The sequence below is a fragment of the Oryx dammah genome, unplaced genomic scaffold, assembly GCF_014754425.2.
Source record: "Oryx dammah isolate SB20612 unplaced genomic scaffold, SCBI_Odam_1.1 HiC_scaffold_14, whole genome shotgun sequence".
Taxonomy (NCBI): Eukaryota; Metazoa; Chordata; class Mammalia; order Artiodactyla; family Bovidae; genus Oryx; species Oryx dammah.
The window spans coordinates 40,254,077-40,397,051 of record NW_024070198.1 but is presented as its reverse complement, the minus strand read 5'-3'; the positions used below and the strand labels follow the sequence as shown (position 1 = coordinate 40,397,051).

General features: G+C 46.9%; 1 protein-coding gene across 19 annotated transcripts; it reads left to right on the top strand.

Moving 5' to 3' along the window:
• The first annotated feature begins 27,084 nt into the window (after positions 1-27,084).
• Positions 27,085-133,192, top strand: FGFR2 (fibroblast growth factor receptor 2). 19 transcript variants are annotated; one of them, XM_040254889.1, is made up of 18 exons: positions 27,085-27,524; positions 31,308-31,597; positions 54,827-55,093; positions 55,976-56,053; positions 65,767-65,936; positions 78,559-78,682; positions 95,165-95,355; positions 98,062-98,155; positions 100,274-100,476; positions 108,694-108,845; positions 111,698-111,819; positions 113,800-113,910; positions 115,261-115,451; positions 123,682-123,804; positions 124,366-124,436; positions 125,721-125,858; positions 127,528-127,633; positions 130,592-133,192. In XM_040254889.1, exons 2-18 carry the CDS (start codon positions 31,432-31,434, stop codon positions 130,754-130,756), a joined length of 2,472 nt encoding a protein of 823 aa, XP_040110823.1. In that variant the 5' UTR covers positions 27,085-27,524; positions 31,308-31,431; the 3' UTR covers positions 130,757-133,192. The 19 variants fall into 19 exon arrangements, with proteins under 19 accessions (XP_040110823.1, XP_040110827.1, XP_040110820.1 ...); XM_040254893.1 differs by having other exon boundaries at positions 98,062-98,206; positions 100,274-100,470; positions 130,500-133,192; XM_040254886.1 differs by having other exon boundaries at positions 98,062-98,206.
• The last annotated feature ends 9,783 nt before the right edge of the window (positions 133,193-142,975 follow it).

Below are 142,975 nucleotides of genomic sequence, written 5' to 3'. Positions count from 1 at the left end.
TCATTAAATTTTTTCCTAAAGTGTAATGATTATGTACTGTTTTATGATTTGGCTCTTTATTTTTTAGTTAATTCACTCTTGGCCCTTTAGATGGTTTCCTTTCACTATTATAACCCATAATGCAGTGAATGTGCCTTATAAATACATTTTTGTGCATACCCATACTTCTTTCCATGTAAAGTTGCTGGGACCAAAGCTAACGATATTTTTAAAAGACATTTGACATATATCAAAATCAGCCGTCTAGGAAGCTTGACCAAATTTCAGTCCCACCAGAATACTGGGCTGTTAAAAAGGCATCCTTTGACCTTCTGATTGGTGAAAAATTGTGTCTGAAAATTGATTATGTTTTCATATCCTTTGATTACTAGGGAGGTTGATTTTTTAAAGTATATATGAGTCATTTGTATTTCTTCTAGAAGAACTTCATTTTCATGTTTTTTTTTGGTCATAAAAAAAAAGTGGGCATCTGTTTCGTCTTGTCCTGGAAGAACTGCTTATGTCATAAAGATAGTAGCCCTCTATTACGTATTTTATAAATCACTTTCCTGATGTGACATTTAGTTTCTTAAATTATCCTCTCATCTGTTTTTTTCCTTCTTTTTTTAAGTTATGGAAATATGATAATATTTACAGGAGACTTGAAAAATATAGAACAAAATTACATATAGTTTCACTACATATGCGACATTTAATGTGATTATGGTCTTCTCTATACAGAAATTTTATTTTTTTTCCTACCACCAAATCTGTCAAAATTCTCCTTAGAAAACAACGGGGAAGTATACAGTATAATATATACATTTCTGTTTAATCACCACGGAAATGGAAAAGCTCAAGCGCTTGACCTTGCAGATTTGACCCTCCAGCTCTGTTCTATGTATTGAGGTTTTAGATCATCTGGTTCCACGGCAGTTTGCCTTCATCTCTCCCAGCGCCAGGTTGTTGATGACCTGCCCTGATCCATTTCTCTTTTCTGGGGCACCCGCGGCTCACCAAGACCCTGTGGATGGAGAGATCAGAGAGGAGCCCTGTGCTCTGGGCACCAGAGCTCTATGCCAGTCCAGTGGAGCTTCCAGCAGGTACCAACCTGAGTGCTGCAGAGGCAGCCCTTCCCCACGGGGGTGCCTGTTGACATTCCCACAGATGGGAGGTGTAGCCTTGGGCTGCTGAGGGACGTGACTCTGGATCCAGATTCCGTCCCTGGGAGACCTGATAGGGGGCACCTTGGGGGAGAGTAGGAGTTGCCAAGGATCGCAGCCATGCAGGAAGCCAGCAAGCACCGAAGTGTGATACAGCCTTGGCTGGTTGGAGCGGACCTTGATTTATGACATGGAGTGGCACCCCAGAAGAGGGAGCTGAGCCCCCATTTCCAACATGAGTGCTGGAGAACTCTGGGGAATCTGCTGAGAGCCTTGGACCAAAAGAATGACCTGGGTCCCTGCATGGACAGGGAGGTATGAAATAAGCGACATCCTTGGTCCAGAAACCAGGGGTGGTTAAGTTGAGGCATGTGGGCTCAGCAGTTGCTGTGCACAAGCTTGTCACCTCATGACATGTGAGATCTTAGTTCCCAGACCAGGGATCGAACCCAGATTCTTAACCTCTGGGCCCCCAGGGTGGTCCCTCTTGACCATGTACATCTTATAACTACCAGATTAGCAGCTGCTACTGCTGCTTCTCCTTCTCTTCATTTTGATGATAAAGACGACTCCATCGATCGTGTAGTTCATCCAAGTTGGAAGTTACAATGAACTGGAATTGCTGAAGAAATGGGGTTTCCCTAGCCATTCATTTTTGTCCCCACATGAAGTCTGTTGTAAACAAGGACTCTTGGTTGCAAATTAAGAAAACCTGATCCAAAATTATATTTATCTGTAGGCTTTCCTGAGGCTCAAGCTCCAGGCAGGAGCTTACAATAGTACTTCCTTATCAGTTTCCATAGGACCAGCCAGGACTGTCAGTCAAATGTGATGCAATAGTTAAATGAAAATGGAAAGCTTGTGTTTTGCTTGAGCGGAGGCCCCGGGGGACACTTTGCTCCAGGGATCCACTTTATAATGTCAGAGGGAAGCTTACTCCCTCCAAACTGTGGCGGCTGAGCCAAGACCCCAGGAACAAGCACCCTGAAGTTAGGGACTTGCCATCTCGACTCCTGAGGTGGGCAGTTGTGAAAAGGAACGAGTCTGGAAGACATGGCAGAAGACAGACATGCCTCAGCCCCTGCCCTGGGGTCTCTGTTTCCAGCTTTTGAAAATGAACCCCAACTATTTATTTTCCTGCCTATGAGCTCCGTCTGCCCTTCTCGCCAGCACTGACCTAGAAGAACGGGCTGTCCGACTACATTCACAGTTCAACTCAGGGAGTCAGCGTGCTCTGGTCATTGTGCAGGCGTGCGTGAGACTGACCCCCACCCTCCAAGTGGGCCTCTCCCCAACAACATCCTGCCAGCAGGGACGACCCGAAGGAAAGCCCACGTGTGTGAGTTCTGGAGCGAAGAAAGGGGAAAGGCTGGGTTTGCTGAGAAGCCAGTGCTGTAAACCCGAGATCCCCTCGGCCACCAGAAAGGAACAGAAGAGCATTTGTTATTCTTTTAAACGTGTCTTTTAAGCATCTGGCAAGTCACTGTATATAAAAGTAATGCATGTTCCGATGAAAAGAGGGCTTGAGTGAATAAAGCTGCCTATTCACTGTCTGGCCCGGTGTGTTTGACTTGAACGACAGTCAGAAGGACGAGTGCGTACTTGACATTTCTTCTCAAGCCCGCGTGTCTAATGCGTTGCCAATCGTCTCCAGGACGGGCCTCTGGGAAAAACCTCCCCACCATGCGCTCCCCAGCAGCAAAGTAACTTCTACTGACTCACTCCCCATGGAACCACTTTGAGGGAAAAACTCAGGGATCTGAACTTTACTTCTCTGTTCTGGCGACCAAGCTGGGGGGTGGGGGTGGGGTGTGGATTCCCAGCTGCCGGTTTAAGTCAGGCTACTTGCTGTGTTACCATGGGCAGGTTGCTAGGCCTCTCTGTGCCTTAGTTTAAGGACTGGCAAAGAACAGATGGTCAGACCTGCATTTGTGAAAACCTCCTTTACATCAGAGGTTGGCAAACTATGGCCCACAGGTCAAATCTAGCTTCTATGTGGCAGGTGAGGTAAGAAAGATTTTACATTTTTAAATCATTGAAAAAGTGCAGGGCTTCCCTGGTGGCTCAGTTGTAAAGAATTTGTCTGCTAAGGAAGGAGACACAGGTTCAATCCCTGATCTGGGAAGATCCCACATGCCACAGAACAACCAAGCCCGTGTGCCACGACTATTGAGCCTGTGCTCTAGAGCCCGGGAGCCACAGCTATTGAGCCCACATGCTGCAACTACTGAGGCCGTCATGCCCTAGAACCCATACTCTGCAACAAGAGAAGCCACCGCTATGAGAAGCCTGCAGCAGCTAGAGAGGAGCCTCTGTGCCCCTCGCCGCAGCGAAAGAAAAGCCTGAGGAGCAACGAAGACACAACACAGCCAAAAATCAATCAGTCAATAAAATTATTTTTTTTAAAGTCCAAAGAAGAATAATATTTTGTGATATGCAAAAATTGTGTGATATTTATATCACACTTAGTGAAAGAAGCCAGACACAAAGGGATGAACGTTATATGATTCCACTTATCCGAGGCACCTTGAATTGTCAGACTTACGGAGACAGAGAGGTGCAGGGCCACTGCCTGGGGCTGGCGGAGGGGAGTGGTGAGTTACTGTCGAGTTTGGGTGGAGTTTCAGTTGGGGACGATGGAAAAGTTCTGGAGCTGGACGGTGGTATGGTTGCACAACACTGGGAATGTACTCCAGGCCACTGAACTGTGCACTTAAAAATGATAAAAATAAGAACTTCCTTGGCAGTCCAGTGATTAAGACTCTGCACGTCCAAGGCAGGGGGTACAGGTTCGATCCCTGATCAAGGAACTAAGATCCCACATACCATGCAGCATGGCCACACAAAAAAAAAGAAAAGAAAAAGAAAAAACTGATGAAAATGGTCAATTCATGTCACATCTATTTTATCACCACAAAACAGTTATGTAGAATTCAAAATTCAGTGTCCATAAATCCAAGTTCTGTTGGAACACAACCACACGCAGTCACTTCTGGATCTTTTATGGCTGTTTTTGCTACGACTGCACAGTTGAAAAGTGGCACCAGAGATCATATCGCTCACAAAACCTAAATTATTTCTATCTGGGCTCTTGCAGAAAAATTTTGCTGAGACCTGGTTTAGAGACATAAAATCTGCTGCTCTTTATCAAGGGCGGGGGGCACAGCTCTGTATCAGAACACTAACTCACAAGCTGTATCTCCTCCTATTCAGACGTCTCTGAATTCAGAGTGTCATTCATGGAGGCAGAATGCTGAGACCGAAAGACATGCTGATGGGGGCCTAGCTCTGCCATGAATGGTCTGGGTGACTTGGGACAAGCCCTTCTTCTCTCAGGACCACAGTCTACGTAGAGGGGTGGATGCGCATATGCCCCCTGGGTTTGTCCCTAGTTGGAGCCACTTCAGAGCTGTTTTATAGTGGATTAGTTACGGCACTAACTAACTAGAAAGCTGAGCTCTGAAGAATTGATGCTTTTGAACTGTGGTATTGGAGAAGACTCTTGAGAGTCCCTTGGATTGCAAGGAGATCCAACCAGTCCATCCTAAAGGAAATCAACCTGAATATTCATTGGAAGGACTGATGCTGAAGTTGAAATTCCAATACTTTGGCCACCTGATGCAAAGAACTGACTCATTTGAAAAGACCCTGATGCTGGGGACGATTGAAAGTGGGAGGAGAAAGGGACGACAGAGGGTGAGATGGTTGGGTGGTATCACCGACTCAATGTACATGAGTTTGAGTGAACTCTGAGAGTTGGTAATGGACAGGGAGGCCTGGAGTGCTGCAGTCCATGGGGTCGCAAAAGTTTGGACACGACTGAGCAATTGAACTGAACTGAACTGAGTTACAGCACTACCATGTGCCTCAGTTTCCCTTCTGTAAGCGGGGTAATAGTAACCTACCTCTAGGATTTTTTTGAATTCACTGATTTTTTATTGACATGTAATTGCTTTACAATGAAGTGAATCAGCTATATGTATTCATATATCCCCTTCCTCTCGGACCTCCCTCCCATGCCCCGTCCCCACTCCCGTCCCACCCCTCTAGATCCTCACGGAGCACCGAACTGAGCTCCCTGTGCTTTATAGGAGGTTCCCACCCCACTCCAGTACTCTTGCCTGGAAAATCCCATGGACAGAGGAGCCTGGTAGGCTGCAGTCCATGGGGTTGCGAAGAGTCGGACATGACTGAGCGACTTTACTTTCACTTTTCACTTGCATGCATTGGAGAAGGAAATGGCAACCCACTCCAGTGTTCTTGCCTGGAGAATCCCAGGGACAGGGGAGCCTGTTGGGCTGCCGTCTATGGGGTCGCACAGAGTCAGACACGACTGAAGCGACTTAGCAGCAGCAGCAGAGTATATAAGTCCTTCATAATCTCCCAGTTTAACCCACCCTCCCCTCCCGCTCTGTGTCCACATATGCATTCTCTATGTCTGTGTCTACATCTAGAACTTAAAAAATAGTTGTGTGTTGTTTGGGATAATAAGTTCTGAAGATAGGTGAATATGCTTGGATTCTTTTTCCTGGATAACACCCAAGTGGCCCAAATACAGCTTCTGCCTCCCATAGTCCTACCCACGTCTTCTTCTGAAAGACTCAGAAAGCAGTCAGGCCCAAATGACCCTGCAAAATGAGCTTAGAATGCAGAGCTAAAGCGAGATCCTTGTTTGATTTCTTCTAGTACCATGAGCAAATAGTTTCCTTTAGAGATGATTAAGAACATTACTGCTGCGTAATTAACTGTCTTAAAGCCAGCTCTTGCAACGCAGTGACTTACTATTTTTAGTGAGCTTTCCTAGTCTCTTCATTTTGTTTCCAAAATAACTGAGTTACAGATAAGTTATAAGGAATGACTGGTTCATAGCTTGAAGAGGCTTGCATTGTCTTATGGAAACCTATGCAAGGCCCCAAACCGTCATTTCTAACAGAGTCAGAACAGCAGGAAGGCGGTCGAGTTTCATAAGATTTCTTGTCCAGGTCAGCTTTATCTCTGGTTTTTAAAACTGCTGTAGAAAAATGTTTATAGAGAAGGGCAGTTGCAGCCTAGCCTTGATGTACTGTGACCTGGAACCCTCGTGCATGAAGACTGACCAAAATGCACGGTAGTGCTGAGAGGCAGGGTGGACGATGGGATAGGCTCTCTAGAAATTGCGCTGCATGTGCAAAGTGGCAGCTCACATTTTAGCCTCAGAGATTTGCCCCAGTCTGGGACCATCCACTCAAACAGTCAGGCTGTAACTTAATTCTGTAAATGAGCGTTCTGTGGAAAGAGCGGTTTTCAGCTGGGAAGTCTCTGTCTGTCCGTCTCTCTGCAGCCCCGCTTTGTCAGATCCTTAAAGACAGAATTGAGAGCTGGGAAACTTTAGCCTGTTTAAAAGAAACTCAGTCCATATGTGGACCCCTGACAAGACCCAGGGTGTGCTGGAGATTCAAAAATATGTGATGATCACACTTTGTGTGGCACTCGGGAGGGGGGAGTGGAGGAAAGCTGGATAACTTTTTTTAGCAGGTGAAGGCATGTGTCGGGCATGGATCTGAAAGAGATTCTGTAAACGCAGTTTTACAAGTAGTGGACTAAACAGACTCATGGACGGGGGCAGAAAACGTGGTTGTAAAAGATTCTGTTCTAGATGATACTTGTATCTTTTGTAACAGTGGTATTTTGACTGCCCACAATCACCAGGCAAAAGCAGAGGAACTGGGGAAAGTGGTAGAAATTTGGGAGGACTGAGCTGATAAAAAGCATGTGACATGAGCAGCCAGGCAGGGTTTGGGTTTGGTGCCATATATGCGGTGGTGAGCTATAAACGTTAAACCACTGGTTCTCCAAGAAAAGACAAAGAAGCCCTGATTTATAGTCTGCTGATTTCTGTGGTGCAAATATTCCCCCCATGGCCAAGGCCAAGTGAATTCCCTGGACATGGCCTTGGCAACAGGAGCATGGAGTTGACTCCTGTGAGCTAGGCAGAGCCGGCTCCCTCACATGTGTGAGATAAATTGTGATTCTCCAGGATTTAAGAGAGAAATGCAAGCCTGGACAAGGAAGAAAGACCGGGAGGAGGAAACCGATTAGGTGTAAATTAGACTCCGTTATTTAGGAGGAAATGTCACCCATCACTTTGCACTGGAGGTAGGTCATTTCAGCAGGGATGTGTGGAGCACTTTCGGAGAATTTTTTTTCTTAAAAATTAAAAAAACATTATTTACTTATTTGGCTGTGGCAGGTCTTAGTGGCAGCACTTAGGATCTTTGGTCTTCATCCTGGCAGGTGGGCTCTGGTTCTCTGACCAAGGATCGAACCCTGGTCCCCTGCATTGGGAGCACGGACTCTTAGCCACTGGACAGTCAGGGAAGTCCCTGAGAATTTTCATGTCTTGAAAATTGGGAAAGATGGGTCCCTGGTGGTTCCTGTTGGATTGTTAGCAATGTGATGGATGCTGAGAATGATAACCTTCAGCACACTTCTGTGTGAGAGGCAACGTAATACTGTTGCACTCTCTGCAGAGCACAGTTTTTAGAAACAGGAACAGGTAATTATATGACGACAGAGACGGATGTGGGAGCGTGGGGAAAGAGTAGTGAATTGTAACCAGAATGTCTGTGTCAGGCACCGATAATCAGGATGATCACTGAGCTCTGAAACACACCCAAAGAAGATGGGTGAACTAAAAACATAAGTTGTTGATGTCACAAATGACATCAGCTTGCAAACCAGCACTCGGGCTGTTGCAGACCACGCAGCTTACTCTCCAGTGGAAGAGAGTCTGGGAGATGCCTGCAATCCCTGCATCCGAACATACTGCTGAGTGGCCTTGGGCAAGGTTCTTAACTTCTCTGAGGTTCACTGTTGTCCTTTGCAAAATGAGATCTTGCCGAAACACAATGACAGAGACCAGCACCTCCCAGCGTCTCTCAGCTTTGCCGTTGTTCTTGAGGAAAAGGAAATAGCACCTGCAGTGTGACCCTGAACCTGGGGTCTGCTATGAGGCCATGTCACTTCAGGTCACTCTTAACCTCCCCAGCGCTCCCTAGCTCACTAGCTTTATGTGTCAAGGAAGTAGATTGGATTTGATGATCTGCAAAGACCTCACGAATTAGATAGGAACAGCCAGGGTGACCAGATGCCCTCGTTGCCTGCACAGTCCTGGTTGATGCCTGCTTATTATAGCTCCATATTCACTGCTAAACATGTCCCTGTTTGGGCAATATGGTCACCTTTTAATAGCTAACATTTTTCAAATACCTATGACTTACCAAATAGTGAATTATATAAATGTGATTTAATTTAATCATTTTACTTGCATTTAATCAGTTAAGCTGAAGAAGACACAAACGTAGAGAGCTTAAGGTCACATGAAAAATGACAAACAGAACTGAGACCCAGACCCAGATCCTAGATCTTCCTGAAGCCAGTGTCTCCAGCCTTCTTAGCCAGCATGCTTGACTGCACCCACGTTGTTTAGTCACTCAACAAATATTTACAGAGTGCCCGTTATTCTATTCTAGTCTTGTGGTTCCGAAGAGGGTTCCAGAAACAAGTTCAAAAAGCCGTGCATGTGAAGTTGGTTATTGCTAATAAGTAAAAGCATCATTAATTAGGCCCGTGCCCAGCATGCACTGGAAGCTTTTGTGCACGTGTGGTACATACAAGGCCCATCTAGACTTCGAGGAAGCTTTCACTAAACGAGCTTTGCCTTTTCAACTTGATGCTTTGGGGAGGCCCAAATAATGTGAAACGTTAGCTTAAGTAAAGCAACAATTAAGTAGGTGTGTTTGGTGCGGGGCATGTTCCAGCTTGATAATTGTTCTTTATCGCACCCAGATGTGGGTCAGATTCCCAGAGATGCCCAACCCAGATGCCAAAGAAAATCAGGGAGACCTACAAGGGGCTTAAAGAAATAGCACCACTTTTCAGGTACTGGATGGCTCAGCCAGGGCCATGGGGACTTAGAGAGAAAAGGGAAAAACAAAGGCTCCTGTAAGATCGGTAGGAGGGTGGAGATGAGAGGTGGGGAGATTAGTTCTGTGCTCACGCATAGCTTGTGTCTCAAGCACTATTCTAGACATCGATTTTGCACAATGTTTATACAAGCCTCCAGGACTCGCTGTCGCTGTTTTTCCAACTGCTGTGGATTCACTTCTGCTGCATTGTTCCTTAGAACTATAAGCCATGGCTGACTCTCAACCACCTTCGTTCACATTCCCAGTGAAGGGTTCTGGTCTATTTCGAGGCTGGGTAAACCATCTAGGCTTCTAGACCTGACTGCTCCTTATGTTAATGATATCCATTTCCTCTGAGGGGAAAGCAAAGTAGGTGATGTTGTCTTCTGCACAGTTGGGCCACCAGGACCAAGAGGCTGGATGCTCGTCAATGATGTAGCTAGGGCTTGAGTGCCATGGAGTCCAAACCAGTGCTCTTTACACAGCAACCTGGGCGGCCCGGTGACTGAGCACAGGTCTCAGAGTTTCAGGAATAAAAAGAGACAGATCCAAGGAGAATAAAATGGCTGGTGCAGAGATGTGTCTCGTGGCTTCAGTCCACACAAACCAGTCCATCACATATCTTCCTTCCATGGTTCAGCTGTCAGTCCACACCACACACCTAGCTGGAACAGAACATTTTTCAGGGAAAGGTAAATTTATTTGCTTAAGTCTCATGGTGGTCCTGGCAGTTGATGGAGGCCCCTCTGAGCTCTCCTGTGGCCCCTGTGCTGGACAAGGACAAGTCACTTGGTCAGGATTGCAGGGAGCGCTCTGTTCTGTGATCCCTGGACCAGCTGTACCGGCATCATTTGGAAGCCAGGCAGAAATGCGGCATCTCAGGCCCCAGAAGAACTGAATCAACTTTTCACATGCACACGTCAGTTTCAGAGGCTCTGCTGGGTGAGTGGAGACCTGCTCAGACTGTGGCTGCCCACTTAGCTGACTGGGGCTCAGAGGATGACAAGGACAAGGCCTCTCAGGCACTCTTAACTTTCATCACTTTATTTTCCCCCTTGTTCCGATCTGTAATTGTTGTGTTTATTTATTTACTTGCTTATTGCTTTGTCTCCTCCAGAATGTGAATTTTATGGGGCAGCAAAGATACTGCCCTATTTAACGCTGGATCCTTAGTGCCCTTGGACTCATTGGAAAAGACCCTGATGCTGGGAGGGATTGAGGGCAGGAGGAGAAGGGGATGACAGAGGATGAGATGGTTGATGGCATCACCGACTTGATGGACATGAGTCTGAGCAAGCTCTGGGAGTTGGCGACGGACAAGGAAGCCTGGCGTGCTGCAGTCCATGGGGTCGTAAAGCGTTGGACATGACTGAGCGACTGAACTGAACTGAACTGAACTAGTGCCCTTGGGAGAGCCCTGCACAGGCAGATGCACAAAAATTACTAGTGGGTTGGCTACTTGGTTGGTTGAATGAATGATTATGGAGAGTGAGGACTAAAGAAGAAAGAGAAGGTGGATTGGCTGATGTTCCCTAAAGCACATCTCGTTGACTACACTCACCTGTAAACTGTTTGTCACTATTTGTCACAAAGTTCCATTAGTAGAAATGTGTGACATTAACAGGTCGATTGTAAGGGATGTAGACCTGTCAGAGGGATCTTTCAATCACCCAGGGCTGTGTGCTTGTCATGTTGGTTTTAGCAGGGAAACCCTTGGTAAGTGAAGTCTGATGTAGAAATCCAACCTTGATGACCCACGTAACTGGGTGTTCAGTGCCCTGGGGTTCCAGATCAGGGAACGTGGGCAAACCCAGCTGCCACCTGGCCCCCCAGCAGGTGTCCTGCATGGTTGCAGGGTCCTGCTTCTCAGGCTCTGCTGGGGGCTGGCCTGGACACACCCTTGCCTCAAGCCTTGTTCTGATCCTTGCCTTCTTTGGGACACAGCCCAAAGTTCTCCTGCTCCTCTCTTTCATCTTTTAAAAATATATTTTAAAAATATTTATTTGACTTTGCTGGGTCTTAGCTGTGGCCCTTGGGATCTTCTCTCTTCGTTGTGGGACCTTTTTAGTTGTGGGATCTTTAGTTGTGGTGTGCAAACTCTTAGCTGTGGCATGTGGGATCTAGTTTCCTGACCAGGGATGGAACTCAGGCTCCCTGAATTGAGAGTGTGGAGTCTTAGCCTCTAGACCATCAGGGAAGTCCCACCCCTCCCGGTTCATGATGGGGCACCATGGTCAGGGATCTGCCAAAACCAATCCCACTCTCCCAGTGGAGGGGGCCACAGAGTAGAGCAGGAAGAGGAGCCTGCCCCAGCCACACAGGGTGAGCTTGGGGCTTCCCTGGTGGCTCAGCTGGTAAAGAATCTGCCTGCAATGCAGGAGACCTGAGTTCCATCCCTGGGTTGGGAAGACCCCCTGAAGGAGGGAATGGCAGCCCACTCTAGTATTCTTGCTAGAAGAATCCCATGGACAGAGGAGCCTGGAGAGCTACAGTCTATGGGGTCGCACAGAGTTGGATGCAACTGAGGGACTAACACATATATAAACGGGTGACAGCAGAAGGGTCCCTAGGCCAGCAGTGAGGCTAGGAGACCAGCGCTTGCTCCCCAGGAGGAACCTTCCCTGCCTGATGCTGCTCCTTGTTGCTTCTGAAAAGAACTGCTGAGTGAGAGAATGTGGTCAGCCAGTCAGCGCTTTCCCCGCCCAATTTGCAGATGAGAAAACTGCAACCAGAGAAGGACGATCTGCCTTTAGCCCCCAGGGGCTGAGCTGGGCCAGCTCTTCCTTCACCTCCCTGGGCTGGCCCTGTCTTTCAGTAAAAGAAAAATATGAAGCATGGATGATGCTATACAGACTGGGGGTTTGGGTCCCCTCCACCTCAAATTCATACGCGGAAACTTAATCCCCAGGTGATGTAGGAGGTGGAGCCTTTGGGAGGTGACCAGGTCATGAGGGTGGAGTCCCCATGAATGAGATGAGTGCCCTTATGAAAGAGACCCCAGGGGGGTCTCTTGTCCCTCGTGAGTTTGTGGAGCTGGGGGCGGGGGAGCCCCTGGGTGTGAATGACGAGAGGTCCAGATGTCCTTCTGGGAGCAGGACCCTGGTGGCCTCTGCTGCCTGGGTGTGAGGAGTGGGAGGGGTTAGGTAGGGCCTAAGTTTAGCACTGAAGGGGACAGTTCAGGTGAGACAGCCCTTGGAGACCCCCGGAGAAGGGTTTGGAGGCTGCCCCGCTCTGTAAGTCCTCCACCACCAGGCTGTCCTCGGAGGCTAGAGCTGGTCTCCACTGCTTTGAGCACCAGACGGAGTGGTCGGTTTGCGTTTCTGAGCTGTGTTGCCAGGAGAAGGAGAAGGAGGTTCAGTTCAGGACCAAGAGGTGCTGACACTGTGATGCTCCCTCAGGATCATGATGGAGGGAATGGGGTTACCTGCCTGTGACCTCAGCCTGAAGTGGTGAGGAGTGTAGCCTGAGCTACTGAAACTGTCTCCCCTCCCTTCTTTCTCCTCTTCTCACTTTTTCTCTCTCTTTTCTGACCCTGCTCCCTGCTCCCCCCGACCCTGTTTCCTAACTAGGAACCCTGAACCCTAAGTTAATGTGGGGATAGGATGCAGCTCCCCTGAACGGTAGGAAGAGCCTCCATCTGGGAATCGGACCCAGACCCTGGGTCTCTGTCTGTCGCCTACTAGGTGAGACCTTGGCCAAGTCGCCCAACACACCTCTGGGTTTCTGTTTCCTGAAACCTGGCCTCTGTGTGCCCCGGACTCTATGCCCCTTGAAGGCAGCTGCTGTCATGCTTGGAGTCAGGACCAGGACCAGGTCCTGAGTGGATCGTCAATCTCCTGATCCACCAGTGAGTGAGTGAATGAATGAAAGATTGGCTGCCTTATGGGTCTCCTGGGGGACCACTGTGGGAACAGGCTTTGTGCACTGGCACCGTGAGATAAGCGTACTGTCTTTGTGATGGCTGAGATCAAGGGAGGAGGTGAAGACATCTCCAGGTACCTTTTGGATGGACAAGGGGTGGAGCCCACAGTCAAATCTTCTCCCTCCTTCTGTGCAAATGTCCCATGAGGGGATGGAGGCAGGGGAAATAGGCAGATGCCGTCTAAGGTCACAATAAAGCAGGGGTAGGTAGGTGGGTGATGGTCCTGACTTAAAAGACATGGCTGGCTTCTCACATGGCTCACCTAACCTCCCTGCATTAGACTGAGCTGAGGCTCGGGGTAGTGGATGCCAGCGGCCACCTCCTGGGTCATCCAAGAGTCACCTGGCTTGTGCCAGGGCCTGCCTGGACCCACCAGAAGAGATACTAGAAGGATCTGCTGCTCACAGTCCCCCTCCCCCATGTCCTAACAGGGAGCATTTCCTCTGAGTGGAACTTTTACACGCAGGCCCCTGGGAGGGATCCATAAACTGGGTTTATTAACCAGCTGAAAGGCGAGTAGCTCGGGACCCAGAGTCCTGATGCTAGGAAGATTCAAACATCACCACGTCTGTTTATTTTTTTTAGGTTTCTGAGCGAATGTATATTCCTGCATGTTTAGAGATTGGCAGCCCTGGAAAATGAAGTTTATTTATCCACCCGATACACATCACATAAACAGCTACAAACGGTTTCCCCACCCCACGCGGCCATGGCACTAGGCTCTGCCCTGTGGGCCTGCAGCTTAAAAGCTGGCTGCATTTCTTGAGCGTTCTGCCCCAGGCCCGGTTCCAGGTAATGTCCGTGGGAGACGGAGGCCTGAATCCTGGGACTCAGGTGGGGCTGAGACCCAGCCTCGACTGCCAGCAGGGACAGCTTCCACAGTCCTGGTCTGGCCACCTCGAGTCTGCCATTCATTTGTTCCTTCTGCCAACCCATGCTGGTCTCTCCCAGGCCCTGGGCTAGATCCTGGCAATGCCGAGCTGATTCTCTGCCTGGCCCTTGGGAGCCCCTCCCCTGTAGGTGAGAGCCTCCAGGGACCCTGTCTGGAGGGAGACAGTGACTTCCCTCTGGGGTATCCTTCAGCCCCAAGCGAGGCCGCCTATCTCTTCTGTTCCTCCGGCAGTGACAGCTGTTCCTCGTCCTCCCAGCTCTGGTCCCATCTGTGCTGGGGGAAAAGAGCTTAAGTATGTTTCCGGAAACGAGGCGCGGTCAGGATGCTCAAGTGTTTGGAAGTCATGCTAGAGAGTGAGTGCTGAGGCCAGCTCTCTCCGCAGACGCGGCTGCGTCTGGGGACTGCTCTGGGTGTGCACGTGTTCTAATTGATTAAACGTGGAGGTACTAAAAAAATGGTGTGAGATTCCTGGACTGCTGATGGAATGTATCAGCCCTTTCCTACTTTGCATTTTAGTTCAGGCCAACGTGATAATAACAAATGTGCAAGGGGAGGGTAATCAGACAATACTCTGTGTGTCCTGTAGACGCCCCCCTGGAAGGCTAATTTGGCCAGGGTGTATGGATGTTATTGTTTTTCTTTCTAGGAAGAACAGTTCATGTTTACAAGATGGATTATTATCAGACCGCATAGAGAGATGGTGCAATTTCTTGCTTGAAAATTACTCTTCTTCTGAACCTTCTGAGCCACTGAATCAGCATCTTGCTTTATCTTCACTTCTCCCTTGAGTTTTTGACCCACATCTCCTAATAGGAAGGCTCGTTTTCCAGCCGGATGAGCAGTGGGACTTCCAGGGTGGAATTAGCCTTTCCAGTTTCTGTCTTTAATTGGCCCAGCCTTTGGATGGGTGCAGCCACCTGAGAGATGGCCCTTCAGAAAAGGTGGGGCTTGAAGAGCGACCAGGATGCTGATTTGGAGATGGGAGAGGACATCACAAGCAAGGGGGCAGCCTGAGTAGAGAGCAGGGGTGAAGCTGACCACAGGATGGGGGAGGGATGGTCAGGAAGGCAGGACGGAAGGAGGTGTGGTTTCCCAGCTCCTGCCGCACACACACCAGTCGGCCACATCCACAGCCGCGGTCGCCCAGAGTGTCTGAGACGTCACTCGTGCATGCCAGCTGCGACTGTTTTCTTTGGGTTGTATTTTTATTTACTTACTTTGCTTTTGGCTGCATTGGGTCTTAGTTGAGGCATGCAGGATCTTCGCTGTGGCACGTGAGCTTGTCTCTAGTTGAGGTGCGTGGGCTTAGTTTGTCCCACGGCTTGTGGGATCTGAGTTCTTTGACCAGGGATCAAACCTGTGTCTCCTGCACAGGCAGACAGATTCTTAGCCACTGGACCAGCAGGGAAGTCCCCCAACTGTTACTGTTGATTAAGCAGAGACCAGAGGGCAGGCGCTGTGCCTGGTACCTTTTTGGCATTACCTTGTGTTTGGGGTTGAACTATGTCCCCTGCAAAATACTTGTAGAAATCCTAGCCCCAGTATTTAATGGGACCTGTGAATGGTATGGGACCTAATTTCAAAATAAGGATCTTTACAGATGAGTTGAGGTCATTTGGGTAAGACCCTCAGTCAGGATGACTGGTGTCCCTATCAGAAGAAGGAAATCTTGACACAGACGCACAGGGAGAGGCCACGTGACGACAGAGGCAGAGACTAGAGCGATGCGGCTGCAGCCCAAGGAAGCCAAGGACTGCCGGTCCCCACCGGAAGCTGGGTCGAGAGGGAAAGGATTCTCCCCTAAGGTTTCAGAGGGAGCATGGCTCACTGAAGTGGTTGGATGGCATCACCGACTCAATGGACATGAGTTTGAGCAAACTCAGAGACAATAAACGATAGAGGAGTCCAGCATGCTGCGGTACACGGGGTCCAAAAGAGTCAGACATGACTTAATGACTGACTACCACCAACAAACGCAAAGGCTCACTGACACCTTGATTTGGGACTTCGAGATGCCAGAACTGTGAGACAACAAATTCCTATTGTTTTAAGCCACCTCATTTGAGATACACTGTAACAGCAGCCCTAGGAAATGAATATGCCTTGTTTTACACTGCACTGGAAGGACTGATGCTGAAGCTGAAGCTCCAGTACTCTGGCCACCTGATGCGAAGAGATGACTCATTGGAAAAGACCCTGATGCTGGCAAAGATTGAGGGCAGGAGGAGAAGCGGGTGACAGAAGATGAGATGGTTGGATGGCATCACCGATTCAATAGATGTGAGTTTGAGCAAACTCCAGGAGATAGGGAAGGACAGGGAAGCCTGGCGTGCTGCAGTCCATGGGGTCACAAGGAGTCAGACATGACTTAGCGACTGAACAACAACAACTAGGAAATGAATGCGCCTTGTTTTCCCCCAAAGCATCACTACCCCATCTGCGGTAGGCAGAATATGCCTCCCTCCTCCCCGCCCCAAAGACATTTGTTCTCTAATCCCTAGAACCTAGTAATAGGACTTTGCAGATGGAATTAAAATTTTGGACATAGAAATAAGAAGGTGACCTGGGTAGACCCAGTTTAATTACATGAGCCCTTAACAGCAGGGACTTTTTCCCTGGCTTGAACAGAAGAGACACAGGAGAGGGAGAAGTCAGAGGTTTACTTGCTGTGTTGTTGCTGACTTTGCCAATGGAAGAAGGATGAGGACAGAGACTCCTGGTGACTGGCCAGCCAGGAAACAGGACCTGGAGCCACGAGGAACCGAATCCGCCAACAGGTGAACGTGCAAGCAGATTCTCCTCCACGGAGTCCCCAGAAAGGAATGAAACTCTGCCAACACCTTGAGTCCAGCTGAGCCCACTGGCCTCCCGAACCACAGAACCGTGGCATGCTAAACTTGCATGGTTTCAAGCCACTAGGTTTGTGGCAATTTGCTATAGCAGCATGCGTGTGTGCGTGTGTGCATGCGTGCTGTCTCTTCGGTCGTATCTGACTCTTTTTGACCCTGTAGACTGTAGCCCGCCAGGATCTTGGGTCCGTGGGATTCTCCAGGCAAGAATACTGGAGTGGATTGCCATTTCCTCACCCAGGGGAACTTCCCGACCCAGGGATCGAACCTGCAGTTCCTGTGTCTCCTGCATTCACAGATGGATGCTTTACCCCATGATCTCTGGGGCTTGTGTGGGGATGGTACCCACAGCAGATGGCTGACACTGATGGGGTCATAAAGAATCACTGGAAATTCAGTAGGCTTGAGCAGGCAAATCAGCTCTGAGAAACAGAGCCAGCAAAGTAGCAGGGGCCAACCCTGAACAGCAGCCAGAAAAATGGCCCAGGTGTGTGGGGATATATTCTTGGCGGAGGGTCTGTCCGCTTCTATCTTGGACAGAATTCCATTTTGCCCATCAGCTAATCCCCGTAGGATGGCACAGATCAGGTGAGGAAGCACAGGGGCTCAGAGGCCTGTTCTGTCATCACAGGCTTTGTGACCTGTCCACCATGGCAAGCCTCTGCGCTGGCACTGACCGTAGCCACGCATTTTACATACACGCTTGATGACAAAGCATCATGTCTTTCCCAACAATGCAGTCAATGCCATAGTTACTATTTCATTCAAGAGGAGGCATGCTTGTTTTTTAAAATATTTATGTATTTATTTGGATACACTGGGTCTAAGTTGTGGCATGTGGGGTCTAGTTCCCTGACCAAAGATTGAACCTGGACTCCCTGCACAGGGAGCTTGGAGTCTCAGTCACTGGACTATCCGGGTAGTCCTGGAAGCAAGGGTTTACAATATATTATCTTTATCACTGAATATTCAAATAGCACTGTCAATACACAAATTCAGCAATTAGTTCCCAATGACCTCTGGAAATAAGGCCCATCTCTCTTGGACTTGCCCCAGCCAGGCAACCTGTGGGAGTGCCTTCTACCCAGTGTAGGATTGCCATATAAAATATAAACCATTCACCTCAATCTGAATTTCAGATAAACAATGAATACTTTTTTCATGTAAGTATATTCCATGCGATATTTGTTCATGCAATATTAGGGAGTACAAAGAAGTATTCATTGTTTACCTGAAATCCCAATTTAACTGAGTGTCTTGTAATTTATTATATAGCTAAATTTGGCACCCTTAACCCAGTGGTGTTCTGAAGTGATGCCTTGTCTTATTTGGAAGATTCTAATGTCTTGATTCCTGTTTTGGAGTACACAGAGGACTTTTTACAATGGGTCTTTTCCTTGTCCCAAGAGGATGGGACGAAATGATGCCTCAGTCAGATAAAACGAAGAATCTGCTGGTTGTCATGATGAGCCCACACCGGAATGAATTCCTGTGTGATACTGAGAAGATCCTTAGAAGAAAGCGAGCGATACTCTGCCCTAGACGGCTTGAGCTGCTGTTGGAGTCAAGACTATTAGAGGTGAAACTTGAACTTGGTGACATTTGATGTTCATTACCTATAAATAAGGACACAAGAGGCTCAGGGAGGTGGAGTAACTTGCCCATGGTTTCACAGCAAAGAGAAAGAGCAGGAAACAAAGCCAGGATTAGGGCTTCAAAGAGATAGGTCTTAATGTCTCTTTATTCAGGCTGGAAATAATAATACTAGCTCACATGGACTGATCATTTGCCATGAACCAAGCACTTTACCTGAAGCCTCCCATTCAATCTGTACAAAAACTCTTCTAAGCAGGTGTTAGTATTATCTCTGTCTACAGAGGAGGATGTAGAAAGAGGATGCAGATGATAAGCCCATGGCTGGCAGAGCTGGACTCCAGGGCCCATGCCCCCAGCACTCCAGGACAGCAGAGGGTACAACCTGCAGGCCCACTGGCTAACTGAAAGAGGGGCTGGTCCCCAAACAGAGACAGTTGTCATCATCTGAATGGGATGGCCAACTTCTCTGGGAGGTTCTGAAGAATTGGCCCCAGTGGCTTACATTTCCATCCATTGGCTAAAGCTCCTGCCCCTCCCCTGGACCTTCATGGACCCCTGGATTTTACGTGGCCCCCACCACCTGCTCAGGGTGCTGGCAGCAAAAATCACAAGCGCTTGCTCCAAACTCAGGCTCTCTCCCTCATGACTATATGACTTGGCAAGCTCTTCACGTTTCCACAGATCTGTAACGTGAGGGTCAGAGTGGTACCTGACCTGTATGGGATAACCTGGAAGGCCACGATCACACTTGCTTGGAACAGAGTAAGTGCCCGGTAAATGTCAGCCACTAAGTACCCAGTCTGTGCTAAGATTGCAGGGTCATGGTTTTTGCAAAAAGGGAGCCACCAAGGCTCTGAGTGATGAAAAAGCAGGGTGGTGGTCCCCACCTCCTGGGAAAAACAGACTAGAGGCTGAAGGTGCCCCAGAATCCTAAGGGACTGGGGAGGCAGGGCAGCTGTCCTGATGTGGGAGAAAAACAAACCCCAAAGGAGGGGTGCGTTGTAAGGTTTTCCAAAGACAGTTCAGATCTGGGACAGACTCGCTTTGTTGGGAGGGCAGCTGGAAACTCCCACACTTTAGGGTGGCAGTCCAGGTGGGCGCTGTGGCTGGAAACCCAAACAGCCGGGCGGGAGCTTGAAGCTGAGCTGTAAGGATCAGGGTGCAGAGGCGCTTCTCAGGCTTGGTCCAGGTGGAGAGATGCGGCCACAAGCTGGAAATGTGAGGCCAGGCCCCGCTGGGGACAGAGGAAGCTGGATGGAGGGGACACGCCAGGCCAGACCCCAGGGGAGGCCGCCCGCGGCCCCTGCAGGATGCCGGACCCACAGGTGTCAGGGTAAGACATTCCGTCCCAGTGGGATTCCTGCTGCAGACACAGCTCGACATGAATGACATGACATGAATCGCTCTTCAACTGCACAGCCGGAAGGGCTTCAGGGTGAGGCCGGGCGCAGGCCGGATTGCCGTGCTCCCGGCGCACCCCCTCATTCATTCCGGGGCGCTGCCCGCCCACCCATCCACCCTGTCGGTGCGCGCCCGGGACGCGCGTGGCCACACGGGGGCGCCGGCGGCCGCCGCGCGCCTCACAGCGCAGAGTTCGGAGAACAAAGAGAGCCCCGGGGACCTCGGCCTCCCGCACCTGGACCCACCTGCTCCCCGAGCCCGCGGGCCCCGCGCCGCGCCGGAGCCCCGGGGACCTTGGCCTCCCGCACCTGGACCCATCTGCTTCCCGGGCCCGCGGGCCCCGCGCCGCGCCGGCCTCCGGTTCCCGCGAGGGAGTTAATTTTTGCTCAGCTCTGCTCTTAGAAACCTGTTAAAGAAATCGCTCGCCCCTTGATGGACTTTCTCCCCAGCCCGGGGACAAAATACGAGCGCGCTGGGACGCTGAAAGTGTTACTGGGTTTGTGGTTTTACGATGAGTCCTGCTCTGGAGTCCCCCGCCCGTCTCCTTGCCTAGTTCACCAGGATCCTGGCCGCATCACTCTTCTCCACTTGGGTTTATTAAAGTGAACTTTTCACGTTTGGACAAAGTAGACACACCCTCGGGAAACAGGGTAACAAACGGAAGGCAAAAATCAAAGGGAAAGAGGAAGGCACTATGGAAATGAGGTCTTGCCAGGAAAGGTAACTTCCACTGCAGTAACTTCCACTGCATTAACTTCTAAATTTACTTCAGGAACTAGGTGCAAACTCTATGCAAATGTTCCCAGATGCCCTAATTAGGAAGCCCCCCAAAGAGGCTGTCACAATCACCATCAATTACCTAGTATCTACTGAGGACATGCGGCACAAAGCAGCTCATGAGCTGTCCACGACTAGCCAGCAAGTGTGCCCGGCCCTGGACCACGAGAGGGGAGAGGCAGGCTGGGTTTTTCTGGGCGATGCGATCTGTGTATGTGTGTGCTTGCTTGCTGAGTCACTCAGTCATGTCCAGCTCTTGGCGACCCTATGGACTGTAGCCTACAAAGCTCCTCTGTCCATGGGATTTTCCATGGAGGGGGGTTGCCATTTCCTCCTCCAGAGGATCTTCCCCACTCAGGGTTCAAACACCGGTCTCCTTCCTCTTCTGCGTTGGCTGGCAGATTTTTCACCACTGAGCCACGTGGGAAGCCCTGTTATGATTTAGGGGTCCCCAATGAACTCTCCTATTTCTGCATTGTTGTCGAAGGTCAAATTCCACAGGGCTTTCTCCTCGGGCACTGCCATCTTGGTTCAGTTGGCCTTTCTCCCTCTGGTTCACGGCTCTGGGCACACAGCTGTGAATTCCTGGGGGTTTGGGGGAGCTTCAGTCCTCACAGGGAGGGACTTCGGGCTTACAGAAACCTGCACTGGGACTGCTTCAAGTGGGTCCTGGAATGAGGTGGTGATGCTGCAGGCCCTTTTCATTCAGCCAACAGTAATACTGTATCTGTCCATCAAAGGCCATCCTGGCTATCTCTAACACTCTTCCCATTCTGAAGAGGACCTGTCCCTAAACCCTGCTGGCAACACAAGATGATGGAACACATGTGGGAGCTGGGGGGAGATGGGCAAAAGCAGCCCCTGAGGACGCCCCTGGTTGAGGAGATCCTCTTGGAGGAGGAAGGGGAAGGCAGGGGGCCTCTCCAGTGAGGCCCATCCTGTACAGCATTCTGCTATGGTGACAGTTTCCTCTAAAATCTCCACTGTCCAGTGTGACGGCCCTAGCCATGTGTGGCTATCAAGTACTTGAAACAGGGCTGATGCTATCAAAGAGCTCAACTTGAAATCTTATTCAATTTTAACTCGATCACATTGGCTAGGAGCTACCGTATGGGAGAGCACAGCTCTAGGCAGTGATGGGGAGGGATCTGAAAGAGGCAGGAGGACCTCATGGTTGATCTCATCCTCATTTGCCCTACACCAGCTAAAACCACCTGTGTGCTTTCTCTCCAGTCCGCTGGGAGGCATTGCTTTGGGGGAGGTGGTGGTTGAATGCTGGGTGGGAGTGAAGGGGGAGAATGGAGTCTTGCAGCCAAGCAATGGTGGTGGTGGTTTACCAGCTAGCTAAGTCGTGTCTGACACTATGCAACCTCATGGGCTACAGCCTGCCAGGCTCCTCTATCCATGGGACTTCCCAGGCAAGAATACTGGAGTGGATTGCCATTTCCTCCTCCAGGGGATCTTCCTGACCCAGAGATCCAACCTGTATCTCCTGCATTGCAGGAGCAATGGTGTACGGTATGTGGTATGTTGCCCTTAAGCAGCTATGGACCAGGGCTTAGAGGACTTTTCTGGGAGATACCATCACTAGTAGATAGGGGTGAAAAGCAGGGTTCCTAGACTAGGGTTCAAAATACTTCACAGTGGATGTAGGCTTTCTGTAACCAGTTTGCTCTTCAGTGATGAGTAAATGACAATTTCTCTGTTTCTCTAGAGGCAAGGAATGTTCAGAGCTGGGAGAGGGTGGAGATCATAAACAAATCTGTCTTTTCAGCTTGAAAGGTGAAACCTCAATTATGCAGAAATGGGTGATGCCAAGGATAGTGGTGGGGGCAGCAAGGTGCACATTCAGTGACTTTGCCAGAATCACACAGTTAGTCCTTGACAATGTCAGGAAAAAAACCCATGTCTTGCTCTGGTGGCTGCTGAAATGAATCCTAGCCTGGTGGAGAGACCAGATTTCTGGGTTTCTCAGCCATCAGCCGGCGTGGTGGCCCTGAGTCCATCCCTTTCAGCATGGCAGTTCCCCTTTCAAGATGGCAGTCCCCCTGTAAAATTCAAGAGTCAGCATGATGATAATTTTTTTTTTCTTTTCTTTTTGGCTGCACCAAAAATGCAGCATGTAGGATCCTAATTCTTTGACCAGGGATCAAACACATGCCCCCTGCATTGGAAGGCAGATTCTTAACCACTGGACCACCAGGGTTTAATATACATTGCCTCATCTTTGGACACTGTCTCCCTAGAAAGACCTATCCATGTCCCTCAAGCCATTTGGCAATCTAGTAAACCATCAGAGCAAGGCATGGTGCCAGTTTTTATTCAGATGCTTCTCACATTTTCAAAGATGCTCTTTTTAAAGCTGTTCTCCAGTGTTAAAAGTGTTTTCTGCTCAGCACCATCCCCTCGACCTCCCTGCCACTCCCAGGGACTGCTTCTGGGCCGTGGGTACCAATGAATGTTGTGCTGCTTTCCAGTTGGATGGCCATTTGTATGACTCAGCCATTTCACCTTGCGGTGGGCCTTGGGTAGACACACCAGGCCTTTCAGCTGGGGCAGGCAGAGGTGGTTGCTGTTGTTTAGTCACTCAGTTGTGTCCAACTCTTTGCGACCCCCCAGACTGCAGTATGCCAGGCTTCCCTGTCCTTTACTATCTCCTGGAGCTTGCTCAAACTCATGTCCATTGAGTCGGTGATGCCATCCAACCATCTCATCCTCTGTGGTCCCCTTCTCCTCCTGCCTTCACTCTTTCTCAGCATCAGGGTCTTTTCCAGTGAGTTGGCCCTTTGCAAAAATATTGGAGCCACCTGATGCAAAGAGCCGACTCACTGGAAAAGACCCTGATGCTGAGAAAGAGTGAAGGCAGGAGGAGAAGGGGACCACGGAGGATGAGATGATTGGAGCTTCAGCATCAGGCCTTCTAAGTGTGGCAGAGGTGGGTTGGGGAATCTAGCAATGGTGGCTCCAGACTCTTTGAAAACCAGGTTTTCATATTATTATTTCATAATAATATCCATGTAGTGCTAGTGGGTGTTCAGCTTTTCGCTTAGTCACTTAGCTTTTCCAGTAGTCTCAGGAGGTGGGAATAATAATTAACAGCTAATGATAATCACTGCAAACACATGGCATTTCTCATGTACCAAGAGTTTCTCTAGAACCACGGGCATCTGGATAAAAAGGTCTCTATGCTTGTCACATTAATTCAGTGAGTGCTTTGCATGACCCTAGTAAATCACTACAAGATAAGGGTGCCAGTGCAGGAGACATGGGAGACACGGGTTCAATCCCTGGGTTGGGAGGACCCCCTGGAGGAGGGTAAGGCAACCCACTTCAGTATTCTTGCCTGGAGAATCCCATGCACAGAGGAGCCTAGTGGGCTACAGTCCCTAGGGTGGCAAAGAGTCAGACATGACTGAAGCAACTTATCACACACATACACACACACACACACACACACCATTGTTTTCCAAATTTTATAGCTGAGAACCTGAAAGACTCAGATAACTTAAATTTTTCTCCAGGGAAGTCTTGGCTTGGAAATTCAGGCCCTGTTCTAAGTTTAGAATCATTGATGATAATCAGTACTGGGACTCATGATTCTGTTTAAATGTCGTAAGCTCCCTGAAGACGGGTCCTGTCTCTCCGATCCCCCCAGCCATTCTGATCAGCACATCCCAGGATTAACAACTCTTAACCATAGTCTTTGGACTATTGTAGATTTCTCCTTTCGAAAGCTTCTTTTATGCTACGGACATTCTTGAGATGTAGCTTAAAGAATGAAATTCAAAGTTTTGCAAGGTGCTCAGAATCACATTAAAAGGGCTCATTAGCACTTAAATGTCAGTAGCCTTTTTATTCCTCCAGCTTTTCCATCGGGTGAAGGACCAGCCACCCATTAGAAAACAAATTATTAAAAGAGAAATTATAAATCTTTAAAAGAGAGAGGCCCATGGCAGCCGGGGTGCCCCCACCCCGCTCTCTTCTTCCCGGAACCAATGGGTGAGCAGTAGTTTGTTCCTTGAAACTTCTGGGGCATCAGAGTCCTGGTGTCCTCATTTTCCTTCCTTCCATTGATGTATCATTACTAGAGTGAAAAAAGAAGGACGTCTCGAGGGCTTTTGAAAAAAAAGGGTGACTACTCAAGACATTTTGTAAAGGGGGTAAAATTGCTAGGAAAAGGGACCTCGGTGGGGGGTGAAGGGGCTGTGAATGTGCCCTTGTCTGGAAGCTCTTTCAGCTGAAACCTGGTGCAGGCATTCGTGGTTCAGTTCAGACTGTCACCTTTAGTTCTTGCTGGCTTTTCTGCCCTCGGCCCTGAACCTCAACAGATTGGGGCTTATTTACCTATTCACACTCGGCCGTGGAAGCTCATTAATAAGCTTATTAGCTACACCATTCACGGGAGGCCATTGACAAAAGGGGTTCCAGCCACTTGAAGAGGGAAGAGAAAAAAACTGTAGAGAGATTATTTTCTCATTCAGAAACCTCACTGGTGTGAAAGCTTTCCTAGACCCTCTGAGGTCACTTGAAGCCTAAATATGATGACAGGATTGTTTTTTTGTTTTTTTTTTTTAAATTCCAAACATGGTTTTGCTTTTCTCTAAACCAAAGAGTTTGCTGTTGTGGGCTTGCGGGCTTCGCTCACTTAAAAATGGACACTCTTAAGGGAATAAGGGGCTTTTGATGGATGGGTGTCTTTTTATTCCTATAAAGAATAAATTCTGCAGACTGCATCTGGACACTGAAGTAGGTGTTCTTATTTGTCATTTTCAGCAGAAGGCTTCCTTTTCATTCAGGGTACACAGAGCCACTGATGAACGATGGGTAGAGATGGCAGCTTCCTGCACCAGTAATTTATGTGAGAACGTGTTAACAGCATTTTCAATGGCTGATGGATTCCTTGCAGGATGGGAAAGGAATCTGTCCTGAGAGACTTGAGTTCCCCATTGGTGGGGAATATAAAGTTGTAAGTGCCAGCCTCCAAGCAGGCAGACACTCAGCCTGGTCTGAGACATTGAAAAGCATTGATGTGGTCAGAACAGCTCGGGTGTGGGAGATGGCTGAGGTCACCTGGCTAAGGTGTCTCCGTGAATTAAATGATAATGGGACTGATCCAGGTTAAAAGACCTGACCAAAAACCATAGCCTGCCCCTAAGCATAGGAACTGATGATTTTATTTTGCTTGAGACTCAGACTATTACTTTTGCTGTCACATTTCCAGAACAGAATTTCAGAGCCATTCGCCTGAAGCATTTCAATGGATCTGTACTCTGCTGGTGTTTCAGTAATTTTACATAAAAGTTCTCTGAGAGGTATTGTGAAGAAGAATGATTTTCTAATGATGTGGCACCCTGAAAAAATATTTTCGTAAATGTTGTGAAGTGTGCAGTGTCAATGACCCATAAGCAACTGCCTTTCTAAATGCAGGAAAAGTCGATTTCCCAGGTCAATTTGGTACTGCTGCTCCATCCATCTTTAGGACTCCAAAGCACTTCTGGGTTTAATGACCTTTTCTAAGGAAAAATAATTAAGGTTTTTATCTATATTGTCTTGGACTTAAGGCACCACTGCTTGGGAGCTGGATGAGTGGGGAAGGAGAGCAAGTATGTTAAAGAATAAATTATCCCGTAGACACAGCCTAGTGGAAAAGGTAAATGGAAGATATGAACTTGAACCAGTTACAGCTTGGCATTTAGTTGAAGAATCTTAAGATTTAGAGAGAGGAATTGATTTGCTTAAGGTCATACAGCTATTTATAGCAGAGTTGCGTCCTTAGAATCTTCCAAATTTATTGATCCAAATACATAGTACCAAACACTATTTTTCCCCCTCAGTTTTGAACTTTTCCCTAAGACAGCCAGATTCAAAGTCAGGCTCAGCTGCTGCCATTAACCAGCTGGTTAACCCTGGACAAATAACACCTCTCAACCTGTTTCCTTAGCAGAAACTGGGAATATTACTCTGCAGGGTGGCTGTGCGGTTGAAAAAGAAGACTCTATTCCGTGTGCCCTGCCTATAGCAGAACCTCCGTAAACACTCGCTTCTCTGCTCATCGCTATCGTTTTGATGGGCAGGCAGGCATGCCCCAGGTTACTTTCTCTCGTCTCAAAGTTTCAGCTGCATTCTATTTCTCCCCCACGCGCCCCAATACCACGCAGATGCAGTTTAAAGTCTCGTGGCCGCGGGTGGGGGTGGGTAGAGAGCAGGCTTTCTGTCATTTGTTTTGACTTGAAACGAGACAACGTAACGTAACCACCCGGCAAACCGTGGATCAGGCGAACTGCCCAGGGAAGGAAGGGGGCGCGGGCCCCGGCCGCATCCACGGAGGATGCTGCCTGCTGCCCCTCTGCGTCCCAGGGCGGCCCGCGCCCCCTCGCCCTCCCCGCCGGGGTCTCGGGGCCGCTCGCAGGCGTCCGGAGCCGCGCCAAGTCCGGGCGGCGGGGCGCGCGGCGCTGATTGGCAGAGCGGGCGCCGCCGTCCAGGAAACGGCTCGGGTTTCAGCGGGGGCGTGACCCGCCGGGAGGGGGCGGCGGCGGCGGCGGCGGCAGCAGCAGAGAACGCCGCGGAGAGCCGAGCCGGCAGGCGGGCGAGCGAGGGAGCGAGCGCGGCCGCCACAAAGCTCGGGCGCCGCGGGGTCTGCGCGCGGCGTAGCTGGCCCGGCGCGGCGACTCCTTTCCAGGCTGGCGGGGCCCGGGCGCCCCGAGGCCGCGGCTTTCCTCCGCGCTCTAGTCGTTCGCAAGTTGCGAGCGAAGTTTGGTGGAGGAAACGCCAAGCCCGACTCCTTTCTTCCTCCCGCTCCCCAAATCCGAGCGCAGCCCGCGGGCGTCATGCCTGCGCGCCTCCGCAGCCTGGGGTGCGCGTGAAGCCTCGGAACTTTGGCGCCGGCGAGGACCACTTTTTTTTTTTTTTTTTTTTTGCGGGGAGTTGGTCGTTTGCTCCATCCCGACCCACGCTGGGCCCGGGGACAGACCCGATCGCCGGGGATCGTTGCCATTCAAGGTAATCGCCGAGTCGGGCGCCTCGGGGGAGCTTCGCGGGGCGGGAGAGTGGGTGCAGGGGAAGCCCGAGACACCCGGTACACGGCCTCCCGAACGGAGTGGAGGCGGCTCCCTGTCCTTCCTCTTTGGCTGCATAGGTGATGGGGGAGCTGGGTGCCTGCTGACGGCTGGCGTTTGGGCAGTGCTGCCGCTACCACCCCCATCCAGATGCTGACATCTGCTTCTGGCGCTGACACCCCCCCGCCCCCGCCCGCCTCCCTGTCAAACTCCGGCCGGCGCACTCCCGCTGGCCGGGCGCGATCCTCCGACCCCGCGAGCGGCGGGGCAGCCTCGCTGGTGGCATAGCCCGGTAGGTCCCGGACTCGGAGGGGACATCATCGAAGGTGCCTCGTTCCGAGGCCCGGGGAACCCCCACTCCGTCCCATCCAGGCCCGGGCCGGGGACCCTTCCCCGGGAGGGGTCCGCTGAGGTGGGGCTGGCAACACCTCTGTAGGGTTAAGGCGAGGGCTCGGGGCGAGGGGTGGCACTCTGGGAGGGGGGCTGCTCCGGTTCCCCGATGGCAGTGCCCTTCGGCCTCCCTGGCCCGCAGCCGCCGTCTCGGCTGGAGGGAGCGCGGCTCGCCTGGGGCTAGGGGGCGAACTGGACCGACTTTTTCTAGTTCGCTGCCTGCTCTACCGGCAGCAGCTCGGAGATGTCGAAAGCGCAGGCGAGTTCTAACTTGCGCGCTCATTCTTTCAGCGCCGGGGCCGCGCCGGGGAGTCAGCCGAGGGCTGGGCCAGGCGCTGGCTCCGACCCTCGCGGCCACCGGGCCAGGCGCAGGGGTCCGGCCCGGGGCCGTGGAGCCTCAGCCGCTCCCCTCGCCTCCCGCTCCTTTGCAAACTCTTCTCCGGACCTTCCTTCCTCTCGCCCAATTCAATAAAACCACCCTTAAAGGCAAACCTTCTTTCACCCATTATGTGTTTGGTGTGAAGCGCTATCAACATTTAAAACCCCATTGTCCCCTGGGTCCCAAATCCCTGTAAATCTTCCACCGGCCTCGACTCATTTTCATCTGAAAAGCCTGTTTAGTTTGAATAGAAAAGCAATCGGGCGCCCCTCTCTCTCGCCCTGGAATGTCAATTAAAATGCAGATTTCTCTGAGCTCTTTAGCGCCCCGAGAAGGGGGAGAAATTCACTATATTCTAGCACACAAATGAAACAACTGCTACAATTGAAACCGGATTGGTGGTGTTGAGTTCTCCCGGAGCTGCTGCAAGTTCTTGGCTTGCTGGGAGTTAACGGGGAAGAGAAGGTTGTCCTCGGTCAGCCTGTATTTTGTCTTGAGATTTCAGTGTGTTGAGGAATTCCCACCCCCACCACATCTGACCCCTTGAGAGCCCCCTGCTCTGTTCAGGTGTGGGGGTCCTAGGGAGGCTTGGAGCCTAGAAGGTGGGTCTGCCCCCTGGGGTCCTGGGCACCCCCCACCTTGCCTGGCACTTTTGAGTGATGGGAAATCTGCCGGGAACGAAGCTCCCAAGTGCTCAGGTAGAGACTCAGTTAAGGTGGGTGCTATATTGGCTTGGCTTCTTGAAGGGTGGAGGGTTTGGGAATGTTCTGTAAATTGCATAGATCTGGTATAGGGACCACTCCCCAGCCAAGCCCTCTCGCTTGTCACTTTGCCTGTCTTTGGGGGCAGGCTTGTGCCGAGGTGAAAATGGACAGGGGGGTTGGGGAACGGGTGGCCAGGAAGAGCCATCCATCACTGGGAGGGTGACAACTCCTCCCGCTCCCAAGCGGAGAAGAGAGTTCCCTTTCAAGGGGAAAAATAAACACGCTGGGGCTTTCACTGAGGCTCAGACTCCAGGAAGGATTATGGTATTGAAGGCAGGAAGCTGGGATTGTGGCCGCCAGCGGCACGCTGGGCCTGTGTTCCCAACACTGAGCCTGGGGACCTCATTATCCCGCCCAGGAGGTCCCTCCGTACCTTTGTCCACTCGGGTGAAGATTTGTGCAGACCTGCCACCCTCCATGTCCACTTTCCAGAGGTTTGGGAAGGAAGGGGGCTGGCCGCGGAGCCTGGATCTGGAAATGGCTACATAAGTCAGTTGCTGGTGCAAGCTGATGGGGTCAAGGGATGGCTTGAAATTTCGCTGAGGTCACTCACTGTCCGCCTCTCCCTGCAAAGGAAGCTCCTTCAGGCTAGGACAGGTAGGTGAGGGGGCTGGGGAAGCAGTCTGGGGCCCACTCTCTTGCTGGGATTTTCCTGGAGTTGTGTTAGAGGCAAAAAAATTCCCAGGCATTCTGGAAATGCTTCCTAAATCAGTGAGAATGTTTGTGTATTCTCCTCCCACGTGTATGTAGAAATAGATATGGAGTTATCTTTTGAGGCTCTTACCTCAAAGAGGAAAGAAAAACTGGCCAAAGAAATCCTTCAAGCAATCTGAAAGCACGGGGTGGACGCACGCTCTCTTCTTTTGCTGTGAATCACACCATTTCACATGTGCTTTCTTTTGAAGAAGAGGTTTTCTTTTTTCCCCCTCTGAAAGTGGAGCAGCGTCCTCTTTTCCCCTTACTCACTCTAATCCTTAGTCAAGGCTGAAAGTTTTTTCTGATGTAGCTTTGGGGACGCTCAAGCAGTATTGAAATCCCAAGTCATAATCTGAAACATGAAGTCCGCAAGCAGAAAGCGTGGGGTTTCGAGATTTGTATATTAAAGGTTTCACCTCCACCCTCAATCCTATAAAATGTGGTTCTTTCATATGTAATTCACAGAATCTGTGATTGGATCAAATTCTCTGAAGCTTGTGCATTTTGGTTCTTATTCTTAGTAATTGATACTGAACAAATGTAAAGTCTTGGATTATCTTAAGCTTGGAAATTTCTCTTTGCTTTTGAATTAAATGGGCGAGCAGACTAGTACATTGAACACCCCCTGGTAACTTCTGTTCTGAAATTTTAGTAAGTTAGCATATTGAAAGTTATTGGCCCAATCACCTACCCTGAGAGTAATTTACATATCATCGTCACCATCATCATCATTAATGAACACCCGTGTTAGTCAAAGGAGTTTGCATCTGCTCTGTTTCTTAATGCACTGTCTAGTTTGAAGACATCCACTAGGCCTGGGCTGCCATTCGTCACAGTGGAATGGGATTCAAGCTTTGAATCTCTTTTTGGATCAGCTGCTTTGAATGTATTGCAGTCTCGTTCATTCTTTGTAAGTGGCTGCTTGGCGAAAAGATTGAAATACATTTCTGCGTTTGAAAATGAATCTTGACAAGTGTAAACTGGTGGGAATTTTTGGTTGCCTTCCTGGGGTTCTTTTTATTTTGCTGGTCTCCCTTCCTCCTGAGGGCTCCAGGGAGGGTGGAGCAAGCCACTTAGCTCCAGCCCCCAGAAGCAGACACCTCTGAAGCCCAGTTGGTGTGAAAGAAGTTAACGAGAGCCTGGCTATGCCAGCCGGAGCATCGTTAACTTGGCTTTTGTAGTTGCCCTTGAAACTAAGGTCACGTAGCTTTGGCTTTTGGAGGGCGGGAGAGGTGACAGTGGGTAGGAGGAGAGAGTCCACTTGCCCAGCTGAAGTGGCTGCACGTATCTGGGTCCTGTAGCTACTCTTTTTATCTCTGTTTCCTAAGAGTAGGCTTTCTCAACCGTCAGCCTAACACGTTTTTGTGGACCGGTCTGGTGGAAACCCCTGGGACTCAGGTGCGGATGGAAGGTATTTGCAGATGATGAAAGAGAACTGGGTTGAACTAAATTGGTATTGGGGAAGATTTCACTGACTTGCAGTGTCTCTCTCCTCTAGAGGCTGCAGCGGCAGCAGCAGCGGCAAGGCTAGCGAGCGGCTGCTGCAGCACCTTGATTCCTGAGCCCACCGCCGGCTGAAGGCATTGCTGCAGACAGTCCATGCTCGTAGAGGAAGGGTGCAGATGGGATTAACGTCCACATGGAGATATGGAAGAGGACAGGGGATCGGCACTGTAACCATGGTCAGCTGGGGTCGCTTCCTCTGCCTGGTTGTGGTCACCATGGCAACCTTGTCCCTGGCCCGGCCCTCCTTCAATTTAGTTGACGATACCACGGTTGAGCCGGAAGGTAAGTTATCTCATTTCGCTCTCGGGGTACCAAGTTTGTTTGGGGATTTATCTGGGGGGAAGTGGCAGTGAGGTCAAGGCCTGTTTGAGAATCAGCTGCCCCTTGCATTGTAAAGGAGACCTCCAAGAGCGGAGCTTGTGGCTCTCTGCCCCCTGCAAGCCAGGGATTACAAGAGAAGGTTCTCAGCTGTCACGCTGAGGGCAGGGTGGTGTAGTTCGGTGGTTTCTTGGCGTGTGCGTTTTTCTCTGTGCTGGGTAAGGGAGGCGGCTGGCAGTTCAGCCAGTGCCAGGAGAGCCGTGGCAGGCAGCTCGGAGTTGAATGCCATCTACCACTCCCTGCTTACCCGAGAGAGTCTTGCTCGCAATGTAAAGGATTGCAGTTTGCCGGCAAAAGGAGTCACGCAGGGAAATTGCCAACCTCTGAAATGCTGACATTTTATTTTCATTGTCTAAGGAGAGAAAGCTTCTGAACTTCAGCGTGGAGAGGGTTGAGACATTACATTCTTTTTAGCCCTTGTAATTCATAATACTTAAGCCACACGTCACAGAGCAGCAGATTCTATTTTAGGTCAATTTGAAATGTACCTGGGCCTTTCCCGAATCTCTGAGAACTTCCAGATCTAACAGGGCGTGCGTTGGTGTTTCAGCTGTGGAAACTGCATGCAGGGAACACATTAGGCATTTTGGAACATGCAGAAAGGCATGAGGCCAGTTGTGAGCACAAAACTCACAAGGGCTGAATTTTCCCGCCAGGCAGACTTGGAACCTCTTCTCCCGGGTCCTTCCACGACGTCGGTAGCCCAGCCTCGACTTGGTGCCGCACAAGATCTGTCATCAGTGGGGAATATTGGTAGCTGAGTTATTTTTCGAGTGGTAATCCGAGAATAAAACGGCAGATCCTAGCACTCATCGCCACTTAATGAACCTGTTTGCTGAGAGCCCACCTGGTGCCTGCTGAGCTCGGGGGGCCTGCGTGGGCTGGGGTCGGTCAGCTGTTCTGGAAAAGACCCTGCTCCGAAGAAGACCGCAAGCCCGTCCAGGACCAGACAGGGAGGGGAGGGCTGTGTCTCCATCCGAGGGGGGCTCCCACTGAGACCCCGAGTCATGCAAGGATAAAGGCATATCTTTTTTTTTTCTAAAACGGAGGCGCTTCTTACCAAAAGCAGCTCAGCAGTCGCGAGTGGAGGCTTGTGCCCGTTTTCTTACCCAGAGGTATGGAGGTTTGTAGTAAACAGGTGTAGTGACGCTGCAGTGGCTTCCAGGTCTCCGGTAGGGAACCCGGTAGGAGTTTGTGTCTGAAGCATTCACAGGCTCCGGCTCCAGGGATTCTGGAACTGCCTCCTGGTGACATAGCTCCAATGTCACTTGCAGTGGGGATGCATGTTTAAAGGGCTTAACTTGAGGGAAAAGGTTCCCGGTTTCTGAAAGTCATGCCTGTACGTCTTTAATTTTGCTAATAATTAAAATGGATGTTTCTCTAATTGCCGGTTTTCCCTGGGGTGCATGGCTCAGAACACACACTGAGGCTGCTGAACGGGGTGGGGGGTTTCCTGCAGTGTGAGCCCAGGAACGGCCCAGGTTAGGAAGAAAATGTCATTTTTCATTTTGACTTTCAGGGCAGCGTGATTGGGAGTTTATTTCAACAAAGTGTAAAATGGTCCTGGAGGACTTCTTTTTATCGTCTTTAATTATTGAAGGGAGTTTAAAAATATATGTGCACATACTGGTAGGAAGAGGTGAGGCAGAGATGGGGAGGCGGGTGGAGACGGACGAGGATGCAGTGCCCCTGGCAGTTCTTTGTGTAGAAATGTGCATTCAACAATGTGAGTATTGTTGGAGGCTGGTCTTCCCAGCCTGGCATCTGTGAATGCACTTGGGGGTTGAGGGGAGGTGCCTGAATTCCCTGAAACGGGAGGTCATATTTTGGGGTTCACAGCTCCTATGAGGTTTGTGTCCAGAGTTGTGAGAGTTTTTTTTTCAAACAAAGGTTTAGTGCAAGCTGTGCAAAACCCTGGAAAGAGGTGGCTTTGGGAAAAGCACACAACCCCCTGGACCTCAGTTTCCTTTTCTGTCATCTGAGGGCTGGATTAGATAATCTTCAGGGTCTCTGTATTAATGTTATATGAATATTAATATCTTCAGAAGCCTTCTGATGACACGCCTCAAAAAGGTTGCTGGGAGATTTAAGTGGGTCTGGACGTAAAACGCAGTTAGCACAGGTCCTGGTGTCTAATGAGTACCTGGGACAAGCTGTTGTCCTTGTTCCTGGTGAGTTAGGCACGCCCATCTTCCCAGTCCCATGGGCTGGCTATGTCAGCTGCCACAACATCAGGAGACATCTAGGCTTTTGGAGACAGTTGAGAAGAAAGTTGTTCGCTGATGGAGGAGCAGCTGTGTTGGCTTTCTGTAGGGTCTGCACTTCCCCTGTCGACTGATTTGAGCCCTAAGATGAGTTCTTCCAGTGCAGGAGTTTCACTTTGGTGTCAGAGGCCGTTAGGAAGGTAATCTAATTATAGACGAGAAAGAAAAATTTTTAGCAACTGGAAGCAGACTAAGTCGGGCAGCTCCAGTTTAGGCTGTGGTCCTGGCGAATTGGAGAGAGACCGACAGAATCCCCCATCCGTGTGTGTCCATCAGTCGCTATCTGTCCTCCATGGTGTGTTTTAACTATAGCTTTGGATAAAGTAAGTTCAGCCTTGACCTTCTATCCTACAGGGCCTTATCTTGGAAGACTTTTTGGCTTGCTAATGTGGAAGCTCAGTTTAGATAAATGTGGCCAGAGAAAAATGTGACTAAGTTCCAGGAAGGGGCCTGAGCCCTCCCTCTAGAGAATCCTTTTCCAATTGTCTCAGCTTTGTACAGTATCATCTCAGTGATCATCATCCCATCCCATCCATCGTCTGTCATCCTGTCATGTATCAACATCATCTCATCTACCATGTATCATGATCATATATCCCGTCACCTGTCATGTATCATTTGTCTTCCGGACACGTTCTGAAGTGGTAGCTGTAGGTTTGGGTCTACTCAACTGACTTAAGAAAATAATCTCTAGAAGATTTTAGTTGTTAATATTCCAGACTAAAAAAATGAGTATTTTCGGTTGGTCAGTCATTCTTGTCGGGGACCAGCTGTGCAGGGTTTAAACTCAGTTACTGACTCAAGGCGGCCAGTCCTCAATGCCAAGTACTGTTCTGTTGATTAAGGTTCTAATTACTTATAGTCAAGCTTGATTACCCTGTAGCAGAGAGGACTCTTGCTTTCAAGTTCTTCATGACATTGTCACCTACTCTGGTTAATTAAGTCGTTGTTGACTTTAACGACATCTTTGTTTACACCAGCCCAGTAGGAGTTAAAATAAAAGGCCTTTTCCAACCCAAAACCTTTAATTACTTTCCCACCCTCCAGAAAGTGTGACGCTGAGAAGTAACAACCTGGGAAGAAAGTAGTTTGCTTTTTTTTTTTTTTTTGCAGTCTGTTTTGGGGCAACCTTTTGAGGTCATGCTGTCCTGAGCTGATATGAATTGGTCCAAAGTTCAATAGCAGAGAGATGGAGCAGGGTGTCTACATGGAGACTTCCCCACTGTCAGAATTTTCCAGTGTGGGTTAGATCTTTCGTTAGAAGTATTGTAAATGCCATAATATCAGCCATACGCATTTAATTGCAAGTTAAAAGGAAAGGAAAAAAAAAGAATATATCCGCATACCAAGAGTGAATGATTTAAAATAATCTTCTGTTTTGTATTATCTGCATCTTTGTTCCTCAATATGAGTGTTAATATTTAAGAGTTGACTGTAACTTGATAGTTAGCTTAGGAACAAGGACTTATTCTTAGTAAATTAAACCAAATGCAGGCTTGTGCAGTTAAATACACAATGAAGTACACATTCTTTATTAGTATATAAAGTATTTCACAATTCATAGACAAAGAGCTGTGTTTAATATTACTTCTAGAGCAAAAATTTAGCAAGCCCAGAGAATTGGTATTTGTATACTTTCTCTACTGGTCCGCTCTCATGCAGATTTGAAGTGTGTGTGTATTTTGCTTTTTATTTTAACCAGTTAAAGCACTGAGTAGCGCTAGTGGTAAAGAACCCTCCTCCAATGCAGGAAACATGAAACTCCGGTTCGATCCCTCTGTTGGGAAGATCCCCAAGAGCAGGGCCTGGCAACCCACTCTAGTATTCTTGCCTGGAGAATCCCATGAACAGGGGAGCCTGGTGGGCTACAGTCCACGGGGCTGCAAAGAGTCATGCATGACTGAAGTGATTGAGCAGGCACACACCTGCTAGGTGACTAGGTCCCACTAGGCCATCACTGAAGACTTGTTGCTTTCAAGTCCTTCCCATTAAGTTGAGGGTGAGAATTCATATAACTAGAGCAATCCCTATGAGATGTTTTCAATATCAAGCTTAATGAATAATTACATGGTTATGAAATAACTGGGGTAGTGTTTAAACAGGAAGAGTTTTGTTTAATGTTTACATTCTCAATAAAATGTGTCCAGGAGCCTTCCCATTTGCAGTCTCTTGTTTGGGTGTTTACATATCCAGAATAATTGTTAAAAGGCTGTCTCCCCCGACCGGCACACCGTGCCCCCCCCCCCCCCATTAGAGTTTGGCTTAATTGTACATTTCCATTAAAAAAATCCTCTTATTTTAGTCTTTAAAGGGAAACATGGGAAATGGAGTTTGGGATTTTAGGTTCCATAGGAAATACAATTTGTGTGTTACTTTCTGCTGTGCTGGTTAAGATTTGTAGCAGGGTGACTTGCCAGGTAGGCAATTTAGAAGTGGTTGTTTGGAAGTTTTTCAGGATATGCCACAAATGGTTTTCTGATCCAGTGCATTTTATGAAGCTGTGCAAAAGACGCATGGTCTTTAGTATTATTTCGTTTTTCTGTAGAGATGACTTTAGCCTTCGATTTTGCATCCTTTTTGTGCTTTTTCTGTATCCAAGTGAGATTTAGAAATGGCTCTTTGTCCAGCTTACCTGGCATTGCGGGGCCTGGTGTGGTTAACCGTGTCACACCCTCCCCGTGTCCCCTCTGACTCTGCTGTCTTAGTAGTATCTTTAAACTGACGGTGACCGTGTTGAAGGCCGTATGTACCAAACCATGGACCTAAAGCGAGGGTGGAATGTTTGACCTTAAGCCGAAGAGGAGAGGGGTTTCTGATCATTAAATCCATGATGAACAAATCAGCTCTGATTGAAGAATTCAGCTCTGACTTGCTAGAGGCTCTTGAACTTGAGTTTATAAAGCTCTACGCAGCTCGTATTCCATTTTGGGGACAGTGTTTATCTTCGTGGGAAGCCTTAAGGCTTTCTGGCAGGCTGAGAATCTGTACACACTGGCCACTTCCTCTTGATCACTCAGGTAGACCTGGAGTGACCCCACTAGGTTCAGTTCTGGTTTTCCTGGATCAGGGAATGCGAGGAGGTGGGGAAGGGAGGGAAGGCTGGTTCTGTAAAGAAGTCTGGTTGAACAAGCTGCTGGCCTTTTCACCATGATGGTCCCCCATGTCCTGGAGATATTTCTTTCCAAAATTAATAGAGGTCACGCTTTTCCCAATTTTTTTTTTTTTTTCCTCCCTCTTTCTGATTGTTACCATCCCATTTTAGGGGATGAAAGGAAATCCAAGATGGTAGCCACATCCGTGGTAGGTGGTGGTTGCAGGCTTTCACTGGCCTCTGTTTGTATAACTTCAAGCTTTTACCATTTATAGGTTCATGCAAAAGGATATGTAATGACCAGTTTAGACCACGGTCATCCTTAAAGAGTACAGGTCAAGCAAAATAGGCAGGCTTTAGAGCTTCAGTAATTTGTGTTTTAGGAGCTTTGTACACTGATGGAGTTTTAAGATGTTGGGTGTGAGCTGTTGTCACTTATTCCACTTCAGAACACCATAAGTAGTTACGTCCCATTCTGGACTTTTGCCATTTTCATGTGGATATTAAAAATTTCAGCTTCTTCTTGACTGTACTGAGTCAGAGAGCTGAGGTGTGGCCTACTCTTTCCTTTAACCCCTGTCCAACTAAAGCATGGTAAATTCCAAGTCGTGTCTGAATGGAATGCGCGTATATAGAATGTCGAGTCGTGGCGAACATGTTTTATGAGGAGGTAAAAAAAATAGCTTATAAGGAAAATACCGATAGATTCAGAATTGAGGACAAGGGACGTATATATTTTGTGATTTATATGCAGCACTTTACTTGAAAGAAAGAGCCCAGTTCTGAGCTCTGACATTAGTACAATAAACTCTGTATAAACTGTGATGATTATTTTCTACGCGAGAACTCCTTCTAAGTTACTATGTGTGACCTCTTTTTAAAGACCAGTTTACTCTTAAGTTTTTCCATACGTGACCAATTGTAATGTTTTAAAGATATCAAGACGTTGAAAAGGCCAGCGTTGTGTGTTGAGGGGAGTGAGGCAGTGCTGTAAGCTGAATTGGAAGATCTTTGCAGGGGTGAGTTGAGGGTTTAAACTCTTTGAAAATCCTTAAACTTCAGATCATGAATAGATGATGAGATTGCCTCAAAGGAGTAGAACTCCCTGGTAGTCCAGTGGTTAGGACATAGCCCTTTCATTGCCAAGGGCCCGGGTTCAATCCCTGGTCAGAGAACTAAGATCCTGCCTGCCACATGGGTAGCCCCTCACCCTCCAAAGAAGCCAACTCCCTCCCATCCCTCTAAGCCTCCTGACCTTGACCAAAACATGTTGCCTTCTTAGGTGGGCACACAATTAATTATAGATCCTAAATATTATAAAGGTTTCCAATTGAAAATCACTCACTCACGCCTGTAAAAGACCAGGAAGCCTCTATATAATTAGCCTAAATTCTGCATTTGCTTTTTTTTTCATAGAAATGAATAAAATCATTTTAAATGGTATGTGATGTGCTTTCTGGGGACAGAAACTCTCCAAAAGAACTTGGCCTTGAGAGTTAGACAAGACAGGTTTGACTATGATCTACTGGTGCTGTCACCTTGGATTTGTTGGATAACCTCTCTGAGCCTCCCTTTCTTTATCTAAAAGTCTGTCTGATAATAAATATCTTGTAAGGGGGACCTTAAGGATTAAATGCAAATGGATGTAAAGCCGTCACTGTATTTCCTAGCAGATACTAGGTGCTCAGTGAGTGCTTGTTTCCTCCCCGCCCCACCTAACTTCCTCCTTTAGGTAAAAACCTGAGATAGGATGTCTAGTCAATATTTTAGGGATGTTTACCCTACCATGTAGGATGACAAGTCTTCTGATGAGAGGTATTTACATTAATTAAAATAGAAAGGGAGCTCTTGGCTCTGGTTTTATCCAACCCTTTTTATTATCTGGGGCATTTACAAATCTGGACTTTAAAAATGTGATCCTCTTGCTGCTTGTGGTCCAAACAGTTCAGGGTTGACTTTTTTTCCCCTGTCTAAAGAAGTCATTTGCAGCTATGTAATAATAGCGGGATGTGTGCTCCACAAAGAGCAATGTATTTTCTCAAGGAGTTCTGTGTTTGGGGACTTCCAGATGAAGGATTGTCAAAAGGCCCTGTGAAGAAGGATGGGGGGAGACTTCCCTGGCAGTCCAGCGGCTAGGACTTCATTCTTCCACTGCAAGGGGCATGGGTTCGATCCCTGGTTGGGGAACTAAGGTCCTGCCTGCTGTGTGGTTTGGCCAAAGAGAAAGAAAGGATGGAGAGAGGGTTATGGGATTGGCTGGCGGGAAGGAGGGGTGTTGCATTCTCTGCCTGGGTCCTGGCCCTTGAGGGGTGTCCATAGCACGTTAAGACGGGCTTGCCAGGTTGGTATATTCTGACTTCCTCCAGGCAGCCTGCTGGGCCTTCCTCGGTGCACAGGTGTCTAGACTTGCAGTCTTCATGGCAGGGAGCTGTTTATGGTACCCATGGTACTGGGGGTGGAGGGGAGCTGAGTAGTTATTTGTATGTTACACCCCTTGGGGGTTACTTGATAGGACAGGTGGGGCGGCGGTATGAAGGATGAGGGTGTGAGTAGGGGTAGGCAGTGTGGGTGGGGTCATAGTCTTTTTAGCCCATTCATTCCTTGAGAGGATGAGAATGCAGATGATAACAATAATTCTTATTGTTATCATATCTATTAAATGCCTGCTGTGTGTTGGACCTTGTGTGAGGTACCTTGACATATTATCTCTAATCTTTTTTCCCTAGTTTTATTGAGATATAATAGACAGCACTGTTTAAGATGTACAGTGTTGTGATTTGGCTTATATGTATTGTGAAATGATGACCACAGTAAGTTTAGCTAACATCCAGCATCTCATAAAGACACACACAAAAAAAGAAAAAGAAAGTTTTTTTCCCTTGTAATGACAACACTCAGGATTTACTCTCAACAACATTCATGTATACCAACTATACGGCAGTGTTAACCGGGGTCATCATGTTTACGTTTTATCCCTGGGACTTCTTTATCTTGTAACTGGAAATCTGTACCTTTTGACCCACTTTCCTGTAGATCCTCCTCCCCGCACTGTCTCTAATCTTAATAACGCAGCGGACCCCAGCTATTCACATTCCCATTTATACGGATGAGACTCTTGACCCAGACTCTTGAAGGTGAAATGATTCCTCCAAGACCCCATAGTTAGTGAGCATGGGCCCAGGTCTTGGGGTCAGTTTACTGGTGCAGCAAAGATTCCCCAGTGCATGCCTCTTTCCTGAGCAGGAGGGTCTTTTGTGGGATCTTTTGGGGGCCCGGTTATTCCTAAATCTGTCATCTGACTCTCAAACATGTAAGGACACTGCTGGTTAATGCTGTTTCTTCTCATCTGTCCACATCTATTCCCCTAAAGCTATTTGAAGAAAAGTCATGGCAGTAAAACCATTCCAGTAATTACTGCCTTGGGATTCTTCTGGAACGGCCTCTGGTGGTATGTTGCTTATCGGTAAGAAGCTAACCCTTTCTGCTGCCCAGGAGATCAGAGGGTGGCTGCTCTGAGTCCCAGTTAGTGTCCCAGACTGAGTCACGTGGCAGGGAGTCAGGACGGGAAGGACTCGCCCCCCACGCAGCAGCTCCAGGCCATCCTGTTCTTCTTGTCCTGACTGCGTTGGGTGGTCTGCCCTGGGACCTGCTCAGTGTTCAGTTTTGGTTCTCCGTTTGACGTCGTGTTAAACTTTTCTTGAGTATTTTCTGATCTGAGATTGGGTCAAGGCCTACCTGTGAGACTGCTGGTATACCCAGGGCTCCTGCAACCTGCGGTCACAGACACGATGCATGCTGGGCCTGTTAATGTCAGAGACTAGGAAAGCAAAAAAAAAAAAAAGTACAAAATAAAAATAAAAGGGGGGAAAAATTCCAAGAATGAAAGGGCAGAAGCTCCAACACCTACACTTCCTGCGGCCTTGGCCAGGAAGGATGTCCTAGGGGAAAAAAAGAGGCCGAGGAACAGAGCCCGTTTTTAAAGCAAATAGAGTTCAGTTTGATGATTTTTTTTTTTTAAAGTGCTCTCTGAGTGGTTCCAGCTAGACGTGGGGGTGAATCAGGGCTGGTTCAGTTAGCCGTACTTTGCACCGATCACCTGCTTGGTGGATTCAGAGGACGCCAGTGTTCAGCAGGGGTGTCTGTGTTGGGGAGACGTTGTATGATGTGTGGTGGGGAGGCAGCACTGCAGCGTGTCTCCTCTGAACCTCGAAGCCCTGATGTAGCCGCAGCTTCCAGACCCGAGTGCTGTGGCGTGACTGTGGCACAGCTTTCATATTGCAGCGTAATTGCTGTGGGTGAACAGTTTGCCCCTCAGTTGAGCTGAGACCCTACTGTTTCCTACTCTGTGCCAGGCTCAGTGGGGATAAACCGCTGCTGCTGCTGCTGCTGCGTTGCTTCAGTCGTGTCTGACTGTGCGACCCCATAGACGGCAGCCCACCAGGCTCCCCCATCCCTGGGGTTCTCCAGGCAAGAACACTGGAGTGGGTTGCCATTTTCTCCTCCAGGGGATCTTCCTGACCCAGGGATCAAACCTGTGTCTCCTGCATTGGCAGGCCAGATTCTTTACCACTGAGCCACCTGTGCCCTCAGTTTAAGTTATGGCGAGTGAGGAGGTCAGGGGCAGCCTGCAGTTGGCACTTGTGTAGGTTGTTTCTTCTTTTCCCTTGTCTATCTGGAGCTGCTGTTTCTTGCTTGACCCACGTGGAAGCAGGGAGACGGCCCAGGAAGCCAGGGGGCCTGGACTGGGTAATGAACATGATTCTGCTTCCATCTTCGGGGCCTTGCCTGGGGACTCAGAGGTTTGAATCAGGCTTCCTCTTCATGCCCTGGAGAGGGGTGAATAGTCTCCACTTAAGAAAGGACCTGGTATGCCCTTGTCCACATCTCAGGAAGCTAAGATACTGGGGAGCCTTGCACAGCCCTCCCCAGGTCGGATGCTCTTGAGGGTTTTGAAAGGGGCTCTGTTGGGAGGTGGATTTCCCCAGTGGCTCAGCGGTCAAGAATCTGCCTGCAGTGTAGGGGACGCTGGAGACTCAGGTTCAATCCCTGGGTTGGGAAGATTCCCCTGGAGGAGGAAATGGTAACCCACTTACAGTGTTCTTGCTGGGAAGTCCCATGGAGAGAGGAACCTTGTGGGCTACAGTCTGTGGGGTCCCAAAGAGTTAGCACTCGCTCATGGTGGGGAGGCAGAGACTCTTGAAAGTTTGTTTGTTTTCGTGAAGCCTTCACCTCCATGCAAATAGGCAGCTCAGAGTTGGGGAGAAAGGTTAACCATGGTGGCGCCTATCTTAATTTGGAATTTCCTGAATGAATGTGGTTTCAGTCCTCCAGCCCAGGATCCCCCTAGAGAGACTTTTCTCCGCAAATCACCGGAGAAAAGTGATCCCTGTGGCTTGTCCGGCCTCCCTGGGTCCTGCGGGGGCCCAGCCAGCTGGGGATGGGCCCCGCCCACTGCAGAGGCTCCCTGCCCCCTCTGACTTTAGAGGTACCTCTCCCAGGGGTCCTTCTGATCCAGCTACTCGCTGGAGACCCCGCAGGCTGGGAATCTGTGCCTTTGCCCGAACGCAGTTGCTTCTCTGGCCGGGCCTGAACTTGCGGGGCCAGGGCTGCCAGATCAAACCCATGCAAATGAGGAGGCCCATCTGTTTCCCAGTATCCAGCTGCTGTCCCTTCATTTGCAAATGGCTGGGATGCTGCTGGGGGAGGGACTGTTTCTGGGGACGCCTCTGCAGGCTCCGAACCGGTGTTGAGGCTGGGATCCTGATGAGAGAAGAAAGGACGAGCCCTTTAAGTAAACTTGCTGAACAATACCCCCCAAAAGTCCTGAGTTACAGATGCAGGAGGCAGTCTTGCCCTCTGGAAAGAACTCTTCACCTTCTCTTCCCCCTTGCCTCCCCCCACCCCACCCCCATTTGTCACTGGGGTCATTTTCAAAGTATTCATGTATTCAGAATGTACTCACTGAGGGAGGGGCTGGGGAAAATGTCACATTTGGACAGTGATCTGACCATTAAGGTACGTCCTGGTGGCTCAGATGGTAAAGAATCTGCCCGCAATGCAGGAGACTGAAGTTCAATCCCTAGGTCAGAAAGATTCCCCTGGAGAAGGGAATGGCAACCCACTCCAGTATTCTTGCCTGGGAAATTCCATGGACAGAAGAGCCTGGCGGGCTACAGTCCATGCGGTCACAAAGAGTTGGACGTGACTGAAGCGACTAACTAAGGGACTTAGAGGGCAAATGTATCCACTTGAATTGGCACTGGTTATCTACTTTATGTTAGTAACGGGCCCTGTGAGCCACAGGTAATGCTAAGGTGGAAAGCTGACCGACCGCCCCTGAAAACTTGTTTCTGGAATGTAGTCAGATTGCTGGCTTTGGAGCTTGCTGTCTGGAATGCTGGCCAATTACCCTACTTGCTGGAACCCAGGGCCTCAGGCATTCAGCATTTTTTTTGTGGCCCGCCATGGGGTTGCCATTAGTCATCCTTGAGTTGAGCTGGGATCCTCTTTCTTAGGTAGTTCTGTGGGGGTTACTGTGCCCCCCGCCCCATACAAGTATCTCAGATTTGTTGGATGAACGAATAGTAAATGGTATTTTCATAAGCCACAGGCCTCTTCCTTTACAAAAGGAATCAAACGGGTGTTTTACATGGCTGTTGATAATGGTGACTCTTACAAGATCCTTGAATGTTTAGGAACATTCCAGAAATCCCTGCTTCAGTAACTTATATACATATGATGTGGTAGATTTGTTCTTTTGAAAGAAAACTCTTGTTTTAAAGTCAGATGAATGCAAATTGAGGTTCCCTCGTGATTTTTGTTGCTGTTCAGTCGCTCAGTCATGTCTGACTCTTTGTGACCCCATGGACTGCAGCACGCCAGGCCTCCCTGTCCTTCACCATCTTCCGGAGCTTGCTCAAACTCATGTCCGTTGAGTCGGTGACGCCATCCAACCGTCTCATCTTCTGTTGTCCCCTTCTCTTCCTGCCTTCAATCCCACGTGATTGGAAAAATATTAATAAAATCTGCTGATCAGTCATATCAAGCTATAGGCCACAAGCAGAAGCCTGGCCAGTGCTTGAGGGTGGGCAGGGAACCTCTGCTGGGGTGGGGGACATGCCTCAGATGTACCTCCACTTGCCAGAGGCCTTGCCAGGCAGCCTCTGGTTTTGTCCCCATGGTGACCTTGACCCAGCCCAGAGGTAGCCAGTTCTACTAAGCAGGACTCTGAGGCTGAGCGATGTGAAGGGGCTGCCCAAGTGGACTGGGTTCGTCACTGCTACAGCGGGTCTCCAGCTTGTCCTGGGATCCTGGAGCTGGGCTTCTCATGAGATGGCCCTTGGACCAGGAGCATCAGCATTACCTGGGAACTGGGAAGAAATCCAGAATCTCAGACCCTACCTCAGGTCTCCTGGCCTAGAAACTTTGGAAGTGGGGCCCTGGAAGCTATGTCTGGATGGTGTTTATGCAAAGTCTTTATGCAGAGTGCCCACCCCAAACTCTCACTTGGAATGGGTGGGTGGGTGGAGACAGACTGTATTCTGTAGGAATATACTAGATGGAGAAACAAAGACCCGATGAATTGGAGATGGGAGCCATGCAGTCCGTCTTAATGGGAATCAAAAGAGTTTTCACAGATGAGATATTTGAGCTGGGCTTTGAAGCCTGAATAGGAGTTTGCCATGCAGGGTATCGGGACTGGGGTTGTAGGTAGAGGGAACAGTACCCATATGAACAGACAAGCCTAAGTTGTGAGGGGGCGGGTGGAGAGGCATCTAGGGTCAGGAGCAACCAAGGCCTTAGCCTGGGTGACGTTCTTTGGGTTTTATCTTGTCAAAGTGTGGAGTGGTCTGTGCCCACTGCCCCCCCCCCCTTTTTTTTTAAAGTAGAGGTAAGATTTGCTTTTCAAAAGATTAGTGGCTCATGATGAACATGGGGCCACCCACAGATGATGAGAACTGCAGAGATCTTTCAGAGAGATGGCAGAGGCACTACAGAGATCTTTCAGAGATAGGGCAGAGGTCTGCAGCAGTGGGCCCGTGGGAGTGACATCCACCCTTGCTTTCTTTCCAGAGCTGTGAGTCGGGGGCACAGCTCTGCAGAGGCAGAGTGAATGGGGGAGGAGCTTTGGGGATGAGAGGTGAGAGGAAGCATAGGGGCTTTAGGGCAGACGTGGGGCTTGAGTTGATGTTACGTGGAGACTCTATTCAGCAAGAAGCCAGCGGAGGAGGACAAGGTGGAAGGTCACCTGCCTGTTTTGGAGAGGACCTCGGTTGGCATCCAGGTAATGTGTTCCCTCCGGCAGGTGGGAATATGAGCCTGCAAGCAGGGACTTGAGGGGCACTGGTGTGTGGTGGTGGGAAGAGCTGCAGAGATGGTGATCAGAAAGTAGGCAAAAGGACTGGAGGAGCCAGGGATGGAGTTCAGAGCGCATCCACGGCTATGGGGGTAGAGAAAGGGCTTCCAGGAGGGCAGGGAGGCCTCGGTGTGTGTTCCTGTTCTTGAGAACATGTGTGTGCACACACAGACACACACACAGGCCAATGGAAAACAGGATGCAGCTGTAGATAAATGCGCTCTAAACCGTGTATCAGGGGCTCTCTTTCTGTCGTCCCCACCCGTCCAAGTTGGGACGACCTGCTTTACGTGGTGTTTCCTCCTTTCAGGGTTAGCCAACTGCAGCCAAGGAATAAGGATTTCAATGGCAAGGTCTTCCCCACAGCTGGTACCTCTGAGTTCTCGCTAAGTGCTGGCCATTGTGTGCTGAGCTTTCCACGCACTGGCTCATGGTTCCTGGCCTGCAGGGGCAGAACCCTGAGTGATGAGGAAGCCGAGGGCCCTGTCCCGGGTCCCACGCTCTCTAAGTGGCAGAGCTGAGAGTCTGGCCTGTTCTAAGTCTGGTCTTTTTAACATCCCAGCCCATTCTCGCCTTTTCTGAAGAGTCACCAGGGAGGGGACAGAAGTGAGACCTAATGCTTGGGCTCAGGGAACAGCCCCGGGAGCCGGAGGAACATTGGATGAGGAAGGTGGCCCCCTGACTTTGTACAGAGAAGAGGGCTGCCTGGGGCCAAGGGCTGTCACCAGGACTCGGGGAGGAATGTGTTTTCTGGGGGTGCAGAGGGTTTGGTTTTCAGGACGGGAGATGATGTGTGTTCATTTTACAGGTGAAGCGTCGGCAAGGCCACCCTTGGCCTTAAAGAGGGGGCCGACAAGGCTTGGGCCAAGCCCCCTCGTTCCTTTATCCCTCTACCTCCTCATCAGTTCCCCTCCCGCTCCCCTCATCCCCCTTCCTGCTTGTGGTGACACAAGTACAAAGCCTTCCACTGAGAAAAAGAGGGAGATTTTCCAGTGGTCTCGGTCAGTCGGCAGGGCCAGCTTTTTGATGATGTGGTTTTCCCTAGAACAGCGTGCCCGAGGAAGCCCAGGTTTTGAGAAGGGCCAGCCTCCTCTGCTGTGTCTGGCAGGCGTGTCTCCAGAAGGCAGGAGGCCTGGGGCCTGGACGGCCAGGTGGCTGAGCACATAGGCTCCCGTCTGTCCAACCTGGCCCGGGGGAGCCCCTCCGACATGAGATAGTGCCCGTTTTGGCTTCCTGGGCACTAGATCATCTAATGGCTTATCTCTGTGGGAAATGGTTTTTGAAGAGAGGGCTCAAGATTGAAGTTCTTGCTCAACCAAAGCTGCCAGTATCTGGAGACCTTCTGCAGATGGTTCTGACACTCACCTCATGGTGGTCCAGTGGGGACCTCTGGAATGTTTTTTTACTCTAATGTTTGATGCACATATTGTGTCCAGGAGCAAAAATATCTTTTTGTGTCGCTCTTTCTCCCTATTGGAGAGCACTATAATGAATAGTGTAAAACATTGGATCAAGGGATGCTGACAAGTTAGGGAGTGGATATTTCTACATTTTGAGTCCAAATATTAGGCGATAACGGTGACTCTTAAATGGTGCTTTTTTAAGGCACTTGGACTATTTATGCATTTATTTTCTCATAGGCAGCAGCAAATATCCTTTCTTTTCAGACTCGGAGAGCTGTTTGCCCTGTTTCTCAAAGAGAGACCTAAATTATAGGAGGGGTGTGCCTAAATATATAATTTTTAATGGTTACCATATTGGAAGCATTAGCCATCATCCCGCCTGATCAGGGGGAATGCGAGCCAGGCTAGAGTTTCTGGAACAGTCAAGCTTCTGTGGCGGAGGCAGCTATTTATTAGTGGTCGTCCTGGCCCCCATGATACCCACAGGGAGAGTGTTAAGTCCTGACACATGAGTCTAGAAGACACCCCGACCACGGGCTGGAAAGAGGAGACTGCAGCCTGTTTACTTCTCCCATGTTCCAGGACTTTGAATTCCTTGAGGCCCCCATTTTTATGTTGGCAGTATTTCTTGAGGTAGAGAACTTTCATCTTTATATTGTGCAGAGTATTTGTGTCTCCCTTCCCACCCCGAAGGAACAAGTAGTACCCAGGCCTTATAAGGCCTCCGTTTGATGTCCAGATTTTGTCTTCTGCAAGCCCGTTCTTGTAAAGGCGAAGCTTTGAGGCTGTCTGAGCTGAAAACAGCCAGCTCTGCTTCTGCTCTCTGGCCGTCTGCAGGGCCCCTGTGCTGGGGAACACAAGGGTGGTCATTTCTGACTCCATGAGGGGGATCCTGGGACCTTTAGATCTTTCTGAAGCTAACTTTGGATGCCACCTAGATGGAAACTGTGCTTTAGAAAAGTGGGGGCTATGCTCTTCCAAAGTCCCTGTGCTCTAAGACACCATGGGTCGCTGAAAAGTGATGCCAGGTGTCTGTCTGGACCCTGTCCAGCTGGTGGAAAGCACTTCGGCAGTGCTGTGTATGTGAGGCAGTTCTGTATTCCGTGCCTGTGGACAGAACGCGGGGTATTGGCCAGTTCAAACTTCTTGCCAGGACTGGGGTGTGGCCGCTGCGACCATCGTGAAGACCAGAGGGTGAGTCTGGAACAGACACTTGCCTGCTGTGTGCCCGTGGACTGCCACGTTCGGGGGCACATGCAGCTCCATCCCGGGTATCTCTTCTGTCAAGACAGTGGCAGCCCCACCGCACAGATGTTTGCTCCTCTTGTGCAAGGTGGCAGAAGGAACCAAGGCTGGGTTACTATTCTCGGCCCAAACGTGGGTGTTGTAGTTCCCAAGGGAGCCCCTGCTGTCCACACCCCCTTCTAGGACGTCCCTTCCTCTCTCCCCCTTCCCTCCTTGTCTCACAGAGGGATCTGTTTCTTTCTGTTTCTTTCTCCCTTTCGTCCACTTTTTCTGGAGGAATGTGTTAAGGGTTTGGATGCCTCTGACTTTCTGAGATGGAGACACCTCTTGGGGGACCCCTCTGCCCACCCCACATCCCTGAAGCTGGAGTTTCCCTTCTTAGCTGTGAGCATCCTGACCTTTGAAAAGACACTGGTCCCAAGGAAACCCCAGAAAAGGGTGCATTTGTGAAGTGACGTGGTTTGCTGTCCTGTGGCCTATGCCACTCTTTTCTTCCTTAACAGTTTAAACCTGTCATCTGTTCCGCACGAAGCGATTGGACAGGGCAAGACGCGGGTTTCCCATCTGTTCCCTGTTTGCATTTGGGCGCCATTTCAAAAACCACACGGGAAAAGTTTATAGGCAAACATTATAAAAAGTGACAGTCTGAAGTGCTGCTATGGCTGGTTTGGCAGCCTCAAGTGTTACCTGAAATAGCTCCCCATTCCAAACGTGCTCGCTGCTTCAGTTGTCTCAAGACGGCCTCCTGATGACACCGGGGAAGAATTCAGCCGGGCGAAGAATTCAGCAGCGAAGTCCCAGAAACCACAGCCTGTTCTGCCTTTTGCAAGACTTCCCCGCCCCTCCCTGGACTCTGGTCGCCTCCAGCAAGGACTCCTGTCCCCGTGTGGATTTCCTGAGAGGTAGAGCTGGTGACGTCAGCATGACGTCAGACCTCTGCCCTGTTTGACGTCACACCTCTTCTCTTTGCAGTCAGCCGCCCCTCAGTTCTAAATTCCAGTAGCTCCCGTAGATCAGGGCTCTGGAGTTTCTTAGGGGCGGGAAGGAGAATGGAGCTCCAGCAGGAATCACACGCTGACCATAAGCTGAGGCCGCTGTTATTCACCCTGTTCACTTTTTGCCAAGCTGTACGGGTGCCCGTCTCTCTCATTTTTTCATATCAGATTACTCCATTTATTGGAAAGCAGCTGCCTGATAAGATGCCGCTGGCGCTTCTCAAGTGTTTGAAACTCATGGGGAGAAAGTTTAGATGATGCAGCCTAAGATACGCACAACTGAGTTGTCCCCGCTGGTCGTGCGCTCAGCAAGTAGGAACAAGCGCCTCTTCATCCTCCCAGAAAGTAAGCTTGGTGCCTTGTCTGTCGGGCGCTTTCAGCTGCGGTGACGATGAACGTCTGGCACTGGTGCGAGTGTGCCAGCCTTGTCGCTTCGTTGTGGATTGTCGTTTATATTCCGAAAGGTGTGAAGAGACATTTTCTGTCTGTGGAAGCTTCTGAAAGAGAACTTGCTGTGTAGCAAAGTGGCCTCTGGAACCTCCTCCCCTTGTGTTTTGGTGAGAACAGAGGAGGGACATGTTGGACTGTGTGCTCCCCTCCTCTGTGAAAAAGAGTAAAACGTATGCTCCATCACCAGAAAAAAACAAATGTAGGAACTGGTAATATTGCCATAAAAGGTATCGTTTAAATCTCCCAGGGAATGCTCTGCCCGTGTCAACCGTCCTATTGTCTAGAGCAGGCGGTGCGGCTTGGTGATGTGACATTCAAGGCGGTCGCATCCAAAGGTAGAGGGGTGGGTCAGGTCCCGCAGATGCAGCGTTGCTGCCCTGGGGGGTCTGGTCCATTGTCCCCTCTGAGCGAGAGGAGGGCGGTCCCGCTGGGGCGGTGTCCACGGAGCACTCAGGAGCACTTGGTGGGGAGTCACCTGGAGGTGGCAGCCCCAGAAGGGAAACCAAGCCCCGGGGGCCACGTGGGAGGGGCAGGGAGAGAACTGCCTCCACTGAGCCAGTCTGGGTCCCTGCTAATAAGTATCGGTGTTCTTGGTGTCTTGGCCTGGGATGGCTTTGACGCAGGCAAACTAGGCCGAGGGAGCTATTGGGTGGCCTGGGAGGGGCTAGGTGTGTCATTCCACCCCTTCCCACCGTAGACCCCACTCGCCCGCCCTCCCTGACTCTTTAACCCCTTCTTCCCTCTTCCCCTCTCTCTAGTCATCCACCCACCCTCCCTAAAATATGTCCTCCTAGATTACGCAGGAGTATCACAGGATTCTGCTGGGGTTCCCCAAAGATGCCCCAGACCCTCAGATGAGCCTATTGTGAAATAATCAGCTGGGGAGGGAGGAGCACACACTTTCTGAATTCCCCATGGGAGTAGTTAATGGTTTCAGAGCTTGAACGTGGATGGTCTTGTTTCATAAATGAACATCCTCACCCTATTGATGTATTTTGGGGAATTATTTTACTATCCTTGACGCTGATCATCTCATTGGAAAGCTGGGTGATAGTTTTCACCTGGTTTTCTTGGAAATTAAAAATCTCAAGTCACCTTATCAGTCCTTTTGAGCTGGGAGCCCATCATTGGTAACATCATTTTATATCTATGGGATATAGCTCACTTGGTAAAGAATCCACCTGCAATGCAGGAGACCCTGGTTCAATTCCTAGATTGGGAAGATCTGCTGGAGAAGGGAAAGGCTACCCACTCCACTATTCTGGCCTGGAGAATTCCATGGACTACAGTCCATGGGCTCGCAAAGAGTTGGACACGACTGAGTGACTTTCACTTTCATAAATCCAGGTAGTCTCTTGATTATCCTCTGAGAAGAGTGGTGCTTGTGATCTTGGTAGTGTCTTCAGCCTTGAAGAGTGATGGTGATGGTGACTGGCCCCATAAGTTATAGTTGGAAGATCAGGTTCATATTGGATGGCTTGCTGGATTCTCAAAATAGTATTCTGTTTGGGGGCATTCACGAGCTTAAGCAGGGGCAGAGTGCACTTGGTACTCAGGGTGTCATCTTTTTCTCAGGCAGGTTGTTGTTCAGCCTCTAAGTCATGTCCACTCTTTGCAACCCCGTGGGCTGTAGCGTACCAGACTCCTCTGTCTTCCACTAGCACCCCTTCCACTAGCATCTCCTGTGTGTCCAGCCTGAATAGGATGTGGTCCTCCTCCTGCAGCAGCAGGTAGTGATGTCTTTTTGGTGATATTGGTCCAGCATCTTAGATACCCTAGGTTTCAGCAAGACTTTGTGGTTTGCCTGTTTCAGATGAAAGAGAGGATTCTTAGTGAAAATGCTTTTCTTTGAGAAATCATAATTCTCCCTTTTGTCTAGGAGAGAGATTTTTCTGCATCATAACTGCAAGTGTCTTGCCTTTTTTTTTTTTTTTGTCTTCTTAAAAACAAAAACAAAAAACTGTCTTAGAGTCTTCCTGTGCCTCCATGAAGTAGTTAACGTGGCTTTCCCTTTTCCAAGGGCCAGGGGGACAGAACAGAGCAGAATGGGCCACATGGGTCCCGGACTTTCCCTTAAGGGAGGGAAGTGTTGCTGCTCTGTCCAGCTGTTTCCTTGCTCAATCATCTCTTGATGACCAGTTCTGGCTCAAAGGAAAGCAAATTCCACAACACTCTTGGTGACATGCTGATCAGGCAATGTTGGTCCTAATAAATAGCGATTATTTTATAACTCAGGCTGAGGCAGTGTCAATTCATTCTAACATTGTGGGTGCTGCTTATGTAATCAGTTGTGGGAGACCCAGGACTCAAACGACATCTGATCCTGGCTTTGACCAGCTGTAAAAGGGGGTGGGCCACATGCCCTTGAGAGGCTTGTCAATTGCAATGTTGTGTGGCCCTGACTTTAGGATGCAGGAAGTGAGAGAGAGTCTGAGATTTGGGGCCAAACTGACTTCTTTGTTCTCCTCCTCCTCCCCTCTACCCTGCATTTCTCTTCCCATACCTTTTCTGCTCAGGATCCAGAGTTCAGTGCATTTTATTAGTCATTGAATTTAGCAGCATTATGACTTAAACAGCCTTGGGAGGCCCCATCTGAGGACCTTCCAACTAAGTTAATAGCAGTATCTTGTAAGCATCATTTTGCCCTTCCCTTCTCTCTAAAGAAGCCTTCTCTGATGATCCTACACAACAGAAGCTGGCGAATTTTCTGTAAAGGGCAAGACTGTTAATATTTTAGGCTCTGCAGGTCACCAGGTCTACCAACTGTCATATCACAGCAGCCCCGGACATTATGTAAGCGATGAGCATGGCTGTGCACCTGTACGACTTTGTTTACAAAAACAGGCCATGGGCTGGGTTTGGCCCCAGAGGCTGTGTGGTTTGCGAACTCCTGTTCTGGAGTCCAGAGCCTGCCTCTCTGGATGTGCCCCTAACATGCTGTATTTCTTCCTCCTAACACTCGGGACCACTCTGCAGACTTTATAGTTTTGTAGATTTTATATTTGTTATCTGTCACCCCTCTGTAATTAATCACCCACAAGTGCAGGGAGTATTTTTGTTTCCGTTTGCTTCTTGAGCATCCAGGATAAAAGCGTGTGGCCCATAGTAGGTGTTCAGTAAAATAATTGTCGACTGCAAAAAAACAAGCATTTGAAATGTAACCTGCTTGTCAGTTGGGGCTTTCTGCCCTTGTTTTGGGGTGTATGTTTTTCCAGGTTAAATGTGACTTCTGTTTTCTTCCTTTTGCTGTGATTACCCCTTTATGTTCCCATCCCGTTCAGTGTCTGGGCCCTTGCTGGTATGGTTGCCTTGGGGGGTGCCCCTCTGGGGAGCCCTGGCCCTCCACAGTGGGTGGCGGTCGGGGGTGGGGGGCACGGATTTCTATAACCTGATGCGTGTGGCCCTCGCTTGTTCCTGGACCCTGGCACTGAAACATGAAGTAACTGTATTTCAGTCTCATGTGGGACCCTTGTCCAGACCACACTTAAGGACAAAACAATTGCCTTGTGATGCTGACCGGATTCGGAGCCATCCCAGAGCTGAGACGCTTTGTGCTTTCTGGGCCTGGGACTCCGGGTACCATTCATAGTGCTCTCTGTGAAGGCTGAAAGCCAGTTCATGGACTCTTGTGGGTTCCAGCCAGCGGCTCTGGCTGTTCTCCTTAAAGACGCGCGGTTCCTGCTCACTCTGTTAGCAGAGGCCAGGTCCTCCCGGGCCTGTTTTGCCCTGCGTGCTTGTGGACCGTGTGCACACTCAGTCGTGTCCGACTCTCTGTGGCCCCATGGACTGTGGCCCAGCAGCCTCTCTGTCCGTGGGATTCTCCAGGAAAGAGCACTGGAGTGAGTTGCCATGCCCTCCTCCAGGGCATCTTCCCAACCCGGGTGCACATCGCCCGTGTGTCCCCAGCACTGCAGGTGGATTCTTTACCTCTTGAGTCACTGGGACCGTTATCCGATTTGTAACAGTCACCTTCCATGTGCCTGCCTGGGGCAGGGGAGGGGCTCGCAAAGAACCAGAGACATCAGCCCCTCCCTCTAGCATCTTGGGCATCTCCTTGGGGGATGGGACAAGTCCATCTGGAATGTGGCCCATCCCCAGGAACTGGTGAAGAGGAGAGACCCACTTTGCTCTGGGCTGGGGTGGCTGGTGGCAGGCTCTCATCCAGGATAGCGTGCATGGTCTCGGGGAGGGGCGTGAAGGATGGACGGGGTTCAGTGGGGGAGGCGAGGGAGGAAGGAAAAGCTCTAGAGGAGACAAGGCAGAAGAAGGCTGAGGAGCCTGGACACTGGGCTGTATGGTGGGGGCTAGGGAGCAGGGAGGCGCCCAGCTCTCCAGAGAGAGCCCCAGGCCTTCAGGCCTCCGCACCTTCCTTTGGATCCATTTAAGTGCGATTTAAGATCCATTTAAGTGGGCTTCCCTGGTGGCTCAAATGGTAAAGAGTCTGCCCACAATGCGGGAGACCTGGGTTCGATTCCTGGGTTGGGAAGATCCCCTGGAGAAGGAAATGGCAGCCCACCCCAGTATTCTTGCCTGGAGAATCCCATGGACAGAGGAGCCTGGTGGGCTGTAGTCCATGGGGTCACAAAGAGTCGGACACGACCGAGAGACTACCACACACAAGTGTGATGGGGACCGCCTCTCAGCTCCCTGGGGCATGTTTTCTCTTTTGGGCTTTGACGTGAAGGCCTCCAGGCTTTTATCATTTTAAGGAAAACAGCACAGACGTCAGTCTCCCAGACCAGCAGTTTTCTGATCTGAGCCTGAGAAACGGAGGCATTTCTTTTTAAGAAGCTCAGATTTGTGATAACAGGGGAAGTCAGCACACACAAATAGGGAGAGGTGTGTGTTTGTGTGAGTGTGTGTACACAGCGCAGTCATGTGGAATGAAGCCATTTGTGAAAACACACATTTTTACAAATTAAAAATGCCACAATGCTAGACTTCTTCGGGTACTGGTGGTAAGCAGGCTTTGAATCAACAATCGACTTTAAACTTGGACAGTGTCCTTGCCAGTCGGGTTTTGGGTTTGTGTTGAATGCTGTAAGGTTTGTTGGAGACTCAGTGGGGCAGCTTTTGCTGGGTGCTTCCTCTGGTTGGTTTCAGACACTCCTCTGCTCCTTGGTGAGGGCAGCTTCCTGGGGTACAAGGAGAGGCAGACAGACACTCCTGGGGCCATTTGCGAAAAAAAAGAAAAAAAAAGAACCAAAAAAAAAAAACCGTGAACTGCCTCTCCTGGGAGTCAAGGGGCCTCCACTGACCTTTGTTGGACGTTCTCTCCTTTTCCTCTTTTCCCATCTGTCTCCATCTTCTCTCTCCTGCCTTTCTGCAGAGCCACCAACCAAATACCAAATCTCCCAACCAGAAGTTTACGTGGCTGCGCCCCGGGAGTCGCTAGAGTTGCGCTGCCTGTTGCGAGATGCCGCCATGATCAGTTGGACTAAGGATGGGGTACACTTGGGGCCCAACAATAGGACAGTGCTTATTGGGGAGTATTTGCAGATAAAAGGTGCCACGCCTAGAGACTCCGGCCTCTATGCTTGTACTGCTGCTAGGAACGTAGACAGTGAGACTGTCTACTTCATGGTCAATGTTACAGGTGAGTCAGCCTGCCAGTCCTCCGCTTTCTCTTCCCCGTAGTCGTTTTTCTGGGTAAAGTGTTATCAGACCAGTGAAATCCATGGTGGGGTCTGCTAATTGGATACTGGGCACAGAGCTTCACAGTTGGTGATTTATCGGTTTTTGAAGTTCTTCCACGGGACCTGATATATGAGAGAGGCTGGTCGTTAAAAATGACAGGGTTCTCATGTGCAACGTTACATTTTTAAGACCACACACTTTCCTATAAGTAAAAAAAAAAAAAACAACACCCATCTTTTTTTTTTTTTTAAACTCCTGTACCCCCGGCATCCTTGGCATTTAGAACATAGGATTGAAATTTGGATGCCAAAGATTTCTGCTTCCTTTTGGTAAAATTTGAGTTTCTCTCCTTGACTTTTCTTCCACGTGGCAACCAGGTCCCCTTTTGTGGCTGAGTTTAAAATTCTTTTTTCAGATTATTAGGAAACAGTCAGAAGACCCCAGGGTTAAGTTTTTTCTAGGGACTAATTCCTTTCTTGAAGGAGACCCCGAGTGCTGAAAGATTGCGATGGAAAGAATCTTCAGCTATTATACAATCAGTAAATTTGTTGGGGACTTGAATACCGCTTGAAGCTTAAAGTCCCGTTCCAGTCTATCCCACTTTATAGCATGTTTAAATAATGTGACAGGAGAACACGAGAAGAATCATAGTAGAGACCAACTGTCATCACGAAGAGGAAATTTAAGCCATTAAAACCATCTTAACTAAACACGATCTCAGACTCCTTTTTGCCTGGGTTCCTGGGTTGTTGAATTCCCTTTCCAGGAGGCCTGAGTTGTAGATGATTGCAACCTTTTGCTTTGCAAAAACACAACCATGGCTGTGTTCTTTTGAATACAGATGCCATCTCATCCGGAGATGATGAGGACGACGCAGATGGCTCGGAGGATTTTGTCAGTGAGAACAGTAACAGCAAGAGTAAGTAGTTGCCGTCTCCGAACGTCCCTGAGAGAGGAGAGCTCGGTGGGAAGTCCTGACTCGTAGCTGTCTCCCTGGCGACTCCTTGGGATGCTGTTGACTGCAGTCCCCACTTCTCCACTGTGTCTTCTCCTCCTGACTTTCAAATCTGAGAATAAAGCAGTGTTGCTGAACACCCTTCTGTACTGTTTGTCCTTTCTTATTGTGTCGGTAGCCACTTTCTTTTGAAAGCACTCACGACTTTTCTTTCCTTGGCTTGCTTTTCCCCTCTGGTTCCTCGCTATCTGGAGATGTAAAGCCAGCAGAATCATATGACATCCTGTCTTCTTCCTGTCGATGTTGCTTGGCCTGACCCAGTGGTTTTCCGTCTGGGGGGATTCTCCTCCTTCCCCCTCCCCTGGGGGACACAGGGCAATGTTTGGTTGTTTCACCGAAGGAATGGGGTGATGCTAGTGGCATCAAAGAGGCCAGGGATGCTGCTCATAAACATCTTTTCAATACACAGGACAGCCCCTTAACAAAGAATTTCTTCTCCAGAATGTCGATAGTGCAGAGGTTGCGAAATCTTGGCCTGCTAAGATATTATTGCTTGCTGAGCAGAAATAAGAGAAGCGTGCCTTATATTGCCAATAGAAAAGGGGGGACACCAAATGCTGTTTGCATGTTTAAGGACAGGTCAGAGCACTGCCTTAACTGACAGTAGGAGGCCTTTACTTGGTGAGTGAGAATGTGGGCCTCTCAGCTGGGCAGCCTCGGTTCAAATGTTGCTCCAACACTGCTGAACTGGGCAAGTAATTAAACTTCCATGCCTCAGTTTCTTCATCTGTAAAATGGGAATAATAACAATATCTTTGGGGGCTGTTATGAAGATTAGTGAGAGCATATTTGTACACTGCTCAGAAAAACATTTGTGAGTGTTTATTCAATAAAAGATTAAATACAGCAAGTTGTATTTTCCAGTAACATGGCTGGAATATATCCAAAGTTACCTTACGTTGGTCGTTGGCATTCTTGGATGTTATAGTCTTAGATGTTATAGTCTTCCTTTTCTCAAAAGGATATTAGTCAGTTTAATAAATTTAAATAAAACCTAAATAATGGGACACTTAGTTATTAAAATAGATCCAGGGCTTTTTCAAGGAAGAAGAGACAATCAATGTTGTTCAGCACCTGGGATAGTGTTTTTCTCCAGTGGGGAACTGGATTTGTCTCTGAGTCTCCTAGCAGCATAGGCAAAAAGGGATATATTTTGGCTTATATTAGTTTTCACTTTCTGACAAGAGAAAGCTTGCAGTCTGGACCACTAGCATCATCATTACTTACGAACTTACTAAAAGTGAAGATTCTCAGGGCCCACCCGGGACCTTCTGCTGAATTAGAAACTTTGAAAGTCACTCTGATGCACAGTAAGTGTGAGAACCACTGACTTAGGGATTCACACACACACAGGTCTGCCTCCAATAGGAGTTGACTGTTAGAAGGCTTGTTGGTAAAACAGAGGGTGACAGGGTGAGTGAAAGTGTCTTCCACTGTCATTTGTACCAGCCTTTTAACGAGGTGGTGGTTCTTATTATTGTGACTTAGTAATAAAACACTGGTAGATTAGAACATGTCACTCACTTCTTACTATTGGCTCTGGCACGAGAGGCTGTGAGCCTGACGGTGATGAGAAGGGTCTGCTCAGGGCAGGCTCTGCTCTGACTGCTGGTTCAGTCAGTGCCCCCAGCAACATCTTAAGGTGAAGAGAGGAGTTGTTTGTGTTTTATTGATTGCGAATCTGTGACTCAATGAACACGAAGCCGAGCTGCAATTTCAGCCATAGGCTTGTTGCCTGTCTGATCGCCATGCCCCTCTGCCAGTTCCCAGGGTGATGATGCAGGTGGGTGAAGGATGCTCGCAGAGTCGTGGGCAGCTCTAATGTGGTACCCACGTGTGGTAGCCATTGCTTTGTCTGGGGCATCAGACTCAGTGAGGTTCTGTTGGCATGCCGGAGAACTTTGTCCTAGTGATCAGCCCCCTGCCTGACAGCATGTTACCCAGAATATGCAGGAAGTAATAAAATGTAACAGAAGGTATAGGTGATGTAACAAGTAGGCTGAACAAACTACTTCTTTGTCTGGTCTCCCTCTCTGATGACTCTCTCTGCATCCCGAACACCAGTGCTGACTGCCCAGTGCCCAGGTAGTAGATTGTTCCATTTAATGAATGCCAGCCCACGTTGAGTGAATCGCCGTGCCTTCACCTTGCAACCAGGGTTCTTTGTAATTAGCTCTCGAATGACACCAGCTTTGCCCTGAAGTGGGTGCTCTGGGGTGATTAAGGACTGGTGTTAGCTGTACCAGGGAGATACTGCTGTCGGGAACTGCCTCTGTTTGGGGCCCGTGAAACATTAGACGCGATTTAAAGTGATAGCAGTTCTTAGCTGGCTGCGTGGCCTCTGCCATCTGTTACTGTGATTAGGCTGGTGTGATTCACAGGTGCGGCCTGGGGCGGCTGAGATTAAGCAGCTGTGGCCGGCGTGGACAGAGGAATGCCATGGCCAGGGTAATTGGCAAAGCGGGGAAGGGGATGTTGCCATTAAAACAATTTTTTGCCACCTCAAGTGTCAAATGCCTGACCTGATTAATAGGGAAAACTGTAGAAGCACCAAATTCTTCACATTTTCAGCCACCTGGAAACCACTCATGCGTCCAAATGGATTCCTTCGGTGTCTTCTGATTGTCTAGAAATGCCCTTGGGGTGTGTTTGAAAGTTCCCCTTTAGTGAAGTTAACAAAGGATGCTTCAGTGACCCTTTGCTGACAGTGATATTTCTGAGCTTCTCCAAGAAGAGTTTTTTGGGGCTTGTTCCACGTTAGTTGTCCATCATCTGACTTGAAAAATAGATGGCAGGTTATTCCGGTTGCTGATATTCTCATTTATCTAATTCTGGCAGTGCACTCTAAGAAGGCAAGCTTATCTGCCTGGTAGAGTTCTTTTTAGATTCTGTACAGAGTACAGAAAACATGGTAGCCAAATATAATGGTAAAAATAACAGTCAAAAATTAAGGCAGGTTTGTTGCATTTTGGCCACGAAACTGCCATCCTTTAAGCTCCAGGTCTGATTTGATTTTTATGGGAATATTCTGCAGTGTTCAGGTATATCTGGACTTCTACTTCATCCTAAAGTGGGCTCCTCTGTAGATTTCCTTGTTTATACTGGCCGATTGAGTGGCTTTGAGTGTTTGCATGTTCCATTGTACAATGTATGATGCCTGCCTTTTCCCTTAGATTGCTTCTGAAGGGCAATGACTAGCCCAGATGTTGAGTGAATGTTTTGTGGTATCACCGTCCTCCCAGAATCTCTTTTACGGATCCCGTTAAAAACACAGCAGTGTTCAGGTTTGGTCTGTACATGAAGAGAATAAGTTGGTGTTTCTCAAAGAGTATCCTTGGGAACCCTGGTTCCGAATAATCCTCTGCCAAAAATCAGCTGTATTTTAAAATGAATTTGGAGAATATCTCATACCGTAACCCTTTCTCAAAGACTTATGGTATCTATCAGCCTAATACAAGCTCTGAAAAGTTCTGTAGTAAAACATCTGTTTCTTTTTGTCCATTCCCAGGGTTTTCCAAACTGATTGCCCTTTTTAAAAATATAGCATCTATTAACATCCTGCTGCACGTGCTTTGAAAATCCCTCCAGTGAGCTGATTTGATTGATCTAACCCCCCCCGCCCCCTGCTTTTAAGTCAGGTCCTTCCATCACAGATGTGAAGGGCATTCTCCGGTCATATTTTAGCAGCTGACTTGCTGATGACGTCACACTTTACCAGTGCTAGACGGTTCCCTGAGCAGAACAATCTTGTGATGTCATTACAAGCCTGGCTGCCAGGAAATAATGCTGTTACATATGCCCTTTGGTGAAAGAGACTTTCTCTGGACAGAAAGTTGCGATTTCAAATGCTAATTTTTGAAATGCATCCAGGTTGAGGATTTTGAAAGGTTCTAGCTTTATCTTTTAGCTTAGAAAAGCATAACTTAACTAGTCCTTACCTTCCCTAGGTACTCGGTATCTTAATGGATTATCTGGCAGCAAATAAGTATACATGTCTGTCCATTTTTTTCAAGGTACTTTTATTACCACCAGCTTGTGTTTAAGTGATTATTGTCTCTGAAGAGCTTGAGACTGACTTCTTGGGAAGAAGGTGATTGACAGAAGGTTCAGGCTGGCTGCTTAACTAGAGGGAGTTGATAGTAAGACAGCTGTATCAAGTGGAGTGTGGTTCTTACTATTGAGTGAAGAGAGAGAAGATAATTTTCGGTTTTGGTTTTATTCTCCTTGAGACCTGCGGCTACCCATCTTCCATACTAGGGAGAAAGGGGATTTTTTTTTTTTGCAGTAACAGGAAAATGAAGGTGGCCTGAGATTCAATCTCAGGCCTGCTGATGGTAGCAGATCACGGTCACATTTGCTCTAATTCGGATTGTTCCTTGGTAGAGATTGTCTCTAAGTTGGTAATGCTAGTTTCTTAGTTGTGTTGAAGTTTCCAGGAGTTGAAGAAAATGCATTTTTGAAAAAAAAATACATAAGCTGTGTAAAGTTTTTGAAATGCCTTTTCAGTGAAACCTCATCTCGTGGTTTGGGTGTTTCATCTTAGAAGCCAGTGACGATGTTCCATCTACTCGGCCAGGTTGAATATCTTTTCTTTCTCAGCCTTCCTCTGCTCCAACGGCGGTCCCCTTTTAAGGCAGAGCCTGGGGACCTCTGTGGGCAACTGGTCTCCCAGTAGGGGGTGACTTTGCCTGGTTTGTTTTACAGTCTATCTTACTGAATGCCTCGCTGATCAGCAAGTTGTTGTTTTTAATGAAACTTCTCAAATAAAGCCCTCCTGCCCCCTGCAGTCACACCTTCACTGACATCTTCGTATTTTGTCTGTTTTCTCTTTCTCTATGCAAAACTGAAGTCAGAGGAAGTGCAGTCTGTGGCGAGGATAGGGGAGAGCTCTCAGACACATACCCCTTCCCTCATTGAGGGTCAAAGCATTGAAATGTCCTGATTAGTGATATTTTTAAAGGCCCTAATTATAGACTTAAGATAGAGGCCTTAGTGGGGCTTTAGAGAGTTTGTGAGGCTTAATCTAGGAGCTGAAACAGGCTGTGGTTTTTTTTATTATTATTATTATTACATCAATAAAAATACAGTTGGCAGTCATCAGCAGCCACAGCTCACATAAATCTTGAACTTTTGACTTAATTACTATGGGAGAGTTCAAAGGGCAGCATGGAGTGGTTGAAAGAGCACTGCTCAGGGAGTTGGAGACTTGGATCTAGCCTTGGCCCAGCCTCTGGCCGTGTGACCTTGATCACATCACTTAACCTTTCTGAATGACATTGATCATACCAGATGGCCAGTGAGGTCTCCTTTGGTACATGGTAATAGGAGTTCATGTTTTTCCTTTAAACCCCCAGGCTGTATTCCCTCTATTTGGTTTGAGAAAGAGAGAGAATACCATAAACCTTAGATGTCAGAGTTGAGATACATAAGAGTTTTTGTGGGAACAGACTCAGCAGTCCATCTTTTCTCCTTAGGTTTAAGTCACAGGGTCAAAACAAAGCCTCTGATCCCACCATTTGCTGACAGAATCCGTATCTGTGTAGGATATAGACAGATACCTGAAAAGAATGTTAGAACTGGGAAGGGCCTTATCAGAACTTTCAGTTCAACGCCCTCATTTTACAGCTCAAGCTTTTTACAGTTGCCTGTCTGGTGTCCATCCATCCATTTATCCATCCATCCATTCAATAAACACTTGAGTGTCTGCTCCATCGTCTGAAGATGACTTAAGCTGTAACCTCCAGGTGATCCACTCTTACTGGTCAGCAGACATTGAAAGGAATACATTTCAGTATAGAAACGCCCTGGGCATGGAAACATACACATAACTGAGAAAATGGGGGCCCAGAGCAGGAGGAGGGGATCTTTATTGGTGGGATGAAGGGGGTTAAGAAAGGCTGTGTGGCGGGAACTTTGAGGGACATTTCTGTGGGGTTATGAATCTGCTTCACCAGATACATGTTAAGAGGCTTCTGCTGTATTAAAGTTGTACTTCCTTGGCCTCGTGACTAACGTACAATATCTGTTTCAGTGTAGAAGATGATAATGAGTAGGATAATCTCATTCTTGAGGATGAGATTGTACTTATTTATTTTGGCTGGGTCTGACTGTCCCTTTAACTCGGTCATTATTAGTTTTTAATGACTAAGAGAATGTCGTACTTTTGCTACATACTACATCAGAAGATTTGAGCATGTCAGAGCAGAAAGGGCCATACCTATGTCTAGGTCAACTTCTTTACTTCTGATTTAGGTATGATCCATGTTTATGTCATCAGGGATTTGTACCACAATTCCTTCTCTATTAAATAGATCGCTAAGATTATAGCAGGGAAGGTTTGCAAAGTGGAGACCATACACTTCTTTCAGGCAACGTGATGTGGCCTTGGCCATCGATATTGAGTGCCTATCGAGTGCTAGGGTCGTCTCTGCCTTTGTAGATCATTAATTCGTTAACTGAGTTCCTCCTGCAAATGGAAGTTGTTCATGCTGTTCACCGCCTTGGATGGAAGAGGGCCTCCTTAGGTAGAAGAGCTTTTTCACGGGCCTGGTCCCTGTTTCTCTCCAGCTGCGTTGTAGTTTATGGAGTGAGGGCCCTGGCATCTCCACATGTCCGACACGGCACACACGGCGGGAAACACTGAAGACAGGAAGAGTTTGCAGAGGACGATGATGCTGGAAGCACAGCAGAGCTATTCCTCTAATTATTTTTCTAGACCTTCCAGATTCTTCAAGTTTTGCAAAGCTAGTTTATTTCAGAAAGAGCCATTGTAAAACACGAAAATAGCCCCTCCTCTCCAGCATCACACTCTTAATAAAATCTGTGAGCTGGACACCATGAAGGAAGGCATCATGCCTGTGTGATGTTACCACTCAGAGTGGGGTTGCATGGGAGTTGGTGGTGACCCATCGCTGCTACTCAGGGAACCTTGAAACCTTGGCCCTTTCTGTTGAGTCAAGCTTTACAGTTCCTCAGGGAGAGCAGATTTCATGGATTCAGGTTTCCAGTGATGGCCCTGTAGGCGATTGGCTTCTACTTTGTTGATTAGATTTCGTGGTGCCCCACTCACCTGTGATCTCTGAGCCTTTAGGAGAGAAACACGGCCGTGTCTGTTTTGCACAAGCAGGTTTTATAGGTGCAGTTTTGATGATTGAAATTTCACCCCAGGAAAGTGGCTACCTGCCAGAAATTTCAGCAAAATTCTTTCACTCTTGTCCTTAAATCATTACTCCGGGGCCAAGGAAAAGGTGCTTGTTACCAATGTGCTGTTGCCACAGGCTACAGCCAGAGGTGCCCGTGTGGTGTGGGTGATCCCCGGGCAGGCTGCAGGCTCACCCAGAGCTTAGTCCTATGAGAGAGGAACAGAGCAATTTTCCTAGAGCTGAAAGCTCAGTCTGCTTTTCAACCCAGGGAATATGGAAACCGTGCCTAATGGTACACAGCACGTATCTGTTGATTTCTTTTATATAAGAAAAAAAAAAAAAAGACATTCCATAGGATCAGGGCAGCTGTAATTGATGGTATCTGAAAGAGTGACTCCATTAATATTTAGCTAATTCATATGAAGAGGCTATTGTGTTTACTTAAACAGATGACATGAATGCAGACACCTGACTGCATGAGGTATGCCTTTCATTTAGGTCAGCTTTGTAAAAGCCTTTCTGTAGCGACAAAGCTCATTATTTATTTTGTGCTCTTAACGCTTTCTTTTTCGGTGGCTGTGGATGGACTTTGCCAAGTAGAAGCTTTTCAAATGAAAGATGATTGAAATTGTTTCGGGATGTGCCAGGCCCTGGGAGACCTGTGATAAATAGAAATTGAGTACTCCCTGGGGACCCCCTCAAAAGACTAGGTGTGTTTATGGGCGTTTGACAGCCCAAGTCAAGTGGCTACCAAGTTGCCTGCTCATTACAGATGCAACTGGATGCAGAGGCGAGAACGTGGCTCTGTCCTTCTGCCCTGGCTCCCCACCCACCCTCCGCTGGGCCTTCTCTCTCTGGAACACAGACCGACAAATTCTGCCTCACTTGGCTCTGCCTTAGCATCACGTCCATACCAGCCATACCTCCCCACCCCGCCACCCTCCACCTTGACGCTTAGATAAGCAGATGGATAAAGAAGACCCAGCGCATTCAGAAAGCCTCACTCCACCTTTTATAGCAGGTTTCAAGAGCAAGGGTGAGGCAGAGAGGGGTGGGTGTTCTGAATACAGTTGTTCCACTTCCTCTTTCTGCCACGACAACCTGGCCGTTAGGTGAAGGGCACTGGTACCCTGCCAGGAATGTACTGTGCCATCCACAGAACAGGAGAGGAAACTTCCAAACCATACTGCAGACAAACAGAACAGGAGAGGAAACTTCCAAACCATACTGGAGACAAAGCCCTTCCCCCAACGCTGCCTCTGGTTTGTAGGGGGTGTGAATTGTTGCTCAGTCTAACCCTTGTAAGCAGTTATGGATCAGTCTTCTAGAATTTCAGTGTTCTAGAATGTCCTTGGATGTTCCAGGCCCTGTTGATGGATGCTTTGGGCAGAGGGATACAGGGATTTTGGTTACATGTTTGCTGGGACAGAAACACGCGTGTGAAGAGTTAAATCGCCGTATAGGATGTTGTCAGCGGAAATCCTGAGCAGTGATAAAGGAGACAGCATGCCTCCAGTTGAGGCTGTCTATCTTGGCTGCTAGTCCTGCGTGTCAGAGAGGTTAAAGGTATGGATTCCACAGCTTTGAGAGTAGGCTGGGGAGATAGACAGTGGGCCCTAGAATCAAACTGCCTTGGCTCAAATCCTGGTTGCACCTCTTCTAGCTCTGTGGCTTTGGGCAGGTTACTGCTCTGTGACTCAGTTTCCCCATCTGTAAACAGGGGTTATAATTGAATTGTTGTCAGGATTAATGAATTAAATGTGTGGGAGCTTTTGGGGCCATGGCTGCAAATAAAAGAGTTACCTAGCTGGCTCAGTGGTAAAGAATCTGCCTGCCAATGCAGGAGACACAAGAAACTCAGATTTGATTCCTTGGTTGGGAAGATCCCCTGGAGAAGGAAATGGAAACCCAGTCCAATATTCTTGCCTGGAAAATCCCATGGACAGAGGAGCCTGGTGGGCTACGGTCCATGGGGTCTCAAAGAATCAGACATGACTGAACATGCACAGGTTGAGATGATAAGCTATACTCCTGATCACCCTTTAAAGCGCCAGTGGATAAGCTGATGTGGCTTTCGAACACAATTTGTTTATGTGTATGTGTGATCGTTTCACAGGTGCGGCGATCTAAAATGATATATTTTTTGGGGGTGGGGGGAACTCAACTGTTCTTACTGTATGTACTGTCGCTTTGTGTCTAAAGTAGCATTTTAAAACATTCATGAATTTATCTTCTGGCAGCAAGTATAAGGGAAAGAAAAGTTCCCTGTTAATAAACTCTTAAGCAGCCCAACTCCAGGGACCTTCTGGGAGGCCAGCTGGATCAGACTTCAGAAAACGTTTCTCTAATGTATTGATAAATATTACCCCAAAGTTTTGAAAGTATCAGATCATTCACATACAGACCTGTTAGGGGTTTATTGATGGAGATGCAGCTGTCCATCTATGTACATTATAATGTCGTTTTCCAAAACAGGAGCGCCGTACTGGACCAACACAGAAAAGATGGAAAAACGGCTGCACGCGGTCCCAGCAGCCAACACTGTCAAGTTCCGCTGCCCAGCTGGGGGGAATCCAACACCAACCATGAGGTGGCTGAAAAACGGGAAGGAATTTAAGCAGGAGCATCGCATTGGAGGCTATAAGGTAGAATGAAGCTTGTAAAATACTTGCATGTTTAAAAATACTTAATACTATGACTTAAATTTTTATTTCTTCATTTTTTAAATAGTCAAAGGTTAGCAGGAAATAATAGAAGGAATATTCTCTTTTTTAAAAAATCGGTAATTATCATAATTGATCATTACCACGTTTGATATTTTAAAAAAGTTACCTCGGACTTGCGTGTGATTTTAAAGCATAATCCCCATTTGTGTTGTTCTTTATATGAAGAGAGTTTAATAAAAGAAGGGTCAAAAGTTGAGAGTCTGTTTTCTATATGTTTTATGGTCTGTAAAACTAAAACTGGAGCAGAATTTGAGACGTACAGTTGCCCTGTTTGAGCAGGATTGTGTGAATAGTGGATAGACTTGGATGAGAGTCTGGGGTATGAAATATTACTTATTAAGATAGAACGCTTCCAAGATGACAGAGGCAATCTCCCTGTCCTCCATCCTCAAGGGTTCTGAAGAGCCCATTACAGGAGCTGGTGAAATACAGTCTCATCACTCGCTGGAGAGGTTGAAATGGACAACGTCTCCCCCAGGATGCCCCTTCAGGCCTTTGTTCATCCATTCAGCAGACATTGATCCAGTGCCCTCTGTGGCAGGCACCGTCCTAGGCTCTGGGCAAAACACAGCCTTTAGCTCATCAGGGGTCCTTGTCCAGCAGGAAGGCAGATAAAGATCTGGCCATCAGGACACCGATGTGGGTGAAATTAGAGGAGTGTATTGTCCTGTGGCTGTTCAGTGATGTTGGCTCCTTGAGACACTAAGGTAAAGGAGATCAGGAAAGGATTCTGGGCTAAGCTGGAAGGAAGATTGTCTCAGAAAGAGTGATACAGAATCTCCAGATCAGTTAACCTGGAAAGGGAGAGCTTTGTGAATTTAGTATGTGAGGAAGACTTAAGGAACTTTACTGTGAAATTCTTTGGTGCATTTGGAACATGAGTGGGTGTATCAGTTACCCATTGCTGCGTAACAAATTACCCTGAGACCTGGTAGCTTTAACAACATTTATCCACTCACAGCTTCCATGGGCCAGGAATCCAGGTGGCTTTGCTGGCCTTCTGTCTCAAGGCTTTTTGCTGCTGCTGCTGCTAAGTCGCTTCAGTCGTGTCCAACTCTGTGTGACCCCATAGACAGCAGCCCACCAGGCTCCCCCGTCCCTGGGATTCTCCAGGCAAGAACATTGGAGTGGGTTGCCATTTCCTTCTCCAATGCATGAAAGTGAAAAGTGAAAGTGAAGTCGCTCAGTTGTGTCTGACTCTTCCTGACCCCATGGACTGCAGCCCCCCAGGCTCCTCTGTCCATGGGATTTTCCAGGCAAGAGTACTGGAGTGGGGTGCCATTGCCTTCTCCACTCAAGGCTTCTTATGGGACTGTAATTATGGTTTCAGTTAAGGCTGGGCTCTTATCTGAAGGATCACCAGGGAAGAATCTGCTTCCAGACTCACTCTCGTGGTTGTTGTCAGGGTTTAGTTCCTTGCAGGTTGTTGGGCTAGGGCCTCAGTTCCTCACTGGCCATGGGCTGGAGGCCACCCTTAGTTCTTTGCCACGTGGGCCTCTCTGTAGGGCAGCTCACAGCATGGAAGCTGGCCTCCTGGGGGAGAACAGACAAGACGGAGGAGAGCATGAGGAAGACTGAGGTCATAGCCTTTGCAACCTAATTGTGGACAAGCCATTCTACCACTGATGGCTGTTATCTGCATTAAGCAAGTCACCAAGGGAGGTGGTGACTGAGGGCATGAATTTCAGGAGACGTGAGCATCACGGGACCATTGGAGGAGCCTGTGCAGTGGATAATACAGAGTGTGCACAGACTGAGACACCAGGTCCTTAAGAATCACGTGGGGGAGGATTTCTTGGTGGCAGCAAGGTGGTATCTAGGAGGACTCTCCCTGGGGCACTTCTCAGCTGTGTTAACACACCAGCATCACTCTGGATGACGCACGAGTCCCTGTGTCACCACTTCTGTGGTCAGATAGGGCTTCTCTCCACCCAAGGTGCCCTGGAGCCCTTTCCTGGAATACCATCCCCAGTGACTCATCTCCAAAGGGGGTTAGTGTTTTCATCTCTAAGAGTTTATGGCTTTTAACACTGAAAGATGACTTTCTAGAAGCCAAAAGCCCAGAGGATAATTGGGAAAGCCTCCGAGTGCATTTCTAAGTGCATGTGTGGGCAGTTTATGTGTGAAGTGCATCAGCTGGAAGGTGGATGCCTTTGAAGCCGTGGAGTGGACACATTCCACTTGTCTTCCACAACTTGCTCTTTGGGGGAAGCGGTAGCAGAAGGGCGGTTTGTTTCTTTGTTCCGTCCTTAGATGGGCACAGTGAGGTTGGAGTTGGCTTTTTTTTAAAAAAATAAATGAACAGACACAGATTTCATTAGGCAGTGCTGGCTGTAAAGAAAGGGTTAAACCACTAAAATTGGGCCCCTGGGCTTGTTCTTGGGCTTCCCAGCTGACACCAGTGGTAAAGACTTCACCTGCAATGCAGGAGACTCAAGTTCAATCCCTGGGTTGGGATGATCTCCCAGAGGAGGGCCCAGTCTAGTATTCTTGCTTGGGGTATTCCATAGACGAAGGACAGGCTTTGTAACCTGGTGGGCTACAGTACATGGGGTCACAAAGCATTGGACATGACTTAACGACTGACCACACACACACGCAGGCTTGTTCTTACCACCAGACGTTCTCTGGAAATATAATGGATGCAGTTCCAATTATTGTTAAAAATTTTTTTTATCCTTTCAGAGCATTTATTGGATTTGTTAGCATATCATTTCTGTTTTATGTTCTGGTTTTTTACTGCATGGCATGTGGGATCAGAGCTCCTCAACCAGGGATCGAACCTTTATCCCCTGCATTGGAAGGCAAAGTCTTAACCACTGGACCACCAGGGGAGTCCCTCAATGATTTATTTAAATATAGCTTAAGTATCACACGGAGAAGGCAATGGCACCCCACTCCAGTACTCTTGCCTGGAAAATCCCATGGACGGAGGAGCCTGGTAGGCTGCAGTCCATGGGGTCGCTAAGAGTCCGACATGACTGAGCGACTTCACTTTCACTTTTCACTTTTGTGCATTGGAGAAGGCAATGGCAACCCACTCCAGTGTTCTTGCCTGGAGAATCCCAGGGATGGGGGAGCCTGGTGGGCTGCCGTCTATGGGGTCGCACAGAGTTGGACACAACTGAAGCGACTTAGCAGTAGCAGCAGCAGTTAAGTATCAGAAACGTAGTCAAAATCCTGGTGGTTAGCTCATTTCCTTCCTGGGAGATAAGAGTACAAAGGGTAGATGAGCCTCTAGAAATTCCTGGTCTCAAAATAAATAGGACCAACATCATTATTCTGCCTGAGGAGTTTTTTTTGCAAGTCTGAATTAGTGATTATAAACACGCTGGAAGACTGAGGGTGCCTGATGAGGAAGCGCTGCTTGATTTTCACCGGGTGCAGTTCGGTTTTGATTATTGATGATGACATCCCACTAAATGAAGAGCAGCTATGTTCTAAAAGCAAAATGAGCAGCCTTTAGCCTCTTCTCGTAGAGGCAGAGGTAACCCAAGTATTTTGGTTGTTTGATGTTAGAGTCATTTCTGGAGTGAAAGAGGAATGGAATTTGAGTGTATAGGGATGAAAATCTAAAATCTGTTTTGCTTTTCTGCAAAAAGGGGGAAGGCAGAGAGTACCATACCTTTGGGCTTCTCTGGTGGCTTAGTGGTAAAGAATCCATCTGCCAATGCAGGAGACTCAGGTTTGATCCTGGAGAAGAAAATGGCAACCTGCTCCAGTATTCTTGCCTGGGAAATCCCATGGACAGAGGAGCCTGGCGGGCTACAGTTGTTGGGGTCACAAAAACGTCAGACAAGACTTAGTGATTAAAACACCACCACCACCACCTTTGGAACATGGGGTGCTGGCTGGCTCTGATGAGGGTGTGTCCCTTACCAGGAGGGGTTTTCTCTTTGGAGAAAGGGGCTGGGACAATGAGCTTTGACTAACCTCAGAGATTGCCCCATCTATTGCAAGGGTAGTCAGCCTGGGTTCACTAAGGGGTTTTCACACCAGGTGTGGCATTGGTCATTCATTCTAGAAAATACTGGGCACTCTTAGAAATTCCATTGAGCTTCATGGGCTTCTGGGACTTGAAAAGACAAAGCTCTCTCATCTCCTGGGAAAATGTAGTTCCCTAAAGCCTAAGCCTTGCTAATGCTAGGTTAGACCCATCCCAGGTCTGCAGGCCCCCAGACTGTGAAGTCACTAAAGGTTACAGAGGCTGACCTTCCCCTGAGGGCCGCTCCCACTGGACTGAGCTCCAGACCCATGGGGCTGAACAGGGCAGAGTAGGGAGCAGGGTCATGATGGTGGTCTTTCCCTCTGATGTTCTTTTTGTTACCTACATACACTTGTAAAGAGTTGTGCCTCTGGGATTTCCCTGGCAGTCCATTGGTTAAGATTTCACCTTCCAGTGCAGAGGGTGTGGGTTTGAACCCTGGTCGGGAAGCTAATATCTCACATACCTGATCTAAATGACCTCTCCTCTCATTCCCATCCATTAGCTCTTTTATTTAATGAAGAAACAAAGTATCAACTTTTCCAAGACGTCTTTTTCTAGAAAGCTACTTGAAAGAAATCGACTTGAAATTTTCTGCAAATGCACCTGTGTTATTTCTGTGAATTTTTTTTTTCCCTCCTTCATAAATCTCATTCCATAAACCACGGCTGTGCTCCTGTGGCTCAACTGTCTGTCTAGCTCTTTGCACCTGTTGATGGGTTGGGTGCTTTGGCCCTGATCTACTGCGGTATGCCTATGTGTCCACTGAAGGGAAAAGGAACACAAAAAACCAAAGTAAAACTGGAGAAAATTATGAAACAGGACAGAAAGCTCATTTTAATTAAAATGGCCCGTGAAACTCCTTGGTATTCTGTATGTCAGTCTCATTTATCAAAGAACTCATGCTGTGCCATTCTTAGGTGATTAAGAGTCAAATTATTGTTTTTCTTAGTATGTGGGCAAAGGCTGCTTGGATGTTATTAATTTATTTATAATGACAAAGCATAACTTGAAGCAAAACCATATCTCCCTGATTGTGCTGATTCCTGGGCTTTTTTTAAACATCAGTTGAAAAGTTGGCTAAGCTCTGTACTTCACGTCACCTGTCCTTAAGATGGGAAGTTGAGATAGAGAATCTCCCATGTTTGATCCTTTCCAGCCCTAAAACTTGTGATTTAGCAGCATAGCCATGATGTAGCATCAGGCATTTTTCATGTTAAATAACTGCACAAATTTTTTATAAGGAGATTGCTTTTTAAAAAATATGTAATTAATTAATTTGGCTGAGCTGGGTCTTCGTTTTGGCACTTGGGATCTTTGTTGCGGCTTGTGAGATGTAGTTCTCCTGACCAGATATCGAATACCCAACCCCCTCCCTTGGGAGCGTGGAGTCTTAGTCACTGGACCACCCGGGAAGTCCCAGGAGATTGCCTTTAAGACTAGATATTTAATAGGGCTCTGGACAGTTGTCACAATTAAATGTAGAAAAATGACAAGATGGCTGAGATTAATAGGCCATCTCCATTCCTAATTCATTCCTAGGTAATGAGTTAGGCATAGAGGAGAAAAACATTTTCAAAAAACCATCTTTTGAGCCACCAACTGCATAAGACCCATGGAGAGACCATGGGATAAATCTCTCCCTCAATATGACCATGGAATTGGCACAAGAGTCCATGGCATTCAAGAGGTTAGAATTTCCATGGAACCACTTGGCAGAGAGAAGCATTGTACAGCATAGACTATTAGTTTCCAAGTATATTTCAGGTCCAAGAAAAGACAACTAAAAAAAAAAATCATTTTCTTATGATCATAACTGGTTGTTTCGATGGGTAGATTAGATTTACATTTTCTAGGTTATTAAATGTTATGCTTAACGCCAAAGTATGTTTATTTGGAAAAGTCACGACTAATGTGACTTTGTAATATATTTATATACTTTGCTGAGCTTTTTTTTTAAACTAAGATGTTTCTACTTTCATCTCAGATCAGGCCGTCTGTGATGAGAAGCAGGTGTAGTTGGTATCTGCTGGCGTGTGTGGTCTGTTCACTTGTGTCTCGACTGTTCTGGGTGCCTCTTGTGTGCATCACACTCTGGCCTAAAGAGGTGAGCTGTTCCACCCCTTTTACAGATGAGGCTTGTCACATGGCTCCTTGGTGGCAGAGCTGCCATTTGGATCCGGGCAATTTTTTGCTCCAAAGTTCATGCTCTTATTAAACTGCTTTTTTCAAACATGGTTCCATGTTTTGTTTTAAAAAATAAAATAAAAACCACTGTTATGATAAATGAAAAACAGAGATGGTAATAACTTTCCTCAAGCACATAAATACCAGATGAATCAAGGCGTACTGTTGAGAGCAAAGCTGTGGGTCGGGGGTGCTTGGGGGATGATATGATGCTGTTCTTCCAGTTTCCATGACCTGGGAGATTTTTTTTTTTTTTTTTTTTTTGGTGCATGTGTGGTAAAAGCGTGGCACAAAATTTCTCATTTCTTTTCCAAAACTTTTTCATCCCCTAGAATAGAAACTCTATATCCATTAAGTATTAGTTCCCTGTTCCTCCTTTCTCCAGGCCCTGGTAACTTCTCATCTACTTTCTACTTCTGAATTCGCCTGTCTAGGTGTCTCATATGAGTGGAATCAGGAAATTTGTCCTTTCGTGTCTGGTTTATTTCACTTCGTGTGTTCAGGGTTCATCCATGTTGTAGCGTAAATCATAACTTCATTCTTTTACAAGGACGGTTGGGCAATATTCCATTATATGGATAAGACCACGTTTTGTTTATCCATTCATCTGTTAATGGGCACTTGGGTTGCCTCCACCTTTTGGCTACTGTTGATGCTGCTGCTGTGAACATCAGGGTTCTAGTGTCTGTTTGAGCCCTTGCTTTGAATTCCTTTGCTTGCATACCTGGGAATGGAATTGCTAGATCATATGGTGATTCTGTGTTTAGCTTTTAAGGAGGGCCTTGAAATTTTTGAAGAGTTAAGTTCAAAAGGCATTGGATACCCCACTGGCAGTCTGTCCCCAGAGCACCTTTCTGGGCATTTTTAGGGAATAGACATCTAAGAGAACAGGCTTGCATTTTATATTCCCTTCCTGTCTCCTCTGAAGGGATCCATTGCTTACTGAGTAGAGGAAAGAGTTTCTGCCACAGGTCCTAGAAGATCAGCGCTCGCCCAGCCCTGTTCTCTGGACACCACCTGAAAAGCAAACTTGGTGTTTAAGCATTAAACAGGTGTTTGCTTTCACGTCTGCCCAGTGATAGACAGTAGTACGTGCCCCAGTGCTTGGCACAGGTAAGCTCAGTTCATATATACACATCCCAGAGAGATGATTTGAAATACCCCAGGAACCAGCTGAAAATGGGAGTCTGGTAGGGGATAGTAAGATTTTGTGGGTCCTAATGGCAGCTGGCCTGTGCTGAATTACAGTTCATGGGGCACTTTATGACGGCCAGAGTTAAAAGGGAGGGCTGTCCTTCTCTATAATTTAAACCCGTTTGAACCCTGATGCTGGTGGAAGGAAGTTGTGAGAATATTTACCGTCATATGGACACTGCATTCCTCAACTTGGCACAGAGTTCAACTTTCTGTCCAGCTTCTGGGTGTTTATTCTGCTTGTTATTGAACACCTGGGTATTTAGAAATGTCCAGAGTTTTTTGCAATGTGGAAAGCAAACATCCAGGTGACAGCTGGATCTTTGACCTTTCACCCAGGTGTTTTGGTGTCTTACCAACTCAATGGACATACCCGGTTGTCAGCTGCAGGCTAGGGGTTTAACAGGCAACTCGGAGGCTTTAGGTAACAGGAATTTCGAAAAGAAAAAAAACAAAAACCTGTCTGGGCCACCTTTTGTCTTTGCAATGACAGGGTATGGAATGTTTGTGGGTCTAGTTTTTGGATGGCAAGTCAGAGAGCGTAGGCTGTTAGCTTAGTCAACTTGGTTCAAGTATTGAAATGTTATTTTTTGAAGTCTTTAGTGAACATTAGCTCTGAAACCCCATGCTCTCTCCTTCTGTTCCTTGGCAGATGAAAAATACTGATGAATCCCACAAAGATTTAGCCACAGGCAGGAATGCAAAGAAGGAATTGTGCATGTCCTGGTTGATGCAGGATTGCGATTCTCCCGGGCTCTTGAGGTCGGTCTGCAAGAGAGCTACACGTGCAGTGGGCCTGCCGCAGGGCAGCTCCTTGCCTGCAGTTTTGTTCACATTTTCTGTTGTGTGCATGGGGGATTTATGTTTAAATTTAAAAAGTGAGAATGAGGAAAGTGTACACACTTTGAATCCCATTGCTTTAATTATATATTTGTTATATATTACTAACAATTTAGTATATTTTCTTTCTGATTTTACCTTGTATATAAGTCATGCTTACAGATTCAGGCCTGTATGCACCTAGAGGGGTGTGTGGGGGCTGTGTGTGTGTGTGTCTGTATTTTTTACAAAAGGAAATCATAAATAGACATTTGCCTTCAGGCTGCTGCTGCTGCTGCTGCTAAGTCGCTGCAGTTGTGTCCAACTCTGTACAACCCCATAGACAGCAGCTCACTAGGCTCCCCTGTCCCTGGGATTCTTCAGGCAAGAACACTGGAGTGGGTTGCCATTTCCTTCTCCACTGCATAAAAGTGAAAGGGAAGTCACTCAGTCATGCCCGACTTTTAGCGACCCCATGGACGGCAGCCTACCACCAGGCTCCTCCGTCCATGGGATTTTTCCAGGCAAGAGTACTGGAGTGGGTTGCCGTTGCTCCTTGTTTTCATTCATCAATAACTATTAGTGATATTTTACCAGCACTGGACAAAAGAGTGCTTCATATTTTTTAGTGGCTGTATGCTGGTCTTCTGGAATAAACTACTCATTATGAATGAGTCTGCTCCTCATGGGTTCCAAGTTTTTTTTTCTGTTACAAGCTGTGCTTGAAGCAATGATTTTGTCAAGAGCTTTGAAGTAATTCTGCTCTTTTTTGTGTAGACAAGGTTTCTAGAAGTGGAATTAAGTAGGTCCCCCCAAAAATGTCTGTTTTAATGGGTATGAGTAAATTATTTTACAGAAATATTTTTCTCAACTTTCATTCCTGTTATGAGTCTGTTTCCCTCCACCCTCACCGAGTGCTCAATGACACTGATCTTTCTAATTTTTGTTAATCAACTGGTGAGTAACCGTGTCTCATTATTGTTTTAATTTGCATTTCCCTGCTCCTTAATGAGGTTAACATCTTTTCATATGTTTATTAGATGTTCACATTCCTCTTCTGGGAATGCAAAGATGGTTTATGTGCATTTGACCTAATTGGCAGAAACACTGGAGCATTCAAAACCTGGGGAATTGAGAAAAACATATTGAAGATAACGTCTTATACATTTTTGTAGTTTCTTTCGGTTTACCCAGATTCTTGGTATAGAAATGGTGTGTTTCATGGCCTTTTAGCTAAGATCAAGTTTAATTCGGTGGCTTCCCTGGTGGCTGAATGGTAAAGAATCTGCCGGCCAGTGTAGGAGACACAAGAGATGCAGGTTTGATCCCTGAGTTGAGAAGATCCCCTGGAGGAGGAAATGGTAGCCTGCTCCAGTGTTCTTGCCTGAGACATTGCTTGGACAGAGAAGCCTGGTGGGTTACTGTCCATGGGGTCGCAAAAAGTCAGACATGACTAAGCGACTGAGGACATTGTTTATAAAACACAGAAACCTTTCTGCCTCTTCCCTGTTTTTGTACAGTTACTGTTTTTAGGCTCTTGGCTTGTCATTAAGCAACTAATAGTTAATGGTAGGATGTCCTCTACGAAAGTGTCAAATTGTCTCCCTGTTGGTGGTTTCCAAGGGCATCCATTTGGAAAATGCCACAGCTCATAAAATTTGGGATTGGTGGCAAGTCAAGGAACCAAATATTGGAACCATGGTGTAAGAAAATAAATATTAACAGCATCGCATGGGGTAATATTGATTGAGTACCAAGGTCTCTGGAAGGGCAGAAACACCCTGTTTGGTAAATGTGTTTCTCATTGTGAAAGCATTTTATAAATGTTAACTTATTAACATTATTGTCGTGCATCTCTAGGAAGTAAATATCCATGGGAGAACATGCCCTTGTAGAGGGATCTTACGTGCACTGCCATAGCCCTGACGAAAGATTGCGGCTGACCATATGCCCGGGGGTTAAAAAAAGAAAAAGACAGTGGCATGCTGAGCTGCATGTGCCAAGATTTAACGTCTGGGCTGAGGCAGACCATGCCCTCTCTGCACAGTTCAGGTTCAGCTCCATTTGGAATCCGCTCTGTGCCAAATCTGGGTCCAGGCACAAGAAAGACACTGACAGTTTGGACGGGGTCCAGAGACAGGCACTAGCCATGATTAAGGGCTCAGGGCCATGACATTTGAGCGGGGGCTCAAAGAACTGAATATTTACAGCAGGGCTAAATGCTGGATTACGTGGCTTGGTGATGTCAGGGCCTGAGTTACCCTCCACGTGACCAGTTCCTCAGAGGCCAGGCAAGTCCCATGCCTGATATTCCTGAGAGCTGGGGGAGAGGGAGGGTCTCACTGTGGGCTCATCTGGCCTAAGTTAAATCAAGCACTTTCCATGCTCAGAGCCTGCAGCCGCAGTGGAGTCCCTGAGGCCCAGGATTTCGGTAGAGAATTCTCCTTGCACTGAAAATTTTAGCATCCACATCTTGTCCTCTTTCTGAGCATCCCTTTAATACAGGCTTCAGAGAAGGTGCTAATCCCTTCTAAGAGGAGGCATAGCCTCTTGTTCTGGGTCTCGTGAAAGCCTGTGGTCCAGCCAAGGGCAGAAAATGCATCTTCTCCCAACACAGAGAATGGACTGTCTCCATTGTGGCTCTGATGCCTGCAAATTCATTTACTGCCAGACTTCTTGCCTGTGACAGTGAGACCGGCGCCCCATCACCAGCTCTAGGACCTTAGGCTCTGAAATGACCTCCACGGTTGTATAGGGAAGTCGTCTTCAGGCAGTAGCTGAAACAAAGTGACTGCTCAAAACTCAGTCTTGATGCAGGGCTTGTAGTCTGTTAAGAAGTAGAGTCCAGCGTTCACCCCACGATGCTTCCTAAAACTGTTGGTGATGACCAGCTATCTTCTTTTTGGACTCGGCATCAGTCACTGCGCTCTGCAGTGGTGGCTTGTGCTGAACTGAAGAGGCTGACATGAAGAGAGTTGTACTACAGCGTGTTCATCTAATCTCTTACCTCTGTTGGCTCTGCCTTTCGAAGTGGACAGCTGCTCTGCCCTCCTGTTTTGTATAATGGAGTGTTCACGAGATGATTTTCTTTCTTCGCTAATTTAGTTCCTTGAATCACTCATGTGCTTGCAGAGGCTCTGCTGGTATTATCGGTTTTTATGTGATTAAGGCAGAAAACACTTGCCGCGCTCAGGGAATCATTCAGAAGGTCAGTTGGAATTCCTGAAACGATAGTTAACATGAGTAGGCCCTGGCTTTTTATTTTTTTCTTTCCACTACTCCAGAATGCCTTGTCCAAAATGCCTTTAAAGAATGATATGGATTCGGAGAGAACTATTAAAGCGGTGAGCCTGAACGATGCAATCTGCATTTTGTTCTTAATACGGGGGAAAATCATAGTTGCTTGAAAACCTGAGTCTATTCAAATATTTTAAAAGCAAAGTGGGCACATTAGAATCTAGCCTGTTTACGTGTTGACAGAACACGTAAGAATCATAGTAACTTATTTTTTCACGTGCTGCTTATCTTTGAAAAGTCTCAAGGATTTTGTAAACGGATACACACCTTAAGTTGCCTAAGGATTCATGGCTCCTATATTTGGAATTCGGAGTATATATCTCAGGGACATGTAGCATCTTATTCAGCCACCCCGAGTGATTGGACAGGGCGCAGATCTAAAGTTTCTAGCTGAAACTTCTTGATGTCCCAATAGCATCTAAGGGCAGCATGGAAACTGCTGGGAGGCGTTCAAACCAGAAGGCTCCAGGAACAGTAACAGTAGCTACCTCATGGGTTCCTTGGAGGAGTTAAGGTTAAACTTGCTGAGGTTGAAAGGAGTGCTCAGGGAAATACTGGGTTAGCCATAAAGTTCGTTCAGGTTTTTCTGCAACATCTTTCGGAGTGACCTTTTTGGCCAGCCTGGTACCTGGTATCCAGTACATGTTCACATCCCTGCATTGGCTCTGTGTGGTTCCTTGGTGCCATAAAGTCTAAGGGTTCTCGGTGGATGGCCAGTCCGAGGCTCACCTGCCCAGGAACCCTGACACTGGGGTTAGTGTTGCATTCCCTGGCCACTTGGCAGCTTCTGGAGGAACCCTCAAGCCCGTGACATGACCGACCTCCTCCACACCCTCTTGAGTCTGAACATGTCCATGCCGGCTTGCCAGATGTTCACTGTGATGCTAATCATGGTTTTCCTTTGTCTCCCAGTCTGAGTCCTTATTGTGAGGAAGCTTCAGAATTCAGGTGATTCTTCTTTACCTTCCTTGTCTTCCTCAACTTCTTTTCAAATCATGAAAGCCCAGCACCTGGTATTCTGTGCTAAACTTGTCCAGTAACCGCCTTTCCTCTTTGCAGGTACGAAACCAGCATTGGAGCCTTATTATGGAAAGTGTGGTCCCGTCTGACAAAGGAAATTATACCTGCGTGGTGGAGAACGATTACGGGTCCATCAATCATACATACCACCTCGACGTTGTTGGTGAGTTTACTTCTCCCTGAGTGCCAGCCATGTGCCATCCTGCTGCAGCTTGACTCATTTGAAGTTGTGAAAGTGAGCGTTGTTTCTCCCTGTACTTTCAGGAGAGTTGGTTTGTTTTCATTCTTTCTCAATACAGGATGTCATTGAGAAGGATGCTTCTGTCATTTGACATGTGTTCTGTTTCCTGATTAGCTGAGTTACGTGTGTTTATTGTGGTCCCCTTGGCTCCCAAGCATCCTCTTGTGTGACGTGGATGTGATGTGAAATGTGCTGATGTTCTGGAAGCTGAGATTTCTCTGGAAAAAAAAAAAGTTAGCATGTGTAGGGAATGGGTCCAGTTAGGCCATGGGGGAACATTGTTTTTGAAAGAAGGTCAACTGTATAATGCTGGCTGAAGAGTAAAGGAAAAGGTATTATAATGACTGAGCTTATAGCTGGTTGGAGGAAGGTTAACATCAAGGAGCCATTCAGTTCCATCAGAAGAAAGTTGTTAGACACCACAAGTTCAACATCCATTCCTAAAACCTATTTCTTCTGTGAAAAGAGAACTGTTTTAATGGGCTGATGGAATACTTTATATGCTTAGAGAATTAAGCTATTTTTAATGAAATATCTTAAGACCACATAGTTTGTTGTCCTGGAAACTCAAATTTCTTCTCAAGTCTGGTCTATTATGATGGGTTTTGTTGTAACTGATGAAGAAAGGGTGTTTTGCTGTGTTGTTAGAGGATTGATAAACTTACACCAAGGACGTGTCTTGTTGTTTTGTGATGATGAGTTGAGGTCTTTTCTTTTGTAGAAGCCATCTTTTCTTGTTGCCATCTACCATGACTCTCAAAGTGGCCACTTGGCCTTGAGTCCTTGCTGTGGGTAACCTAATCAGTTTGCCCATCTCCATATGCCAGGTTGCTCCTGCTAAAGTCTCAGGCTCAAAGCTTATCTTGGTGCAGTTTGCCTCGATGTGACCCTTTGTAACCCCACAAACTTATGCCCACCCACTGTGTATCCATAAACAAAGGCCTTCCTCCATCATTTCCTGGGCATGAGACCCTAGTATTACTTTACATGTGGGCATTTCTTCTCCTTCAATAAAATATAAACTCCTTGAGGAGAGAGCCCCCATAGATAAATATATACATTTTTTAATATTTTGGCCACGCTTTATGTATGGCATGCAAGATCTTAGTTCCCTGATCAGGGATCGAACCCACACCCCCTGCTTTGGCAGTGTGGAGTCTTAACCACTGGACCACCAGGGAAATCCCCCACCCCTCCACCCATAGATATTTGAATTGCCCAAAGAGCCATTAAGAAACCTTGCAAAAGTTTGGCTAACCAAATTACATAGATTTGGTTACTTTTAGGTTAATTGAAAATTAAATAGAAAACCATTTAAATTTTCTAGCAGGTTAAATTAAATTCTTAAGAAACCCTGCTTTAGAAAGTATGATACAGTCTTTTTAAGATTTCCATTTGTGAGTATTCAGTGGGAAAAAGTAACATTTTATTATTCAGAATCCTTAATGTGAAGTTTGAAAGGATTTTGCATTTGGTGAATTCTATAGATATTCATAAAAGTCTGAGTTTTATACTCTCTTTTCTTACAAAGATATTTGTGGAATGTTTCTTAGTGGGAATCACCGTGTACAAGTATTTTACCAAAGAAACACAAAGAGAAGTAACACCCAAATATCAGAAGAAAGTAGTTAGCATTTATCTTGGCACTGATGTACCATAAGTCTGTTGATCAAAGAACATACAACTTGTATTTCACTTTGGGTCTGACTCATCCTGAATTTGACATGCAAGTGTTTCTATTTCAAGAAAGAAAGGTTTGGGGCTAAAAGTTCTAAATACTTAATTTTGAAAATAAGTAATTTATTATGGGAATAAAATCATCGTGCTGTAGCAGTCTTTGGGGATCCTGGCTTTGCAGAGGTCTACAAATTGTTCATTAAGATTGGTTGGGGCCATTCCAGGAATTAGGAGTCATATCTCGGCCACTTCAGCCACGGGGCTCTTGCTTATAGAGTAGGTTTTAGGTTGAGTTGTTATGTAAAACATTCAAAAGCCCCTCACCCCACCTCCCCTTTCAGCTTTCTGGCAGCTCATCTCTGTGAAGCCCTGAAATCTCTCTTAGCATTTAGGGTTGGATTTGAATTGGGCTGCTGAATAATGGAATTGTGCTGTCTAATGTTAATCCCCTGGCAATCAGTCTTGTTGAAAAGCGCGTATGATTCAGTGGTGTAATGTGGAGAGAGCATAGAGTGTATGGAGTAATGCAGAGAAAGGCCTGATTATGTCACAAATTTGGGAGCTCGCCCAGCTAAACGTGGGCCAATAATGACACAATGCTGGTTGGGAATATCCATGAAAGCTCAAGCCCAATAATTTTCCAAGCCTTGAACCTTCTTTATAAATAGAAGCCAAAAGTCAGTGGAGTCTAAGACATTTTCAGGAAAGATGGAGGTGTGAAATACTCTCATTTTTGCTCAAAAACCCTAGTAATTGCTCTGAGAAGTGGTAATAAAATAACCTGAAGGGTCTCAGGCAGACTTACAGGGCTGGCAGATGAATCGTTCTGAACATCTCGGCAAGTGGAAACAAAAAGGATTCAGGCACAAACACTGAATTTCTGGTGGCCCACAGGTCCAAGCTTAATATACTGCCGCTTCATAGCAGCCTCTCAGCTACATCTCCGTTTCACAGAAGTTCGGAGACACTTTCCCAGAGAAAGTGAAGTCCTGTCCCAGTGCACGTTCTCTGAGGCTTTATTTTTGTTGCTATGAGACATAGGCTTGCAGTTTAGATATGACGATGCATCAAACTGGGTGAGATCTTTTTATTGAAATTCTTCCTTGGAAAGGCATTCCCATAAGCATTTTCATGTAGAAGCCGTGTAATTTAAGTGACATTCTTGTGTTCTGGAATTAAACAGCAAGCCATTGTTGTGTGTGAGGGAGATGCTTTGGTTTATGGGAGCCCTTTTAAGAACCTCGCTTGATCCTCATTAAAATTGACACCATTACTTTTCAGCCATTTACTTGCAAGGGAAAATTAGTGTGAAGCTCCACATCTCGGTAATTGTGCTGATAATAAAACGGGCTCTCTTTAAAAGACCTGGCTCCGGGAGTTGGCAAGTGTTTGCCATCGTTTATCTGCGAATGAGGCTGAAGTGCTGGGTCCTGCCTGGGGCCCTGCCACCAAGAAAGAAGCTGCAACCTGGGAGAAGTCATTTAATTTTTGGTCTCACCCTTCTTGTGTCTGAGAATGAAGGTGCCGAGACCCACTGATGTTAGGTAAAGCAGCCTGGTGTGAGCATAGTGGTCTGTCCGCCCACACACCGGGGACCGAGCAACCTGGGGCGAGTGACGTAGCTGCTCTGAGCTGCTCAGAGGTGATGCCTGCCTCATCCCTGTGTTGGGCTATCAGTTTCCTGGGGGCTGCGGTAACACAGCATAGCCTGGATGGCTTAGTAGACAAGATACACGCGTGCATGATCCGTCCGGTCCAGTCAGACCCTTTGGGACCCCGTGGACTCTAGCCCGCCAGGCTCCTCTGTCCATGGGATTCTCCAGGCAAGAATGCTGGAGTGGGTTCCTATTTCCTCCTCCAGGGGATCTTCCTGACCCAGAGATCAAGCTCTGATACTTAAGCTGTATTTAAATAAATCCTTGAGGGACTTCCCTGGCGGTCCAGTGGTTAAGACTTCACCTTCCGATGCAGGGCATGAACATGTGGTCCCTGGTTGGGGAACTAAGATCCCACATGCCTTGCAGCCAAAAAACCAAAACATAAAACAACAGAAGCGACGTTGTAACAAATTCAATGAATACTTTGAAAGAATAAAAAAAAAAGCTTAATAAATAATTGGAACGGCATCCTTTATATTTTCAGGGAATGTTAGGTGGTTAGAATAAGCCTGTGTGTGTGGTCAGTCACTCAGTCGTGTCTGATTCTTTGCAACCCCGTCGACTGTAGCCCATCAGGCTCCTCTGTCCATAGGATTCTCTAGGCAAGAACACTGGAGTGGGTCGCCATGCCTTCCTCCAGGGGATCTTCCCGACACAGGGCTTGAACCTGTGTCTCCTGCACTGGCAGGTGGATTCTTTACCACTGAGCTGGCTGGGAAGCCCCCAGATGGCTTAAAACAATAGGAATGTATTCTCCTGTAGATTCTGAAGTCAGGGTGTCCACAGGGTTGGTTCCTTCTGGAGACTCCGAGGGTGAGTTCACCCATGTCTCTGTCCCAGCTTCTGGTGGCTGTGGGGGTCCTTGGCTTGTGGACACATCACCCCACTTCTGGCTCTGTCTTCTCAATGGCCTTCCTTTCTGTGTTTTCTCAAATCTCCTTCTGCCTTTTCTCTCTTAAGGACGCCAGTCAATGCATTTGGGGCTCATCTTCAGTCCATGGTGATCTCCTCTTGAGATCCTTAACTTAATCACAAAGACCTTATTTCCAAATAAGGTCACGGTCACAGATTCCTGGGTTAAGATGTGGGCTTATCTTTTCTGGGGCCACAGTTCAACCCAGTTTGGTGCTTTGAGAAATTCATTGGCCTAACAGATGAAAACACCCAGTGGGTACCTAGGTGGCTAGCAACAAATACTGCTTTCTTTTTTTGCCAAACCAGGAACTTCTTTGAGAATCAGAAGACATCCTAAATGGCTTTTATTGAATCAATCGGAAGTCTTATTGAACAAACTGGATGGCACGTTGGGACCCATGAAACTGGCCAATGGCTGGCCGTCACTTATCTTGCTGAGGTGTCCACCTTTGGTTAAAGGTGTTGTTGAGGCTGCCCCAGGAATGAGATAGTTGCTTGAACTTGCAGAAGAAGGTTGTAGAGTTTTGAGAGCTTTGAGTTCATCAAATTGGTTTCGTTACGTCCACTTCCACCTCTCACCCCATTTTACTTTCGGGGAAATCCCAGTTCCAAGTGGGTAAGTCATTTTGCCAAGATCTCAAAGGAACTCCAGAGCTGGGTCTCCTCAAATCCTAGATTAATGCTGCCTGCACCCTCACTGACATCTCTGTTTCAGGATTACTGTGGTGTAGACCAGCAGCTGCTGCAGCCAGGCTCGAGAAAGGTGAACCCCATGTTCAGCTCTTTGTTGCCAAAACCCCTAAAAAGTGAGAGAGAGGGGGAGCAAGGGAAGTATTCAGAAGACCAGTTGCTCCTTCTTACTCATAAAGACCCTTTCTTTGGCTTTGATTTATGAGCTTTCTGTCCTTTTCGCTGTCCAGTTTTGCATTCCCAGAGACCAGCGGGTAACTTGTGAGCTTTGCACCTGGCCTTGGGTATTTGGCAGGGGGGTTGGTGATGTGTAGCAGTGTTAGTCTCTCAGTCATATTTGACTCTTTGCAACCCGTGGACTGCAGTCCCCCAGGCTTCTCTGTCGGTGGAATTTCTGGGCAAGAATCCTGGAGTGGGTTGCCATTCCCGTCTCTAGGGGATCTTCCAGGTCTCCTGCACTGCATGCAGGTTCTTTGCTGTCTGAGCCACCAGGGAAACCCACAGACAGCAGAGGTGGGAACACGTCCTCTGGATTTGAGGAGGCCAGCCGTGCCGCCTGTGAATCGGCTTTCCAGAGATTCGTCCTCCCCGGGCAAGAGCTGTAAGCAGCAGACAGTGTCTTGGTGGACGGTTGGGAGCCATTCGGGGGCCAGGCGTCCCTTCTGGCTGTGAGGGAATCACTCAGTCCCCTTCACCAGGCCCGATGTGCTCAGTGGCAGATCACGGTGGCACTGTCCACCGGCCCTTGGCATCAATCCGCTGTAACTCAGCCTGAAAGCAGGAGGGAACCCATCGCAGTGCTGCCTGTCCCTCAGGTGTGTGTTTCGAAGGAATGAAGTCTGTCACTTTGAACGCTGGCTGACAGGCCTGACTAAGCGGCTGGCACTGGTGTGGAGCGCTTGGCAGCCTGTCCTCCTGGGAGAAAGCATGTCAGTTGTTCGTTGCTTGGGGCAGCCCCATCCTAGGAAGACAGAGGACCCTGTGTGATCCCTGGGCCATAGGAGGGAGACTGGGACAAGTCAGAGCCCCTGAAACCACGCTTCTGCAGGGCAGTGGGCCTTTCTTTCGGCGGGGAGAGGGGGCTACTGGAACAAAGTAGGCTTTAAGAAAAAAGAAGAAATGGTGTTGTAGTTTGTTAATTAACTGGCTGGATCAGGCTTCCCTGATAGTTCAGTTGGTAAAGAATCCCCCTGCAATGCAGGAGACCCTGGTTTGATTCCTGGGTCGGGATGATCAGCTGGAGAAGGGATAGGCTACCCGTTCCAGTATTCTGGCCTGGAGAATTCCATGGTTTATACAGACCATGGGCCCGCAAAGAGTCAGACATGACCGAGTGACTTTCACTTTTTGGCTTATTACTGAGGCTCTCAAAATTAGGATCATTCCCAGCCACTTGCTTCTTACGAAAGACCCTTCTGTGTCTGGGCTTCCATCGCGCGGTGGCTCCTGGATGCTGCTTTTGTATTTCTGTGTGATGCGGGCAGCCACGGCACAGGTAGCATGAAACAACGCAACACTGTGTATCTGGAGATTTAAATGCTCCTGACACCTGACTCTCTCCTTCCAACTTACAGCTCTTGTGCATTTCCCTGGCACTTGCCAGCCCTCGGCTCCACAGAGCCCCTTGGGGTTCTTAACTTGAAGCATCTTGACCTAGAAGCTTCCTGGCCAGACCTCATTTGATTTTCCATATTCATGATTTTGCTGCCAATGAATTCTTTTCCATTTCTTGTTCTAAGTTTAAGACTTGGTGTTTCTCCTGATGCTGGTTTTGTGTGCCAGCTCAACGTTGTGAAATCTAGCTGGAGGGGGGCAGAAGGCCCCTCTATTGATGATGGATGAAGGTGCCATGCCAGGGAATAGGTCACAGTGGTACATTCCTAAGTGGGCCTGTTAACACTGACATGGAATCTTGGAGCTCAAGTGGGGATTGAGTAGGAAGCAAAGTCTCACTGTTTTTGTGGCTTCAGCAGCCAATTCCTCCTCCTCTTCCTAACCTTGCTGTCACAGCAACACTCAGGGGTCTCCACTCCTTGCTGGGTAGCACTTCTGGAGGTTCTTGTGGGAATTACGTGAGTGAGTGATTCAAATTCTGTTGCCTCCTCTGCTAGCTCTGTGGCCTTGAAAGTCATGGAACTTCTGAACCTCGGTTTTCTCATCTGTAAAATGGGGGTGATGATACGCTTTTCCTATAGCACCATTGGGAAGATGCAGTAGGTGGGTGGTGCTTTTAAATAATGGTACCCATGTGATTGCTAGTCCTATCATTAGGGGGTCCCACACCTTCTTTCACAGCTCTAAGCTGAGACATGCACACTCAGCCCAGCCCTGGCTAAAGGAGTGATTGGTCCTCTCCTTTCCTTCAGGACAGAGATTTCAAAACTTCCTTCAGTAGCTACTGTTTAACGAGCTTTCTGGTTGCTACAGAGCGGGTTTTCATACCTATTTCATAACAGGTATTCCAGGGGTAAAAGCTGGCCAGTGGGTGGCTACATTAGCCCCGGATATACTGACCAGCAGAAAGTGCTTCCTGCAGGACTAACACCAACTCGAGGTGACTCCTTCCAGGCACTGAGAGCAGGTGGTACCCATGGCTGCTAGCTTCTGGAGTTGGAGCAGGCACATGCTGGCCAGGATGGGACATGTTAGAACTTTGCCATATCAGCATATTTGCCAAGTTCTTTGTAACCCATCAGTTGCCCTCTGCCCCAGAGTTGAAGATGGAAGCATTATTGATTGTTTTTTATTCTGGCAGGGGGCCTGGCTGAGAGGTGGCTGGGGAGAGGGCTAATATTTGATCTCCTGTCTATTCTTTGGCGTTGAGTCTATGATGTGGGCAAAGAGGATGTAGACGTGTTAAAGATAAGTGTATGACTTACAGCATTTTGTAAGAGGGTCTCTTCACCATAGCTGGAAATGATTCAGGTGGGGGCAGAGGGCAGAGAGAAAGCTTGCTGCTATCAGAGTGTGGGCAAGTAAGCATGGCATGAAGATGTAAATTCATCAGTGGCAGTCAGGGTGCCTAGTAATTGAACTAGAACTTAGCAAGATTTTGATCAGTATGTGCTGAATTGAAATAATAAGAAACAGTTGGAGTTACTTATATTTGAGGGTTTGTGATTCTTAACATTACTTGTGTGCATGCCTGCATGCTCCGTTGTGTCCAGTTCTTTGCGACCCCATGGACTGTAGCCCACCAGACTCCTGTGTCCATGGAATTGTCCTGGCAAGAATACTGAACTGCAAATTCTAATGTAAGGAATCTTCCTAATTTCTCTCTAAGCTCACACAGCTTCAATTACCGATCACCTTTTTAAACAAAAGACCTCTGTTGTGTTGTATTATGCCTATTCTCATTAAGATGAATGTGGAAACGCCAACAAATCCTTCCCCTTTGAAACAGTAGTTCTACCAGAATGCGTTTATGAATTCCCCCACCCTTGGAGCACCCCATTGTTGCAGTTGGGTCTTGTGTTTGGTTTCTTTTCATAGTCAGAGGAAGCTAGGGCAGAAAGGACCTATTGTAATTAAGGATGTACTCCCAACTTCAAGAGCTGGTTTGAATTGGAAAGGTGGCATCTTGAGTTACTGACACTGTCTTTCACCATAAGGAGATCAGATGCCGGTGGGAAGTGGAGAAGAAAAGGCTGAAGGGAGGGGGTTAGTGTTTCTGTGGGGAAGTTTTTCTGTTCCTCCTGAGAAGAGAGAGATGTGGAGGTAAGAACATCATTTCCTTGGTTTGGAGGGAAAGATCATTCCACAGGGGTCATGTCTATTGATTGTATAGTAATGATTAATCCTCTGTCTGTGGGGTATCTGGTGCTTGGCCTAGAGGGTGTTTGGGACAATCTGTTGACTGGAACATGTGCTTTGGCCTCTTGGGGCTGTCAGGTCAGGCCACAGTGCAAACCACCCCCAAACTGCCGCAGTGAGGTGATAAAATAGAAATGGAGCTTCCTGGATCTTGACAGAACTCCTTTTTCTTTCTCTCAGAGCCTCCCACATAGAGAATTCTCTCAAACAAAGCCTACAGGAATTCTGTCCATCCCAAATCAGTGTGCAAATCACAGGTCAGAAGGTGCCCCAGACATAGTCTCTATCGTCTCCGCATGAAAGTGCTGTTTTTACAGATAAGCATTGGATATGGTTTTGGAGGAATCTTTTTGGAAGTTGTGCTTTACTTAGAAAAGGATTTCCTCACTTTGTTTGTTTCAGTATACATTCTGGACTAAAACTGAAAGATGAAGGATTTAGTCCTTTAAATTTTTACATTTTGGACGAAACAAAACCACCTTGAGTGTGAACCATTACTGAGTGATCAGTGGGCAGTGGGCAGGGCTGGTCTGAGGTCTCTCATCTGGCTTGAATGGTGAAAAGAGAAGAAGAATTCAGATTGGAGCCTTTTGTGACCTGGGTGACTAGTTTGAAGCTTCTCTTTAGATGCTGCTGCTTATGAGCAAGGAACTATTCTCTAGAATCACTTTTATTTTCAGGGCCTGAGTTTGCCTCTAAAAAAACAAATGAGGTTTTAATGTCCAACTTCTCCTGTGGTTCATTACCAAAGGGAGGCATTTCTTGTTTGCTCAGATGGGCTGAAAGCTTTTGCTTCTGCTTGAACAGCCCCAGGAATCAGGCATCTGAGAGATGAGCATGATAGGTTTTTCTGGGCTTCCTCTTGAAATCAGGAATTTTAATGGTGAAAGTTGATAAAACCATCGACATTATTACTGTGGACATCTTTCCATGTCTGTGCATAGCTTTTTGCTTCAGTCTTTCTAGTGGTATGTATATTGTCTGTTGTGGACATAATTGATCTAATCGTCTCCTTTTGCTGAGTATTTAGCTTATGTTCATCTTTTGCTTTCCAGTTACAAGAGAGGCTCCATTGACAAACTTTGCTCACATCTGTTTGTTGGCCACCTGGGTTAATATTTTTCTAGGACCTATTTCTAGATGTAGATTCACTGGATCTTTTTGGATACCAACATCTTCATCCTAAACAGCTTCATTCTGAGCACTGCTGTCTTTGGCGACTCCCCCATGGTTTGGTTTCTCTTTCTTTTTTTTTTTTTTTAAGCTTTTTTGCAAGTCATTTTGTGGGAGAAAAAATCTAAATCAGAGTTCCACCTGTGTAATAAGAAAGTATATTTTGGTCCTGGATTTTAACATTTCCAACATCCTCTTCCCATGAAGGGAAGCCAGCTCTGCAGCTGATAACCTTGTATTCCTGAAAGATGTTGCATGGGCTCTAGCCAGTGGCGGAGTGCTGAGGCTCCATGATGGAGCTCCCCAGCATGACTGTGCTCAGCTGTGTTTACCCCAGCTCCTCAGGAGGGAGACTGACGTCTGAGTTTTGCATCAGCCTGAAAACCAAGCACAATACAGGCAGGGGACCTTGTGCCCGGTGAGAGGAAAGCCTTCATTTAGTCAACTGGACAAGATAAACATGCTTAACTAATTGAGAAGGTGGCTCTTCCAGGATCCCTGGGACTAGATCTCGCCCTGATATTGCCACCTCTGCCATGTTTCTTTAAAAAAAAAATTAAGGTAAAATAGACACAACATAAAGTGTGCCATTTCAGCCGTTTCTGAGGATACAGCGGCATTAAATATAGTCGTTACTGTACCACTCTCCATCTCGAAACCTTTTCATTGTCCTAAAGCCTTTTCACAAAAGAAAGGGCATGTTTGAACCTAAAATTGGCATACCTTTGTGGCCGCCAAAGCAGTTTCACATCCAGTTTGACTTTTTGAAGACACAGAGATCAGCGTATCATAAACATTTGGGGTGTAAATAGCACACGGCCCTGCTCCCGTAATTTGCCCGAGAAGACTTAAATTGACACCCAGCTGGTAGAAGCCACTCAACTCGAAGCCAAATAATACCGTCTATGACATTAATTAGGGAAGGCACCATGCCTCCGCCTGCTTTGGGCTTCCCAGTGCATCCAGCCTTGGCCAGCGCTTCACCCTGCGTCTCTACCTCATCGAGCAAGCACAAAGGAGTTAGTGGTGTTTTGCTTCTAGCCTTTCACATAGCGCGGCCTCCCTAAGTCACTGAGGAACCTCAGTGCTGGGGAGAACATTTTGACTTTTCCCAAACCAGCTTGCTCCCCAGACTTTGCTCTCTCTGCAGAGACACACGTATGTTTTGGAGGAAGTTGGCTCCTCAGGCCGCTTCGTCTAGAACCCCCAGAATCAGATATCCAAGCAGGAGGAAGATGAGGCTACATGTAGAATTGAAAGGGAGCAGCAAACTAGTCACCTTCCACCAAGATGCATTTTTCCTTTTTTTTTTTTTAAAGTAATTTCTGGTACTTAGCGTCCCCCAGTCCTTTCTGGAAGATGACAAGCAAAATCCTGGCTGCAGATGCATTGACTGTTTCTGAGAGAGCAGCACTCCCTCTCATCCTATGTCCTAACCATCCCTTTTCCTCCAGATTACTTTTTGGTTCTGACCTCCTTTCGTGCCAGTCTCTAGATGCCAGAGGAAGCTTAGGGAAAAGAAAACCCAGAACCTAGTTAGATGTAGCCTGGCTGGTTAGAGGGCATTCAGCAGAGTCTTGACAAGGCAATGAACTCATTCTACTAATTGTAATTCGCATGAGGTCTTTAGCAGGTTCTTGGGCTCCTCAGACATCAGAGGCTTTTGATCGGCTTTCCTAATAACCAGGCCTCATGCTAACTGGTTTAGTGCGTTTTTTTGTTGTTGTTTTGGTTTTTTCTTTTTTACACAACAAAAGCCACCACCGCCTACTCTTGAGAAAAAAAGCGAGGTTAGGCTTTAGGAGCAAGAATTCTCAGTTGTTTTCACGTGTCCTTCAAATTGCAGAATGCCCCTTGGAGTTGCTAAGAAACTGCCATTTCAGAGGAGGGGTAATTCAATTTTGATTTTAATTTAAAGACAGGGCAGGCAGGGTTCTTCACGTTCCTGAAATGAATGGGTGCCCGAGAAGGAGGAGGCTCACTCTTTCCAGATCGGTCCTGGGTACACACCGTGATTGGAGTCTCTTGGTGTTTTGCTGCCAGAGAGTGTGGCTTTGAAATGGTTCTTTGTGGCAAGCGCTGCTGAACTTTGTGGAGAAATACTTAGAAGACCAGTGTGTGCTGGGAAACCGGTGACTCCGGGCTTGATTAATTTATAGGTGTAATTTAAGAAGCTGGTTCTCCTCCTGATCCTGGGGATGTGTATTTACAGAGCCCATGGACAGGAGGCCTCTCTGCCCAGTGGACATTTTTTATGGCCTTTGCTATGTTAGAGCAAAAGTTGTAGCTCTCTTACGAGCAAACATATTATTATGTCCAGAGGAGGGACGGGCATGTTATAAAGTTTCAAATGGTCAATTAACAAAGATTTATTCTTTGTCACTCAGGTATTTTCTCTCTCCTTCTCAATAATTACCCTTGGAATGAAACAGGCTGTTTTCTTTCTGCAGCCTTGGTCCCAGCTCCAGAGTAGGATTTGAGAGAGCCTGTCTCAAAATTGAGACTCTTAGCAGCTGGGCCTTCTGCTTTGGTAAAGTCGACTCTTTTGGAGTACTTGACAAAGGGAGAATACGGCGGGGGGGAGAATGTGGTTTTTAAAGCACTCCAGGCTGTGCTTACTACACGTTTATTTGGTGGAACCTCATTCCAGCAAGGCAGCCAACTGTCCCATCGGCCGCAGCCGCACCCTTTGGACTGCCTTCTGTTCTGTCTAAATTTGGAGCTTACGCAGGGACCTCAGGATCTCTACTGTAAGGGTGCTCATCTTCTTTCCGGCCCATGCACTGTACATCAGCAACCTGCTGAACTCAGAATATGTATTTTTAAACATTTCAGTAAAAACACAGATATGAGATGCCTGTTGGCTTTTATGTACACATATATCGCTCCCCTTATAAAGAGCAAAATCTGGTTTCTATAACATCTGTGCGTTAAACATGCTGTGAGAGACCCCTTGCCTAAAAGGAAATCCTTCCTGGTAGAGGAGATATGACTTCTGTGATTACAGAACAGGAGATGGGCCAGCTCTAGGTTTTATTCTCTCATCCAGAGATAATTCATTGACTGATTCTTTTTATGGGCTTCCCTGGTGGCTTAGTGGTAAAGAATTCCGTCTGCCAATGCAGGACACGTGGAATCGATCCCTGGTCCAGGCAGGTCCCTGGGAGGAGGAAATGGCAACCCGCTCCACTATTCTTGCCTGGGAAATCCCATGGACCGAGGAGCCTGGCGGACCACACAGTCCATGGGGTTGCAAAGAGTCGGACACGATTTAGCAACTGAACAACAACAACAACAAATTCTTTTTATATCAGCTTGCTGCCCCCCTCAAGAGTTGCAGACCCAAGGGCATTGGTGTACCCCCAGGGCTGAGGAGAGCACGTTTGCTTTTGGAGGGGCTTCATGCCCATTGTCCTGGCCCTGGCCTTGTCCCGCTTTCCTAGTGCCTGCTGGCCTGGGCCTTAGAGGGACTGCCTGCTTCCTGGGGCTACCCCCCAGCCTGCTCTTCTACCTGCCATCTGCACCCCACATTCACCCCAGTTTTTCAGAAGTTAGAACGGGAGTCCAGGCGCTGTCATCCTCTCACTAGTGATCCCCGTTCTTGGGGGTCTGATGGACTCAAGGGAAGAGTGGTTGCTGAAGTATCTGAGAAAGGGGAACGCCGTTCTTGGCAGAGCCTGGCATCCTGGGATCTCTTCCAAGATGCTTCAGGCCTCATTCTCCGACTTGTTTAAGGGCAGAGAATAAGGTTGCAAAGGAAATCAAAGCCTGATGTGGAGAAACGAAACATGAGGCCTACTGACTTTTTAAAAACATTTTAAATAACATTCTCTAAGGTTTCATTTTATACTGAAGGCAGCTGTAATAAGTTTTGGAAGGCGGTGTAAGGTTTCGATTACAGAGCGATCCAGCTTGCAGTTTTTGTACCCAAAGTGAGAAAGGGCCGAGGGGGAGAGGGGGTGGCTCAGAGGTTATTTTGTATAAGGTGAGAAAATTTGAAAGGATGAATTCACCACTGTAAGTGGTAACATTTGGTATGCTGTAATTTGCAAACGCAATAACATGAAACCATTGTGAAGATGGTGCTTTTTTTTTTTTCTTTTTTTGGGTGAACATAGTCCGGATAGCAATGGAATAACTTAATAACTGGAGCACAGCAGCACGTTGACCACAAGTAAAACAAGACTGCAGCTCCATCGTGGGCCCTGCCAGTGTTGCCCCAGTGATGAAGTTCTCTGCTGAAGGCTGGCGCAGACCAGGGCTGCCGTGCCATATGAAAGCCCTCATTGTTCACGGCATCATTATTGGCATTACATGCACAATGTTTGCTTGTGAAACGATTTATGAGAAACAAGCATGTTGAAGAAAGGGGACTTGGTTTGGAATTCAGTTGATCTGGCTTATGACATTTAAGATTTTATAGTACCTTTGTTTCTAAGAATAAATATTTAGGTCCACTGTAAATATTTATCTTTTGACCACGCAAACACACACATGCAAAACTGGAAAACTGAGCCAGAGAAGGAACTGATACCTAACATTCACTTTTCTGTGGAAAGGAGTAAAGTGCCTCAGTATTCGATAGGTGCAAAGGAGCCTGTTTTGTGAGCTCGGCCGGCAGCGTCCAGCCCTCGGGACCAGCGCCCCTTGGGCTGTTAAGTCTCTTAGGAGGAGGCCTGGTGGGGAGAGTGTGTGTGGACTTAACTCTATTCTTTTCACGTGTATGGGGTGAGCTGGGGTTGAACCAAAGCGCTGTCCCTGCCGGCTTCTGGCAGGTCCCTGCTGCATCCACCTGGCCATCAAGCCTGACCAGGAGGCTCACAGTGGCCCATCACTGGGATGGCGTCTTAGCCAAGCAGTGAGTGTTTCTAGTGATGCTTGGAAGGATTCCAGCTTTGAGGTTTTCTGCCCCCATGACTAGGAGCCTCGACTTCTGGGCTCTTTTGCTTAGCCCATGTGGGTGAAACCATGGCAAATGAATGCCTTCTTTGGGCTCTGCAACCCTATCTTTTTAATGTAAAAATAAAGGTGTTTGTGAATTGATGGAAGATTCTAGAATGAAATGTGCTAAAGAGTAACTGCTAGCACTTTTTCTTTTCTTTTTTAAGCATTTAAAGGCCAGCCACAGGCTTACGCAGTAAAATCAATTTGCACATGGTCTGGCTCCTGTCCAACAAATTCCACTAAATGACATTTTAATCTGAAAGCCCCAATATAGAAAGGCTTAGATAGCTGTCGTTCTAATTTGCTGTTTCCAGTGTGATGCTTGGGGATGCTCAGGTGTGGTATGGAGACATCTTTGGTTTATCGGGCTGGTTGGGATGTCCTCATTTCCCTTGGTGATGTTTTAGGCTGGAGGTTGAAGGCAGCGGTACCCGCAGTGTGGGGAGGGATACAGGAGTAGGTACGTGCAGGTAGGTGGGCATGGGGTGATATTCGTGCATGGACTCTCTTTCTGTGTGTGACTCTTGACCGAGCTGCTGGGGAGGGAGGCTCTGGTCCGTTTGTGATTTTGTGGACTATCTTTGCGGACAAGATCGTGCAGCAGGCTGGTCTGTTACTTGATTCTTGAGGAACCTTATGTAGTTGTTCCTGCATCTTGATGCGGTTGCCTCTGCAGGGTTTCTGTAAAGACCACCCCTGAACTGGAAAGTTTCCCTAGAGAGACGCAGACAAGCGAGGGTGGAAAGTAATTGCTGGCTTACCCACTGTGGGGCCTCCTTTAAGACGGTCTGAGACGGTGCCAGGATTTGTGAACCAGTGTTGCTTTTTGTTTCTTTTGGTGCCACATCTGAATAAGCTGAGGAGCGTCTGCCTGTGCATCTAGCTGGGACGCACAGTGACCTGTAGGACTTACCAGGGAGGTGAACGGGGCGTGGGACAAAGAATGACCAAATGGAGTGAATTCCACAGCAAAGGGATGAAACCAGTTGTTCGTTACTTTCGGCTTTAGATTTTAGTTTATTTTCTTTTCAAAACAAGGGCTGTAAATCTTCCCCAGAGCATCTTAGAAAGGTGCGGGGAGACACTGCCATAGGTGCCATTTTGGAATTTAGGGTGACCTCAAAAGTTAGTCCCTGAGATGTTAAGCTGATGATCAAGGTGAGTTTCTGAAATGGTCGCAAATGGAATAAGTGAAGAGGCACTGTTTCCCTCACCATTTGTCTTTTAGATCCTCAAAACAAAATCTTATTCCTGTTCATTAGGTGGCCATGGACGACAATGACTCGAGAATGTAGTAAGTTCTTTTCTCAGCTCCCTAAATAAGTACACTTTTTACAAGGGTCGTGCTCCAGCCGTCTCCTTTGAAGTCGTTTTTTGTTATGCATCGGGCCGTGGTGTTATTTCAAAAGAGTCAGCCAGCAGACTCGAGGCCTTTTTGGCTTGAGTTCACTAGCAGCCTTCTGGACAACACGACTTATTTGTTCATCTCTCCGTGTCCCGTCCCCACTCCCCCTTCTTTCTGTGTCTCCACCAGAGCGATCACCACACCGGCCCATCCTCCAAGCTGGGCTGCCAGCAAATGCCTCCACTGTGGTTGGAGGCGATGTGGAGTTTGTCTGCAAAGTGTACAGCGATGCCCAGCCCCATATCCAGTGGATCAAACACGTGGAAAAGAACGGCAGTAAATACGGGCCTGACGGGCTGCCCTATCTCAAGGTTCTGAAGGTGAGCAAGTTCTGAATCCAAAGATACCCACGACTGGGCTTCCCCTGATGAGTTCGGCCGCAGGTTCATTGATTTCCTTTTGAATTTGAGAGAAGATGACTCTCATATGTGTTCAGCACAGAGTGTGTTTGAGAATTAGCAGATCATTAGGCTTGCTAATAAAATCTCAGAAGGGAGCCGTGGGGCAGTGGGAGGACTACTAAAGTTGGAGTCAGAAGAGTTGAGCTGTTTATCAGCTCAGAGATGTTTAGGCTTAACTGCACATCTATAAAAGTGGGGATCGTGATAATATCTCCCCCACAGGGCGCTGTGCAGATCAATGGATTGGAGTAGCTGGAAAGAGCGTTATAAACTCTAGGTGTTATAGCAACGTTTATTGTTCCACTGATGTTTTTTCTTAACATGATGTTAGGATCAGATTTTAGTAGCCACCTTTTAGAAACAATTTAGATTTTCCTTTTAAAAGAAATCCCATAACCTTTGAAGTTCTTTCACACGTGGTTTAGATGATAAATTTGAGAAGGTATTTCTGCACACGTGAAATGTAGAACAAGGAAGCCTTCTTCCCCATGTAGTTCTTTTTTGGTTCCTTGCAAGACCCAGTTTTAATAGCACCAGCCTCTTTATTTTTTAGATCTGTCTTGCTCTTCAAGATGGTGATAGCAACCGGTAGCTGAGTCTGCACAAATACTTCTGAGCACACTCCCTGACATGTCTCCCACATTGAGTTGCTCATAGGGAATGTCCTTAGGAAGAACAGGCTTCCAGTAGAACCATAGGTAGCTTACCTCAGAACATTAAACCGCCAAAGTGTGCTCTCCAGCTATAAACACCCAGGATCCAAAAAGCAGGAAAGAGATGCTCAGCTTGGGGAACTGCGGGCCCTTTCTTCAAGGGAATCGATCACACCCTCCGTCCCCTCTCCACTGGGTCACTTCCACTGTCCACCAGTTGACTTATTTTTCTTCCTTCTAAACCCACAGCCCTTTGATGCTGCTGTTTAGATGAGATGGAGGTGGTTTTTTGGTGGTGTGTTGGTGGTGGGACCTTGTGAAGTCCTTCCGGGTTGGCCGTTATATTGTTCTCCTGTGTCTATTCCAGCACTCGGGGATAAATAGTTCCAATGCAGAAGTGCTGGCTCTGTTCAATGTGACTGAGGCGGATGCTGGGGAGTATATTTGTAAGGTCTCCAATTATATAGGGCAGGCCAACCAGTCTGCCTGGCTCACTGTCCTGCCAAAACAGCAAGGTAACAACGTTTTTGTTTGGTTTTTTTTTTTTTTTTTTTTTAAAGAAGGCTGGATATAGAAGCTGAAAAGACCTGGTGCTTTGGGAGATTGCAAGCAGCTTATAGGGTGATTCTGTGGTCTTGGTATATTCATGATAATCTTTCTTCCGTGATGCAGCTGGTAGGATGCCAGCAGCCATGGAAAAATACCCACACATGTTCAAAGCGCTTGCTCTAATTTCTTTTGAAGATTGCCCTTCACCCCCCACCCAGTTTTGAAGTTGTTCCTTCTGGTTTCTCTTGTTCAGGCTGCACATCTCCCATCATTATTGCACATCAGCACTATTCCACACACACACCGGTGTGCCTGTTGTATTTTGTGTTTGTGGCATTTGCATAACAGCAGAATTTGATACCTCCTCAACCCCAGAGTTTTTAGAGAAATATTGGCACAATATCATTGGTTCAACAGAACACTGTTTTCTTTGTTACCTAATTGATACTTACATTATACTGTCCTTGACCTTGTTATCCCAAGTTCAAGGATATTCCATCTCAGTGAATAAATGTACTGCTGACTGGCTATTAAAGACAGTAGGTTGCCTTTTTCAGTTTTTCATATGAACGTGATATGAGTCAAGTCGTGTCTGACTCTTTGTGACACCACGCACTGTAGTCCACCAAGCTCCTCTGTGGAATTATCCAGGCAAGAATTCTGGAGTGGGTAGCCATTCCCTTCTCCAGGGGATCTTCCTAACCCAGGGATCGAACCCCGCTCTCCTACATTGCAGGCAGATTGTTTACTGTCTGAGCCACCAATTTGTCATGATTCACATGCAAATGTTTTTGTTGCAGAAAGAAAAAAAAAAGAGCCCAGTTTCTTTGCTATCAATATCATGCTTTCTTCCACTTTCTTTTAATGCAATGTATGTCAAGATGGTTGTATAGGAATAAAAGTAACCAGAGCCTGGTAACCAACACAGAACCCCAGCCTGGTGGTTCTTACAGGCCTGGAAGGATATGCCAAGTATCCACCTGGACTTACCTGCAGTGTGCTGTCTTGCAATACAACAATTTAGACAGAGCCATCCTTTTTTCAAGGTGGGAGTCTGCAGCCAACAGGACCAGAACCCAGCTTGGACTTCTGGGTGCCCTGCTTTTGGAAAATCACTCCTCCATCCAAAGCAAGCAAGCAAAGACCCAGAGAATGATCTCTGTGGGTTGATTTTTCCATGCCTTTGGTTGCATGCATGTATGTTTAGGTGGTGAAGCCGGTGTGGTGACGGGCCTGTGGAGGTGAGCTGCTCCGTGTTGCTCAGTGTCTCTTGGTTGTGGGCTTTGTGGATGGGCTGCGATTGGAATCTTCCGGTGGCCGGTACCCGCTGGAGGTCCCGGTGCAATGCCTCATGGTTCCATGGCCCCCTCCACAATCATTCCTGTGTCGTCTAGCCTTTTCTCTTGCTTTCCTTGTTTTCTAGGCTGCCGGTGTTAATACCACGGACAAAGAAATTGAGGTTCTCTATATTCGGAATGTAACTTTTGAGGATGCTGGGGAATATACGTGCTTGGCGGGTAATTCTATTGGGATATCCTTTCACTCTGCATGGTTGACAGTTCTGCCAGGTATATACTGCTCTTTCTCTCCATGGTTTTTTCCCTCTTCTTGGTTGATTGCTATGAAATTAACACAGCTTCTGTTCTCAGGAATGGTCCCTTTTCCCCCTCACATAAAGATTTTTCAAAATGTTTAAAACTATCCCCCTGGGATAAGAAAGTTGCCTTGGAAATTCACTTGCAATGAGATCCTACCCACGCATTTATTTATGAGCAAGTGAAATTTTACTCTCCAAACCCCGAGAGATCTTATGTTTTTAGTGAGTTATTGAGTCACTGTGTAAATTCACCCATCCCGGTTTCTTTTAAGGAAGAAGTTGAAATCACTCTGTAAAATTCAAAGTGATTTTTCTCATTTCAAATTCCATTTTGTTAAAATCCCATATATACTTAAGAATTTTTTTTTGTTCCACTTCTCTGTTTTTAATGAGATTTAAATAGATGGGTGTATGTTGAGGCTCCTGGGCAGAAACACCTCTGTGTGTAGGGTGTTCAGAAGCAGTGTGTTATCTACTTGGGGATCGGTGGCTTGCTGCATGATGTAATGGAACAGACTCTTAGGCTTTTACTGCAAAGCATGTTCCTGCCATCTTGGGCTTGATGTTATTTCTACCCTACAGAGAAATCAACATCACTGAAGCCCTCTTGCCTAAACATTGCCGCTGTCTAAATCTTTTAACTGACATCTCTACCCTAGTCAAGTTTTAACTACTATCTTCTTTAATACATCTGTCTCTTTGTCATTTCCTTTGTGAAACTGCATAGACTATGGTTTGCCAGCTCATAATGTTCCATACATAATGTTCCACTCCAGTTATTAATTCCTTATTTTTAGAGTTTGGTGCCTACCTGCATGCTTATTTTATATCTAGCAAAAATAAATTGATCATTTCATTTTGTGCTATGCTGCTAAGAGTTTTGACTATCTTGCAAATAGTTTTCTGACTCAGATGTATAAGCTTTAAATAATGCCATTGCATTCATTTTTTCCTTTTGTTGTGAATCCGCTCTGAGTATTTGCTTTGAGATGGTGGGTGAGATGCCTTGTGTACTGAGCTTGCTTTTACTTGCAGTACTGCGTTTTGCAAGTGCCTAACTGGCACTTCGTAACCGATTTGCCTGACAGTACGAGCACATTAACTAAGAATGCAGTTTGAGAAAAGTACTATTTGGAAATACACTGCTTGTCGATTGATCATTAAGGACCAAGGAGGGAGCAGATTATTGGAAGTTAGTGTAAGAGTTTCTAACTTAAGCAGTTTTATGTGTCCTCACGTGTGACATCATCTCTGTTTTTTCTTTAAAAGTTGTGACTTGAGTGTAACCAGATACACAAAAATTTTAATGGTTATTGATGAAAGAATGTTACATACTTTTTATCATATAGACATAATGATTCTATAGTATAACCAATTCAGTCTTTATTATTAAAAGCATGTGTTTGTTTAGTTAAATAATCTACTGGACTATGTTTAGAAATCTGAACCTTTTCCAACCAGCCCAGTAGATGAATAAGTTTTTTGTTTCCTTTGAAACTGTGTTCATCTGGGCATGACTTGGTCACATCTTCCTTTGGAAGAGCTCACCCAAATAAGACAGAGGCACTGTTCCTTTAGATAAAAAAGTGGGCATCGTTCATATTTAAGAATTTTTAAATGGTTTGCATCAGAGACCATCAAGGAAGAAGGCAGCCCTTTTGTCGTGGGTGTGGGTGACCATCCTACCCTACCCAAATGTCTTAATGGAATGTGACCTTGTAACCTGACCCTCGTACCTTGGTGTCAGCCAATCCATCATGATCTCAGGGTTCTGGAGGTCCGTTGAGGATAGTGATAAGAGACCACCTGGGCCCCAGTGGTAAATCAAGGAGCCCAGAGTTATTCACTTCGGTTTAGAAGAGGTGCACAGCAGGCCCAGAGCCCATGCCTCCTGCAGCGCTGAGCTGCTGGGAGGCCCGTCTTGCCTTGGGAATGATTGTCGCTTTTTGATTTCCTGTAGTTAGGCCAGGAAGCATCAGTGCAGTCTCCTAACTCTGTGGCCTGCTTATCTGTTCCTCTCCTGTGATCTACAATCTAGCTCCTGTAAGAGAAAAGGAGATCCCAGCTTCCCCAGACTACCTGGAAATAGCCATTTACTGCATAGGGGTGTTCTTCATCGCCTGCATGGTGGTGACAGTCATCTTGTGCCGGATGAGGAACACAACCAAGAAGCCAGACTTCAGCAGCCAGCCGGCTGTGCACAAGCTGACCAAGCGCATCCCCCTGCGGAGACAGGTAACAGAAAGTAGATAAAGAGTTTGAAGAACTTTACCACTCCCCCACGCCCAGCCAGCTCTTGGGTCTCTTCCTCTGCTTCTGTACTTCTACTTTGGGGAGCATCCCTGTGCCAGTTGTTCCCACCGGCCTCTTGGTGGGCATCCGTCCAATCAGTGTCTGGAGCTTGGAAGGTCAAGTCCTGGTGCTTTGGTGAGGTCAGCTGAGTCTAGTTCTGAGGGTGAGAAAGCCCAATGGTGCGAGACTCTGAGCTCATCTGCAGGACTGGAAATAACCCAAGAGGCAGCACCCTGGTGTGTTTGGTGGGACTCAAGTGCAGTGGCATAAGCCCTCTTTGTCCCTGTGATCGAATGCTTTTTTTTTGGCGATAGACTGATGCCTGTTGGAAAGAAAGGGATTCTGGTTTTCTTGGACTTACTTTTTTTGAAGTCAAGGTCAGAAACCTGTACCTGGAGGTGTCTGAACTACTACCCCATGAGGTCTGTCTTAACTGGATTTGGCTTCCACCTCTGATTCTTAAAATAGAATCCTATAGTCCCCCCAGTGGCTCAGTGGTAAAGAATCTGTCTGCAATGCAGGAGATGCAGGTTCCATCCCTGAGTCAGGAAGATTCCCCTGGAGGAGGAAATGGCAACCCACTCTAGTGTTCTTGCCAGGAAAATCCCACAGATAGAGGAGCCTGGCAGGCTGTAGTCCATGGGGTCGCATGACTGAGCACACATACATACAGATGCCTATAATATGTTATGATTCGGTGTTCACATGAACATGACTGGATTTGGTGGCAGAATGATTTGTATATTGAACGGGCAGCTAGTTGTTGTTACTCTAGAGCTTGTTAACCTTGGTCCTGTTGGTTCCTTTTTTGCTCGTCTGTGCCTTCCGGTGGGTTTACTTTTGCTTCGGGCAGATGGGACAAGTTGGAGCCAGCACCTCTGCCTTAAACCAAAGCCTGGCAAAGCTGGTGGGGCTGGAAGTGCTCATGAAGATGGAAGGGGAAGGCAGGTGTGAAGGCAGCGTTTCCAAAAGTATTTAGTACTTGGTTCCAATAAAGGCATGAGTTTTGAAACAGTAAGGAAAATGGCTAACTCACAGAGTCTAACTCAGTGTGTACAGGATGCTTGTGAAAATTGCAGATTCCTTAGTAGCAGCCCCAGAGATTCCGGTTGAGTAGGTTTTGAAGAGGACTAGAAATCTGCATCTTAAGTAAGTCCTCAGATGATTCTGAAATGCACTCTGAGAAACTCTGGATTAATCCCAGCCCTGCCCCTCCTGGGACTGCAGGTGGCAATGATATTTGCTGGACAAGGCATTAGGAAACATTAGGAACCAGTTGGTCAGCAGTGGTTTTGGCACAGATATGGCTGTTCTCAGCCCAGCTCCGAACTCTGGGCTGAATGGGTCCCTGTTGATTTCTTTGAATCTCTGTCTCAAGCAGGTCTTTCTAAACGGAGGCTATAAAGAAAAAAGTGGAGGCCGAGGGTAGCATCTGGAGTGTGTGCCAAGTGTAGGACAGTGCCCACACGGTGTCGAGAGTGGCAGCAGGGTGAGGCAGGGGAGGAAGATGCCATTGCCTCCAAGAATGCTGCTTTATTAAAGTGGCGCACTGTTTTTCTCGGGGTTTCCCTGGTGACTCATCGGCAAAGAATTTGCCTGCAATGCAGGAGGTGCAGGTTCGATCCCTGGGCTGGGAAGATCCCCCAGAGGAGGGCATGGCAATCCATTCCAGTGTTCTTGCCTGGAGAATCCCACGGACGGAGGAGCCTGGTGGGCTACAGTCCATGGGGTCGCAAAGAGTCGGACACGACTGAAGCGACTGAGCATATCTTTCTTGGGGCCAGGGAACTGATGATGAGGCCACTTGTCTGACTCTGGGAGAGTTCAGTCTCAAGATGACTCTTATAACATGGTACCTTCAGTGACCTTTGGGTGGTGTGGCCACCCCTCCCCGACCCTCAGGACCATTTTTACAGCTATTTGGACCATTTTTACAGCTACCATCTTGAGATCCTGACTCTAGGGACGTGAAAGAGGGAGTGGTATTCCCATCTCTATTATTTTTTTTTCTAATAGGGAAAAACGCTACCTTCTGGAAGAAACCTTTAGTTTGGTGTAGCTAGACCATTGTCCTGTAATCATTTCATCATGCTTTTTTTCCCTGCAGCTGTTACAGTGCTCTTCTTTTTATTTAGTAAAGAAGCAGATGCCTTTAAAATCCCCTTGACTCAACTCTGGTCTTTGTGCTTGACTTCCCTCTGGCTGACTGGTGTTTCTTCATTGTCTGTCTCAGTCTAAGCTGGTCCTTTTTCCTGTCCTTCCCTGTGTGTAACTGAAGGCAGCATTCTAGTTCTTCCTCGTTTATCCCTCCCACCCCTCCTTCCTTCTTAATTTTCTGAGTGCTTAGTCTAACACAGGTTTCATGAAAGACATGGCCTGTGGCCTTTGCCAATGGCTCCAAAGTTATTTGGGGGCCTTCATTTGAGATGCAATGGCCTTGTGTTTCAGTAGGGTCAGATAGTGTAAGAGAAGCAGCAGAAAGTGGGCAGGTACCAGTTCCCTGGAAAAACAAATCTCTGGGCGTTTATCTGGGGGGATGTTGACACATCTCAGCTGCACATGTGGGACCCACTGATTCTTCACAAAGAGCCGTTCGTCCATAATAAGCATGGCCCCTTTGGTGGAAGAATGCTTATCAGATACCGGGATAAAAGAGGGTTATTGGACTGTGGCTGGAATGAAAAGCCCCAGAAAGGCCTGCAGATACGTTGATGACAGAGAGCATACCACAGGGATGCCAGGCATGCCTTTACCTGGCGACAGGTGAGCTGTAATTAGATGTCTTGGGGATGGACTGTTCCTCGGTATTTCCTAGGCACTTGCATCCTGCATGTGCCTGGAATTTCATCTTCTTGGCCCTGATCCTTGTCCCTCCCCAGACATGCACAGACCACATCTCACTAGATCCATCGTTGCTCCCTTTTTGGAACAAGAGCAGATTTTTTTTTTTAAAATTGTTTTATCCTATTGTGAATTTTTTTGTTGACATTTACTAATATGTACTGGACTTACCAGTGTAAGACCAACATATGAGTTTTTGTTTTTGACACAAAAATATTTTTCTCTGGTACCAAAGAAGAAATTCCTTGTGATCATTTCCTGGTAACCATGAGTTTGTTGAGGCTCCTTATGCATTCTGATGTTTGGGGAAAGAGAAATAGCTTTTTGGTGGGGGAGGTGGGTGGTGTAGGGCGTCTCCCTATTTCCTTTGGCAGGGATCCTTCCGTGTTCTGAGCTGGGGCTCAGACAAGGAGACCAGCAAGAGCCAGCCCAGAGAGGGGCCTCTGCCCGAGCCTGTTGGCTCTTGTACAGGTCTCCAGAGCTGCTAGTGGACTGCGTGGCCATTGGGAAGTCTTCCTGACACATCCTTGAGTTGCCGGGTGGGCTGTACCTTTCGTGTGTGGCACACATTAGTTCTGTGGGGGCGGGGAGAAGTGTGAAAGGAAGTGAGCTGTTTGTTCAGGAGGTAGGCAGCATTGCTGGCTTTGTTGAGTTGGTTTCTCAGTGAGCACATCCGGTTCTTTTTCAAGAGCCAGACTCTTCCATAGGGTGGGATGGAGATACACTTGCATCAGCAGGTAACCCCTCACATGCATGTACCTCATGCTATCTCACCACCAGCATCTCAGCACAGCGCAGCAGGGTTGGTTTTTTTTTTTTCCTTTCTCCAGACTTTAATTTCACCCTCTTGATTACTGGTACAGATAGATCGAAAACCAGAGAAAAATCAAGGTCAGTCGAGGTCATGTTTTATAACAGTATGTTTGAGGCAAAGGACACATTCCCAGGGACATTGTGAATGGGACAAAGATGGCATGTGTGGTTTGGGAGCCAGTTCTGGGGGCCGTGTTTTGAAACCCACTGAATTCTGTGCAGGGCAGGCCCACATCTAGAAGCTCATGTGCTGCCTAGCAGCTAAACAGTGTGATCTTGGAACATTCTCTGTATTTTGGTCATTCAAGTGCTCTAATGGAACCTGGCTGGTTCCAGAAAGCATGTAGGTAATTGGATGGTCATGGATGGCTTAACTGGAATTTGCCCTTGCATGTGGGCGCCTGGCCCCCACTTGGCTGTTCTCTCCTCTCAGCTTCCATAAGACACAAAGTTCGGCTAAGATCAGACCTGGGTTTGGGCTAATGAGACTGGTCGGGGTTTGATAGGTTTTCTCTGGGGAGAGGTTTGGGGAGGCAGAGACTTGCTAAAGGAGGAAAGTAAGTGTCAAATTAGCTCCCCTGCCTGTTTACCTAAAATTTGTCATGGAAGGAAAACAAGCCCTCCCCTCCCCCCATCCCTTGACCTTTTATTTCATCCGCCAGCTCTAGGTGGTGAAGGCACTTTGTTTGCTATTGGGGATTGATAGGCGATGCTTATAGCATCACTGTGTTAGCCCTGGGGCCTCGTGCTCAGGTTTGAGAATGTGGATCCGTGGACTGAGCATCAGAGGGTTTCTCTGGCTGGCTGTGGTTCATGTGTGAGTCCTCCTCCTCGTGGCATCTATACCTTTGCCTGCCCTGTTCTCTGCAGGGACCCCTCTCATTGATGAATCAAATCTAGTATTAGAGGACAACACAGTCTCTTGGTGGCCCTTTAAAAAGAAAAGAAAAAAAAAACCCACTTCCTTACCTAATCTCCTTTATGTGCTGTGGAAATAGGAGAAAAAGCACATTTAGTTAAAAGCTTGATTTATGGCATGAGGAATTTATGGTAAAGAGATTCTGGAGAGTGAGGAAGCTGAGTGGAGACTGTGGCAAAACATGACGGAAAAGGGCCTGCCAGGATTTGGGAGTGGGGAAACAGCTTATTTTAGCGTGTTAGTGTTTATTGTTTTAAGTAACTCAGTGATCACTATCAATGGGATATTTTAAAATTAGAGGGAAAGGAAACCTGGAACTAAAGGAACATACCTGAAAGGGAAGATTTTGATTTTGTGCCCCCCCCCCAACCTAAAAAAAGAGTGATTGCCTGTGTTGCAGAAGCAGGATTCAGAAGTGAAATTCAGTGGAATTCCTTGGAGAATGTGGTACAGATGAGAGAAGCTCTAGAAACACGGTGTTCCTCAGAGGAATTGCCTGCAAGGGATTGGGCCAGCCCTGCAAACACGTTAGTGCTCGGAGTAAGATGGAATGAAGAGAAAGCCAGTCATGTTTTACAGTCCCAGAGGGGATTTTAAAAGCATAGTAAAATGCATGGAGGTAAAATTATGATATACCTTGCATAGACAGAGGGATCGAATTCTGTCGATTCTTCTACTGGGGACGTTTTCTTCTCTTTTTTCTCTCTTTGTGTATTTTTTTTTTTTTTTTAACAGAAGTATCTTCCAGATCTGTCCATGGAATCTAAACCTCTGCCCTTAATCTGAACAAAGTTTCCATAACCTTCATCCTAGTGACAGCAACAAAGTTGGGGAAGGTTTTCCATTTTCAAAGCTTTCACATTAAAACCTTGTGGGAGACACTCTGTCTGTGGGGGAAGATGTGTATGGGTGTGAACTCTTGTCACGGGTTTGTGGGCAAAGATTCCTCTGGGGTCACAGGTTAGCCGCGGAGCAGTTAACTTCTGACTGAATGCTTCGTTTTTCTTTCTGAGGCAGCCACTAAGCCCTATTTGTCATGAGGATTTTCTTAACTCTCCAGCTCTCCTTCTGCCCTGGGACTGTCTCCTGACTCCTTAATTTCTGAGGCTTGCTCTTCTGCCCGCCGGACCCCTCCAGCCCTACCCACCCACCCTGGCTGTGAGCAGAGGGTCTCATCTTTCAAACCATTAAGGCAAATCCTACCCTTAATGCTGGTGGAATTGCTTTCTCCCCTGCTGCATGCCATCTGACAGACAGCATCTCACACACAGAACAGTGCTAGGCTGCAAGTCTGCAGGCTTCCCCAGAGAGAGGGGTCGTCATAAACTCCCATGAATCCGAGCAGCAAATGACTCTAAAAAGATGCTAAGGGACCTCCCTGGCGGTCCAGTGGTTAAGATATCACCTTCCAGTGCAGGGGGCATGGGTCCGGCCCCTGGTCAGGGTTTCCCCATCTCTAAGTTCCCTGCACACTCTGCACAGGGGTTCTAGGAACCCTGTGGTCCAGCGAGCAGGGCTACGCTACTGGCCTTGGAGGGGGTGTTCTGGCTATGGACTCTGCCAGACCTTGACCAGCTGGGGCCTGTCCTGTCTCATTGCCAGACTGACTCTGACTGCTGTTCCCAGTCTTCTGGCCTGTGATCTTCAAGCCGAGTTCCCACCATGATGAGTGGTGATTTGTGCTTCTTCGTGGGGGAGACCTTTTCATCTGCGAACACCCATCTCCTTTGGCATCCATAGCTCACAACCTGATGCAGGGCGTTAGGATTCAGGAAAGTGTTTTTAGCTAGACCTGTTCCTTGAAATCTGTCTGAGCCCTTCTCTGCAGATCGAGCTCAAGACATATATGAGGTCAGTGGAGGCTGGGGAGATGGTGTTACTGGAGGCCCTGCAGCTGAGGTCAGCGTGTTGCGGAGGTGGATTCTGCAGGCTTTTCATGTTTACCTTTGTCTTTTTTCTTTTTACCTTTTCGTCTTTTTGCTTCTGCTCTTTGCCTCTGTGGCCCAGACACTTAGGTGTGAAGCCTCGTAGAGCTTTATCTGTCCATGAGGCCCCTCTCAGCTCCAAAACTAATGACTGCTAAGTTCCTTTAAAATATGTAGACATATATATATCATTAAACACACACATAAATATATATATATGTTTACTATGCTCATAGTGAGTAAGCATTGATCATAGAGTCTACATAATAAAATTTATGCATGATTCCCTTTGACAAAAGACTGCTCAGAAGGCTCAGAAATGTTTTCATGTACATTTAAAAAGATGATAGAAATTCTATATTAAAAATTGCCTTCTTCTTGATATTATAAGTAATACTAATACCAGCTTCCTATTCCTGAAATGATTTCCCCCCCACCCCCAATCTATTCTTGGACATCTCAGGTTTCCTCCCTGCTTTTTAAGGGCAGTCTGGGTTTAAGGAGAGAGTCAAGGTTTTTTAAGTAGAATGTTCCCAGAGCAATCTTCTGGTTCCCTGTGGGAATGGTCCAGGCTCCGCCTTGAAAGTTCATCCTCATTAAATTTGTTCATCTCGGTCCTTGCCATCTTGATTTTAAAATGTTTGTAAGCACTGCTGGGGAGAAGGGTTGATGTGAGAGTCATGTAGGGGACAGGGTCACGTCAAACCCGATTCCAGTTCTCTTGGGCCGGTCTTGTTCATGGTTTAGAATAAGGTGATGGTCAGGCAGCCCGTAATGGTACTTTCCTTTACAGAAACCCGCACAGAGAAGATGATATATTTAAGAAATAACTATTTTTTCAAATGCAGACTATAATGAATGAGTGTAAACTGAGAAAACTCAGTAAAGCCTTGCAGGCTGCTGGGGGGGTGGGGGATGGGGAGGGGAGCTTTCCCACAAGATTATGAATAAAGAGGTATTTTTCTTTCCCTTGACTCTTCGTTCACTACTTTCTGAAACCAAAGTTGACTTGGTCATCAGCTAGTTCCCAGAAGGAATGGGGGAGAAGGAAACAGTGGTCCCCAATGCCTGGGTCTCTGGTTACCCTTGAATAAAGGTGCTTGTTGCTACCAGAATGCTTTTCCCATTCATTCTAGAGCTAGATCCTTGACGTATTCTCCTTTACATTTCAAAAGATAGAGCTGATTGAAGAGCCGATTTTCCAGACGTTTTTGTGGAATTTCATAAGCATAGCATTGATTCACCATCTGAGCTGGTATGCCAGGAGGAGATTGCTAATCTGGGGCTCTGATACAAGCCCAGGCAAAAAGGCAAGAATGAAGCCTATGGGGGTCTAGCTCTGTATCCTCAGATGATATGTTGAGGGTTTAGGGCGGAAACAAGACTTTTTTTTTTTTTTTTTTTAATCAAGCAATGTCTAAAAATGTTGTTTGTAAGTCTGGTTTTAGGAACATACAAGTTGGATGAAATCTAGCACATATTGCCTGGATGGGAGGACCGAGGAGTTGGAATCGAGCTCCTAAATGTTTGGTCTTAAATTCATGACTTTGGCCAACCCACTGCCTCCTTGCTTTCTAAGAGCTGACCAATGGCTGGGCTCGCTGGCCGGCTCCCAGGCTTCTCAGGAGGAGCCAGGGTTACATCTGTGTCTTTGCATTTTGTATCCAGGTTTCTGCTGAGTCCAGCTCCTCTATGAACTCCAACACCCCGTTGGTGAGGATTACAACTCGCCTTTCTTCAACTGCAGACACCCCCATGCTGGCAGGGGTCTCCGAGTATGAGCTGCCAGAAGATCCCAAATGGGAGTTTCCAAGAGATAAGTGAGTACTTGAGTGGGGACACATCTCCCAGTGAAGACTTAAGTATAAATGGGGACACTGGGTTGACATTTTCTGTTTATGACCTGTAATTGCCAAAGTCTTGTTGTGATGATGTCAATGGGAATGGGTAAGATTGTATTTCTAAATAATCAACTCCAGGGAAAACAAAGAACTGATTCTCTCATGGGCTCTTTTTTTTAATAGTTCTTTTAAAGCAGAACTACTAAGCCATGGCTGGTTGGCAAACAAAATGGTACCTTGTTAGCATTTTTTTCTTTTCTTTTTTTTTTTGCTTTCTAGATAATTTAGATCCAGTCAAATGGAATATAAGTGGGATTATCCCATTTATAAAACAGAATTGACATTCTAACTTCTGGTTCCTAGAACATGACTGTCCTATGGTTCATTTCTTTAGAGGGATTAGATATAGAATATAAATTGCCTTAAGAATCTTCACCCAACAGTGCTGTTTTTAATAGTTATTAATGTAATATTGGGCTGTAAATCTTCAAATATGGTACCTGCCATTGAATTTCTTATGGTCCATGATATTTTCCTTATTGGGTGATATAGAAGTGTTCCAATAAGATCAGTCCAAGTGTGACTACCTGGGCTCTGGTGAAGGCATTGTTGAGAGCTGTGTATTCTTGGTCTAGCTTTAAGTTCATGGACTTTGGATTCTCTTGGGCTGGATTTGAATCCTGGCTCTGCCAGCCAATGGCTGGGCAACCTTGTATGAGTTACCTGATTCTTTTTGAGCTTCATTTCTATAAAATGAAGGTCATAGTACAGACCTCCCAGGACTGAGCACAATTCTTGGCTCGTGTGAATTTCCCTTCATAACCGGTGAGATCTGAACTTCAAATCTCAGGAAGATGGACATCCAGCCAATGGACAGATCTTGGGCTACCAGCCATCCATCTTCCAGCCAGGGGCCAACCCCCAGGTCTACCTTCTGAAGTGAATATGATGGTCATTGAAGGGCTGTCAGCTCATTTCCAGGGTCTCTCTTGTAGTGGTTAGAGTCTAAACAGCTTGAGAGTAATGGAAGGTAGAAATTGCTGACTCTACATCTGCATCAAATCAACTGGAATAAGCTTTTGACTTGCTTATGTACAGCTGCCCTATTGGTCTTGACATTTGCACTGTCTTCTTGAGATTATGTCGAAGAAGTGTCTAATGACTAGAGAAGGAACTCATGCACAGATTTGGAAATACAAAGATAAGCTTTTCCAGAGATTGGATGTGACGAGGAGCCTTTCTTTGGAAGGAGGGGTAGCTTACATGGCACTTGACTCACACAACTCCAACCAGCTTTGTTTCCTAACAGCTCATTAGGAGATATTAACATACGCCATAAATGGGAGCCAAATTATTGTACTGGTATCATTTTGTTAGAGTGTTAACAGAACTGATTCCAGCTTGTGTGCTGTTCATTCATTCATTCAGGACTTGTTTACTGCATTCTTACCAGTGAGGTACCAGAAAAAAACAAAGAATGATTTCTTCACCTGTGGAGTGTGAGAAGGGGGTGTTTCTCATGAGCCTGGGCTTGACTAAACAAGTTGGTGGGTTCTTGTGCACACTCCTATGGATGTAGGACTGAGCTGGGGAGCTGTGATCATATTTTAAGAAATTGTAGCTCCCAGGTTCAAGCCGTAGCTTTTGCCACTTGTGACACCACCAGCAGCAGTGGGAGTCTGTCTGTCAGCTCCCACCCAGAGTACCCTGAGTGTGGAAAATCTGAGTGCTAAGCCTTTCAAAATAGCGTTTAGCACAACCATGGTGGAGCAGATTTCCAATGAATGAAGGCTATTTAGAAGCAGTTTATTAGATTGGAGGCAGACGTTGTACAAAGAAAGGATTGTTATGTTTGTAGTAGCAGGGCAATAGGACATAAATTAGCCATTTTTCCAATGCAAATGTTTATTTTCTGCCAAGATATTAAATTTCATTTTAGCTCAGGGTAGGAAGGGAATGACCTCAGCATAGCACACGCTACCCTTGGTCTTTGCTTTAACTTTTTCAAACCATTGCGTACTTAGCAAAAATACTGCTTACTAGTGGCAGCTCAGTACTTTGCTGTGTTATACTTAAATGGAAAAACCACATTTGAAAGTGTTCCAAAGTCTCGTCCATTCTGTTGGGTTTTGGACTGTCCAAGGAGTCTATATGGCTGTTAGCATGATGCTTGTAGCACTTCTGACCTTAGAAATTTAGTTTGTTTTGTTCACTTTAGATTTTCTTCATTATTAATTTTGGGCAGTTATAAGGATTTCTAAACTAATATGTCAGAAAAATCCCCCCTCTCTCTAGAGTTTTCTTTTTCCTTTAATGAAAAAACAGAGATTCCTTGAAATGTGTTTAAGATTCATATCTTGTAACTTGGCCCAGAATGTGACCATAAAATCCATTGGTATTTAAATAATAGTGATTTTTAAAGACATCACTTCACAGAGACCAAAAAAAAAAAAAAAAAAAAAAAAAACCCAACCAGGTTTAACGGTTTTCTTTGAGACATTCTAAATTACAAATCTTCGATGGGCTCAAGATCAAAGCTTCTCCTCATTAGCACTTAGGAAAGCTGACCACCTGACTCGCAAGGATATCTTCCTTAAAGAAAATAAATCAAGAATACAAATGTGACATTCAATAGTTGTTCCAGCAGTCGCTGACATTCCCTAAAACGTCACTAAGAAAATACTCAAGCGCGTGTGTTCTCCAAGTCTCATTAGTTCCATATGATAAATGCTCCATGCTTTTGTAAGCTGCTGAAAGATTTTTATATTGAGTTCTGGAATTTCCCTCGCTGTACCAGATGCCATGTACTAATCCTCCCTTTACACATTCAGGCTGACGCTGGGCAAACCCTTGGGAGAAGGTTGCTTTGGGCAAGTGGTCATGGCTGAAGCAGTGGGAATTGACAAGGAGAAGCCCAAGGAAGCAGTCACTGTGGCCGTGAAGATGTTGAAAGGTGAGGGGGGTGGTGTGGGGAGGGAGGAGAAGGGGGTAGCCTTATCAAGAATGTTCCTTTTGTGTGAACTCTATCATGGTGTGGGGTCAAAGAGCACATAGTTGACCTAGGGGTTGAGAAGTTTTCAGTATAAATCAGCATCTTGGACAGACTATTTATCTTAAGCAGTGTGCACTTATAAAAAAGAAAAGCCAGTTCTGTTAGAAAGTGGTAGCTCATTCCCTTTATATTTGGAAATGCTTAGAAAGTATTGACTCACATAGAGTTGATTAATTTAGATGAGTGTTGGCACGTTGGATGCAGAACACAAACCTTATCTTACAAATAAAGGGAAGTTGGCCTTTTTAGGGGGAGCCCAGAAGGCTCAGAGAGAGGAGGCCACTCCTTCTCCTTTGCAAGAGGCAGAGCGGGAATGGTTCTGGTCTGGGAGTTGCTTAGGAAGCTAAGAGGGAGCGCATGGCATTGATGCTGGTGCAGAATAGCTCACATGTTCAGAGATGAGTGAGCAATGACCCAGAGATGTAGACGTCGAGAGGCGTTTGTGGGAGCCTGAACATTTATGTGTTAACCTTCCAACCCTGCTCAAGGAGCCTGAAGACCTTTTAACCATTAACTTCATCTTCCCACAGTATTCTTTTATGAGAGGAGTTATAGGAAATGGTTACATTATAAATATCATTGTGGGCATCTCAGAAAAGACACCCCAAGCAGAGTTTTTCCCACATGTCCTGGCAGACAGGTCTGTTCTCAGAATGTGTGTGGGTGGGGGTGGGGGGAGTATCAAGCATTGTGGACACCCAGGAGTCAGGCTTTTTCTTTCTTTCATGGGATTTTGAGTCATCGCGTCTCTTCCTGAGAGGAGGGAGCAGGGTAGAAATAGTTGGAAAGGGATTGGGTGTTTTTTTGGTTGTTTTTGCTTAGCTCTGGATCTGAATGGCTCCTCAGGAAAATGAGGACATTTTGAGCTGCTCACCCCTTTGGGTGTGATGCCTGGGAGGACCACAGACATCAGCTGTGGTCATTTTAATAGCCAATGGGCATCTCAGAGCTTAGAGAGGGTCCCGTGTGTCACTGGAGTGGAGCCTCTCCCTCTGAGGGGCAGGTGTGCACTCTTCCGTGGGCTTTCGTGTGGATTTTACACTCCAGGCACTTGTGTTGCTCTTCCTTTTGTGAAGCCAAAGAGCTTTATGCAGCATGGCTTCCATCCATGGCCTAAGCTCAGATTTTCCCTTATTGAATTAGTTCAATTCAGGTACCTGAGGAAGAATCTTGCCACTTTCTGGAAGCTTAACTATGAGCCAGGATATGCAGGACCTAAGCTGTTCTTGTTTGAAATTATGGAGCAGAGAGGTTTTTAAAACTTTAATTATCTTAGTATGGGAATCCCAGCCCCCTGGGAAGCCCATGGCAGGCGAGATCCTTCAGCCCCTCGAGATGCAGGAGCGGGTGCACACTTTTGTCCTGGTATGGGGACTTTCATCCTTGCCTGAATCCATCTGTGAGTGCCCTGTGGGCTTTGAGGGCTCAGCTTAGCAGCCTGTGATCCAGAGAAAGTCTGAAGTATATGAAATGCCCCCATCTTCCTCCCGTTCCTCCTTCTCCACAGAAGTCCTCACAGTTGCTTTCAGGCCCCATTGAAATTTTATGTGGTTTTCTGAGATACCTACGATCTGCCAGAGGATGGAATTATTTCATGGTAGGGAAGAATGCCCCCCTGTCTGTGAGGTTTGCTGGGAAAGAACTGGCCTTAGCACCCAAGGTGTATGTAATGTTGTCCTGACTTTTGACACTTTTGACCCCAAATTAGCTATTTGACATGGAGGAGGGCAGTTCTCTGGGCATTTCCTGCTTCATGAGTAAGATGAGAGAGATGATTTGGAAAGTCTTTTCTGGTTCAGAAATTCAATTTCATTCTGTTTCAACCAAATGTTCATCAACCAACAGTAGCAAAACTGATCTGTAATTTACCTAATGTTCCAGATGATGCCACTGAGAAAGACCTTTCTGATCTGGTGTCCGAGATGGAGATGATGAAGATGATTGGGAAACACAAAAATATCATAAATCTCCTTGGAGCCTGTACTCAGGATGGTGAGTAGGAGGAAAAAAATGCATTCATTCATATAACCCAGGGTTCAGCATCAGCGTCATTTTAGAAGCTTATGGATGTTCAGATCTTGCTCCTAGAGCCTCCTAAGCACGTGTTTAAAGTTCTTTTTAAAACCCACCTCAGGAAGGTGTTCCTGATGACCATGCCTGGGGTCTAGGAGGAAAGGTGGATGTTGGGCGACCCTGGATGGGAAGGCCTATAGGGTTTTTTGGACATAACCTAGAGGGTGTTTGGAAAAGGCCATCTCATTATGTTTTTGTTTAGTGAGTGCTAAGAGTGAGTTCCCAACGTAAGATCGTGTATTTTGGTTGACAAGTTCTTCCCTTGAAATGGGATTGAGGAACCATGTCTTGCTATGGATGAGTCCCTGGGAGTGGCCTTAAAGAGGGGAGATGGACAGGAAGGACATGTTATCTTCTTCTGGGGAGTGAGAACCCTGGCTTCTCTCATAGATGATCTGTCACTTTGGGAACCAGTTTGATGATAATTAATGAACTTGGAATGCCTGTTTTTTGCCTTGGCAATTTCCCTTTGAGGTCTCTATCAGGAGTCAGGAGACTGTAAACGGTTATTGTAAGTATTTTTGGCTTGGTGACAGCCACCCACCTCTACTGCTGGAGTAAGAAAGCTGCCACAAACAATACAGAAATGAACTGGCCTCGCTGTGTGACAGTAACATTTACACACGAAAACAGGCTGGTCTCTGCCATAGGGACAGTATTGCACGTGTGTATAAGGAGACATGCACTAGCTTGCAATGTTCATTGCACGATGTTTGCAATGGCCCAAGCCTGAACACAACCCATCAGGGGATGGATAAATACAGCATGGTATATTTATATGATAGAATCTATGTAAGTGTTAAACGGAATGATCTGGATCTATTTTTTATCAGCCTGACTGGCTTCCAGAAAGATCATGTGTTGGGGGAAACTGTTGCAAAGCAGTGTCTTTATTACTCATTGATGTTGCTAAAAATAATACATCATTTATTGATACACATGTGTTTGTACAATTGTTAAAATTAAATGAGAGCAGCAAATTTATGGTAGCAGTTGCTTTCCAAGAGGGGGCATGACAAGAAAGGGGCACTCATGAAGCATTTCTGTTTTATTAAAGACTGTTGAGTCTACCTTGACCGGGTGTTTGTTGTCATTTGGGGGAAGATTAGTAGGCAGGTGTTCTATTTTTGTGTGTGCCGTTCTGTATGTTTAAATTAAAAAAAATAATAATAAAGCACTGAGTTGTAATAACTGCGAACTCCTTGGCAGAGCTGCCCCAGGGCAGCTCTGGGGTTCGCTGCCTCTCCAGCTCGTGTTTTCCATCCACAGGGCCGCTCTATGTCATCGTCGAGTACGCCTCAAAAGGCAACCTTCGGGAGTACCTCCGCGCCCGGAGGCCACCCGGGATGGAGTATTCCTATGACATCAACCGTGTTCCCGAGGAGCAGATGGCATTCAAAGACCTGGTGTCGTGCACCTACCAGCTGGCCCGGGGCATGGAGTACTTGGCTTCCCAGAAAGTGAGTCCTTCCCCTTCTCCTCAGTTGGATGGATTCCAGTGAAAAATGTCTGAAGAAAACAGGCCATTTGGACGTGCTTGTTTGCCGTATCAAGCCCTGGCCTGCCTTGTACAACCTGGAAAATATGTCTTGCATTATTCCTACTGGGGTTTGATGAACTCTTTAACAGCCAGAGTTGCGTCATAGACCTGTAGCAGTGCCACAGAGTTGAGCAGAGGAGATGTCTCTTCTCAGAGATGGGCTGGCCAGCACCCTTTGGGGAACCAACTTTCCAGGTGGACGGCAGCGGGGTTAGGGGGCGCTGCCTTCGATGCCGATGATCTTTCTTTTGTGGTTCTTGAGTCTCTGGATGTGGACTTTGGGTGTCTTCTCTGTGGTTTTGAGTTTGAAATGATGTTAAAGATTCTAGGAATGGAGATCAAATGATGGGGTGTTTTGGTAACGTCGAGTGCCAGGTATTCTCTGGATTTATTTTGTCTCATTTCGCGAGGTGACCCTCTGCGGTTAAAAGTTGGCCAGGTCCCCTGAGGTGAATCACTTGCATTCCAAGCATGCCACATGCAGCCGGAACTTGAAACATCTGAGTTATTCTGAAAGCAGTTAGGTGCCCAGATGTCCCCTGGGGCATTTTGGATTGGCCCCAGGTGCCCTTCCCTGGCCCATACTTTGGGGACGGTCCATAGCTTCTTCCTTGGGCAGAGGTGGGTCAGTTCTTATCTGCTCTGGAGTGTCATGAAACATCAGTATTTGCTCGCATCCCCAAAGAAGTAAGAGCCTCTGGTGGGCGTGGACCCTCTGTCCCCCTGCGGGATCTTGGCCATGGCGGTCATTGATGGGGCAGGGTGGCCACTGTCAGGCCACACCACGTGGCGATTCAGGAAGGGCCCGCTGTACCTCGGCCCCTGCTGTCTGTAGCCAGGAGGAAACACAGCCAGAGTTACCACGTGTTCTGGGTGTTCTTTTCTTAGCAAAAGAGTCCAGAGTTGAAGATTTGTCAGAAAAAAAATTTTTTTCTGTAAATCTCCCAATGTATAGATTTTAGGAAACCAAGACAGAGTGGAGTTGTGTGTGTGTGTACGTGTGCAGCAGACTTTGCCAGCTGACGAGTCAGACAATCAGATGCAGAATGTGGGACATTTGACAAGACATTGCTTCAAAATGTCAGAGTCACAAAAGATTGAAAAAAAAAATCCTCCAGAGAGTGTTCCAGATGAAAAGAGGCTTAAGAGTCATGACAACTAAATGTACATGTGTGATCCTGGACTAGGTCCCTCTTCTGGGTGGGAGGTAGGGGGACAGCTTTTGTAAAAACTGTTTATGAACACTAAAAATATGTGTATGGACTGTATATTAGATAATATGGCTGTTTCACTGTTAAATTTGGGGGCAGTGATAAAGGTCTTGTGTTGGTAGGAGATACCTGCTAATGAAGTCTGCAACTCATTTTTAAATGGTTTAGCCACAAAAAGTGCGTGCGTGTGTGTGTGTGTGTGTGTGTGTGTGTGTGAATGTGTGTGGGGAGCCTGGGTATAGAGAGAAAAAGAGAGCAAGGAAGCATAAAAATTGAGCCTGGCAAACATGGATATCCATTGTTCTATTTTACCTTTTCTGTAACTTGGAACGATTGCTAAGTAAAACCCTGGGAAGACATCCTGCCTGCAGGCTGCCAGATCTGACCCTCTGATCTTTCTTGCTCTGTCCTCCTGCTATGGTGTGGAGGGGGGATGATTTTGGGGGCTCAGCAGGGAGTTGCTCTTGATAAAAGTGGTAGAAGGCTGGCCTGGTGCTTTTATTAATCCTTCAGCAAATATGCCTGAGTGTTCCTGATTCGGATCCCTGGTGTGCTGGGTCAGGCTCCCTGTGGGTGACCGGAATGGATGCCATCCTCAGCCTCTTGGAGCGGGCACTGTGGGGGACAGCAGGTGAAATCAACAGTCAGTTCAGTTCAGTTCAGTCGCTCAGTCGTGTCCGACTGTGACCCCATGATCCACAGTACGCCAGGCCTCCCTGTCCATCACTATGAGTTTACCCAAACTCATGTCCATCGAGTTGGTGATGCCATCCAGCCATCTCATCCTCTGTCATCCCCTTCTCCTCCTGCCCCCAGTCCCTCCCAGCATCAGGAACTTTTCCAGTGAGTCAACTCTTCGTATGAGGTAGCCAAAGTATTGGAGTTTCAGCTTTAGCATCAGTCCTTCTAATGAACACCCAGGACTGATCTCCTTTAGAATGGACTGGTTGGATCTCCCTGCAGTCCAAGGGACTCTCAAGAGTCTTCTCTAACACCACAGTTCAAAAGCATCAATTCTTCGGTGCTCAGCTTTCTTTACAGTCCAACTTTCACATCCATACATGACCGCTGGAAAAACCATAGCCTTGACTAGATGGACCTTCGTGGGCAAAGTAATGTCTCTGCTTTTGAATATGCTATCTAGGTTGGTCATAACTTTCCTTCTAAGGAGTAAGCGTCTTTTAATTTCATGGCTGCAGTCACCATCTGCAGTGATTTTGGAGCCCAAAAAAATAAAGTCTGACACTGTTTCCACTGTTTCCCCATCTATTTCCCATGAAGTGATGGGAGCAGATGCCATTTTCTGAATGTTGAGCTTTAAGCCAACTTTTTCACTCTCCTCTTTCACGTTCATCAAGAGGCTTTTTAGTTCCTCTTCACTTTCTGCCATAAGGGTGATGTCATCTGCATATCTGAGGTTATTAATATTTCTCCCGGCAATCTTAATTCCAGCTTGTGCTTCTTCCAGCCCAGCATTTCTCATGATGTACTCCGCACATAAGTTAAATAAGCAGGGTGACAATATACAGCCTTGATGTATTCCTTTTCCTGTTTGGAACCAGTCTGTTGTTCCATGTCCAGTTCTAACTGTTGCTTCTTGACCTGCATATAGGTTTCTCAAGAGGCAGGTCAGGTGGTCTGGTATTCCCATCTCTTTCAGAATTTTCCACAGTTTATTGTGATCCACACAGTCAAAGGCTTTGGCATAGTCAATAAAGCAGAAATCGATGTTTTTCTGGAACTCTCTTGCTTTTTCCATGATCCACCGGATGTTGGCAATTTGATCTCTGGTTCCTCTGCCTTTTCTAAAACCAAGAATAGCAAGGAGAGATAAGAAAGCCTTCCTCAGCGATCAATGCAAAGAAATAGAGGAAAGTAACAGAATGGGAAAGACTAGAGATCTCTTCAAGAAAATTAGGGATACCAAGGGAACATTTCATGCAAAGATGGGCTCCATAAAGGACAGAAATGGTCTGGACCTAACAGAAGCAGAAGATATTAAGAAGAGGTGGCAAGAATACACAGAATAACTGTACAAAAAAGATCTTCATGACCAAGATAATCACAATGGTGTGATCACTCACCTAGAGCCAGACATCCTGGAATGTGAAGGCAGGTGGGCCTTAGAAAGCATCACTATGAACAAAGCTAGTGGAGGTGATGGAATTCCAGTGGAGCTATTTCAAATCCTGAAAGATGATGCTGTGAAAGTGCTGCACTCAATATGCCAGCAAATTTGGAAAACTGTAGCAGTGGCCACAGGACTGGAAAAGGCCAGTTTTCATTCCAATCCCAAAGAAAGGCCATGCCAAAGAATGCTCAAACTACTGCACAGTTGTACTTATCTCACACGCTAGTAAAGTAATGCTCAAAATTCTCCAAGCCAGGCTTCAGCAATACGTGAACCGTGAACTTACAGATGTTCAAGCTGGTTTTAGAAATCAATAATAAACGAGGGCATAAAAATAAGCATGTTGAAAGGCTGAGAATTGTGCTGTGGAGGAAGCCCCTGGCGTGGGGGCAGGAATCAGGGGGGCGGGGGGCAATCGAGAGGTTTGGGGACCAAAGGTGATGGCTGAGCCCTCCTGCAGAGGGACAAGCTGTGTGGAGGAAGGCCCTGCTCATTCAGAAGCTGACAGCCCCAGTCAAGACTCGGCTCTTGGTGCTGGGGAAGCCTCGAAGGGGCTGCTGCTATTGCTGCTGCTAAGTCGCTTCAGTCGTGTCTGACTCTGTGCCACCCCATAGACAGCAGCCCACCAGGCTCCTCTGTCCCTGGGATTCTCCAGGCAAGAATGCTGGAGTAGGTTGCCATTTCCTTTTCCCCTCCAGGGGGCAGTGATTTGGATCAGGTTCGCAATATAAAGCCGGCTACTTGTGACTATGGTTTCGGCTAAGGTTAATTGGCTCCGACAGATACCAGAGAAGTAGATTGGTTTGGGATGTATTTTGCCATCAGGACAGTTAATGCATTGAGTAGATACGGGAGGGAGAGGAAGGGGGACCAGGGATGACTGCTGGATTTCCATCTTGAGAAACTGGACGGTGGTGTGATGGTGGTACAGCTTATCAGGATGGGGAAGATGGGAGGGGCAGGGGCGGTGGCAGGAATTGATTCCCGTGGGAAGCCCCAGGTGCATTTCCAGTATGTTCGAGGGTCATTCAAGGGCGGATGTCCGCCAGGAAGCTGAAGGCTGCAGCTCAGCTCTGGGGGGCTAGGCGAGACACTGGAGCCAGTGAAGGTATAGGTTCAGGGCACGGGAATGGATGCGTTCACCTTGGGCAGGGAGGCTGGGGAGAGGCAGAATCAGAAGCTTGGAGTCAAACCCTGAGAAACCTCTCAAATCCAGAGATTGACTTAAAGCACAGGAAAAGACGGAGGAGACACCCTCAGAGGAGGAGGAGGAAACCCAGAATGTGGTTCAGAGGTCCAGAGAGGAGTCTCGGGAAGGCAGGAGGAGGAGAAAGAAGATGATTGAGTCCCGCCCCACCACCCGTATCACACCCTGTCCCTGAGGACCACAGCCTTCCTGCTTTGCTGTGTGGTGTGGTGGAGAGAGAACTGAGGATCAGTTGAACTCTGCAAAATGGAGAAAAGAATACATTTTAGAATGACAAACTGAAAGTACTCTTATTAATAGTACTGTACTCATCATTATACTACTAATCACTACCACTTTTTGAGAGCTTAATGTCCACCAGGCCTGGGGCAAACATTTTACATACAGTATTGTCCGTAACCCCAGAATAACTCAGAAACAGGTGTGTTTATAATCCCTGTCCTATGGGTAAAGATGCTGGGGGCTGTTAGGAAACTCCAGGAAACTCTAAGGTGTGTGTGCGAGCCCAGGTGTGTGTGTCACTGTGCTCATTTCTGAGATGGGGACTCGTCAGTTCAGAGAATAAAGAGGCTGGTCCCACACCTGGCCTTTTGGTTTTCTACTCTGCTATCTTGCTCTCAGGTATTCCTGCCTCTCTGGACCAAGAAGAGGACCACTGGAGAGGCATTTGGGAGTTGAAATCAAGAACTCAGGAGGAGTGTGTAAAGAATTCTGTGTGTTTCTCAGGTGTATATGAAAAAGACCAAGAAGATGAGAAGAAATGCCCTGTGCTGGGGCTTCATTTGCCAACCCAGGGTGGAATAGGGGAGAGAGTCCTGTTTCCTAAGGCTTTGCAGTCGTGTTTCCAAAGCTCTTTGCCAAAGGCTGCCTATAATTAAGGACCTAGAACAGATTTGAGCAGGTTCTAGATGATCTTAAGGATGGTACCCTGAGTGGAACCTGCTTCTAAAACTGGAGGGCTTATTTCAGGTAGTGGAAAATGGAGAAGCAGAGGACAGGTCAGATCCTAGCTCTGCCACACAGATTCTGTCCCGGTGGATTGCAATGCGTTTGTTAGAGACCCGCCTGAGGAATTGTTGGCTGTGACATCTGGCTCACTGCTGATGGAGTAAAATTAGAAATTCAGCTCAGTGGACATTGACGGGATCAGGCTCTGTGCTGGGCATGTGAGATGAACCTGCAGTCCTGTGCTTAAGCTGGCGACATTGGAGATGGACAAGTTAAGAGACACTGTGATGTGTACAGTAATACAATGGGTGATATGGTATTTGAGCCTTATCCCAGTTATGCAAGCCTTTCTATTTTTAGTGCAAAGTACACTAATTTTTCCTTTTTATAAAATATTAAGGACAGTTAAACCTCCAAGGTGTTTAACTTGAACAGCTGTTTTTATTTTTGCTGGTTTTTTTTTTTTTTTTTAAGCTTAGCTTCCTCATCTTTAAAATGGCTATGATAACACCCATCTCATAAGTTTCCTTGGAAATTTAATGTGATCAGCTGTGCAGAGGCACCCAGCACACTGTCAGGGTCATAGAGGTATTCGTCTTCCTTCCCTTAGGGACCCGTTGACCTTCGTTTATTTAAAAAAAAAAAAAAAATGGAATACCAGATATTCCAAAGAGCTCTAGTTATATAAAATGGCCAGCTCTTTGCACTGGAGAACAACTCAGATTTCTGCAGATGATGGAAATTTGGCTTGACGTAGATTATTTTCTTTTTCTTGGGTATTGGTTCCAAGTCTCTTCTTGTTCAGCCCAGAGGGTGGGCTTTGGTGTTTCCCAGCCCCCTGGGACGCAGGAGGCTAGTGATGGATTCTGGCTTTCACAGTGAAAATGGAGGTCGCCATCATGGGGACTCGTAGTTGAGCCCTTATGTGTGGTCGGAGCCCTATGCACAGGGAGCCAGATTCTTCTGACTGCACGGCTTGCCAAACGCACAGAGTCTTGTCAGTGGGGAGCACACCACCGGGGAAGTTTGGCCCAAGACTTGGAAGTTCCATTTGAAGAGGCCTCCAAAACCAGGAACCCGGCTCCCGCCCCGACCGGATCCCCGGGCGGCTTCTGGGAGCTCTCACATTTCCTGCTTCCATTCTGGCCGGGCACAGGCAGCGTTTGAGCTCCTCTTGCTTTCCCTTCAATGACCTTAGCCCATCCGGGGGGCCGCAGATGCAGATAAAAACAAGGAATAGTTGGAGGGTGGGCAGAAAAAAGTTATTCCTAATTCATTCTTCAGGGAGAGTTTGGCTTGCTCCTTTTTTTAAATGGCCTGTTTCTTGTAGTATCTATCTAAAATCAGCCCCATCTCACCCATATCAGAGGGCTTGCTAGGAGTCTCTCCTTCATATAATAGTTTGCCTTTGCCCAGAACCTGTGTAAAAGGCTTTGTTAGGGATGTTTGTTTACTTCTGTCTACCTCACATTTCCAAAAATAGGAGATGATGATTTGGGACCCCAATTACTATGTATCCTGATGAAATTTTGGTGTATTAAAGTACAACTAAAACGCTTTCAACAGCTTACAGAAGCATATCATTTGCAGAAAGGAAATATAGACGTTCTAAGGAATAGAGCTTTCTGAGACTGAAAAGATCGCATCAGAACCATGAATCGGCTGCCCTGTAGTAAGCATCTCAGCTCCTGGCCCCTGTGTATGTGACAGACATTGGTTGGGTCCTATGTGGGGGCCAGGTGTTAGGTGAGAACCGGACAGAGAATTTGGATAGACAGGCAGTGATTTTGATATAAGCCCGGAACAGATGTGACCAGCTCCTTCAGAAACAAAATTTGAGGGAAACAAAAAAAGATGCAATAGGGCTAAGTCTGGAAGCACAGAGACGGTCATGCAGTCATTGTGGCCTCCTGTGGGGCATGGGGGGTGGGCAGTGATGAGACCCCAGACTAAGCAGGTGGCAGTGGGAACGGAGCTGGGTGGACAAATTGGAGAGGCATTTGGGAGTTGAAATCAAAAAGAACTTGGGAGGAGTGTGTAAAGTCTGGTGTGTATATCACAGGTGTGTATGAAAAAGACCAAGAAGATAAGAGTAGAGGTGCCAAAGGGATGTGGCAATGTCCTGTAGCCTGATAAAATGAGAATCTGGATCCCAGGAGAGAGGTCAGGATAGAGATAAGAATTTGAAGATCTTTCCTATGTAGCTAAGAATGGGAGCCATGAGGATGTATCGAAATATACAGAATTAATGAGGCAGGTCCTCTGTTTTGAGGGAGAGAGGAGTTAAGCCAAGGAATCTGAAGGGGTGGGGAGAGAGGAGGAGAGTGAGCCAAGAGAAGGGATGGGGTGGAACTCAGCAGGGGGACAGCCTCAAAAATGAGCAAGAAAACAGGGTCCTGAACTGCAGAGAGGGAAAAATTGCATTTGAGTCTTCACAATGTGAAGGATGCCAGTCAACTGAAGTTAAAAAGGTGTGTGGTTTCTTATCTGCCTTTGCTCTTTGAAATAGTTGGGGCCTTAGTCTTTAATCAGAAAAGAAACAGCAGTTTTTGACCTCAGTTGTATTTTCTGTCTACGTTATAAGACGTGCGTGTGTTACCTTTTTACCCTTGTAGCATTTTGAAACAAGTTTAAAAAATTTTTTTTATTTCAGTGCATTCATCGAGATTTAGCTGCCAGAAATGTTTTGGTAACAGAAAACAACGTGATGAAAATAGCTGACTTTGGACTGGCCAGAGATATCAACAATATAGACTATTACAAAAAGACCACAAATGTGAGTCTACGGTGATGATATGGTGGGAGAGGGTTGGAGGGGTGGCACGGAGCGTTCCAGGTGAAGGATAATGTTCAGAACTAATAGACCAATGCCTTTTTATTCCCGCTCATTTGCGTTACTCCTTACAAACTTCTCAATAAGCAAATTCAGGCTTAACTCTTACTAAGAGTTAAGACTCTCTTAGTAAATGTGAGCCAGTCTTGTATACTGAATAATCAGCCTCTAGGATCTTCATAAGGCTCCTCGTCCGGAAATTCCCTAGCAAAGATTGGAGCTTGTGAGTTTCTGGGTTAATTTTCACCTAGAAGTGGGCCAGGGTGTGTCAACGTGCTGGGGAAGATGTATGATCACGAGGAAACGACCCTTTATCAACATGTCCATATCTGTGCATCTCCCACACTGCGTAGTCCCTTTGGAGCGTATTTTTTTCACTAATGACTCTCCAGCAAAAACCATTAGAGTGTCAGCTCTTAAAATAAACAGGGCACAGCCCAGTGGGGGCTGCTAAAGTAAACCGGTTTTAGTATATTGGGTTTTTCATTTCTTCCACGCTTGCAGGGCCGACTTCCGGTCAAGTGGATGGCTCCCGAAGCCCTTTTCGACAGAGTGTACACCCATCAGAGTGATGTGTGAGTAACTCCCTTGTCGCTGCCTTCTCCCTGGGGTTGACTTGCAGAAATCTTGTCCATTGCTTGCCTTCCTTCCTTCTTTGGTGCCTGCTACATTTCACACATGCAGAGAAGGTGCAGGAGCCAGCCTTAGAAAGGACGGATTTTCTGCTAGGCTGGTAACCAATGCTCTGTTACTAATCTGCCTGGCTTCAAAGCACACGGGAGGTGGAACCGCTAACCTGCTCCTGCCAGAGCGGAAGCTCCCCCCTTGAACTTACTCACGGATGTGCAAGTACAAAGCTGCTATCTAATTTGCCAAGCTGTTGGCATGTTCTTCGCGCTCTTCAGCTTTTCCTTCTTGAGAGTGGTTTGTCGTATTTTCCCCATCCTAGGTTTGTCCTTACAGAGGGGAGGCTGGTTGGGATGAGATCCACTCAGGGGATCTCCGCAGAGCCTACTCCCTGTTTATCCTTTGAAAAATGTCCAACCTCGTCTTTGCAGCCTTGATAACATTACAGCAATAAAGTGAAAACTCTACAGTATTTCAATTATGATACACTTAAAAATACTATCAGGGCTAGGCTCCAAGCAGTATTTTAGAATTCTAGCTTTGGAAATCTGGTGGAAAGATGTTACCATTGTGAGAAACTGGGTGAGAGGTAGAGGATCGCACTGTTCTATTTTTGTAAGTTCCTGTGACTCTATAATTATTCTGAAAGTTTAAAAGTCAGTTGAGCTACTCTTACTTGTGTGGGCGGGAGGGTTTCTGGGGCAGGCATGGAGCCCGTGCCACGGCCACCGGTTCTCTTCAGCAGTCCTAGAAGGAGAGCCTTATGGTTTCCAGTTTTGCAGTGAGCTGCTTCTCTTGCTTTATGCAAAACTGAAGTCGGTTTCATTTCTGAAGCTCACCCTAATAGAATCAGTGAGGGTGTGTTTCCAGCTTAGAAGCTCATGTTGATAACACTGCATGAAGACGAGGAGTTTTATTTGAAAGTGGTGGAAGGAGGAAGAAAGAACCAAATCTCCATCCCTTGTGTCCCCTTTCCACCCTCCCCAAAGAGTGATGGTTTACCATCACTTATCTGTTGTCTGCTGATGGAAAATTCCATCAGAATATCTCCTCATCGTCATCTGGGGATGCTTTCTGGGGGCAGGAAGGGGCAGGTTGGATGAACTGCAGGAGGGCCCCGTCATTTGTCTTTGAATGTAAGAAGTGTGGGGGCGTTTGGTTTCTTAACTGGGTGTGTTTAGGCTTCTGTGATTCAGATGGGTTACTAATGCTGTTTTCTCCCCTCTTTGCAGCTGGTCCTTCGGGGTGTTAATGTGGGAGATCTTCACGTTAGGGGGCTCACCCTACCCAGGGATTCCCGTGGAGGAACTTTTTAAGCTGCTTAAGGAAGGACATAGGATGGACAAGCCAGCAAACTGCACCAACGAACTGTAAGGGCTCTTGTCTCTCCTGATGCCCCAGGGGACCCACCATGCCACTAATGCTTCTCCTGGCTGGTTCTGTTTCCTAAGGCCCCCAGGTTTCTAAATATGTCCTGAGAAAAAGAATTGCTGAGACTTCCTGGGCTCAATCCCAGAACTGAGATAGAGAGTTCCATGGACAGGCCTGACTGTCCAAAAGAAAGAGCATCCTTCTAGGGTGGTATGGAGTGAGCTTTACACCACTGAGGTGTTGGGTGCTTGGCCAAGGGCTCCCAGCCTTCCACAGTGAGCCCCGCAGTAATCTTCCTGGGCCGCTGTGCTATCCTCGCTGTTCTTCAGAGTGAGAGGAAGATACGTCAAGCCTTCCCTCATGCACAAGCCTGAGACCCATGGGGCTGCCTCCATTTCTTATGAGTGGTCTGTGGCCTCTGCACTGTGAGTAGAGAGTGGGTGCTTCTGCAGCCTCTTTGTGACCATTGCTATTATAGATGGATTTTGACCACAGCCCTCAGGGTGAATGAACTAGTGTCTGCTTACCTATATTTTACCCATATTTCAGTGCAGAGGATTAAAAATTTGTCCAGGTGCTAATATAGTCTGACTGTTAATCCTGATCTGACTATAAAACTGGTTTCGAGCAAAACCTACCCTGTACTTTAAGTGGAATTACTTGTGTTGGTGACAAGCGTCTTGTGCAGTAAAATCAGTGCTTTGAAAAGGAGTCTGTCCTCCCAGCTCCCAGTGTCAACTAAGAAGAGGGATTGTTCCAGAGACTGCGGTCTCTTGGGTATTGTTTCATGGGGATTTTATATCAGTAATCCCGTGAGTGCTTTTCGGAGCACAGTGGGCATCAGATGAATGGTCACATTTTATAGTATATTATATAAAGCCATTTATTGTGCTCCTTGTCATTCCTGGGGCTTTTTCTACTATAGAGGGTCTGTCGAAACCCATTGTCAAGATAAGGCCTGGGAGCCTAGGCCTGTCCAGGAGTTAATCAGGAAGTGAAGGCATAGCTCAGTGACAGATTAATTCATAAGAACCTTGCCTTAATGTTGTGCTTTTCAAACTTCAGTTTTTCAAAACTGAGGAACCTTTGTCCAGAGTGTCAGGCAGATAACAGTAGAGCAGCTTTGGTCCTGGCAGGGGTGTGTGGGGAGGGAAGACTGGATTCCCACCCGCCCCTACCTGGCTCTTCCCACAGTGTCCAGAAGTATGGAAATGTGATGCCCTGTTATAAGTCACTGCCACAGGGATACCGGAAGTCAACCAGGAAAACAGATAGAAGTGTCTTTTGGGGTTTTTGGCCATACCATATTGCTTGTGAGATCTTAGTTCCTTGGTTAGGGATTGAATCCCAATCCTTGGCGGTGGAAGCGCTCAGTCCTAACCACTGGACCACCAGGGAATTCCCAGAAGTGTCTTTTTTGATGGTGTAGATACTGTCCTAAGCATTTTGGATAAAGTGATGTTTTTGTAAATCAAAGTGCCTTTCAGAGGAACTGAGCAGTGCCTCTTTTGGCAGAGTGGGTCACCACCTGCCAGTTCAGTTGCTAGGGAAGTTCTGATACGTTTTCATAATTGAGGACATCTCTCTATACTGACTGTTAAGAGTGGCTTATAGCCACACCCCTAGTCCTCAGGGAAGTAACTCACCAAGGAAATCCATCTCTTCCAGGTATATGATGATGAGAGACTGCTGGCATGCAGTACCCTCACAGAGACCCACCTTCAAGCAGTTGGTAGAAGACTTGGATCGAATTCTCACACTCACAACCAACGAGGTAAGAGCCTCCTTCCAGAAGCCAAGGGTCCTTGCTGGGAAACCCCTGTACAGCTTTTGAAATGCAGCCTCCCCAGTGGGAGTCTGGGGTACAGTTTATCATTGTTCCAGGGCTTGGATAGAGTGAAACCATGTTCCTCCCAAACCCTGACTTTTCTTGGAACTTCATCTTGAGAGTTCCGAATCACAAAACCAGACACAAGGGCCCCACCTGAGGCTGCCCCTCACTGTGGCATGTGGGTGGTGGGTCCATGGTGTGTGTATGTAGGAAGATGGGGAAGGAGGAAAAAATGTCTAAAACCACAGCATTTGGATTTGAGAGGGAAGGAGCCGGGGTTTCTGTGCTGGTTGGATTCCTTGCCCTGCTCATTAGTGTGAGGGCTGCTGGTCATTACTCTGAGGGCTGCTGATGGTCCCTTACCAATGAACTTGCCGGGATGAAGTGAAGTTGTGCCATTCTAGCTTCTATATAACGCAGGACATAGACCTACAGGACCCTGTGTGGTCATAGTGTAAACATACACAGAGTCACTTCTTTAATGAGTGACTTACAGGATTTTTAAGTGAAAACTTTTGATAAAATATGTATTTTCTATAAAATAGTTATAACCTATAACTACAAAAGAAACCCTCTTCTGTCACTCACTGTCCACACTCAGCCATGTCAGTGGCTACTTCACCATGCAGAGAGAGTGATCTTTGGTTGTAGAAAGAAAGTGATGTGAGCAGGGAAGGTGATGAACCCATCAAAGGCAGAAAGAAACCCCACAATAGAGAGAAATAGTGAATGAATTAGAGATATTTAATGAGGATATAGAGCAGTGTTCCTCCAGACAGGGGGAGAAATCTCCCGCAATTGTCTTAATAACAACAGAAAAGGTTAAAACTGCCTAAACATTTTAGAAGGAAAAGAATACATTTATTTTAAAATAATGTATTTGATAGTTTCAGATTGATTTTTTTAAATAATTAAATGTTGTGATTTGAAACCTTAAGCCAGCAATATTATCTGTGTGTCTGACTGTGGCTGATAAAGGGAGAGATTGCATTTAAATGAATACAGCTGACCTTCAGAAGTTGAAAGGAAAGGAACAGTTCAAGGGGAGAAAAAAAAAAAAAACAACCAACTTTCTTCTCCTGCCAAAATTGTTGTTTCTAGTATAAGTTCCTTTAACCCTAGACTTGGAATCCACTGATATCCCTAGGTTTTTTTTTCCCCCCTATCAGATCTGAACATTTACGGCTTCAGTTAGAAACTGAAAAAGCACTAAAGTTCCGTTTTAATGATCCTGTGTCCATGCTCTATGCCATTTATTTACATATTTACATTTAAAGTGGGCCTGTTTTCACCCTGAAATTTACATCTAGCATCCTAAAATTAAAAAAAAAAAGCAGAATGCCATATAGTCTAACGGATATAAAAATCGAAGTTCTTTCCTTCTGAAAATCATTACCACATGCTGGAGAAAAATGGTTCCATTTAGGACAAAATTTCATTTTTTTATCATTGTAAGCAAAAAAGTTCTCTTTTGATGTGGTGGGCTTGTTTGTTTCCAGTCGTGTGGTTCTTGCTGATGCTGTTGGAGCTGACACATCCCCCATTCTTGGATGGGGACTCTTTTTCTTGCCAAACCTGGTGATGAATTATAGGGGTGGTTTGGGTTTTTTTTTTTTTTTCTGTCTGTTAAAATGTATAGTTGCCAACATTCTGTGGGCCCTTCTCTGATAACACCAAGGCTGGTTGTGCTGTGGTCTACACCTTTTTGTCCCCTTCTCAGCAAAACCATGTATACTCCTTGGCTTTTGGAGGTATGAGCAGAAGCACCCCAACATGCTAGCTTGGATGAGGTAGTGAGACCCAGTAGGGCCCCAGTTTAAAAATCTTTTCATAGTTTGCAAACCTTTTATGTCAAGGACCAGACAGTCAATATTTTCAGCTTCGTGGGCCTCTTTGTGGATCTCTGTAGCAACAGGCACGGACAATGTGTAAATGAATAAATAAACGTGTCTACGTTCAGATAAAACTGGATGAACCCTAAATTTTAGGACATTTTACATAGTTTAATACCATGAGATGTTACTCTTCTTTTGATTTTTTTTTTCCCCCCAACCATTTCATAAAGTTAAAAGCCATTCTTAGCTCACAGGCTGCACAAGAGCGGACAGAGGATTCTCACCCTGTTTTAAGTCGAAAGAAGTATTATCTGGGGGCCATTGGGTGGGTTTTCCGACAGCAGCACCACTAAGTGCTTCAGGGAGCAGAAGAGCCCTTTTTGAATTTCAAACCTGCAAAACTTTGAAATGTAACCTGCGTTTTCCTAAACTGTTCTTTTGCTGTCCATTATGGATGTAACACACATGAGTCTATCCAAGCCTTTTTTGAACCTGTTTACATTTTCAACTCAGAGAGCTTCTGAGAGTAATGAATTGCATCTGTGAAATTACCCGCTGAATGAAGACATATTCCCTTTAAATTATCCTAGAAGCTACAATAGTAAAATGTAACTCATGACATAAATATTCAGGGTCTCAGCGCTGGAAAAAGGTCCTGGACTTCCACAGCTTCTGGCATCTTCCCCATTTTGCTGGGCGTGGATTTGAACCATGTGGTCTATCACTGAGTCCTGGGGTCTGTGCCCATCGAGGTGACCACTCAGCTGGGCATTAGGGTTCCCCACTTGGCAATAGTTTGTAACTATTGAAGAGTAACCTAGAGGAGATAAAGTCAGGGTCCCAAGGTGGTTTTTGCGGGAGCTAGGCTGGGTGGGTCTCTCCCTGCTGGGGGTGCCCCCATCCTGTCTCGACTCCCATATCAATGTCCCAAGAGCCTGCATTTGAAATAAAAGTCTTCTCTTCGCTTTTTTCAGGAATACTTGGACCTCAGTCAGCCTCTCGAACCGTATTCACCTTGTTATCCTGACCCGAGATGAAATAAAACGTCTCTCTTCCCTTCTTTCAGGAATACTTGGACCTCAGTCAGCTTCTTGAACAGTATTCACCTAGTTACCCTGACACAAGGAGTTCTTGCTCTTCGGGAGATGATTCTGTTTTCTCTCCGGACCCCATGCCTTACGAACCCTGCCTTCCTCAGTATCCACATAGAAACGGCAGTGTTAAAACATGAATGGGCCTGTCCCCCTGTCCCCAAACAGGGTGGCGTCAGGAACTTAGCTGTACTGAGCAGGGGGGGCCTTGCCTCCAGGAGCCTGTTGTCTTGGCTTGTATATATGGATCAGAGGAGTAAATATTTGGAAAAGTGATCGGCACACGTGTAAAGAATTGATTATCCAGTTGGAGACTTGTGATCTTCACCAGGAGAACAAGAAGACTGTGGGGGCAATGGACTGCCGTGGGCCACCACATGCTTGTGACCCACTGTGGGTACTGGCTGTGGACCAGCCGGACTTGAGGCAAACACCTGTTCTGCCTGCCTTGTGAATTTTGTAATAATTGGAGAAAATATATGTCAGCGCACACTTATAGAGCACAATTGCAGTATATAGGTGCTGGATGTATGTAAATATATTCAAATTATGTATAAATATATATTATATATTTACAAGGAATTATTTTTTGTATTGATTTTAAATGGATGTCCCAGCACACCTAGAAAATTGGTCTCTCTCTCTTTTTTAAAAAAATATAGCTATTTGCTAAATGCTGTTTCTTACACAGAATTTCTTAATTTTCACCGAGCAGAGGTGGAAAAGTACTTTTGCTTTCAGGGAAAAATGATATGACATTAATTTATTAATGAATTGGTAATATACAAAACAATCTTTTTTTTTTTTTTTTTTGTAATTTAAGTGGCATTTCTATGCAGGCAGTGCACCAGACTAGTTAATCTCTTGCTTGAACGTAACTAGTTACCAGATCCTTTGAAAAGAGAAATATTTACAAAATATGACTAATTTGGGGGAAGTGAAGTTTTGGTTTATTTGTATTTCAACTCTGCTGTCAGATGACTGTTCTTTAACCACCTAACTGCCCGAATTAAAAGAGCCCATCGATGAGAAGGAGTGTTATTTTGGTGCAGCTTGGTTATTGGGCCCATAAACCTTTCACTGGGCTTCCCAAGACAAATGGTACCAGCGTTCCCTTAAAAAGATGCCTTAATCTGTTCCTCAAAGGAGGAACTCTCGTCGAGATGCTAAAAGAATGTTCTGTCCAGCCGCTGGCCTTCTGCCCTCCTCCCCGCCAAGTTGCGCATTGATCAGATTAGCCTGTATTCTCTTTGGCAAATCTTCATCACGGCTTCCAGATTCACTGGCAACAGAGAAGTCTCTTAGAATCTTCATGCCCCGTTGGAGAAAATGGAAACTTTGAGTTGTTCTGCTGATAGTTTGGGGGATCCTTCCATCTTTTTAAGGGATCGCTTCCACCTCCTCTGGCAGGACCTCACCGAAAGATCCCGCCCGATGCCAACGTCATGTTACTGCCATGGTGTCCGTTCTGTATGAACGTGTTGTGTTTTGCTTTCAAAACACCTTCTCGCTCTGCTCTGGCTGTGCGACATGAATGCGGATGACACTGATTTTTTAACGTGTTATGAAATTGGAGAAAGTATTTAATAAAACCTGTTAATTTTTATACTGACAATAAAAATGTTTCTACAGATATTAATGTTAACAAGACAAAATAAATGTCATGCGGCTTATTTTTTTAACCCTTGTGTCTTACCAAGTGGTTTCCCGTGCTCGGAGGCTCTGACTCAGTGCTGCGTGGTGTGATCGCCCGGAAGGAAGGCAGAGCTGGGGAGGTCTGTTGTTTGCTACAAACAGGTGACTTAGAGGGCTTGGCCAGGACCCAGCAGTACCTGGGACAGGTAGATCTGGTGGAAAGTCAGAAAAGGCTGTTCAAGTCCTGGCTTCATTGCTTCCTGGGACCCCAGAGTAGTCTGTGTTCCTTGCTGGGCCCTAGCTGCTCCCAGAGGAGCGAATGAAGGGCATGGGAGAGAGCTTTGTGGATGCGCAGCTGTTCTAAGGATGGGAGGCCATCAGAGGGGAGATATTTAGAAGCTCTGGATACTAGGCACCTTGAAACCTTTTAAGCTGCCGTCCTCATGATGTGTGGAAACAACACTTTGCTTCAAATTTTCAAAAAGACAACTTGAGCAGATTTTTAAAATAATTGTACTGTTTCCGTGCCACCAAGAATCTGCAGAGGGAAACGGCATTTTGCCTGTTAACAAATATGTGTCTGAGACTTTAAGGCTTCATTAGATCAGCTTGCCAGCCTTCACACCAGCAGAAGAAGACAAAAACAGTCTGGCATCTGAACGTCAGCCATGCTCTCAGAACCCTCTGGGGCTGTTGGTGGTGAAAAAGTGCCGTCCTTGGCCAGAACTCAACTTTTCAGTTCAGAATAAGATATTTCTCTTGAAAAACAAAGACAAAGGTGATGCCGTCCTTGGCATCTTTGTTCTGTTTGAGGCTATTAGTGAAGCGAGGGTCTCAGCAGCCAGTTGAAGAGCGACCTCAGCCCTCGTTCTGCACTTGCCAATCTCCTGTACTATTTATTATCAGGACGGGTATAATACCACCTAAAAGAATGGGATTTAGAAAAACAGGATAACATGGGAATTCCCTGGCAGACCAGTGGTTAGGACTCAGCGCTTTCACTCCTGTGACCTGGGTTCAATCCCTAATCGGGGAACTAGTCCACAAGTCACAGGGCACAGCCAAAAAAAGAAAAAGATAACATTGTAAATCAGCTAAAGTTCAATTAAAAAAATAATAAAAATAGGTGAAAGCAGCCTTTTTAAGGAAGTCACATGTATACAGAAAGACTTCTCTAGCCCTCTGGCCGTCTTCACCAGCGGGCTCTCCTTGGTTGGCCAGGCTTTAGGAAGGACTTGATGCTCCATCTTCATGCAATTTCATGATATATCTTCTATATTTTTGAGACTGTTTAGGGGCAGTTTATGGCTTTTACAATGTAAATTATATTGTTAATAGATGAAGTAAGTTGTTATCCTATACCAGCTGATAGCTATTTTAGTTTTAGAATTAGATTTCGTCATCAAGGGGGCGCCCCTCGTGGCATAGACAGTAAAGAATCTGCCTGCAATGCAGGAGATCCGGGTTCAATCCCTGGGTCGGGAAAATCCCCAGGAGAAGCGAATGGCTTCCCATTCCAGTATTGTTGCCTAGAGAATTCCATGAACAGAGGAGCCTGAAGGCTACCGTCTATGGGGTCGAAAAGAATCAGACACGGGAAGAGAAGGGAAGGAAGGTAATGTGGTCCATGGGAAGGATGAGAGGTGCTTTTTTTGAGATGCTTTTTAGACATAATTTTTTTTTGAGACCTGCTCCCAATAAACACATAGGCAGGACTTGGTAAGAATCCTAAAGCTTATGGCTCCACACTGCCCTCACCCTAGGACCGAAGAAAACATTGGGAATTAGTTGAACCGCTGTGTGATTGTCATCAAGACATGAACAAAAGTCAGGCATGTTGGTGAGGAAGGAGGGGTACATGGCCCTGCTCTCTCCAGCCTGGAAGGGGGCAGATTCAAGAGGTTGCCTCAAAGTCCAGCTGGTGGTGACCTCGGACAGGGCAGGCAGGTAAAGAGTGGGGAGGAGAAGTTGGGCCTCCAGTGGATTGCCTGAGAACCAGGGACTCTGTTCCACTCTCAGTTCCTCCATCCCTGGTGACCTCAGGTAGCTTCCCTCCACCAGATGCTCTGGGAGGTTCTTTGACCCCACGCACAGGAGACTGAAACGTGCAGTTGCAGTAAAGCACATAGCAGATTTGAACAGCTAAGGACTGATGACCAGCGCCCACCCTGGGAACCAGACGATGATCTGCTAGCTTGTACTGTACAACAAACAGACTCTAGTGGGACCGGGTACAGAGACCTCCGCTATTACAGATTAGGAATTTCAGGTTCTACTTGAGGTTCCTGGGAAACGTAAGCAAGGCAGCAGCCTTCTGCAGTCCAGAAGAAAGATGATGGATGGTGGATTGGGAGGGAACTGGTTTGGTTTATTTCTTAGAGTGGGGTGATGTTGGGCAAGTCATGGATTCTATCTGGACCTTCATTTATTTCCTCAACTGTAAAACTGATTATCACCAGCCTCATGGTCTTACCATATGGGCTGCCCGTAGGAGCTTAGCTCAGCCTGGGCAATTGGTAATCTATTAATAAACAGTTTTCTCTTCCTGAGGATTTGTATACTTGTGATTTTTTGTTTTTGGTAGATAGTCACAAGATGGTGCAACCATTACCACCATCTATAACATTTCCCTTACTCCAAAAAGAAGCCCTGTATCACTTAGCCATCACTCCCTACTTCTCACAGCTCTGGCAAAAACCAATGTACTATTTTCTTATTCTAGCTATTTCATATAAATGGATCACATATTGTGTCTTTGTGTCTATCTTTTTTCACTTACCATGATGGTTTCTAGGTTCATTCATGCCATAGCATGTATCCATACTTCACTCATTTTTTATTGCCAAATCATATTCCGTGTGTGGATATATACACATTTATTTATCCATTCATCAGTTGGTGGATATTGGGTCATTTCTTCTTTTTGGCTATTAGGAAAAGTGTTGCTGTGAACATTTGTGTAAAAGTTTTTGTGCAGTTGCGTGTTTTTATTTTTCTTGGTAGTATACCTAGCAGGGGAATTTCTGGGTCATAGGTAATTCTGTGTTTAACCTTTGAGGAACTGCCAGACTGTTTCCCAAAGCAGCTGCAGTATTTTAGATTCCCACTAACAGTGTATGAAGTTTCCAATTTTTCCATATTCTTGCCAACACTTGTTATTGTTCATACTTTTTATTATAGTAGTGGGTGTAAAGTGTCTTCTCCAAGATTTTAAAAGTTAAGGAAATGCTACTTAGATCATGGATCAAAGATACATAATACATAAATACAAAGCTGGCTAGCTTTGACATCTATAAAATGGCCAATATAGCAAAGAAGCATCAGTGGAGCTTCCCGGAGTGGAGGGCCTGAGAAATTGATCAATTCCATCTCTCTCCTCTTGACTGAGAAAGGAAAGAAGCACTCACAGATGCAGAGGGATAGAGACACTTTCTGGCTGAAATCCTTGAGTGCATCTTTCCCCAGGTCCCCAGTTTTATAGCAAATAAAGTCTAGTGAGCTTGAGAATCCCCTGGGACCGATTAATACACCATTACTTATGTATGCATGTTGGAGCCTTCCTTATCCAGCCTGCATTTTGATGTTATTTATTTTTTGATGTTTTTGAAGATGAAAGCAGAGTTTATCTCCTCTCACATTTCATTCCTTGGAAGCCTTGAAATGACTCAGCTGGGCAGGGACTACAGAAGCCTTCCACGTCTTAAGTGACATTTTGGAATGGGGCCTTTCTGTGTCCTCTTTTCCTCAGGGTTTCCAGGGGGTTTTGAAGAATGCTTCAAAATTGCCTCCAAGTCCTGTCTCAGAGGTCACATGAGAGGCTACAGAAGACAGTAGATGTGAGCACAGTCGGTGTCTACTATCTGGAGACTCCAACAGCCCTGGCCATCCTCCCGAGACCTTTGACATAAAAGGCAGTGGATTCCTTTCATTTGCAAAGTTGAATTCTAGGGTATGTAGTTCAATGACGGAATTAGGCTTGAAATATGTTTGCAGGTAAGTGATGGGTCTTTCTTCCTGTGACTCAGAACACTGCCTTCTTTTTGAGTTGATTCTTTTGAGTGTGTTTCTCCCCTCAAATTCTTTTCTTTTCCCCTTTGATCGGAGTATAATTGCTTTACGTGTTGTTTCTGCCATACAACAAAGTGCATCAGCTATTTGTATACATATAGCTGACTTTCCAGTGGCTCAGTGGCTAAAGAATCCACCTGCAATGCAGGAGACAGGAGAGGTGGGTTCAATCCTTGGGTCAGGAAGATGTCCTGGAGGAGGATATGGCAACCCGCTCCAGTATTCTTGCCTGGAGAATCCCATGGAGAGAGGAGCCTGGTGGGCTGCAGTCCAAAGGGTTGCAAAGAGTCATACATGACTGAAGCAACTGAGCCCTCACATACATATATCTCCTCTCTTTTGAGCCTCCCTCCCAACTCCCAATCCCACCCAACACCCAGTCCACCCATCTAGGTCATCCCAGAGCGCTGAGCTGAGCGTCCTGTGTTGTACAGCAGGGTCCCGCTAGCCATTTATTTTACGCGTGGTAGCATATATATGTCAGTGTTACTCTCCCAGTTCGTCTCACTCTACCCTACCCTGAGTCCACATGTCTATGCTCTACATCCATGTTTCTGTCCCCTCGAATTCTTTAGCTGATGACACTTAACTGAATCTTGCCTGCATCCCTTACAAGTCAAAATCCTCAGCAAAATGTACTTGGAAAGGGACAGATTCATGGATTTATAAATTAAGAATAATGGAAGAAGTGTTTTCCTGGTCTGTAATTGTTCAGTTCCTCAGTCATGTCTGACTCTTTGCAACCCCAAGGACTGCAGCACGCCAGGCTTCCCTGTCCTTCACTATCTCCCAGAGTTTTCTCAAACTCATGGCCATTGAATCAGTGATGCCATCCCACCATCTCATCCTCTGTCTTCCCCTTCTCCTCCTGCCTTCAATCTTTCCCAGCATCAGGGTCTTTTTGAATGAGTCGGCTCTTTGCATCAGGTGGCCAAAGTATTGGGGCTTCAGCTTCAGCATCAGTGAACATTGATGGGTTGATTTCCTTTAGAATTGACTACTTTCAGTGGGGCAAATGACCCTCTTCTCAAATAACAGTTGAATTCAATGAGATTTTACTAAACACAGCGCCTGCTACATAGAACTCAAATATTAGCTGCTGTTTTATTTATCTATCAATTGATCAAAATGTAGACAGAAATAGATATAGAGGCAGATATAAAAAAAGTATGTATGTATTTATAATTGTCATTTTTACTGAAGAAACTTATTCATGAAATTGCTAGTCTGTGAATTTCACTAGGACCAAGTTTCCCCTACTTTTGTAAGCGAAAAAAAAAAATTATGTTTTAAGTCAGTGAAAATAATGATCAAAACTTTCTAAATTCATGAAATTGCTTACAATATTCAACCTGTTCCCCTTTTATTTTTTTAAATTGAAGTATAGCTGATTTACATGGTTGTGTTAATTATGTTCCGTTTTAAAATAAGAATTTGCTCTATAAATGCTCCCAGGCAATTCCCTGGATGAACTTTAAGGGACAAATCAACGCTTTCAGAGCTGTACCAGTCATGCTGAGGAAGGGTTTAAGTACCACAGTTAAGAAAAAAACAGCAGATCAAACCAAAACAGTAAATCTCAGGAGGATTTTTGTGAGAGACGCTCCTTTCTGGCTCTGCATGTGATGTTACAAGCAAATCAAAATGGATTCCATGACGAAAGGATATATCACATGGAAAAACTAGAAGAGGCCTGAAATGGTGCCCTCCAAGGATTTCAACTGTGAATTGTTCAGAGGCGGTCCCAGTGAATCTTCGGGAGTTGTGAAATCAGTCTAAGTTCCCAGACAGGGTTGAAGGGGTTGGAATAAGCTCTCTCCATTCTGTGGGGGAAGTTTATCAGAGATTTCAGTTGACTCCAGGCATATTTCCTTGCTGCCAATTCAAGTTTTAAATGGGAGAAGGTGCCTGGAGCCTTTATGCAGAACGGGCATTACAAAAGGCATTATGTAAAAAGTGCCTTTTTTACATTGCTTTGTGATTTGACCTGCTGCCTCTTCTGGAAAAACGTCTAACTGTATCTTTGCATACACTAACACAGCAGGAGAGGAAATCAGAAACCTAGCCGCCTTCCTGGCCTGGTCTTGATCCCCCATGAGACTACCCCTTGGATTGCAGTGTTGTGGACTTAGATTTAACCAAAATACCTAAGTTCACTGTTGGCCATCACCCAGTAGCAGCCAGAGTTAGGAACAAACAAGACAAAGGCGAAACATTTAACCACAAAATGGAAGCGATGTCGCTGGGGGCGTGGTCAGTGGAGGGGCTTGTCCTGCTCACGTGCAGAACAGACACAGACGAACTATGGCCCCTAGACTGAATCCCCCTGCCATTTTGTACTGCTTGCAAGCTACTCATTTTTGAATGGTTGAAAGAAAATACAGAAGATCTATCTTGTAACATGAAAATTACATAACCCTCATATTTCAGTGCCCATAAAAAAAAGCTTTGTTGGAACACAGCCGTGCTTATTCGCTTCTCTATTGTGTATGGCCACTTCAGTGCTATATGGGAGAGTTGAGTAGTTTCAACAGAGACCAAATGGCTTGCAAGTAAGAATATTTACCCTTTACAAAGGGGCTTCCCAGGTGGCTCAGTGGTAAAGAATCTGTTTGCTAATGTGGGAGATTCGAGAGACATGGATTTGATCTCTGGGTTGGGAAGATCCCCTGGAATAGGAAATGGCAACCCACTCCAGTATTCTTGCCCGAAAATTCCTATGGACAGAGGAGCCTTGTGGTCTACAGTCCATGGGGTCACAAAGAGTAAAACACAGCTGACTGAGAACACACACACACTTTACTAAAAAGTTGGCCCACCCTGGTTTAAGATAGTGAGGTACTAGGTGGATGCCAGGCCCAGGCAGGTGGCTTATGGTCAAGGATAGTAGCAAATGACAAAGTTCTGAAATTGGGGGGTGCTTTCAGGATTGGAGGGGGCTTCCCTGGTGGCTCAGACAGGAAAGAATTTGCCTGCAGTGCTGGAGACCAGTGTTCAATCCCTGGTTTGGGAAGATCCCCTGGAGAAGGAAATGGCTACCCACTCCAGTATACTTGCCTGGAGAATTCCATGGATAGAGGAGCCTGGTGGGCTATCATCGATGGGGTCACAAGAAAGTCAGACATGACTGAGCGACTAACACACTTTCAGGACTGGGGTCTCACTTGAAAGGCCTGGCAGACGGGGATGAAAGTCATGAAAAATACCCTTAGGCCAAACGGGATGTTTTCAGATCCTTTGGAGACAGTTAGTGGCCAATGTGATGTGTCGAGACAAGCCTTCCTGGCGCCGTTTCTCCCCTGGAGCCCCGTGTACCAGCCTGCCCAGGACTCTTCCAAACAAGGTTGCCACAGAGATCCTCAAACCAAAGGCTAAATAAATAATGTGGTTCTTCCAGAAGGAGGGAAGGTGAGAGGTTGACGTTCAGATTTGAGTGATGCTTGTTTGGCAGGAAGTTAATATGATCTTTCCCAGCAAAGGCGCACCTTCGGACCGTTACACTGTGTATTCCTCAGCAGGGCTGGAACACCGCGTTCGGGGGCAGGGTGGCCTTCTTTAAGTCTTGTTGGCTGGACTTTATTTTTCCATCACCCTTGGTGTTCTTGCATGCATTAAGATTTTCATGGATGAAATGGTAGGCACACATTCTGGTCCAAACTCCTCCCTGAACACAAGGGCCATCTCAGGACAGCTGGAGCTGAGTTCACAGGGACCTGTAACCGAGTGTAACTTCTATTTGCTTCCCTAAAGCTGGAGTTTATCTCTAAAAGTCAGATTGCTGAAAGCTTGAAATGACAGAGCCGCTTGCTCTGTAAATCGGCAAGCAGCTGTCTCACGGATCCAGAGAAAAAAAAAAAAGCAAAAACTACATATGCAATAAATGTATATAGGTAAATGGAGACTAGCAATAAAAATGCTTGGATCTGGTTTCAGCTTTCCCCTTGTCTTCTAAATGAGGTTTAAAGCCAATCAAACACTAAGCACTTATGCTTTCTGACCTGAAAGAAGGTGAGTTTAGTCAAGTGCAGGAGATGTGACATGAAGGGGACCCCTGAGCAAGGAAACCCAGGCGTGCGGACCTGCTCTGGGGAAGCTGAGCCTTGGCAGCTTCCCAAGGTGAAAACCTAGACCAGGCCGGGTGTAGGGGACAAGGCCAGGATGTAAGTGGGATCCCTTGAAAGGTACACAGTATGGGCCTGATCTGCCTTACCTGGTACCTGTGGACCCAAAGAGAACCCGAGAAGGGGCCCCTAGGCAGAAGCCCCGGGGGAGGGGGAGGACACGTGGTTGCTGTCTGTGTGCATATGCACCATTGTCGATGAGGTTTTCACAGCTTTTCGGAAAAATACAAACATTCTGAATTCCTCTGGTGGTCCCACGACTAGGGCCTCCTGGTTATTTAAGATCACACGTGACCCAAGCACATCTTAGAAGGAGAGTTCAGGTCAGTTTCAAATCTGCAGAGGAGCACACAGGCTATTAAGAAAGAGGTGAGAGGGCGTGGATGGCTCCAGAATTTCTTCACAAAGTCGGGGGAGGGTCTGAAATTGGCATGGAAGGGGTTGGGAGAATCCAGAGGTTGGTCTAGAACTGCTTTTACATGGCAAGCACCCGGCTAGAAAGAAATCAAATGGTTTGATCTTGATGTTGTTACGCTGCAGGGGTTGGAGATGGGACAAAAAGTATCCAAAGGTCCCCACCCCTGCTCTCCCCAACACCCACCACTTCCAAGAGGTCTAATTAGCCTGAGCAGCTCCACTTTGAAGTCCTCCCCAGAAGTCCACCCGATCAGGTTTCTAAGCACTCCTGACCTACTTCCCCACCCTTGCAGGTAGTGAGGGACATGGGACATGCTTTCCCCACCCCTAAGAAGCCATGCCCGAGTTGAGCTGGGGCAGGGTCTCGCTCCATGTGATGGCCACGGGCAGCGTCTGTCCTGCACAGCTGACACGCTAACAGAGTTTGTGCAAAGGGAGGCGCCACTGGAGTGTTTAACTTAGCTCCCACGAGCCAGAACCAAGGGTTACAGCGCATTCTAGAAAAGTGAGGCCACCCCCCATTTCCAGGGGACAAAAGGTTATTTGGATAGAGCTGACATTGGATGAGGAGAAAAAAGGATGGGACCTGCAGACAAATGTGGCCCTTCAAGACTGCCCCAAAGCACGTTCGTGACGTTGCTTTTTCAATGGACAACCTCTGGGATGACATTGAGGCTCATTTTAGCACTTCTCACCAAGCCAGCCAGTCACAAGCCACGTGCTGTGGGCCCAGGGATGCAGGGTGTATTAGCCTCCATATATTATTCATCATTGATAGAGTCCCAGAGTTTCCTTTGCTGCTGTAAGAAATTACCACAAACTTGCTGGCTTACCACAAGCAGAATTTATTCTGCCACTGTTTGAGACCCAAATCAAGATTTCAGCAGGGCTGTGCTCTTTCTGAAGGCTTCAGGGGACCATCTGTCTGCTCCTTCCAGCTTCCGGTAACTCCAGGCATCCCTTGGCCTGTGGATGCATCACTGCCACCTCTGTCTCTGTCTTCATGTGTCTTTATCTCTTCTCCTCCTCTGTGTGTCACTGGATCTAAGGACCCCCTCCACCATCCAGACTGATTGCATCTTGAAATTTTTAGTTTAAAGATATCTGCAAAGACTTTGTTTCCTAAAAAGGAACCTCCCATTCAGAGGTTCCAGGCATTAGGATACGAAACTATTTGGGGATGAAAGTGAAAGTGTTAGTCGCTCAGTCATGTCTGATTCTTTGTGACCCCATGGACTGTAGCCCACCAGGCTCCTCTGTCCACGGGATTCTCCAGACAAGAACACTGAGTGGGGTGAAATTCCCTTCTCCAGAGGAGCTTCTCAGTCCCGAGATCAGACCTAGGTCTTCTGCATTGCAGGCCACCGAGGAAGCCATTTATCGGTAGGGGGGTTATTATTCAAACTATGAGAGGAGGAGGGTGGCATATTTGAGACTTGGCAGTTTCTCAAATAATTTTCCAGTCAGGTTGGTGGAGCGTGGGGCTCCCATTCTCTCCGAGGGCCTTCTGGTGTCTGGACAGAGACATTAAGTCCCAGACCCTTCCTGCCCTGGTGCGAAGGGGACTGAACGGGGGTGCGTCTTCCCAGCACCTCCTTTCATGTTAGCACCACTCTCCTGAGACGGAGGAGGAGATGAGGCCGTGGAGTCACAGTGCCCCAGTTGCCACGTGGGAGCCTGGGGTCTAAACCCGAGCTGGCCTGTTCCCAGATATGGGAGTCTGTCCGCAATACCCATACTTCCGGCAACCGCCCAGCAGTTAGTCCTTACCCGATGGGTCAGCTTCCGGTGAGAAGGTGACCTAACCTTGACCTTCTTGGAGGATAGAGCAAACTGAAGAGAAAGGCACACGACCCAGGTCAGAGCAAGGCACAAGGGTCATTCTCTGGTGGACAATGGAACAAAGAGGGAGAAATCTGCCCACGTCAAGGGAAGTTTTTAAGGTAAAATGGTTACCTGGGCTGACTAGGGTAGGTCTCAGCCCAGGTCTATGGAATAGGCCTCCTGCAGATGGAAGAGATTCTGGGGCGGGGAGAGGTGTCAGGTGTGGAAACTGAGAGGTGAGTGTGGGGTAGTGCGCCCTGGTGGCGGCTGGCCACAGTGAGGTCATGCTTTCTC

Coding starts and splice junctions, on each gene's coding strand:
- FGFR2 (XM_040254883.1), top strand. CDS start 31,432: ATGGGATTAACGTCCACATGGAGATATGGAAGAGGACAGGGGATCGGC. Junction 95,356..96,456: donor CCTATCTCAAGGTTCTGAAG/GTGAGCAAGTTC, acceptor TGTCTATTCCAG/CACTCGGGGATAAATAGTTC. Junction 115,452..123,681: donor AGTACTTGGCTTCCCAGAAA/GTGAGTCCTTCC, acceptor TTTTTATTTCAG/TGCATTCATCGAGATTTAGC.